The following is a 144,179-nucleotide window of genomic DNA, read 5'->3' on the forward strand; positions in this document are numbered from 1 at the left end:
TTGCCATTTTGGCTACGGAACCCTAAAAAGTTAAGTACGGTACAAGAAATTTCATAATTCCCCTGGGAGAACGATTTTTCTATAACTCACGCTCCGCCTGCGTGCAATAGCACATTTATAGTGCGGGTGTGATGAAAAAGAAATTACTGCTATGGTACAAGAATAATTGTAATTTGTAAATAATCATTCATTATTATGCTCTCGTACAAATCGATTTTTCCGTTTGGTACGGCAGCTGGCAGCACTGATCATAACGTCATTTCATTCATGTCTAACTCAAGGTTACAGCATTGCGCATGTTTTATAAAATAAATTAATTTCAACGAAGTAAATTAGTCACTCTTCGTTTGATGCTAGATCGAGTGCTCCGTCGCTTTTCAGTTTTAGTCAACAAGATGATGCCAGAAGTGGTGTTTGTGTTGGGGGCGCCCGGCTCCGGCAAAGGGACGCAGTGCTCGTTGATCTCCAAAGAATACGATTACGTGCATCTGTCCGCGGGCGACCTGCTGCGCGAGGAGCGCCAGCGGCCCGGCTCGGAGTACGGGGAGATGATCGAGGAAAAAATCCGGAATGGCGAAATCGTACCCGTGGAGGTTACTTGCTCGCTCTTGCACAAGGCCATGCAGAAGTCCGGCAAGACGCGCTTCCTTATCGACGGCTTCCCGCGGAACAAGGACAACTTAGACGGCTGGGAGCGCGTGATGACAGACAAAACAAAGCTTCAGTTCGTACTTTTCTTCGAGTGTTGTCGGGACCAGTGCACGGAGCGGTGCCTGGGGCGCGGCGCGGCGGGCAGCGGCCGCTCGGACGACAACCTCGAGAGCTTGCAGAAGAGATTCAACACGTACCTGAACGACACCATGCCCATCATCGAGCACTACGACCGCCTCGGCCTCGTGCGGCGGATCGACGCTGAAGTCAGTCCCGCAGAAGTGTTCGACAGTGTCAAAAAAGTGTTCAGAGCCGTTGAGAAGAGTGAAAGTTAATTAAATTAACATGTATGAATAAATAGGTCAATATTAGCTGTAATGGTGTTTGACATGAGGCATTGTTGTATCCAGTGCAATAGTTATTTATTTGTCAGCTATGACAGGAATTTACAAGTTGAATTATTCAAGTACTTTGAGCATAATAATTATTGCAATTCGCTTAGTAGTCATATACAAGAATGAGATGTTTGATATGAACATAGGTTTGCATACTTTGCATAAAGTGGTCATGCAAAAAGATTAATTTTATTAAAGCATTAGCCTGCTTTCTTTTTTACCATGTTCAGGTGCTTCTAAACAATACAGTATACAATGGTCAATTATGTTACACCAATGGTCAGGCCAACCATCTATCCCAGTGAGGGTTTTCTTAGCTATTTATTCATTCCCCTTAGCATAATGTTAGCAAGAGCTTGAATAATGATAGAGTTCCTATAGAATTTTGTAGTTGGGCTGACTACATTAACAAATTCAATGCCACATTCTTAATTTTGTTTATTGCACGATGTGGCAGTGAAAAACTTAAATAAGTTTACATTTATAATAAATTGTCATTGGCAAAAGTACTTTACAACAGGTTACAAGTAACCTAAATTTTAAAGATAAAATTACAATGATTGGGATGATAAGAAAAATCATTGTTTTAAATGGTCCTTATTGGCTATAATTTAGATAAGACCTGTAATCTTCAAGCTGTAATTACTTATGATTTCTATCTAATTCACTTTGATTATAAAATAGCCATACAGTTGCCATTAGTGAAAATACCATGTATACTTAACGTAATATACTTGATATCTGTAATATTCAGTACAACTACAGTTGTAGAACAATAGATAAGCAGCTTTAGAGCTATGTGATAGTGCATTTTTTGTTGTAATGTCTAGTCTGGTTTTATTAGCGCCCCTACAAGTATAGTCGGCAAGAAAGTGTGATATGCACCCTTTTACAGCCCTGTATAGTCAATAGCTGCTATCTTTTTAACCCTTTCCTGCACACATAGCACATAATCAACTTATGAACAATAAGGATTCAATTTTGAACAAATTGTTTTATCGCAGCATGAAGGGCTTAATTTCAACTTACAAAATAAAACTCAAAGAAAAAAAATGACCTTCATGATGAAAAACCTTTATGATGGTTCTTCCTATAAAATGCCAGGGTTATAAGCAGGGTAGCAAAGTGGGGAAAAAAATGTGCCGCTGACTATAAAGACAACATTCCTGTTACCATGCAGTCAGAAATACCCATACACTTACTGTAACACGATGTTACTATACATTATTTATTATCTACTGGTTAGATTCCATTGCTATAATAGTAATAAAATATAATGTTCAAATATTACAACAGATTTTTGCTATGTTACCTTCTCCTAAGCTATGGCTGTGACCCGGCAGGCAAGCATGGTCGCACGATAAATGATAAAACATCAGGCCGATATCGCACTATTTGTAAGTGCGTGCCTGCTTGGACTCATACGGCGCGTCAAGAAACTACTGCTGTCATCCAAAACAACTTCAAACAAGTCAATAAAATTTTCTGCGTACCGCCGCGAGCGTTCCTGACCACAGCCTGACAGCAAAGGTCTATATTATATTGCATACAAAACAGTGCCGAATTGTGAATATCTATACATTTATTTATAGGCAAGGACAGGCATTAGGTTAATTCATCCGAACGTTATGGTAATCCTTGGGGAAGGGCTGTGTCCAGTAGTGGATGTTTTCCTACTAAAATGATGCATGCGCGGATCCAGGGTGGGGGTCATGGGGGTCATGACCCCCCCCTGGAGCCTAAGTTGGCCATACAAATAGACCACGTGACCCCCCCCTGGGGCCTCAGGCCTTTACCACGTGACCCCCCCCCTGGGCACGAAGCTGGATCCGCGCTTGAAATGATGATGATTGGTGAGATTATATTCAATAGACCGGTACAGGTAGGTACCAAGTACCAAGTGACTTGAAGATTCCTGTCTTAATAGCAATTATATCGTTGCAATAATTTTAAATTGCGCGTCGTACTAAAATGGCCTTAATAAACATTTTAAATGAATTCTGCAATAACTTTTCCGATGCAAATAATTATAGATTCTACTAGTAGATTCTTATCAAGTTAAAAATTATAAACTTAACACTAAAACTTCACGCCAAACGTGTTTCTGTCCTCTACAGTGTGGGTTTACATGATGTTCTATTTTATGTTTGTGTGCATTGTTTAGCTTCCGATTCTTCCGTCTTCGGATGCTTAATGGCCGACAACGCACCTCCAACATTTCTGATGTGTCGGGTGTCCATGGGCGGGGCGGCAGTGATCGCTTACCATCAGGCGACCTGTCTGCTCATTTGCCTCCTATCGCATAAAAAAATAGCCTATTGTATACTTTTTGAAGATCAACTACCTACTCCGGTAGTTTACAGACCTCTACAGAAGAATATAAAAAAAACTAAATTTACTTTCTGAATATTTGACACTGACAAATAATAAGTCGTCTGCTATTTACCTAAGGATATTTAAAATATTATCAGTAGGAATAAATATGTGTAACGTGTAGGGTAGTAAATAAAGCATGGCGCGCAAAGGACAGGTAGCTATCCAGGACTCCGTCGAAACGGACGAGGAGTTTGAGCACTATCTCAATGCGAATTTCCAGAAGTTGATTTGTAAGTACCACTAGTACGTAAACTGGCTTAATTTTCGAGCGGTCAGTGTTTTTTGTAGCCCAATTCTTTTTGTTTTTACGTTTGCGCATCTCTGCCGCCGTCAGTTTTTCCTTAGTCGCCTTATACGACAGCCACGGGATGAGCTGGGGTGGTGCTATTTCTCTTTTGATGCCGGGTCCACACGGCACCCCCGAATTCTAATAAAACCAAATCTTCAGTCTAGCTAGAAGGTTGCAGCTTTGAATGCTGCGTCCTGGGAGCTGATTTTTATTTATTTCGATCGTCTATTTATTATTATTTCTTCCTATACTGTCTCCGTCTTCACTACTATCTAGGTTTTTAAATTATCCTTATATTATTTAAAATAAATAAGTAAATACCTACCGCTAGATTCTCAATTTATATCGTTCGCTATGCCCTACAGATTATAGAGTGAGGAAATCGAGCACTAGAAATTAAAACGATGTAATGGCGAACGATACGCAACTGGCTCTATCGCAGAGTTAGAGAATAGAATAGGGGCCCTGGTCTGAAAATGTCTTTAAATGTATGTCAATAGCCGAATCATTTTAACTGTTTTATGAAACCGCGGACTTTCGCGATACAGGCTTTGCCTAATAGCACACCTCGGACACTGGCGATTAAATATATGAAACAGGCGCGTTCCTAGCACACAGTCTAAGCTCGTGTAGGCGAACGCGTACTATGCTTGTATGAGTGAAATATGACAGGTCGACTGTTCGTGTTATTGACAGAAAGTAACTGTGAGGTAACCGAGAGGGGGTGGGTGGTAGTTTCAGCGCGGAACGGGAGTGGCCATACTGTACGATAGTACACTTTATTATACTGTGCTAATAGTGTGGAAGTCACAGTGTATGTATTTTTTTTGTAGCTAATAGGTATATATTTCTTTCCTTGGCAAATAAATTATTCTCTTTTATTCTAAATACAATTTATTAGCTATTTAATTATTTCAGGTATGGAAGTGTATTCGGATTTTTGCGGCCCCTGTCTAGCTACAGCGTTCGCCGTCCGTAAGGGCAAGATGGAGATAGGGCAGGACCGGATCGCTATGGTCAAGGTACCTACTAAAAACGCGCCTGATATCGGATCGGATAATGTGAAAACGCTCTAACGAGTTAAATTTCTTTTCAGGCCATGTCGGACCATATTGACGCTCTATCCCGGTTCAGACAAAAGAGCGAACCAGTTTTTCTCTTTATATCGGTGAGTAAACGAATAAGTTACTGAGATACTTTTCTGCCAGATTTCCAAATGAATTTGATTCCAAAATATTTAGCTAAAATTACATGAATGTTATGAACTAATTGGATACGAAGAAGCACATTCAGATTATAAAATATGACGCCTTTTCCACTCACCCAATCATTCGGAACCTCATCACATTCAGTGCCGCTGACCTGGCCCCGTAGTCGAATGGCATTTCTACGACGAGAAACGAAGACGAAAGGTAGTCTGCCTCTGTCGCGCCAATACGCAAGAGCGATAGAGATAGATATCTACGAGCGTTTCGTTTCGTGAGCGTTTGTGCATTTCGGCTACGCACGCCGACATCGGGGTTTCTGTTAGGGACCATCCACACTCATGAGACGCATGTCTTGCGGCGCGCAACGCCCCGGAGTCGCGGCGCGCGCCACGACGCCTGGAGGCGCGTCTTACGTCCTTCCTATACAAAATGTACTCACGAGACGTTTTTTGAAATTACATTCGGGCGGCGTGGTGGAGACGTCCGTTGCGCGCCGCAAGACATGCGTCTCACGAGTGTGGATGGTCCCTTAGTAGAACTAAAAAAAACAAACTTCGGTTCTGTGGGAATTATTATGACCCCCAACGCTATATCTCCTCTACGGGTTCCCTCTATTTAGCATAACTTCAGTTGTCCGAAACGATTTTCGCATAACAGACTTCGCATAATCGATTTTCGCCGAATGTTAATTTGGCAGAAAACTTATTTGTCATAATCGAAAATAATACGAATATTACTTTGTCCGGAAATAAGTTCGCATAATTCTGTTTACGCCGATTGTTTTTATGAATAAAATTAATTCGCATAATTGTATTTGGCATATTTCTTAAAATCAGAATATCCACCCATACTAAATGCTGTTAAGAGAGTCGGTAAGTAAGTAAATTTATTTGCAAAGACTAAGTAGGTACATACATTAGCGTCTTAGGTGGTAGGTGACATTTGGATGCTTATTCTGCTATTTGTACTATACAGGTTTGGTTAGGTTAGAACTGCGACCTCAACAAATAAAACATTTTGTCAAGGATTTCGGTTAGGTTAGGTTAGAACTGCAACATTAATATAGTAGTATTACCTATGATAAAAATTCTGCGTAGTAAATGTCCACTAAGCCATGTTATGCATAAAAACCATTCGGCGAATAACCTTTATGCATTAAATATATTCGGACAAACAAAAATATGCCTAGACAAATTATGCGTAACTATACTATGCCATAACAGATTATGCGAAAGGTAAATTATGCCAATATAGATTATGCCAAAAAGAATTATCGATTGGGACCATCCACACTCGTGAGACGCATGTCTTGCGGCGCGCAACGCCCCGGAGTCGCAGCGCGCGCCACGACGCCTGGAGGCGCGTCTTACGTCCTTCCTATACAAAATGTACTCACGAGACATTTTTTGAAATTACATTCGGGCGGCGTGGTGGAGACGTCCGTTGCGCGCCGCAAGACATGCGTCTCACGAGTGTGGATGGTCCCTTAGTAGAACTAAAAAAACAAACTTCGGTTCTGTGGGAATTATTATGACCCCCAACGCTATATCTCCTCTACGGGTTCCCTCTATTTAGCATAACTTCAGTTGTCCGAAACGATTTTCGCATAACAGACTTCGCATAATCGATTTTCGCCGAATGTTAATTTGGCAGAAAACTTATTTGTCATAATCGAAAATAATACGAATATTACTTTGTCCGGAAATAAGTTCGCATAATTCTGTTTACGCCGATTGTTTTTATGAATAAAATTAATTCGCATAATTGTATTTGGCATATTTCTTAAAATCAGAATATCCACCCATACTAAATGCTGTTAAGAGAGTCGGTAAGTAAGTAAATTTATTTGCAAAGACTAAGTAGGTACATACATTAGCGTCTTAGGTGGTAGGTGACATTTGGATGCTTATTCTGCTATTTGTACTATACAGGTTTGGTTAGGTTAGAACTGCGACCTCAACAAATAAAACATTTTGTCAAGGATTTCGGTTAGGTTAGGTTAGAACTGCAACATTAATATAGTAGTATTACCTATGATAAAAATTCTGCGTAGTAAATGTCCACTAAGCCATGTTATGCATAAAAACCATTCGGCGAATAACCTTTATGCATTAAATATATTCGGACAAACAAAAATATGCCTAGACAAATTATGCGTAACTATACTATGCCATAACAGATTATGCGAAAGGTAAAATATGCCAATATAGATTATGCCAAAAAGAATTATCGATTGTAAAATTATGCCAAAACAAGGGGAACCCTCCTCTACTACTACTAATATACCTGTATACGCATTTCCCCATGTAATCGGCTACGCTCGTAGGCCTCGTAGCTAGTGGCCCGCACTAGCACTGAATGTGTTACGGTGCTCCATAACACATTCAGTGCAATACTGTGTGACAGGGACAGCGTAATGTCAATGCCATCGCCCTGTCACACAATTTTATATTATTATTAGTATAACAGCCAGTGTGGGAGAACCATTAAGAAATAACTCGCTATAGCGCACCAGTGCTACGGCGTAGTGATCGTAGCGTGTAGCAAACTAAGGACAAAACATATTTTGTAAAGAATATTTTCTCTGAAAGATTTCGCCAGGAACGATAATTTCTATCGAATTTGACTTGTGGCTATTCATGAATATTAAGATAATATATCTACTACAAGGTGTGTCTTGTATGTTGTAGAAAGGCAAGCTAACTCGCGCTCTGTTCGGCGCGAATGGGATCGAGCTATGTCGCTTAATAGAGGAAGAATTGTCATTAACGCAGAAGGAGATAGACACAGGCCACGATCGGCCTAAGCAGGAGATCACAGAACATTTACCTGAGGAAACAGTGGGCACACATTTTCACTATTTGTTGTTTCTTGAATGGTAAAGTAAATGGAGCTGGGGCCTTACCATGATCTCTTAACGCGATTCAGTTTAGGACCTAAACTGAACTGTGTCGCTATTTCCTACCACGACATTGTTATTGCGATCAAATTTCGACCAAGCGAGCGATAAGCGTCCCAGCCGTTTCATTCACTCATCTCAAGTGTATTTCGTACCATGACATGCCACTTGAGTCTAAACTGAATCGCAGGAATGTCAATTTTAGCGGTTCATAAAAAGTTAGGCGCCTAAACTAAACTGCTCTGCGTTTGAATCGTTTTTAAAAAGATCGTGGTAAGGCTGCTGTAGCAGAAAATAAGTGGCTTTAGTTGACATTGGGTCAGGCAGCGCTGGTCAGTTCAGGCTCCGTAGCCGAATGGCATTTCTACGACGCGAAACGAAAACAAAACGCCGCGAAAGCTAGTCTGGCTCTGTCGCGCCAATACACAAGAGCGATAGAGATAGATAGCTGCAAAAGAGATCTTCTCGTGAGCGTTTTGTGCATTCCGCTACGCACAATGTGCCGCGGCGTACACAGTAGGAGATCTACACTGGCGCCGTGCGATCTAAACAGCACTACACTACGAGATCACGGAGCAACTTCCAGAAGAGACTGTGATTGGTGCAATTATTTACAAAGATCCGTGTGGCCATTTTTTTCAAAGTTGTTCCCCCCACTTTTTTTTTTTTGATTTGGAAATTTTTATGTCGTTTTCACCCAGAATCGCGAGCTCTTTCAATCCTAACAGGAGAAAGAAAGTGTCCCAAGGTTTTTTCCCATTCCGTTACCATTTTTTCATACATTTTGTATGGCGGTAACGGAATAGATGGTTTGAAAAATCTATGGAAATCTTGGGACATTTTTTTTTCTCCTATCAGGCTCGAAAGACCTCGCGATTCTGAGTACGAATCGCGTAAAAAGTACCCATGTTACAAAAAAGTGGGGTGGAAACTTTGAAAAAAATGGCACGTGTATGGGTAGTAAATGTCGCTTTATACGCAGATACGTAGGCTTCCTGTTTATTCCTCACCTGCTATCTAGTTAATTCCTTCAATCAATGGGATTGAAAGTAATTCGTCAGTTTAATAATGAAATAACAATATAGGTAACCACACTAAAAATGCTATGAATTATCAGTATCCACTTGCTGATCTGTAAAACTAAATTTTCAAATTGGCGCGGAGATTTTTTGACTTTTGCGAGGAAGTGATACCTAATAACTAGAAACTATTTTTCACAAAATAATATGCTCACGCAACACATATTAGTCCTGGAATGTCCCCTCACCAAATTCCAAAGACGAATTGAAGACCTGATAAACCTCAGCGAAACGGCCATTGGGTATTTGAAGAGCACATAGGTACATACTTATATCAATCTCTAATTTAAGATTTAGTACGTAAGGAAATATGTAATTTAAATCCAGTAAGACGTAAAAATGCCAGACGATAAATAAATAAATATGATCTAAGTGGGACAAAAAAAATGGTGCCAATATGTTATATTATTTCGCATACTTTCCACTTCGCAACCGCTGTACTAAGTGTTTGAAAAATGGTAACGAAGTGAAAAAAATAAATTTGGTACATTTTTTTTCACTTAGTAGGATCGAAAGGGCTCGTGATTCTGAGTAGGAAAAATATTTTTACCTATTTAGAAAAACAAAATGAATCTTTTTTCGCGAAAATGCCCTAATACATTATTGAAATCCAGGCGCGGCTCGACGAAGAGTTGAAGCTGGAGGCTCAGAATAAGGCAGAGGAAGAGCGCATCCGTATCGCCACGCTGGCGGCCCGCAAGAAGCGCGTCTCGGAACGGCTCGCGGGCTTCGTGGCCAGTCTCAACTTTATATTGTTCTTCCCGCACTGCCACCAGGCTTACTACGACCTGTATGAGAACTGGGACAAGCTCAGTAAGTACCTACTGCTGCTGCTCATCTTCATCATATTCAGTTTCAGAAAAACAGGTCTCCGAACGGTTGTCCCACGCAGTCGCTAGTCTGAACTTCATTCTGTTTTCCCACATTGCCATCAGGCTTGTTAGAACCTATGTGAGAATTGGGACAGGCTCAGTAATCGTGAAATTTTGTATGGCCTTAAAGGTACCCAATAGCCATATCGCTGGAGTCTTTAATTGAGTTCACCTTCCCTGTTTGTTGCTAAAAAGGGCCCGGGAACTATAGGTATGTGCACTCAAGGAGTTGTTGAGCCATTTAGAGGCCACAAAAAATGTGTCATTTCATAGTTAAGCTATGACGTGTCCAGTATAAAATAAGCAAGAAGTGGATCAACAATTAAAGTCCGTAACCGTACCTCCCTTTTTTTGTACCTTCCAGCAGAAAGAGCTCTGAAAAATGACCGTGTAACCTGGTCAATAAAAACCATACTAATATTATAAATGGGAAAGTGTGTGTGTCTGTTTGTTTGTCCGTCTTTCACGGCAAAACGGAAGGACGAATTGACGTGATTTTTTTAAGTACAGATAGTTGAAGGGATAGAGAGTGACATAGGCTACTTTTTGTCTCTTTCTAACCCCCCACTTCGCTAAATCGAAAGTGGAAGTTTGTATGGAGCTGTCCGCAATTTTCGAATATAACGCGAGCAAAGCCGCGAGTAAAGGCTAGTTATAACAATATATAAACACCATAAATTGTAAACACCAAAATACTTTACAACAGAATATCTACACAACAACAATAACAATATTCTACTTGCAGATATCCAAGTAGCAGCCAAGGAGGAGATCCAGATAACCGAGGATATGATCCCCGAAGTGCTCTACATGAGCGACGTTCAACCCAACGAGGCGTGTGTCCACGCGCTGTGCCACGGACCAGCTCTGGTCGTGCTGTTCAAGTTCTTTGACAACGACTTTAGGAACTTCGTGAGTGAGTAGACAGACATATAGACAGATAAGGACAGCTGTAGTGGAACCCAACGAGGCGTGCGTCCACGCGCTGTGCCACGGACCAGCTCTGGTCGTGCTGTTCAAGTTCTTCGACAACGACTTTAGGAACTTCGTGAGTGAGTAGACAGACATATAGACAGATAAGGACAGCTATAGTGGAACCCAACGAGGCGTGTGTCCACGCGCTGTGCCACGGGCCAGCTCTGGTCGTGCTGTTCAAGTTCTTTGACAACGACTTTAGGAACTTCGTGAGTGAGTGCGACAGATAGATAGACAGGCCAGACAGACAACCAGACAGTCAGTCAACTATAGTGGAACCCAACGACGCTTCGTGTGTAAGTATCCGTCGCGTTCCGACGCGAGTCATCCTTAAATCGTCACTTACCTACCCTGTAGTAACACTTACCTACTCAGAAATCTCGTAAAATCATGAATGTCTTCGCATCATGAATGTTTGATCCACAATAACGCACAGATTCGTCAAATCTGACCATTGATTACGAAACAGTACCTACGAGTCAAAATTGAATTAAATGATTTATTGTCAAGCCACAGGTAAAAATATAAAAGATGTCAAAAATAATACTTACTTAGTCTCTTTTCCGCACTCTATACCGTCTCTGGTGTACAATATTTAGCGTCATGCACAGCATGTCATGATTGTCATGAACATATTCGTGAATGACATAATCTTGATGCCTATTGTACGGAATAATGATTACAGACGTGCTCCGCCACTTCCTCTACGAGATGATCCCTGAGCCGAAAGAAGATGTGCCCCCAGAGAAGCAGATCCCGCCCATCCCGGCATACGAGCGGTACGCCACCATCAGCAAGACGCCGAGAGAAGTGCGACGAGATCGGTACAATGCCATGCTGCAGAAACTGGTTAGATTGACCACAACTTAATGAAGAAAGCCAATAGCCGAGCCCACACTGGCCGCACGACTCGCCAGGAAAACGGCCGTGCTCATGCGCGGACGTTTGCCTCGCTCGAGCAAAGCTCAGCAAGATGGCGGCCCTCGGTCAGCTGTTCAAAATAATTCTGCATGAGAGCACATCTTCTTCTCTTCTTCCTCGTTCCCTCAATGCTGAGGATCGCGACCACAAGTAGCGTGTCTCAATTGAACGCGGTCATAAGCCATGTGGACTGCACGATATAGGCTGCCGCCAGTCGACTTCTTCACACATGGTTGGGGGGCTCGTAAGAGATGGTCTGACATCTCTTACGAGCCCCACCCCAAGCGCGAGAGAGAGCACATATTTATCGCGGTAAATCGTAAATGATTTACTTTTATTTTTTATTCTTCTATAAGAGAATATGCGAAATCCACGAATTATGTGCCATGGAAATAAATATGTAACTATTTTTTGAACAGCTGACTTAGGGTCGCCATCTTGCTGAACAAATTTGCTCGGGCGAGACAAACGTGCACAGACGTTTTCCTCGCAAGGCGTGCGGCCAGTGTAGACCTGGCTAATTAATAGAGTTCTGCTTGTCTTTAAGTTACGAACGCTCCCTGTTATATCTCCGTTTGTCCCTTGTCTTAGTCCCTTATGACTAGGGATAGTGACCATTTGGCTTAAGTGTTCCTGTCATTTTGTCTCCGTCCGTCTCGATCTCCCGTATCTTGTCACCTATCAACCCACGCAAATACGCCAGAATTAAAATGACATTTTATTTGAACAACCAGTTATGTTTTATACCTTTTAGGGCCAGTTGCATCAACTACATTTGACAGACACATCATCGTAATTTTACTTTTACATCCTAATTTTACTTTACTTTACTTTTAGTTCACTAAGTAGTCCTTAAGATAATTGCCATGCCCTAACAGGGTATCATGTACCTACCTTATAATATTTGAATACCATCCTATGTAAAATGATATGATATGATATGATATCGTCACGCAGTAGACGTCTATAGAACTTCCCATACAATAAAATTTTACGAATGCTTTAACGGAGACAGGGGGTTTGATGCAACCGGTCCTTAATCTTTTTCGTCATTAGCCTGGGCAAATATTAGGTATTATGAACATATTTAAAAATATTTTAAGTGGGTTACTTACGTGTTAAGTCGATATAACGTTCGACATGTTTCGATCCATTTCCGAGGATCTTTCTCAAGAGTAGCGACCCCGCCTTTACATATTGAGAGCGCGACGCATACTGCGAGCTGCGGGCACTTGCTCTGTGTGCGCGGCTGCTGAGGGCGGGCAGAGGGGGGGTCGGCGGTGCGGGCGACGTCACCGTTGCATGGCGAGGTATTATGAATCTTATCGGTTACAGAAAGAAGAAGAAGAGGAACGACTACGTCTGGAGGCGGAGCAGGCTCGTCTGGCGCGAGAGGCTGAGGAGGAACGCCTAGCGGCCGAGAAACAACGCCAGGAGGAGGAGAAGATGGCGCGCATTGCTGCTGGGGTAAGGTTCTTGATTACAATAAATACAGTTAGGTATATGACATTGTCTCGAATGCAGAGTGCAGTATATTAAGGTATTACATGTAGGTAGAATCGCTCGCGCTTGACCATGTTTTTATTTCTGAATAAACCGCCATTGAAGTAACATAATGTTTATTTATATCGCTCTACATATATGATAAGTACACGACATTGGCGCAGTCGGTAGGATACGAACCTATGCCTCCAAAAGGAATCTTATTTCCAGCAGAGAGGTAAGTAGGTTTGATGCGGCAGGGCTATAATGGACAGCTGTCTATCATTTGTCACCATGTCTGTCACGTTCTAGCGAGTATGTAAGTGCGAAAGTGACGCATGATATGACAAGTGACAAAAACACGACCATGGCACGGCCACTGGAGGGGAAGAAGATCGTATCGCGGTCGGGGTGTATCAATAGATTCATACAAATACAAGCGTGTTTAGTACGGGATACTGTGTTCCTGTAGAGTCTGGTGTAAAAGAAATAGAACCAGGAGAATATCTGTAGTAGGTAGGTACAGTTAGGCACGAAGTATTCTATTTTCAAAAAACGCGGGTTTTTAGACCGGACTATAGGCATTTTGCCTGTACTTGTCTGTACGTATAGACAAGTACAGTAAGCTTTTGTTCCTAAAGTATTATTCTCACATTGCAGCTTCCCGCTTCTCCGGAGCCTGAACCAGTGACGGAAGAGGAACAATTGCCAGAGGGGGAAGGAGGGGAGAAAGCCGAAGGGGACGACTTGCCCGAAGGAGAAAAAGCAGAGCAGACTGAGGACCCGGATGCTGTTGTGAGATATCATCATCGTCATTTCAGCCGTTAATGCCACTTCCGTCCCTTCGTGTCATCATCCTCCTTGCGTTATCCCGGCATTCGCCACGGCTAATCCCAAGATTTGGCGTAGGTTTTAGTTTTTACGAAAGCCACTTTCATCTGACCTTAAAACCCGAATGATGTTTTCCTTCACCGAAAAGTGACTGGCGAATAAGTCCCGAAAAACTCATTGATACGAGCCGCGGTTCGAACCCGCGATCTCTGGATTGAAAATCGCACGCTCTTACCGCTAGGCTATCAGCGCCTTCCCACTTCCCTCCCTTCGTATATGCCACGTATACACGTATTCGGGAGTAAGCTGCAGCAACTTTGGAAGTACGCAGGTTGACAAAAAATAAGAACCTATTCAATTTAAGTAACAAAAGATTTATAGATGTGATTCATTTTTGTGTGAAAAAAAAAAGAGATATTTTGTCTGACTTCTTCGACCAAAGTTAAAGAAAATTCAAATATTTTGAAAAATGAATATCCCTAACCAAGAGTAAGGTGGGTTCTATGGTTCTAGGTTTTGCAATCAAACACATGCGTTGTTCTCAGGCGGCAGAAGAAGCCGCTCCCGAAGAGGTGGTAGAAGAATTCCACTCCGACGTGGAGGTTGAGGGGGAGGACTACATTCCTCCAGGCGGTCTGTTCGTGCCTGGCTTGTACTCTCCCCCTAATAATCTCGCCAAAGCCAACGGACTGAAGCTATTCTTCCCTAAGGTAATATCATAGACCAGCTTCTCACGATGAGGTAGTTGAAGAGCTCCATTCAGGTGGGGAGGTGGAAAGGAAGGACTATATTCCATTAGACGGGCTGTTTGTGCCCGGATTGTACTCGCCAACTAATGACCTCGCCAAAGCCAACGGACTCAAGCTGTTCTTCTTTAAGGTACCTATCAGAATAGCCCTCCTATCCCTCTTTTAAATGGAATCCTTATACCTATTCTTCGGCGTACTTTCCTACTTGAAAAATGTTACCATGTTTAGAGCGTAAGTTTCGTTCATCAAATTTTTGGGGCACGCCTTGTCATAGAAATATGATATTTTTATTAGCCTACATAGTATTCCACTGCAAAGGCCTCCCCAATGGATCTCCAATTCTCCATACGTCACGGTCTGGAGCAATCTCTGGCCAGTCGCCATGATATGCTGTATGCATCCGGTCATCGCGCCATCTCCGCCTGAGTCTGCCAGATCCTTGCCCATTGCACCCAAATCTTGTCAATTTTTGCCCACCTTTGTGGGTGCATGTGACATACATGGCCGGCCCAGTCCCATTTAAGCTTGGCCCTTGGTGGTCTTAACCCCAACATCAGTAACGACCGTTTTACTCATTGGCAAACCTTCAATTTGGTTTTTTGCGCCTCGGTCAGATAAACATATTTACAGGAATTACAGGATATTCTCATTTATTCGTTTTCTGCTCATGGTGTACAGTTCAAATAGCCTAACTATTCTTATATTTCGTAACCGTATAATTCCTCAGGATACCTATCGTTTGAACAGGTGATCGCGGCGATGACGAAGATCGAGACGGAGCACCTGCCGCCGCACACCCTGGTCCTGTTCCCGATCGACAAGCGAGAGGGCGTCAAGGAGATCGTCGACCAATACAAGGATGAGATACTTAATGTAACTACCACAACTAAATCCATACTAATATTATAAATGGGAAAGTGTGTGTGTCTGTTTGTTTGTCCGTCTTTCACGGCAAAACGGAGCGACGAATTGACGTGATTTTTTAAGTGGAGATAGTTGAAAGGATGGAGAGTGACATAGGCTACTTTTTGTCTCTTTCAAATGCTTGCGAAGCCGTGGGCAAAAGCTAGTATGATATAAATACTTAATTTATTTGGTTTGAAGAAGGCTGCTGAGAGAAAACGGCTTGCGTTTCTATGCAGAAGGCGGTTGCATTTATTATATACTATTTAATATCTTTAAACGAGCATTCTTGTATCTAAACATGTATAATATATACCGGCGATCTCGGTATTCTCGGTAACAGCTCGAACGATTTCTTAGGTCCTGGGAAACACGAATTTCTGAGTTTTCGAACTCGAGCGAAGCTCCGTCGCCCAGATACTTTTATGAATGTACCATTCAAGTTAGAAACGTGTCTCTCAACCAGGGTAGTAGAACAGTACATCAACAAACGCAAAGGAAAAAAAAAGTAACATACATACATACATACATATAATCACGCCTGTATCCCATAAAGGGGTAGACAGAGCACATGAACTACTAAGTTTCAGTGCCACTATTGGCAAAAATTGTGACATTGCAGTGACAGGTTGAAAGCCTCTCGCCTACTCCACAAATTAACCCATATCTCCCAGTCGACTTCTACGACACCCACGGGAAGAAAGGGGTGGTGAAATTCTTAAAAATGTAACATCTAAAAAGGAAAATGAAGTCCTTTTAAAACTTCAGCCACTTAGCTACCTTGCGTTTTTAACATTTTAGGTAGGATGGATATCCCTGTATCATTAATTCTAAAAATAATGCAGGCTGACCTCTGAACCGGGATTCGCGACCTGTAGTCATTTAGATAAAGCAACAATGTAGCCGCATCCGACAGTGTTTGTAGTGTTAGGTAATTTATTTGTCAATAACAGATAATGTTTGCAACTGCAACTGTATACGTTTCCTAGTTCCTACTGATGGAAACTGTATTATAATTTCCTATGTTCCTATTGATAATGAACTTTGTCAGAAGGGCAGGGCATTTTCGCGAGAAGAATCACCAAAAATATTTTTTTAAGGTAGGTAGGTATTTTATGTTTTTCTTACTCAGAATCACGCCCTTTCGATCTTGGGCAAAAAATGTTATTAATATTTTGCATAGGTTGTAGGTAGTAGTTGTAGGTACAGTGTTGAAAAATGGTACCTAACGAAATGAAAAAACATGATTTGGGACACTTTTCTTCTGAGTACGAAAAATATTAAATTTACCTATTTTAGAAAAAAAAGTTATTTGGATTCTTCTCGCGAAAACGTCCAGAAAACACTTTAATAGCTAATGAAAACTATAAAACATTTTTTTTAGGGGAGAACTAGGACTGCAGTTGAGGGTGCCCTCGTTCAATAAAAATAAATAAATAAATATTGGGGGACACCTTACACAGATCAACCTAGCCCCAGACTAAGCAAAGCTTATACTATGGGTGCTGGGCGAAGATATAAGTACTTATTTATATAGATAAACACATACTTATATACATAGAAAACATCCATGACTCAGGAACAAATATCTGTGTTCATCACACAAATAAATGCCCTTACCGGGATTCTAACCCGGGACCGCCGCTTAGCAGGCAGGGTCACTACGCGCTAGGCCAGACCGGTCGTCAATTAATGGTGTTATTAATGGTGTTATTTTCAGTTGGGGATCTTCCACGGCGACGAATTCAACAACCTGGAACACGTCGCGTACACCATCAAGCAGTACGATAAATTGGAGCGCGGCTATCCATACAAAACGTAACTACTAATTATTTTAGAATATAATAGAATAGAAACATTTATTTAACGCCACAACAAAGTACAAATAAAACAGAAGTCATCAAAACGAAAAACATTAGACGCTAAAATACGACCCCCACTCAGCATAATGCCGCGGACATCCGCAGCGCTGGTTTTCTGCGGGGACCTGACTTACACTAGGTTAAATGGCGGCACTTACGCCAACAACACACAATGGATACAAATATTGTTTTTATTGCTATTTTGATTTAAACTTACACGATTTTTACACATATATATTTAAAATTGCAAACGGGACTTAATCGCGTATTATTATGTTTTTCACACTGACCTCCGACGTTTCAAGGATGGCATTTGTCCCCGTGGTCTTGGAGCAGACTGGCTTAAGTTGACATCAACATCTAGCTCGAGTTTTTCGAACTACCCGCACTTGGCTTCCTGACTATTACCCACTTGAACGTTTTGTGCACTAGGGATGTCATCTTGTCGATACACAACCGAATACCGCGAGTGTTTTTTAAAACTTTTTTTTTATTCCTTGTGCAGCAAAGATCGCGTAGCGGTGATGGTGTCCCGTAAGCGGAGTTTACCGTTGCTGCAGCTGGCTGGGCTTAACCCGACCTACATCAGCATCGACCCTCCTACAGCCATCCGAGACTGCCTTACCCTCTTCCCTGTGGGGTATGGAGATGACTATGAGGAGGAGGAGAGCATAATTGAAGAGGAGATTGTGGTTAGTTACTTAACTTGGTAGTCGGGTTCAACCCGACATACATCAGTATCGACCCTACTACAGCTGTGCGGGACTGCCTTACCCTCTTCCCTGTGGGGTATGGAGATGACTATGAGGAGGAGGAGAGCATTGTTCAAGAGGAGATTGTGGTTAGTTATTTAACTTGGTAGTCGGGTTCAACCCGACATACATCAGTATCGACCCTACTACAGCTGTGCGGGACTGCCTTATGTACTCTCTTCCCTGTGGGCTATGGAGATGACTATGAGGAGGAGGGTAGCATAGTTGAAGAGAGTGGTTTAGTTACTTATCTTGGTAGGCGGGTTTGACCAGATCTACTACATGAGAATAAATTCTCCTGCAGCCGTGCGCGATTGTCTTACGCTCATCCCTGTGGGCTATGGAGATGACTATGAGGAGGAGAGCACAGTTGAAGAGGAAATTGTGGTTAGCTACTTAACTTGGTAGTCAGGTTCAACCCGAGGTACTTAGCATCGTCCCTCCTAAGCAAGATTCAATACCTATGGGCTAAAAAAATACCGATTATAAATAGTTTTCACTGTAATGTTTTGTTATTTTCAGGAAGTACCTCCCGAGCCGGAACCAGTTGTTACTGAGGTAAACACTAACTAAAAACAATTTCAACTATAAGCACTCACTTTAGGCTTTATTTAATGGGCTTTCAAAGCAAAGTTTCTACCTTTGAACCTCGACTTGTGACTTTCCCTGTCTCCGATTTCGCAATTGCTTATGGGAAGGACATACAAGACTACGTGGATAGTCCTTACTTAAAGAAAAAAAAAATATTTTCAGAAACACTATGTACCTACTGCAGTCAGCCAATTAGAATCATAAGCCACTGTAGAACTTTTTCATAGTAGCCTTGCCGATATAGTGGGACCAGTGCATACTACTATGTATAAACACACGTTTTTCGCAAATGTATGTACTTAGGTTTCCTTTCGGAGCTTTTTCTTTTTTTTAGATGCCGAAACTAATGAAGCGCTGGTGGCCTAGCGGTAAGAGCGTGCGACTTTCGATCCGGAGGTCGCGGGTTCGAACCCCGGCTCGTACCAATGAGTTTTTCGGAACTTATGTGCGAAATGTCATTTGATATTTGCCAGTCGCTTTTCGGTGAAGGAAAACATCGTGAGGAAACCGGACTAATCCCAATAAGGCCTAGTTACCCTCCGGGTTGGAAGGTCAGATGGCAGTCGCTTTCGTAAAACTAGTGCCTACGCCAAATCTTGGGATTAGTTGTCAAAGCGGACCCCAGGCTCTCATGAGCCGTGGCAAATGCCGGGATAACGCAAGGAGGATGATGAGATGCCGAAACTAAAAAAAAAATATTTTTTCAGGTACAATAGGATATTTAAAAAGCACACCAAAAGCGAGTAAGTGATGACCTATCGGCGATAGAAGCATTAGAAACGTACAAAAGATAGTCGCTCCTGTGTAGGGTTACAAATAGAAAAAAAAACAATAGTTATTTGTTATACAAGGGGGCAAAGTTGTATTTTAACGCCGAGTGTGGAATTGAAAAACGAGCAAGTGAAAGGATTCTATAGTTGAACCACGAGCGAAGCGAGTAGTTCAAGAATAGAATCCTGAACTTGGGAGTTTTTTAACACTTTCGCTACCAAGAACCCGACTGTCGGGTACACCGCTCGTAGAAGCGTAGCCGATTACATGGGTTTCCCCGTATGTAGCGAAAATGTCGTAGCGCCGCGTAGAGCCCGGTTTCGAAAGTGTTAACACACGAGAAGTAAAATACATTTGCACCCGAGTGTAACACAAAACTTTTCGCCTCACTATAGCGAGGAAACTACAACGCAAAAAATGCGTTTATCACTGCTTCCAGTAGTTCCACGGGTGGTAAATCATCTTTATTACTAGAATCACCTACTTTTATCAATTTTAAAGCAGTTAATTTGACTTTATTCAAGATCAAATTACTTTACCCACTAGTGGATAAAATGCGTTTTAACCCGCTGGTTACGCTGGTATTAAAGGACAAAACACGTGTTTCCGAGCTAGTGAGGGGAAAATGTTTTTTTTTTCAGAATTGTAAAAAAAATCATGAAAAAAAAAACCGAGCACCATGGCCTTTTTCTAAATATGTTTTTTTTTACAGATGAACAAATAATTCGACAATAACGGTTTTTCGTGAATTGTAACGTGTTTCAATAACAATAACGTGTACATTTTAATTCGATTAACATTCAGTATACAAACGTTTATTGGGGAATCCCCGATAACTACCAACTACGGATTTTGTAAATGTTACTTTTAAAAGACCAGAAATTAAAGTTTGTATTTGTTTAAAGTATTTGATTAAATTCGTTTAATAATTAACATTAAGTCCAAAAAACCGTAGAAAAGTATTAACTACTTTGCAAATTTTGAGATTTCGTACATTAGAAAAAAACACATACTCCAGAAAAAAACGGTTTTTTTTCATGTTTTTTTCAAGCCAGAAAAAAGACCCGTTTTTTGCAACCCTATTCCCGTGAGAAGAGATAGCGAGCGATTATAGTTCATCGCTCGGCGACGGACTATAACTCGCTCGCGCTATCATCGCGTCTCTTTTAATTACACGGGAGCGACTATCTTTTGTTCGTTCCTATAGCCGATAGCTCATCGCTTACTCGCATTTGGTGGGACCAATGCCTTTACCTAAAAAAATATTATTTTTTATTCTAATAATAACCTAACCACAAAATTAAAATTTTAAAAAACCCCCGACCGCTACATAGTAGACCGATTTTCATGAAACATGGCTAAGAACACTCCCGATTAACTCGGCTTTCAGACAAAAAAACTAAATCTAAATCGGCCGGTTCATCCGTTCGGGTGCTACGATGACACAGACAGACACACACACAGACAGACAGACAAACAGACAGACAGACACACACAGATAGACACGTCAAACTTATAACACCCCGTCGTTTTTGCGTCGGGGGTTAAAAAAGGGAAAAGCTTCGTGAGGAAACCATACATTTGCGAAAGACGTGTGTTTATACATAGCTGCCTTGTACAATTACTGAATCGGTACTCAGCAGTAGGAGACGAAGGCTGATGATGATGATTCAAATGTTTATCGACAGGCAGGAGAACCAGACGAGAAAAAAGAAGGAGAAGATGAGGACGAGGAAGAAGATTGAAACGTTTTCAGTATATTTAGGGATTTTAAAAATATTGGTAATGTACTAAGTACCTATGTTACGTAGTTCTAGAAGTATTTTGAGCTATTACTTAATTATTAAAGGTCTTTAAAAAAACTTATTGCCATTTAATGTCCATCTGGAGAAGAATGGTTTGAAAACATCTTTGGTTTTAATTGTAAAAGAGGAAAATAATAAGTCTTCAGAAAAGGGATACCTACATTTATTTTATATAACTTAAAACTATAATATTTATAAAACTTTCATGTAAAAGCCTATGTTTATTCATTAAGGTCTTGCAAGGGTTTTCATAAAAATCGTTCGGCATATTTATAGACAATTTCGTTTGCCTGTTTATATGTATCACAATTTATCTTGTAACTATTTTGTAACTGTTAATTCATTGTAATTGCAATAGAATTTGTTAAATATTCATAATACAAGATTAAACACAAGATATACAATATTTGTATATCCCCTACTTCATGTTACTAATCTTCATTACTCTCTAATTCCATAGCATTCGACAATACTTCTCTACTGGATGAAACTACGCGACTACGCATTAGTTTATTTCTAAATTTAAAGTAAACAGAAACACATATCACTGCGAGCATTGCGCAAATAAGTGTCCCAAAAATCGTGGCCAAATATTGGTTCGTGACATTGAGGAGTTTCTCTAATTTTTCATTTCCCGAGAACATTTTTTTATTATCATTATCTTGAGTGCTATTGTTCATCTCAGTCTGACTCTTACATGTTATTCCATTTACATTTTCTGTCTCATAATTTGGAGATTCCGCCCTTAAGAAGAGCTCAGTTCCGTCATGTATAAATTTCAGCAAAATATCACATATTAGCGGGTTGCCTCCTATAGATAAAGTGGTCGCTGTGCTTCTAGATAATGAGAATTCAGTAAGATTAATCTTGTCTATGAAATTGTTGTCTAGATAAATGACTTGCAAATTTGGTAACTCGTAAAATAACTTTCCATCAAATCTGTGGAATCTGTTATTTGATAGGTTAATTATACCTACGCGACTCAAGCCTTCGAATACGCCAAATTGAAGGAATGACAAATAATTGTGGTTTAAATTTAAATTGTAAAGATTTTCGCAGTCCATAAATGAACCTGGTTGAATGTATGATATTTTATTATGACTCATATCAATTAAATTGATGCTACGTTGTTTTTGGAAATATATGTCGCTTATAGATGTGATTACATTGTAAGATAAATATATCCATGTCAACTTTAAATGTATGCTATTTATAGAAAATGATTCAATTTGGTTGAACGACAAGTCTAAAAACTCTATTGCCTTAGTCCCATTGAAAACGTTAAACTCTAATAGTTTTATGTCACTGTGGGATAGATTGAGTTTATTCAATGATACCATTCCGTTGAAAGAGTTGTTTCGAAGGGTTTTGATTTTAGATCCCGAGAGATCTAAATCGTAACAGGAGGACAATCCACTAAAAGTCTGTCGAGGGATATCAGAGATAGGATTATTTTGTAAATTTAATGTGTGAAGGATTTTTAAATTATTGAATGATTGAATTTGTATATTTTCGATGGAGTTATTCGACAGGTCAACCATTTGTAACTTCGTGAGAGGTTCAAAAGCATCCCTTCGGATTTGCTTTATATCGTTATTTTTGATGTAAAAATGGCTCAAGTTCTTTAGACCTGTTGTATCAAAATCTATGCTTCGTAACTTGTTATGTGATAGGTCGAGTTCTTGTAAATAGTCGAGGTTTCTAAAGGTGGTTTTACTTATTTTGGATATACAATTATTACTGAAATCAAGCGTTCGAAATGTAGGATGAGGTCCGAATAGGTCCGGGCCTAACTCTCCTATGTCTGCGTCGCTGAGGTCCAACTTTTCAAAATAAAGACCGTTAAATGCGTCAGTGTCTAAATAGCCTGCTAACGTGTTGTTATGAAGTTTCAAATCAGTGATATGCGCGCCTGCAAAGGCTCCCGACTCTATTTTAGAGATTTTGTTAAATGACACATCGAGTGAATACAGAACACTGTTATTCTGAAACGTTGATTTCAATATAGCTGTAATCATATTGTTACTTAAATCCAGTTGCTTTAGAGACGATAACGCGATGAACGAAGAGCTTTCAATACTTTTCAAACTATTTGAACTGATATTGAGATATTGTAAAGCGAACAAGCTACGAAAATTATCCTTACTCAAATGTGTCAAATCGTTGTGATCTAAATACAATTCCTGTAAACTTACTAGACCATCTAAAGAAGAGTCAAGCTTGAAAATTTTGTTATTTGAGATATCTAACGTCAGCAATCCTGTCAGATTACCAAACGTGAATTTACTCAATGATTCTATGTAATTGTAAGATAAATTCAAATGTCTCAATGTAACATATGGTGCGATGTTGTTCTGGAGCACACCTTGGATATTATTATGGCTAAAATCGATCGTGGTAACAGGTAGCTGCCAAAAGCTAGGCCAACCTATCTGGGCGTCTAAGCGTTCTATATTATTATAGGACATATTAAGGACGTTTATCACGCTCGGTTTTGCGAAAGCCGCTAGATTTAGAGAGTCAATATTGTTTTTAGAGAGATCCACGATCGTCGCTTGTCGCAGATTTAGAACAGCGTCTGGGAACTTCTTGATTTTTCCGTCCGTTATTGAGATCGCGTTGATGTGGTCTTTTAGGTTGTTTATGACTGCGGAGTCATTGGCGGTGAAGTCGAAATCTGTTGCGTGAATGGAGATGGTGAAGTTTTGGTGTAGGATGTGTTCGTCCGAGTAGTCGTTGTACAAGTAGACGCAGGGCATCTGCACGATGAGACTGACGGCGTCGCTGAGGTCGCGCGTGCAGAGCAGGCGGCCGCCGCAGGGCGAGTCGTCGCCTACCTCGTGGATGTTGCAGTCGCTGGCTACGAGGGGGCCTGTGGCGATCAGCAGCGTCAGTAGTACGGCCGCTTTTGCTGTATTATCTGGAATGAATCAAGATTTATCGTATGGAGTGAGATGGGAGACGTGAGCGTAGAGTCGAACTCGTAACACGTGTGAGGTCCAAGCCCAAGCAAATCCAAGGGCGAACAAAAGGGAATTTAATATTAATATACGCTAGGTACAGTCAACCAACGTTGGAACCTATATTGAGCATTGCAGTTCTTAAGTCACTGATCTCCGTATTATCTTACTGTGTCGCTGAACTTTTGTAGGTACTTTATGTAGATAGGTGTAGAAGTTAACGACGTAGGGAACAAATTAAATTATTTTAATAAATATTTTTTGATTGTTTTTTTTTTACTAGTAACACTACTATAAATACTAATTATAAACCGAAATATATACGATACACCAAAGAAAAAGCGATCAAGCCCACTAGTGACGAAGCCGGGAAACAAGCCGGGAAACCCCGGCTTCCCGGCTTCGCCATTTCAGTTTGTAAAGTTAAGTTAAACAAAAGGACCCAGCTTAGGTATAAATATATAGATTTTAGGCATTTTAGCTCAAACAAAGACTTGTCTACTCGAGATAATTGGGGATTCCCCTTGCTATTTACAGAATATTATAAATGTGAAAAGAGGAGGCGAATGGGAAATATAACCTTATTTAAATTAGAAGATATATTTAAAAAAAACCATGCATTATAACAGTCGAGTCGATTTGTATAACTTGTACAGTCAACCAATTGGAACCCTAGGCCACTATAGAATTATGTATATATATATGTCATAGTGACGTTATAAATCAGGTTGTGAGAAATCTTTTACTGCTTGTCATTTTGACAAAGTTATAGAGTGGCCTAGGGTTCCAATTGGTTGACTGTACCTACAGTAAAGGTTCCCAACCTTACGGACATCAGACCACGGTAAGGTTCCAAACCTATCGGACATCAGACGCATCAGAAGCTTCAAAAATAGAGTAGGTACTTAATACTTACTGTAAAAAAATATAGAGGTCGATAAAATAATACTTACCGAAATATTTAGAGAACAAAAAGGGATACGAACCCGGCCTTTGTCAGCTGTTACTATCGTTATTCATGAGTTATCGCATTTAAATTCACAATTAAAATGCACTCCTATATTTAAAACACAAGACCGTTTTTGGCCGACAAATGTGACTTGCCACAATATAAGATAACAAATAACAATAACAAAAATATAAACTTACCCATTGTATCGTCTTCATATGGCACCGAAAATCGTCACTGTCTAATACTGTCTACAAATACATGAAGTAGGTAATTGATAGCTAATTATTATTTGATTGACTATCAAACGAGCTAACTGTAAACAGTGGCAGTGCGACTGTCTGAATGACACTGATAGGAGTCCGAGACCCTTGTGTAGGTATTGACAAAGAGTTATTCATTGTAGAAGAGGCTTGTTAACTTACTATTTGGGTGAATCAACTGTTTTTTGCCAACAAAATTTCGCATACTTCGACTAAATGTGATACGAAAATTTTATTTGGATTTAGTGTAATTAAATTATACTTTTATAATTTAAGATAGAGATACAAGCTACGCAATACATGGTTTTTCAGGATTTGATATCCTCCTATTGGGCTCCTATTTCTAGATAAGTTTGCCCTTCGGGCATCTATAGGTATCTAACAAACCTAACCTATCTATTGCCTAGCCCTTATCAGTAAGTCTATTGGGAAGAAAATCCCAGTGATTCACCTGGTAAAACTACTCGGTAAGACTAGAGGGAATACATAGCACACAATAATATGTTATGCATGCTAATCTATAATTTAATTCTCATTTAAGTGAAGTTGTATATATCTTCTTTGAGAAATAAAGTTCTTAAACCTGGAATAGCCTGATTTAAGCAGTGATTCAGTGGAAATAGCTGTCCCTCATTTTTGTATGAAAATAGCGTCTTCTTCTTTTGTATGAAAATAGTGTCTTTTAATTAAAAATTGATTGTTTTTTTAATTTCTGCCTGATCTGCTATGTAAAATAAGGATCCACGATGGGCAGGTTAAAACTCACAAAAGTAGAACTAGTAAATAATAAGGGCAATTCTTGCAAAAAGCGAGAAAAAGTTGATTCACTCATTTTCGCCCAGTGTTTCAAAATCTTGGTCTTCCAAAGGAGAGCGACCTGTCTCGTCCTATCCAGCGAGACTATCCGGTGTGACATATCTTACGCCCTTTTCACACCTTCTGAAAGTGCGACAAGGACGCACACTAGCGTGCTAGGCTGTCTTCCCAGCGATACGGGTTAAGAAGGGGCTTGTTCTCAAAATCTTGGGGTAGAGTTCTACAGATGAGCTGCTTTTTGATGGGCTACTTTTTCTCTCTTTCTAACCCCTCCCTTTCACAATTTTTGAATGTAACGCGAGCGAAGCTGCGGGCTAAACCTAGTTTTTATGTACAGTCAAGTGCAAAAATACGTATCGATTTTATCCGCTCAAAAATATGTAGCGAGACCTTATTCCACCGACATAAAGTGCTATGGGACATATTTTTAACCGACTTCAAAAAAGGAGGAGGTTCTCAATTCGACTGAATGTTTTTTTTTTTTTTTTTTTTTTTTTTTTTTTTTGTATGTATGTTATTCGATATCTCCGAGAATCGTGGACCGATTTTCAAAATTTTTTTTTTGATCGAACCGGTATAACCCCGAGATGGCCCCATTGGTACCAAGTCAGGGTCTGATGATGGGATCCTGGAGAAATCGAGGGAACTCTTCAAATGTTATAGGCACATGTAATGTTTTTAGTCTATTTTTCAAAGGTACACCAGTATTTACGTCTGATGGTAATAATTTTATGTGGCTGAGCTGATGATGGAAGGTCAACTCCTCAATGGTTAGGAGTTAAAGGATAATTATTTCACTACTATACATGTATTCGGACTGGTACATATAATATCACTAGGAACCACTAAAAATCAACAAATAAATAAACTTTTTAACAAAAAATAAAACCGCCTTCAAAAATAAGCGCGTTACAAAACACGGAGAAACTAAAAAGCCAAAAATAATAAACCTTTCAATTCAGATTTCTTATCGTATTGCAATAAGCTAAACATCCAAATTATAAACAAATCAATTATTTTTGGAGTCGGTACCAGCCTGTGTATGGTTGGGTGGGGCAAACAGGCAATAGCAAGGCGACGAACAGGTCTGGTACCGACTACAAAAATAATTGATTTGTTTATAATTTGGATGTTTAGCTTATTGCAATACGATAAGAAATCTGAATTGAAAGGTTTATTACTTTTGGCTTTTTAGTTTCTCCGTGTTTTGTAACGCGCTTATTTTTGAAGGCGGTTTTATTGATAAGTTGTACGCACCCATATTTTTACACTTGACTGTACAGAGGTGACAAACCACACTATAATTTAACCGTAGAGTACTTATAATATAATTGCAATGAACCTCTTCTACAAAACATATCTCTTTGTTATTATCCTGTGTTATCGCGCAACTGTCATGATGCCTAAGGTCAGCGGGGCGTCAACACAAATGCAAGCTTTCGTTTAGACCAATAATAAGTTGCATAAGTACCTATTGTTCACAGGGTTTTTTATGCGATAGGAAGCAAATGAGCAGACAGGTTGCCTGCCGGCGTATCATGCTGCCAATTTTATCACTTATCCACATGGATAAGACATCTGTCACTCTCACACTGACATACTTGCTAAAGCGTGACGGATGCTTTATCCACGTGGATAAGTGATAAAATTGGCAGCATGATACGCCGGCTGAGTGCGTTTTAACATTATGCGATCCGATATCGGATGTAGAACCGATTTCTCATGCATTTAAGCCGCCATCTTTGATTTTTGCCTTTCAAATCCTTCCCTACATTCAATATCGGATCGGATAATGTGAAAACACACCGGTGGTCACTGCCCATGTACACCCGAAACACCAGTGTTGTAGGTGTGTTGCCGGTTTTTGAGATGGATGTACGCTCTTTTCTTGAAGGTCGTATCGGTCCGGAACTACCGCAGGTGATAGTTCGTTCCACAGTTTAGCTGTCGTCGTAATATCGTCGTATTATTACTATTTATTTAAAAGGGAGACTGTCGAGCACTGGTACTTTTACCTTATACGTAAAATATACGGTATTTAAGAAAATAAAACGAAGAACGTTACGAGTACAACAATAGGTGTTTATTCGAAAAATCAAAATAGTGTATACATGCAGTCTTTTTACATATTGTAATAATTGGTATAGTGCTAACGTAAGTACACATATAGTAGGTATATACACAGACACTGCACGGGTGCTGCCATCTTATGAACTCAAACTAATTTACCGGTATTTTTTCATTTTTTATACAACTATTGCCGGTTTAGAAACTCCGGTAAGCTTAAACTAAATGTGATAACTTAAATGATTAAATACACAGCGGAAAGAAGGTATTCGAAAAGATTTAACCCCTTAACAGCTGTAGTACGATGGACCGCGTGTGCCAATGGCTTTTGAACTTAAACTTTAGGATTTACACTTCGAATGTAGCCGGGTCCACACTGACCGAGCAGCTTCGCGAGGTAATGCGTCTCTCGCAAACATCCGTGCTGGGGCCCATTTCTCAAAACTGAAAGTTACAGGTTACAACCGGAAGTCTCTTTCCTACTTGACTTGTAACTAGTAGCTTCGAGAAATGGGCCCGTTTCTCGAAAGGTACAAGCCTTGTATTACAAGTGTGTTTCCATGACAACCCATACGATTTGACAGTTCGCGCACTTGTAATACAAGGCTTGTACCTTTCGAGAAACTGGTGCCCGAGAAAACGTTACTCAGCAAGATGGCGGCCCTCAGTCAGCTGTTCAAAATAATTCTGCACAAGTGCACATATTATTGCCGTGAATTGTGATTGTTTTTCTTTTAAATCCTTATCCAAAAGAAAATGCGAAAATCACGAATCATTTGCCACGAGAATAAATATGGCCTGTGTGGTGACGGGTTAAGAATTTCACCACCCCCTTTCTTCCCGTGGGTGTCGTAGAAGGCGACTATGGGATATGGGTTAAATTGTGGCGTAGGCGAGAGGCTGGCAACCTGTCACTGCAATGTCACAGTTTCGTTTTCTTTCAACCCCTTATTTGCCAAGAGTGGCACTGAAGCTTTAGTAGTTTCATGTGTTCTGCCTACCCCTTTATGGGATACAGGCGTGATTGTGTGTGTGTGTGAGAATAAATATGTGTAGAACTATTTTGGCTCAATTGCCTCGGGCGAGGCCAACGTGAGCGCATGAGGTAGGTCGTTTTGAGCGCGAGGCATTGCCTTGCGGCTCTCGGCTGCTCGGTCAAGGTGAACCCGGCTATTGGAAAAAAAATCTTTAAATTCCCAGCATTTTTTTTTGGAAAAAATACAATTATCTACGGTGTAAAGGGTTAATCACACAGACCCGATACTAAATACCATTAATGAATGTGATAATAAATAAATGTAGGAATGTCTACATGGATAAATTAGGCACTTATTTCAAATATACACACGACCATAACATTGACATTACATTGTAAGCTTAGGTACAAGCCCTTTACATTCCTTTGGACAAACTTAGTACTAAAATACAACGAAAGTCTATAAAACGTTAACATAATTTTATGGTTATAGCCTTATAGCCTAATGGAAATCTTTTTTACCACTTTGACCGCCAAAGATACGTAATGATATTAATGATGCATGGTATCGTATAGGTCAAAATCATTAACGCAAGAATTCAAACCAAACATGCAGGAAGATGGTAATGACAATACATAACATACATATATTAATTACTATTTTGGTACTGGATTATATTCGTTATAAGCTGCTAAGTAGAGAGCTACCTTGAGCACTTTTAGGACCGGCCTATAATCTGCTTACAATACTAGTATATTTCAATCTATTTTGTACATAGCCGAATATATCTTTGCCTATAATTTGCAATTTTAATGTTTAAAAAGTATATTTTTTGCATTATATCAATAGCTATATATTTTTCCTCATATAAGGCTACATTATAAGCTTAATTATAAATATAAGGGAATGTACAGCAGTCAATCATTTAAGCCTCTATCAAATAGGTTCCCATTCCATACCCTATCAGTACATTTTACCCCATAATACTTCAAATATTGCTGTATCCATACTGTATCAGATATCATCAACATATAGATCAGCCCTTCATCGCCCACTGCTGAGCATGGGCCTCTCTTCTGGTACGCCACTTCTATCAGATATACGCCATCATATATCTGAGCGGTCGGGACGAATTGCCTTGACAATAAAGGCGTGTTTAGACATTTGTGATTACCTTGACAGGTCCGATATATATGGCGGTGACTGTACTACTCTAGCCTTGAATCTATAATGCCCATACTTATTCTAGGTGCTACGGCTAAAATTGAGATTACTTGAGTGCTAAATAAAATACAAAATAAACTAAAAAAGGACAAAAAATATGGATATTTACAAATGTTTTCTTAAATTAACCTAATGCATTGTAGGTACCTTTTCGGGATGAAAATTAAATCTGAATAACATGGAACAAAGTCGCTTTTACTATTGATTTAATTCAATTTTATAACCAAAAAAGAACCAACCATATTTTTCACTGCTTTTCAATCAAATTAGATTATTAATTTTAGCTTGCACGGTGGGTCGCTATAACTGAGCGTATCTGCACGAGAAATCTGCTCACCAAGATCAAAGACATATCGCATATCGTCACTACTTTAAAAAAAAAACTTGTGTCTTCGTCTGTTAATAAAAAGAAAATTGAAGTAAGTATGTATGGAATGCATATAGACTTACTGCGTTTTAACTTTGAGGAGCAGCGTGAGATACGAGATTTTTTCAAAGTAGTGACGACATGTAACTCCATATCTTAGACGGATAAAGTCTAAGAAAAAAAACGTACCTCAAAGTTCTAGAGAAAAAGGCACGGTGGCCTAGATGGCGTTACACCTTTGGGGAACGCTCGGCTAGATGGCGCTAATATTAATATTTGGCATTTTAACACATCAATAACAATATGGGCCAAATTGTCAAAACTGAGGTTCAAAAGTTTTAAGCATGTGTCAAGAGATGGCGCAGATGTGATTACAGATTTTACTTTGACAGTAACTCTCTATAATACTCGATCCTCTTTGCCAAGATGTTAATATACTTAGCACAGTTTCGTCTAAGCAACCGTACTCCTATCTGTTAATTCGTGTTTTTTGTAACAGGTAAGGTGAATACGTAAAACCAGAAAAGGTCTATATTTTGCTTATATTATTTTAGCCACAGAAAAAGTGTAGTATTTTATTATAGGGTTACTAGTAGAAAAACTAGGTATTTCAAAAATCGGTCGGAAGTAACAAGGCCACAATTTAATTCTTACAAAATACTAGTTACGTCTAGTGACAACCTTTATGACAAGTTCTATTACTGAAAGCACCTGGTAATTACATCTATCAGTAAAAACATTTATTTGTGTTTTTTTTTCTTATGTGAAATTATTTTTTTCTTTTCATTTTGCCATTTATAAAACCTAATTCCGTCATACAAAGCGAATAAGTGTCCAAATTCTATCAAACTCTAAGACCTTTACTTAACACTTGCATATACTGCGTTACCCAAATCGCTGCTAACTTAGTTTGGTCGGACTCTATAAGCTTTCTTGGCGCCATCGCCAATGGCATGACTTTTTAAGACGCCTTTAAACTGGCGTTTAATAACGTAGGTTATTTTTGGTATGTAGTAGAGGTATTTTCGTTTTATATTGTATTCTTAACCCTTAAATGCATAGTGATGTATGTATATGCATCATGCATTTTTGACTCTATTGACAGCATGTCAAAATTCAAATTTGAATAAATATTTGTCAAGGTCATGTATTTAAGGGTTAATGTTTTTTTTTTAATAATACACACTACCAAGCCGATTACGATATAATGAAGCCAACAGTACACACTAAACGACTCTCAATAAAGTAGGTATTTACTTTAAACATTAAAAATAATATCATTGTCATTAAAAATCGTCATGGTTGTATGTTTAACAAATGTCAGGAGATGTCGCTTTACCAACTGTCACAATTTCTACATCGCGCTATCGAAATGTTTATTGGGAATGTATATAAGGGTTTGGGATATTTTTTTTTAATATAAGTATTGGCTAATGGCTTTATTTGTGACTGGTTGTTTAATTTATATTATAATCAATCCTTCACTATGTAAAGTGCGCCCTTTCTGAAGGAATTAGGAGAACATAATTATGGTGGAATTCACAAATAATTGAAAAACCTCTTGCGACTAAAGTATAGGTACCATTATTCTGAAGTTTTTGTTGGTTACTTAACCTCTTGTGCCGCGATAATTTTTTGCATATGGTTTTCTACGCGGTTCCGCCTATATAAGCGTAAAATTATATGACGTGAAGTGAAAAATGAATGAAGTGCAATAAATAAATGATAATGATTGTGATATAACACGTAGCCGTAAAATATACCTGCACTCAAAATGAAGGTGCGAAGGAATGTTTAGACGAGTGAGGTGTCCAGCCTTACCCCCCTTTAGGCCCACTTGCACCAACCATTTAACTCAGGGTTAGTGGGCTGTCATCTCTCAAATTCCATATAAAATGGTGGGTTATTAATCCTCGGGTTAACCCTCCATTTTCGTTGGTGCAAGTTGGTGGTTACATATTCTGAGACTTAAAGATTTTTAACATTTAGGTGGTAGTAAAACGTTATAAATAATACTTAACTCCATTCTATTTAAAACTCTTTGGAGCATTATACCTAGGATCCCGCAAAGCGGGGCTTAATAGGCAATACTTCAACTTTTCAGTATACATAGGACCTGCAAATCATAGCAAAAGTCTAACCTTAGAGCTACGATCACATCACGCGCTTCTTTGGCTAAACACTTTTCGGAGGGTTCTACTTAATATGCCGCAACGCGGGGCTTCATTACTATTTATCCTATATCCCAAAACTTTTCTGACTTTATACTGCAAAGCGGAACTTCATCTGCAATGCTTTTGTTGAACTGTTTGCTATGCTAAGCACCTTTACAATAATCGTAGCAAATACCTTATACATATTTATAAGTTAAGGCAAAACTCTAACCTTAAACATATTTGTAGCTATCTATACGCTCTCAGCACGCGCCTCTTTGGCCAGAGCTAAGAATACTTCTTCAAGCGTAGTTTCTGTGACGGTGTAATCTTCTACTATAGAAGGGAACTGTTCTCGAAGATTCTCGAGTTGCGAGAACAGCTCGCTGTAGCGCAGCGAGTCTTTCACGTGGTAGCTCAGCATGCTCTGTGAAAAGACGGGTATTATGTACATTTTCGGATGCCCGATTGTAGTCAGACAGAATTTACAATTTTACAGTTTTAATCATATTTGCTAAGAAGGTCTCTCCTAACACATTCCGTGCGAGTGACTGATAATCGGGTTCTCTGTTCGTAGGCGCTTTTCGCTACATACTCATTTTTCTATGTTGGCTGGGGTTGTAGCGCGAAGCTCGTGCTGGCATTGAATGTGTTAGTCCTACAAAACTTGATGAAGATTTTCGTTATTTTAGGATTATCCTTCAAGTCATAACTCTGAATGGAAATTGAGACATGAATAACAAATATTTTACAGCTTTTTGTGTAAAGTTTTTTTTTAAATTTGGTACCGTTATACTATTTGTATTTATAAGATAGTATTAGTAAACATACCTGGTGCTGATCCTGCAGCTCGCATGAGAAACGTGTGTTTAATTCGCCCTTAAATTCATCGAGTTTTGACGCACCATCCGTCACTGAAAACAAAGATTATGATTTAGATACTGTACACTTAATTGTTTAATTTTTTTTAATTACATTTTAATGGAAATAAAATAATTATAATTAAGACTTATACTATATATACAAATAATTGTTTAATTGGTTATATTTTTAAATGGAAACGGGACTTAATCGTGTAGGACTTAGTTTGTTAGGGGCCAAATATTAACAAAATATGAGTGAAAATCGTGTTAGTTTAAATCCATATATGTTTAAAGTGCATTACTCAATGTAAATTGAAACTTAAAATGCCTTACCGTCTTGTGCGTGGCTCAGTTTGAATACGACGGAGTAACCTTGAGCGTGTTCGGCTTTAAGCGCAGCGGCCGAGCCTAGCGCGCGCAATTCTCCACCTGACATGATGGCTATGCGGTGGCAGAGGGCTTCCATTTCATCCAGGCTGTGGAACAAAATATATTTTGAAAATGAAGGAGAGAGGATTTAATTTACTAGTATGTTTCGTTGTAGGATTGTCATTAGTTGCATTTTCAGTTTAGGCTCAAAATCACTAGCAGTAACGCTCTCCCAAATAGGCGGTGGAAGGTTATTCCAGCATTACGTAGCAGCATAATGAAAACTGCCTGAAAATACAGCGGTTTCGGGCAAACTAGTCGGAGTATACACCCGATACGACACTGGTAGAAAATCAAATGTGACATTATCTGGGTAAAGGGACTGTCGATGGCACTTACGGTGTTATGAGCGATGTTCGTATACAAATACGACGCCACGGGACGTAAGCGCCATCGACAATAAGGTCCCTTTACTCAGATAACGTCACAAATTATTAGTTTAAACTTGAATCTGCTAATAGTAATGCTCTATCAAATAGGTGGAAGGTAATTCCAGTCCTAAGTAGCAGCGTAATGAAAACTGCTTTGAAACACAGCGGTATTGCATTGCACCTTGGGAAAACTAGTCGGAGAATACACCCGATACGACTTTGGTAGAAAACCAATTTACGTGAAAAAAATACATGTACGGGTACCTGTGCGACGCGATAATCAACTCGTGGTGTCTCCTGGCTCTAAGCAGGGCTTGGTGCATTTTTCGTCTAGCCAATGGGTCCACTCCAGCAGTAGGTTCATCCAGTAAGGCAGTGCGGACGGCCTGGCATAACGCTGCCGCGGCCGCTAAGCGTCGAGCGCAACCGCCGCTGTATGAGGACAGACGCTTGTCCGCGTGACGCGTTAGGTCTGTAAGTGACACAATATGAAATATAAGGTTTAGACCACATAAAATCGGCACTTTTTAGCGTTGAAATGATTACTAAAATCTTTGGCCTCTGGAAACTATTCCATCGCTATGCCAATTTTGTGTTTATATTTAAGTCTGAGGGGAAGCGACATCTGTTGCACCAGAATAACACTTCTTAAACGGCTACCAGAGTTCCAAGTCATAGGAAATTCCCCGTTAGGCACTGGTCCCACCAAAAGCGAGTAAGCGCATAAAAGAGAGTGCGAGCGATTTATAGTTCATCGTTACGGCCCAGCCACGACATTGGTCTAAGCGCGAGCGGCAGCCATACGTGCGAATGAAAAGTCCCATCGCTGTGTCTCGCTTCAATGTATGGCTGCCGCTCGCCGCTGCCGCGCTTAGACCAATGTCGTGGCTGGGCCGTTAGGCGACGAAATATAAATCGCTCGCGCTATCATCGCGTCTCTTTCATTTACACTCTCTTTTGTTTGTTTTGCCTTACGATCTGCGACTTACACTATCTAGTGTTATTTTATGATAATTCTGCAAATGATGCGATTAAGCTTAATAAAAAAAAAAAACTGTCTTGTTTGGTAGCGCTGTAGGTGAAGCGCTGGTGGCCTAGCGGTAAGAGCGTGCGACTTTCGATCCGGAGATCGCGGGTTCGAACCCGGCTCGTACCAATGAGTTTTTCTGAAATCATGTGCGAAATGTCATTTGATGCCAGTCGCTTCTCGGTGAAGGAAAACATCGTGAGGAAGCCGGACTAATTCCAATAAGGCCTAGTTACCCTTCGGGTTAGAAGGTCAGATGGCAGTCGCTTTGGTAAAAACTAGTGCCTACGCCAAATCTTGGGATTAGTTGTCAAAGCGGACTCCAGGCTTCCATGAGCCGTGGCAAATGCCGGGATAACGCAAGGAGGATTATGAACTGTCTTGTTTGGTAAAAAAATAATTTCAGAAGCAAATCGATACGTACCGACTTCCTCAATCCATGAGTTGGAGACGGTGGCCACATCCTCGGCGTGTAAGCCTCGCAAGGTGAGCAGCAGGGCGAGGTTCTGGCGGCCCGTCAGGAAGTCGTCCAGCCCGCCGAACTGAGGGCAGTAGCTGAACGTACGCATGTACTGGGGACAAACACTTGAATTAATTATCTATTTGGTTATATAACAATTTGTAGCCTGGCAAAAAAGGGTAGAAAATAATAGGGGCGCTACCGTTTAAACCGTTTTGCTTTTGGCAACTATTTTGACACTTTTCTAACGGTGCTGTTACACGGGCGACACAATTGCCAGCAATTGACAACATTTCATATTTTTGAGTACTACTTTTTATTGTTTGGTTTGAAAGAACTCAATACTAAAAGATACACGTATTTTTTTATTTTTCCAAAAACTGTTATTTTAATGAGAAAATCCCTTCTTATTACTACTTCGAGCAGAAAGAGCGTAAGTTACAAACGTCAAGACACAGCTTTATGACGTCACATGTGTTGTTTCACACCCCTAAGTAAACGACAAAATCATTTCTATAAAAAAAGTTTTAACAGTCAGCTTAAACAGTCACATATCTGACTGTCAAGTGTCACTGTCAACCAATAGTGAATGACTACGAACCATAGACTAAGCTATGAAATGTTTAATATCTTTGCTACGAACTGTGATAAGTGTCACTGTCAAACTCAAGTGACATCCCAACTGGAAGATTTTTTTGTTATAGATAGTGGCAGCTCTAAATCAGCTATTTGACGTCACTTCCCCTATAAACTATTTTTAAGATTTTTTATACTAAAAATACGGAAAAGAAATTAAAAAAAATTATTTATGTGATCTACAAGCGTATATCTCGAAATGAAAACATTGAAAATTTTGAAACGTTGTCAATTCAGCAGCCAACGCGGCAATGGTATGTAAATTGCTGGCAATTGTGTTGTCCGTGTAACAGCACCGTAAGTGCGTTTTCACATTATCCGATCCGATATCGGATGTCGGACCGATATCCCATACATTACAGGCGCCATCTTGGATTTTTTCCATTGAAATCCTTCCGACATCCGATATCGGATCGGATAATGTGAAAACGGTGTAAGAGAACAGTTAAGTGTTGCTATGATAAAATGTGTGTGTGATGTCAATGACAATGTCAAGTAAATAATCCCGTTGTAGGTCATAACGACTCAATTTTATGCGTCGAATAAACCCGTATTTGACGCTGACGCTGTCCCATTGGACAGTAGGCCTTCTGAGATCCGTGGAACATTAGGAGTTTCATTAGTCGTTATTCTGCTTTATTGTTTTGTTAACACAATAATTCAATTGACTCAACATAAGAAACAACAGCAGTCCTTGAGCTCTACAACCCTGAGGTACAACATAAGAAAAAAGTGTACGATTGAAGCTGTTTTTCCCGTGTTCTTACAGTTAACTACGCAGCAAGCATCGGGACGCATATTTATTTATTTTTACTTTAAATGCACGGATACGTAAATTTCGCTGTAAAAAGTGAAAGTTGGTCTGCCAAGAGTTCCTTTCTTTTGCCACGGTGCGCGCTGCGATCGATTCGTGGTTCTCCCATCATCTACTTTGCACCCATTCCGAATTTTCGTTAAGTACACGAATCTGTCAGTTCCATAAAAAATAACATATTTTCCATTCTTTTTCTAACTAACACTTACCGCATTTCTATCGTTCGCATAGTGTCCGTTGGCGAAAATATCTCCCCCCGTTGGGCAAGTGAGACCCGTCAGCATTCTGAACGTCGTCGTTTTGCCCGCGCCGTTCACTCCTAGTAGGCCGAAACATTCACCTGGATAATAAAAAATGTATGATAAGTATAATTCACTGGATGGTGGGAGGGGTAATGATTAATTTTCCTAATATCTTTTAAGCATTTTGTGCGTGTAACGCAATTAAATTATTTGAAACATTTCGGTCGACGACCGGTCTGGCCTAGCGCGTAGTAAGCCTGCCTGCTATGCCGCGGTCCCGGGTTCGAATCCCGGTAAGGGAATTTATTTGTGTGATGAGCACAGATATTTGTTCCTGAGTCATGGATGTTTCTATGTATTAAAGTATTTGTATATTATATATATCGTTGTCTGAGTACCCGCAATACAAGCCTTCTTGAGCTATCGTGGGACTCAGTCAATCTGTGTAAGAATGTCCTATAATATTTATTTATTTATTTCGTATGGATACATTAGAAGTCAGTATCATCGTGAGGAAACAAGGCATTTTTTGTGGCGCCATATACTTTTTGCACGTTCTTAGGCGATTGCATTTTAATGTATGGGATGGTATCTTTTAATATTTAATCTATGGTTTAACTTACATACGTTACGTAAGATAACATGGCGCAGTCGGTAGGATAGCAGTTCATAGCGACTACTTTTTATAGCGTATTTTATGAAATTATAACAATATTTAGCACCCATAAGTATCAAATGAAAGGGGATTTCGGAATTGTTAGTAATATTTGTTTATAAATTAACCTCAGAGCGGTCCATATTGGAATTACACTTCTACTCTACTAACCTTTCTTAACGGAGAAACTAACGCCCTTGACAGCGAAGAAAGGTTTCCGTTTGCAGCACCCCGGGTACAACTTCTGTACGTTGTGGCACAGGATTGAGTCCGTGATTTGCTGTTTAGCTGCAATATCAAAAGATTTATGACGTGAATTCTGCCCTTAAGCCAAATATTGTAGAAAATAACATAACTCTCCTTTATTTTATTCACGGGCTCTTTTAATCAATTTTCATTAATTCAATTTTGACAAACTGAAATGCATGTTTTACAATGTTGTGTGTCATAATTCCGTTAGCATTAATCATGACGACACTTTACATATCCCCCTTCTTTACCTATCAAATTTAGGGGCATACACAAGGTACATACATAAACAATGAATCCTTGCCAGAGTTATGACTTACGTAGTTGTATAGCTTTTTCCACATAAGCTGTCTCAGCGCGCGCCATGGGGTCTCCGAAGCGGCGCGGAGGTCGCACGCCCCGCGCTACTATCCGCGCGTATACGCGCTCCAGAAAACCGCTGTCCGAGAGAAGCGTCAGTACCTAAACGTGCAAGTTAAATCATTTTATTATGAACTAGCTTTTGCCCGCGGCTTCGCTCGAGTTAGAAAGAGACAAAAAGTAGCCTATGTCATTCTCCATCCTTTCAACTATCTCTACTTAAAAAACCGGCCAAGTGCGAGTCGGACTCGCGCACCGAGGGTTCCGTACAAACCTGCAAGGTTTACAAAGTTCGTTCATTACGACAATCGAGTCATAATATATATTTTGTAATGTAACTAAAAATTTAAGGTTTTCGGAATTTTTCCTTTATGTGTGCTATAAAACGTTGCTTCATGCCAAATTTCAAGATTCTAGGTCGACTGGAAGTACCCTTTAGGTTTTGATTCCCTTGCGAGTACTTGCGAGTTTCAAAATATGCAGCTTAAATTGCTGTTTCTTTTGATTGCGTTGACATAGAAGTTTGATTTTGTTACAGCTTAAAGGTATTATAGACCTGAGTATTTGGTATGAATTTCAATTTAATACCTCTACGCGTTTATGAGGAAATGGGTAGTAAGGTTAAAATTATTAAAAAAAAATATATTATGTGATGTAACTAAAAATTTATGGTTTTCGTAATTTTTCCTTTATCTATGCTATAAGACGTTGCTTCGTACCAAATTTCAAGATTCTGAGTTCACGGGAAGCACTCTGTAGGTTTTGATTCCCTTGCAAGTGTCGAAAATTTGCGGCATAAACGGCTCTATCTTTTGATTGCGTTGGCTTAGAAGTTTGATTTTTTCACAGCTTCAAGGGACAGTAGACCTGAGTAATTGATATAAATTTCAGCTTCATACCTCCACGCGTTCCTGAGAAAAAGGGTCTTGACAGACGGACGGACGGACAGACGGACAACAAAGTGATCCTATAAGGGTTCCGTTTTTTCCTTTTGAGGTACGGAACCCTAAAAATCACGTCAATTCGTAGTTCCGTTTTGCCATGAAAGACGGACAAACAAACATACACAAACATTCCCATTTATAATATTAGTATGGATGATTTTCAGTTTTAATAGGACAAGGTGTATCTACGTACTTCCGTATGTCCGATAGCACTAGTTAGAATTCTCACGTATATGTGCAGAAAGAAATCTTTTAACAAGTTTATAAAATGTATTTAAGAATCTTGTCAAAATACCAATTCAATTCAATCTTGTCAAATTTCACCACCCCCTTTCTTCCTGTGGGTGTCGTAGAAGGCGACTGTGGGATATGGGTTAAATTGTGGCGTAGACGAGAGGCTGGCAACCTGTCACTGCAATGTCAGTTTCGTTTTCTTTCAACCCCTTATTTGCCAAGAGTGGCACTGAAGCTTTAGTAGTTTCATGTGTTCTGCCTACCCCTTTATGGGATACAGGCGTGATTGTATGTATGATTGTATGTATGTATGTTGTCAAAATACAGGTTGATGAAATCAACTCCTAATCAGATAATAGTATACTACTAAAATATAAGACAGTATGAACAATTTTTCGAACAAGTTAACACTGTATAAAATGCCTATTAGGAAATCGATAAATAAATTTTAATTGTATTACACTCTTCATTAGAATGACTTCTATAAAAACCCCCGCTTCATGACGATACTCACAAAATACGCGACAGCTTGCAAGGCCAGTATGAGCATCGGCCAGCCAGCGGCGTCTTTCATCGCGAAGTAGCTCCACGGCTCCGAGCCGGGAGACGAATCTAAGACAAAACATCGTTACAATTTCATAGGCAAAGATGAAACATGAGTTACAATGGTTGGCGTTGTGAAATAGGAGGAAAACGAGCTTATGGATCGCCTGGGGCCCATTTCTCGAAGCTACAAGTTACAACTTACAAGTGGTTGTCAATGTGTAATATGATAAGTTGGAAAGAGACTTCCGCTTGTAACTTGTAACTTTCAGCTTTGAGAAATAGGCCCCTGATGGTAAGCAACCACCGCCTTTAATGAAGACCCGAAACAACCAGAAGGGTTTTAGGTGTGTTACCATCTTTATATAGGAGTACGCTTTAAGAAGGTTTGAAGGTGGTATTGACTCAGAAATACCGCAGGCGGCAGTTCATTCCAGTTTAGTTATACGAGGCACAAAATTTCTGGACGTATTTGCAATATTTGCATAAGGCCTGCTGTGAAAGTATATGGCGCTATTAGCCCGTAGGAATTTGAGGATTTTGTACCTGTATTTTGTAAACACTGTAAAGTGACAATTTCAAAGGCTTTCCTATGGATAATCTAAAATATAACAACTTACTACAACATATAGAGCCGTCAAAGTCGTCAGGGCCGACCAAAGCCGGGCACCTATCTCTATTCAGATTGCAGAATGTATGTGGCGCTGGCAGCGAGTAAAAAATGTATGTGGTTTACCATTGACTAAAAAAATCTAAGAAAAAACAACTTACTACAACATATAGACCCGTCAAAGTCGTCAGGGCCGACCAACGCCGGGCAGCGGTCCCTATTCAAGTTGCAGTACGCATTGGTTTGCGCGGCAGAGGCTATTTTCACCAGGCCCGCTGTGAATGTGTGCGGCGCTAGCACCGCGTAGGGAATGGTGAGGAGTTTGTACCAGAAGCTTGAAGACTCAGGGATGTTGGGGGTTATTTGACCTGAAAAAGAAAAGTTTGTCGATTACTTTTACCTGCTGAAAATGTATGGATTGAGTTTTAATTAAAACTCAGAGTAAAAATTTACAACAATGACAGGTAAGACTCTCCTTTGGCCCCTAATCTATAGTTTGTACTTTTGGCTGTTGAAGAAAGTGTAAACAAACCCGAGCTGTCAAATTTGAGGGTTGTTTATTAGGTAACGTTCGGTTCCTGAATTTTTTTTAAATAATTGAGTCACTACTATTTTCCATTTCATTCCACTAACATGTTGTTTCGTTTGATTTGACGAAACATATACATCTTAAATAAATGTCATATACAAAGAAAAAGTGACCAAGGCCTCCAAGTGTTCCGATCTGGAATTGAACCAGCGTACTCCGTTAACCGGACGAATGCCTGTAAAACCACTCGACCATCGGATCACGAAAGCAAGGGTCGAAATTTCCAAGTATATGACACAATAGGCTACTTGACCCTTTTTTAACGTCTATTTTATATTATTTATTACTGTCCAATTAACCGAAAAAAATACTACCATATTTTATTACGACTTGAAAACCACAAAAAACATTTATAAAGTTTACTTTAACTTAATTAGGCAAAAACATCATTATTCATTAGCCATGTTAATCTATAGATTACGCGCATGACGTAAATCGAATTGAACTCAAAATTTTCTGACATTTAAGTTATGAGGCATAAAGTTCATCATGTCAGTGATTGACTCGACATTAAGTTAGGTTCTATGACGTCACTACACGTCTGACAGCGTTTTCGGTGGCCAAAGTTAAAAAAATATTACACACATTTTTCAGTCGTCGCGAGCGCATCGTCGTTGTCGCGCGTGTTAGACTGCAGCGTCCCGGCGTCGCTAAACTATTGTGACAATGGCTTCGAATGTAATTAAATGTACCGGTTGTAATCTAATAATTAGTGAAGTTTTGGCTTTTGTGAGAAATAAAATGGATGTAATGAGTGAGAACAGTCTAAGTCAAATATGTGTGTCGGCGTTTACATCAGAAGACATACGCGGCGCTAAGAAACTACTATACGATTCAATACCAGCAGAGAAACGTATCAAGATTCGGAAAGGCAATGGAAAAACACAGCGTGACATTAACGACATAATCACCTTAATGAAACAGACGGATCCTGAGTTTATTCCGATTTTCGTTGCCCGGGATCTTCAGAAACTGCCTCCGATCACGTTCGATCATGTGGATGTAACGCGACTACTTAAAGATATTTTAGTTTTAAAGAAGGAGGTACAGATGGTTCAAGAACGCTGCGTGTCCATCGATACATTTCAAAAGTTAAAAAATGAGGTTAATGACCTAAAATTATCGACATCGACTGTTTATCAAAATGACTACAATAATGTGAATACCAGGCGTGGGAATTACATAAACCGCAACTGCAATTATGACAGCGGACCTATGGGACTGAAACATATCTCGGTATTAAACTCAAATAATTGTAGTTCGTTAGTAAATAGTCCCGAACAGCCGTTAGAAACATCAACACATTCATATCGAGACGTATCTACCTACAGTGCGAGTCAAAGTAACGAACAAAACAAACAAGCGGCCAGCGATAACGGTGATGTGACTTCAATACCACGTATGTTAAACCAGTCTACCAATACTGCAGCCGCGATGAGTAAGGACGGTGCGGTTGCGCTGCCAAAATCACCTATGTCGCACGAGGCGAATGCGCATGCAAATGTACCTATGTTACACTCGGGTTCACAGACAGCGCGCGCAGATCAGCGAATGTGCACTAGTGATTCGAGACAAACAGATGATGCGCGCGCAATAGCAACAACGTCACATGCAAACTTATCGAGTGCGCATTCAAACAACACACGAATGTGCGCGGGTGTATCTCAACCTGATTTTCAAGTATCTTTAGCTGAAAAACTTAAAATGCCGGGTCAATGGAAGACAGAAAACCCTTCAGAGGAATGGACATTAATGCAGCGTAAAAGATTGAGAAATAGGATTGTGGGAAAAATTGGGAAAGGAGTTACTGAAATTAACGGTAAATTTAAAGCGGCCGACATCAAGATTCCGTTGTTTTTATACAATGTTGACAAGTCCACTAAGGAGGAGGACATAACTGCGCATGTATACAATAAGGTACGAATTAATGTTTCGCTGCATAAATTGAATTTAAAAGTTGACAAAGGCTACAATGCCTACAAAATGCTTGTGCCTAAAAGCCAGCTGAACACTTTTCTTAGTGAGGATTTTTGGCCAGAAGGAATATTGTTTAGGCGTTTTGTTAACTTCTCAAAAATGCCTAGAAATAGCGAAAGTGAACTAAATGACCTCGATATCGTACAAAATGGATAGTGCTCAACTAAATAATAACTGCATATTTATGTCATTTAACTGTAAAGGTGTATCTCGATCAGTAGACTGTGTTCGGGCACTCTGTGAATCAGCTGACGTGATTGCACTACAAGAAACGTGGCTCTTGCAGCACGACATACCCATGCTCGGTACAATTAATCCCAATTTTGCATACTTCGGCAATACGGCGGTGGACTTATCAGCGGGCGTGCTGCGGGGTCGTCCGCACGGAGGAGTAGCGCTTCTTTGGCGTAAAAACCGGTTTCCGTGCGTTTCAATTATACAGTGCAAAAGTGTTAGACTAGTGGCTATAAAAATTGTTATGTCTAATAGATCCATGTTAGTGTTTTCGGTGTACATGCCTAATGACGAGAGCGAAAATTTAATTGAATTCACGAATTGCCTAAGTGAAATGTATGCGATCATAGATAACGAACATGTGAACTTGATTTATTTATTAGGCGACTTTAATGCTCATCCGAATACCGCTTTCTATAATGAATTATCTATTTTTTGTTTAGAGCAACAAATGTGTATAATTGACTCAGACCTCTTGCCATCGGACTCGTACACATATGTGAGTGATAGTCACGGATGTAGACGGTGGCTTGACCACTGTGTGGTGTCAGCAGCGGCTAGACAAACAGTTATGTCCACCAAAATACACTACGATGTGTACTGGTCCGATCACTTTCCCATAGAGATTGTATGCAATTTAAAAAATAGTGTGCCAATACTATGTGAAAATTCAAATACAAATGGTAATATGTTGAAGGGGATAATATGGGGGGAGAGAGAAGCATTACAAATTAAGGAATATGTAAACATATGTAATAATAAGTTGAAAGACATTGACTTTCCTAGAGAACTGGAGGCATGTTGTGACAAACTATGTAATAACAATTCTCATAGGAAAATCATTGATGAACTGTATACTTCTATTACGGGGGCACTAATTAAGGCCTCGGTTGATAGCTTTGGAGGAGAGCGGCCTAGAAGGCGAGGTTATGTAACCGGCTGGAATAAATATGTCCGGGGGGCTCACTTGAAGGCGCGGCTTTGTTTTCAGGAATGGTGTGCACAAGGGAAGCCTAAATCTGGTAGCTTATACGAGGAAATGTGCAGTTCCAGGAAAGAATTTAAAGCCAAACTTAAGTTTTGTCAAAACAACAAAGACCAAATTAAAATGGATATAATTGCTTCACACCATAAGGCAAAGAACTTCGCACAGTTCTGGAAATCCACTAATAAGGTAAACTCCCGAGTGAGCCCACCGGCTAGTGTCGAGGGTATCAGTGAGCCGGGGGAGGTAGCCAACCTCTTCATGAATCACTTTAAAGTGCCAGCTCTGCCAGTCGCCGCAGGTGGGCAGGTGCTCAATGCTGAGAGTCGCACGCCTGGTGACAGCCCGATCAGAATTACGCCAGCAGAAGTGTCTAAGGTGATCCGACAGATGACAAGAGGTAAGTCGCCAGGGCACGACGGTCTCAGCATTGAGCATCTGCAGTACGCAGGTGTTCATCTTCCGAGAGTCCTTGCTATGTTTTATACATTTTGCTTACGTCACAACTACTTACCGGACGATCTCATGAAGACTGTAGTCGTACCCATCATAAAGAACAAAACCGGTGATGCCTCCGACAAGTCCAATTATAGGCCAATTTCTCTGGCTACTATCTGTGCCAAGGTATTAGACAGTGTGCTTAATACCTATATGAACAAGTGTATTAACCTGCATGACGCCCAGTTCGGGTTCCGGCCGGGCTTGTCAACTGAATCAGCAGTTCTGTGTCTTAAGCACACTGTTAGGTACTATACCGAGAGAAACACGCCAGTATACGCTTGCTTTTTGGACTTGTCGAAGGCATTTGACCGGGTGTCATACCAAGTGTTGTGGAATAAGTTGTGTGTGGGCTCGAGTTTACCAGCTGAAGTTATAAATATTTTAAGATACTGGTATGGCAACCAGTCGAATGTAGTTCGATGGACGGGGGCGTATTCTGACGTTTATAAAATGGAATGTGGAGTTAGGCAGGGAGGGTTATCTTCTCCTACTTTATTCAACATGTACATTAACGGCTTGATTGAGGAGCTCAGCAGCGCGGGTGTCGGATGCTCGGTCGATGGTTGTTTTGTTAACAACATCAGCTACGCAGACGACATGGTGCTGCTGAGCCCTCAGTCAACGGACTCAGGATTCTGCTTGATATATGTGACAGGTATGCTGTGGCCCATGGACTACAATATAATGTAAAAAAGAGCGAGGTATTACTGTTTAAGTCTGGCACTAAAACATATCCCATTCCGCCAATAATGCTAAGTGGTTCTCCTCTTCAAACAGTCACTAAATTTAAATACCTGGGACATTGGGTCACAGATACTCTAAGAGATGACGCAGACATAGAAAGGAGCGCAGAGCGCTGTCGGTGAGGTGTAATATGCTCTCTCGCAGGTTTGCACGTTGTTCTACACAGGTAAAAATAACTTTGTTTAAAACATACTGCCAAACTTTATACACGTGCAACCTGTGGAGTGATTACACTAAAAAGCCTACAGTGCTCTGCGCGTCCAGTACAATAACGCCTTCAGGGGGATGTTGGGCCTGCCCTGGCGCTGCAGTGCGTCAGGAATGTTCGCCGCCTGGAGGACGGACGGCTTCCACGCCGTGATGCGGAAGCGGGTGGCGTCTCTGTGCGAGCGCGTGCGAGGCAGTACCAACACTCTCCTGAAGGTGATTGCTGAGAGGGTGGACAGCCCTATCCTCACGCACTGGATGTCCTTGCATCAGTCTAATTGTAGCTATACTTTCTACTAACGTATATTTAGTTTAGTTTTTAAGTTATTACTAACATAATATGGATGTGTGTCCGAAATAAATGCTTTCATTTCATTTTCATTTCATTTTAATCGAAAATACGTAGCCACCATACACTTTTAATACCCAAAATCTATAAAAATTGGTTTCTTATGTCAAGTACTTTAACTTAATTAGCTAACTTTAACTAAATTAACAGGAAACAATCATTTCTTGTGCCAAATTCGATAAGAATCTAGTAGCCTATTACCGAAGGCTTATGGCGCCCCCGGCCATAACACACATACACAGCCGTGAGTTTATCTATTCTTAAATAATACTTACTGAATAGAAAAGCGATGATGACGAGGACGGTAGAGGCGGCCGTGTAGCTGAGCAGCGTGCTGGCCAGGTACGCCAGACCCAAGAATGCTAGAATACCCAGTACCAGAAGCACGAACAGCGCCCCTGAGAACAATATTTAAAATAAAATACTCGTATCGTAAATACTGAGGAGACTTACAGACGTTAGACTTAATTGTCGTCACAAAACTGACAGCGAGTTCATTGTTGTTAACAATTGCGTAAGTTAACAAATTCTGAAAATGACCATACTCACATATGAACCGGGCTGGTCAAACGTACTACTCGTATCTTTATCGACAGCGGCTGCCAGTATACACACAGGCAGCACACACGCGACCTAAGCCTGTAGCAGTTGTGCTACTAATGTAGCCGTCCAGTGTAATGATCGAGGTGCGCCGGCCATCACGTGAGAGCAAGAGACACAGAGAATGCGAACACTGGGAGTAACAGAGACAGCGCTATAGGTAGGTATACTTACATATAAACCCTGGCTGGTCAAACGTGCTGTCTTTATCAACAGCGGCTACCAGTATACACACAGGCAGCACACACGCGACCAAAGCCTGTAGCACTTGTGCTACTAATGTAGCCGTCCAGTGTAATGATCGAGGTGCGCCGGCCATCACGTGAGAGCAAGGGAGACAGAGAATGCGAACACTGAGAGTGACAGAGATAGCGCTATAGGTAGGTATACTTACATATAAACCCTGGCTGGTCAAACGTGCTATCTTTATCAACAGCGGCTGCCAGTATACACACAGGCAGCACGCACGCGACCAAAGCCTGCAGCAGTTGTGCTACTAACTGCACCGGCCATCACGTGAGAGCAAGGGAGACAGGTAATGTGTACACTGAGAGTGACAGAGATAGCGCTATAGGTTGGTATACTTACATATGAACCCTGGCTGGTCAAACGTGCTATCCTTATCAACAGTGGCTGCCAGTATACACACAGGCAGCACACACGCGATCAAAGCCTGTAGCAGTTGTGCTACTAACGTAGCCGTCCAGTGTAATGATCGAGTTGCGCCGGCCATCACGTGAGAGCAAGAGAGACACAGAATATGTACACTGAGAGTGACAGAGATAGCGCTATAGGTTGGTATACTTACATATGAACCCTGGCTGGTCAAAAGTGCTATCTTTATCAACAGCGGCTGCCAGTATACATACAGGCAGTATACACGCGACCAAAGCCAGTAGCAGTTGTGCTACTAACTGCACCGGCCATCACGTGAGAGAAAGGGAGACAGATAATGTGTACACTGACTGAGATAGCGCTATAGGTAGTTATACTTACATATAAACCCTGGCTGGTCAAAAGTGCTGTCTTTATCAACAGCGGCTGCCAGTATACACACAGGCAGCACACACGCGATCAAAGCCTGCAGCAGTTGTGCTATTAACGTAGCCGTCCAATGTAGCGAGCGCGGTGCACCCGCCATGACGTGAGAATGACGCGCGCCTGTCAGACGCTCAGAGCAGGGAAGCTTCGAGAATGTGCACAGGTAGAAGAGGACCACTGTGAACAAATACATGACATGTTGTACTCCACATTTCGATCGAAAAGTTGTCAAAAAACTTGTTAATGGAGGCTACTTTTCTGCTAATTTAATAGGCTTCATTTTAAGAACTGTCAATAGTTACTTGTTATACAAGGGTGCAAAGTTGTATTTTAACGCCGAGTGTGAAATTTAAAAAAGAGCAAGTGAAAGGCTTCTATAGTTGAACGAGCGAAGCGAGTGGTTCGAGAATAGAACCCTGAACTTGCGAGTTTTTCAACACACGAGAATTAAAATACATTTGCACCCGTGTGTAACACAAAACTTTTCCCCTCACTATAGCGAGGAAAGTACAACGCAAAAAACGCGTTTATCACTGCTTCCAGTAGTTCCACAGGTGGTAAATCATCTTCATCACTAGATTCACCCACTTTTATTAATTTTTCCCCTCACTAGCTCGGAAACACGTGTTTTGTCCTTTAATACTAGCGGGTAAAAACGCATTTTATCCACTAGTGGGTAAAGTCATTTGACCTTGAATAAAGTCAAATTAACTGCTTTAAAATTGATAAAAGTAGGTGAATCTAGTAATAAAGATTATTTTTACCACCTGTGGAACAACTGGAAGCAGTGATAAACGCATTTTTTGCGTTGTAGTTTCCTCGCTATAGTGAGGGGAAAAGTTTTGTGTTACACTCGGGTGCAAATGTATTTTACTTCTCGTGTGTTAAAAAACTCGCAAGTTCAGGATTCTATTCTCGAACCACTCGCTTCGCTCGTGGTTCAACTATAGAATCCTTTCACTTGCTCGTTTTTCAATTCCACTCTCGGCGTTAAAATACAACTTTGCCCCCTTGTATAACAAATAACTATTAAAGCAGAAAATTTGACTATATTCAAGATTAAATTACTTTATCCACTAGTGGATAAAATGCGTTTTTACCCGCTGGTATTAAAGGATAAAGCACGTGTTTCCGAGCCAGTGAGGGGAAAACGAATTTAAACGGTTTGTTACCCATAGCAACATTGCAGGTCCATATAAACTTTTGTTCATTTTGCTTCGGTAGTTTAATCTTCTCTTGAAAAGGCACGAAGGCGCCCCGCAAGGGATGATTTCTAGTAGTAATGGTGTGTACATTTTCTCCTGTTAATAGTCGAGTGCTGAGCGCGTTGGTCAGTAGGTTGAGAGCGACGGGCGCGGCGTGACGGACTGTGGTTGTGTAGAGAGCCTGGTAGAAGTATTTAAATAAATAAATTTTATAGGACATTCTTGCACAGATTGACTGAGTCCCACGGTAAGCTCAAGATGGCTTGTGTTGCAGGTACTCAGACAACGATATATATAATATACAAATACTTTAATACATAGAAAACATCCATGACTCAGAAACAAATATCTGTGCGCATCACACAAATAAATGCCCTTACCGGATTCGAACCCTGGATCGCGGCGTAGCAGACAGGGTCACTACGCGCTAGGCCAGACCGGTCGTCAAATCGTATTTCATCAGTAAACATGTCCGCAGACGTCAAAACGTCCCTTTGTTCCACCCAGACAACCAAGTTTGACCACTGGTTAACTAGACGCACTATTTCTTCCGCGGAGATAACCAGTTATGTGAGTGGAAGTCTAATTTCATATTCATAACCGAATTTAGCTAATAGTTTTTATATTAAAGGAAAAAAATGGAAAAATTTACGCTTCCGGCGGGACTTGAACCCGCACCATTTTTGCAATCCGTGCAATGCTCTTACCAATTGAGCTACGGAAGCCACGCCGGACTTCGCAAATCTTTCCATGCCTTTCCTTTTGTACATTTTGTAAATTTTTCCATTTTTTCCTTTAATATAAAAATGTTTAGAATCGTTAGCAGACGTTTCTGCTTAATAAAAAAAAAAAATTAATTTAGCTAATAGTTGTCTAGCGGGAAAGTATCATCCGCGAAGAAAACTAGTTGTCTGAGAGGAATTGTTCTTCCACGTTCGTAACCGAGTGTGATAAGGTAGTTGTCCAGGGGGAATGTATTTCCGCGTAAAAAACTGGTTAACAATATGGAATAAGAGTCCTTGAAGATAACCGAGAACAAATCAAAGCTTGTACCTAGCTAAAGATACATGTGGCATAGTAGAAACATATCGATGCTATACATCAACTAACTCAACCTCGTTTCTGCAGCAATGATTTGATAGAAATGTTTTCTTACACACTGATTTTGGGTATTTTTGCCATCAAATAATTAAATGGAATGGCAAATTATTTTTTCTAAGAAACTAGCGTTTTAACTCTACCGGTTATCGAGTTATTAAAAAAATAAAAATAATTACTGAACACGTGTGTGACAGCCTTTACTACTTCTCAATGTTATTTGTTTTGACATGTGCCGTCAATCACTTGACACTAATTTGAATATTATTCTTAAGGGTCTCTCACACTAACTAATTCATTTATTATGTATGAAAACGATATATTTTTTTTGCGAATTTAACTAAAAGTGATATACAAGGTGGTTCCTGATAACGAACCTAACGACATGTCGAATTTAACGGAAAACAAAAAAAAAACAAGGTGTATAAAACTTTAAAAACTTACCTTAATACCTGTGTCATTGATCTCGATCCCCACAAGATATTTATTATACTCGGCAATATCCGCTTTTCCGATCCGAATTATGGCTGTAACAAATATATAAAACATAGATATTGTTTTTTTATGTGAAATACTACAAAAGACAATCATTTACTATGCCAAATTCGATATGAGTCTAGTAGCGTATAGTGCGAAAACGACGGCCTGACTTGATACTGGCCTTTATCACACGAGTGAAAGAGAGAAATTGAAAGAAAGTACCATCAACGACATCCGGGACTTCCTCGAAATGCACTCCCTTATAGCCCTTCTGCAGCGTGTTGAGAGTATTCTTGTCTACGTTAACCTGGAATATAGTAAGATACGTTAAGAAATAGTACATTACGATACAAGTGCGAAAAAAAGGAAGTTCGAAACGAGTGGCGATATATTAAAACACGACCGAAGGGAGTGTTTTAAATCGACACGAGTTACGAATTTCCTTTTCGCACGTGTATCGTACGACGTTTTTCAGTACAGATGAGCCTCCGAAGTTTCGACCTGGCATATAATGAACCACTTCTCGCACTAGTGCGTAAAAAAAAACACCATCTGTACTGAAAAAACTATTTACAACCTTTTTAAAACAATAATTTTAACAATAAATGACTGACAATTGAGGTAGCATCGAAAAGGATGGTACTCAGTATTAAGTCAAAGTATCTTTTAGATACCTTGCAATATCCAATTGTCCAAAACTTTGCGCGAGACACACAGTACAAAATGCAAGCGCGGATCCAGCTTCGTGCCCAGGGGGGGGGGTCACGTGGTCTATTTGTATGGCCAACTTAGGCTCCGGGGGGGGGGGGGGGATCCGCGCATGACAAAATGTAAGTTTATATTTAAGATGAGGAAAAACTTGCTAAAACTCTTATTAGTAGCAAATTTTATCTATGCTTTCATAGAGAAATATTATACCCTTTTTGATGTGAATGAGCTAATTGTACAATAGGAGCGTCTATCCCTTGTAGTGTGTGATTAGATTTGTGTGGGTTCTTGAACTTGCGACAGGCGTATTCAATACAAATCGCTCGGCATGTCCGATCTCCTTCCTATCTATATCTGTGGTATATAATAGTGTTACATACCAGCATACGGCGCTGTGCCCTAGCCGAATAAAGGTCCAGGCTCATTGGCACGCTGGCGGCCGGTTTCTCGGTCACATCCACACCGAACGGATTGTTGTCACAGAAGTTAACGCACAGAGTAGTCACTAACTATAACATGAGTATATAACAGTGTTGTGTAACAGCACACGGCGCTGTGCCCTAGCCGAATAAAGGTCCAAGCTCATTGGCACGCTGGCGTCCGGTTTCTCGGTCACATCCACGCCGAACGGATTGTTGTCACAGAAGTTAACGCACAGAATAGTCACTAACTATAACATGAGTATATAACAGTGTTGTGTAACAGCACACGGCGCTGTGCCCTAGCCGAATAAAGGTCCAGGCTCATTGGCACGCTGGCGGCCGGTTTCTCGGTCACATCCACACCGAACGGATTGTTGTCACAGAAGTTAACGCACAGAGTAGTCACTAACTATAACATGAGTATATAACAGTGTTGTGTAACAGCACACGGCGCTGTGCCCTAGCCGAATAAAGGTCCAAGCTCATTGGCACGCTGGCGGCCGGTTTCTCGGTCACATCCACACCGAACGGATTGTTGTCACAGAAGTTAACGCACAGAGTAGTCACTAACTATAACATGAGTATATAACAGTGTTGTGTAACAGCACACGGCGCTGTGCCCTAGCCGAATAAAGGTCCAAGCTCATTGGCACGCTGGCGTCCGGTTTCTCGGTCACATCCACGCCGAACGGATTGTTGTCACAGAAGTTAACGCACAGAATAGTCACTAACTATAACATGAGTATATAACCAGTGTTGTGTAACAGCACACGGCGCTGTGCCCTAGCCGAATAAAGGTCCAAGCTCATTGGCACGCTGGCGGCCGGTTTCTCGGTCACATCCACACCGAACGGATTGTTGTCACAGAAGTTAACGCACAGAGTAGTCACTAACTATAACATGAGTATATAACAGTGTTGTGTAACAGCACACGGCGCTGTGCCCTAGCCGAATAAAGGTCCAAGCTCATTGGCACGCTGGCGTCCGGTTTCTCGGTCACATCCACGCCGAACGGATTGTTGTCACAGAAGTTAACGCACAGAATAGTCACTAACTATAACGTGAGTATACTTATATAACAGTGTTACATACCAGCACACGGCGCTGTGCCCTAGCCGAATAAAGGTCCAAGCTCATTGGCACGCTGGCGTCCGGTTTCTCTGTCACATCCACGCCGCACGGATTTTTGTTCACAGAAGTCAACACACAAAGTAGTCACTAACTATAACGTGAGTATATAATAATATTACATACCAGTACACGGCGCTGTTCCCTAGCCGAATAAAGGTCCAGGCTCATTGGCACGCTGGCGTCCGGTTTCTCGGTCACATCCACTCCAAAAGGATTGTTGTTGGCCACGGATGTGAACGCCCAGAGGAGTAGCGTCACGAACGCTATCTGTAATGAAGTTTTGAGTTAATTTTAGTTAGACCAGCTTCTGGATATGGTGGGTTGGTCAATTTTAAGATTTCAATAAAAGTTCAAAACATGTTTTTATCTAAACTTTTTTCTCTCTGTCTGTCCCAATACCCTCATAGGCTGCATGATCCTAAAAAAATGTAATCTTAAAATTTGTTTAAACCGTATAATAGACCCAGAGCCCAGGCCCGCCAGACCTTCCTCAAATTCTCAAGGATGAAACTTTGGGACAATGTAGAGTTCATATCGGCGGTTAATGTGTGCATATTTTCTAGTTCGGCCCATCGGCCAATTTTTTACTATCAAGTGATGAAGGTGAAAAAAAAAAGTGCTTACTTTCCTTAAATTCTCAAGGCTGATTTTTATATATGTGTTAGAGCACGTTGTTAGAAATTGGTTATCATCAATGCCAGACCGTTTCCGCCGGCCATAACTTTTGCCAGACGCGACAAAATTGGCAAAAAACGACTCTAACTTACCTCATTTTCTCAAGCCTGATTTTGGTATATGATACGCAGGGACCTGTAACCAGACCGTTTTTAAGCAGCCAGACCAATCGGATGGACCCAACCATCCGCCAGACCGACTTAAAGTTTCGATATGAGCATTAGTAGAATTGAAATATTCTGGGTCTATAAAAGCTAAAAACTTGAATTTTCTACATTAAGCTACGTGTATATTGTATACTTGACGTAATAAGCGACTTTAAAAAATTTTACTTCTAAGGAAATAAAAAAATGAAAGTTTATATGTGGTGCAAGATTAATTTTAAGCTATGAATTTTATTTACACTGCGTAAGTACATGTGTATTTTATTATAAATATAACTTTTACCAGACGCGACAAAGTTGGCAAAAAACGACTCTAACTTACCTCATTTTCTCAAGCCTGATTTTGATATATGATACGCAGGGACCTGTAACTAGACCATTTGTAAGCAGCCAGACCAATCGGATGGACCCAACCATCCGCCAGACCGACTTAAAGTTTCGATATGAGCATTAGTAGAATTGAAATATTCCGGGTCTATAAAAGCTAAAAACTTGAATTTTCTACATTAAGCTACGTGTATATTGTATACTTGACGTAATAAGCGACTTTCAAAAATTTTACTTCTAAGGAAATAAAAAAATGAAAGTTTATATGTGGTGCAAGATTAATTTTAAGCTATGAATTTTATTTACACTGCGTAAGTACATGTGTATTTTATTATAAATTTAAAGAAGAAAAGTAAATTAAACTTTTTTTTCGGTCGTCGAACAAGGTGGTTTAAAATTAGTTTTAAGATCGATCCTTTTTAATTTGTGGGCGAGGGACCTCACACTATGTATAAAGGCACTATGTGTATGTTGCATATAATGTCAAATCCCTCGCATACTACAAAAGTTATTTATATATAAGTTCAGTTAAAATGAGGTGGAAAGTATAAGTGTATATGTTGTGTACACACGTAAAGTATTCTAAACTTTTTATAACGGCATACATGTATTTGAAGAATGCCAAAAATTTATTCGTGTCTGAAAATTCAGCATCTCCGACATGGGTTATAACGGGGTTGATGATGTTCGTATTGAGTAGGTACAAATGTTTAAACTTCCTAAACTTGTAATTCTAAAGTTCGTCACTTAGGTATGTTACCATGTTTTGTAGGAGAAAGGAAATTCGTTTAGAATACCGTTGTAACATTGATTGTTTACTTCTTTGAATTGAATATTTAATTTATAATGCACTGCACCAATTTGTTTTTTCCTTGTTTACGTTATTTATAATATAAAATTCAATTCGTTATTCAAGTTTTTAGCTTTTATAGACCCGGAATATTTCAATTCTACTAATGCTCATATCGAAACTTTAAGTCGGTCTGGCGGATGGTTGGGTCCATCCGATTGGTCTGGCTGCTTACAAATGGTCTAGTTACAGGTCCCTGCGTATCATATATCAAAATCAGGCTTGAGAAAATGAGGTAAGTTAGAGTCGTTTTTTGCCAACTTTGTCGCGTCTGGTAAAAGTTATATTTACTTATAATAAAATACACATGTACTTACGCAGTGTAAATAAAATTCATAGCTTAAAATTAATCTTGCACCACATATAAACTTTCATTTTTTTATTTCCTTAGAAGTAAAATTTTTGAAAGTCGCTTATTACGTCAAGTATACAATATACACGAAACTTAATGTAGAAAATTCAAGTTTTTAGCTTTTGATAGACCCAGAATATTTCAATTCTACTAATGCTCATATCGAAACTTTAAGTCGGTCTGGCGGATGGTTGGGTCCATCCGATTGGTCTGGCTGCTTACAAACGGTCTAGTTACAGGTCCCTGCGTATCATATATCAAAATCAGGCTTGAGAAAATGAGGTAAGTTAGAGTCGTTTTTTGCCAACTTTGTCGCGTCTGGTAAAAGTTATATTTATAATAAAATACACATGTACTTACGCAGTGTAAATAAAATTCATAGCTTAAAATTAATCTTGCACCACAAATAAACTTTCATTTTTTTATTTCCTTAGAAGTAAAATTTTTGAAAGTCGCTTATTACGTCAAGTATACAATATACACGTAGCTTAATGTAGAAAATTCAAGTTTTTAGCTTTTATAGACCCGGAATATTTCAATTCTACTAATGCTCATATCGAAACTTTAAGTCGGCCTGGCGGATGGTTGGGTCCATCCGATTGGTCTGGCTGCTTACAAACGGTCTAGTTACAGGTCCCTGCGTATCATATATCAAAATCAGGCTTGAGAAAATGAGGTAAGTTAGAGTCGTTTTTTGCCAACTTTGTCGCGTCTGGTAAAAGTTATATTTATACTAAAATACACATGTACTTACGCAGTGTAAATAAAATTCATAGCTTAAAATTAATCTTGCACCACATATAAACTTTCATTTTTTTATTTCCTTAGAAGTAAAATTTTTGAAAGTCGCTTTTTACGTCAAGTATACAATATACACGTAGCTTAATGTAGAAAATTCAAGTTTTTAGCTTTTATAGACCCGGAATATTTCAATTCTACTAATGCTCATATCGAAACTTTAAGTCGGTCTGGCGGATGGTTGGGTCCATCCGATTGGTCTGGCTGCTTACAAACGGTCTAGTTATAGGTCCCTGCGTATCATATATCAAAATCAGGCTTGAGAAAATGAGGTAAGTTAGAGTCGTTTTTTGCCAACTTTGTCGCGTCTGGCAAAAGTTATGGCCGGCGGAAACGGTCTGGCATTGATGATAACCAATTTCTAACAACGTGCTCTAACACATATATAAAAATCAGCCTTGAGAATTTAAGGAAAGTAAGCACTTTTTTTTTCACCTTCATCACTTGATAGCAAAAAATTGGCCGATGGGCCGAACTAGAAAATATGCACACATAAAACGCCGATGTGAACTCTACATTGTCCCAAAGTTTCATCCTTGAGAATTTGAGGAAGGTCTGGCGGGCCTGGGCTCTTGATCTATAAGGCTCCCACAATTGTGTATAAAATTGTTATAAATAATGGTAAGTTACACCAATACTACAGTACAATAAAGAGTACTATCGTACAGTATGGCTACTCCCGCTCCCCACTGAAAGTGCCGCCCACCCCCTCGGTTACCTGACAGTCACCGCCTATCAAAAACGCGAAAAGTCGACCTGTCATATCTCACTCATACAAGCATGGCATGCGTTCACCTACACGAGCTTAGAATGTGTGCTTGGAACGCGCCTCTTTCATGTTATATTTGATCGCCAGTGTCCGAGAGATGATGTGCCAATACAATAAGGTATATCCGAGTAAGATCAGATATAGGGTAAGCTCATATGCTCGCAATTGCTGCCTAAATAATCTTATACTATTAAACGAGCAATTCTTGTATAATAAATATACAAGAATTGCTTTTTGCCTGCAATTTATATATACCGACGATCTCGGAAACCGCTCTAACGATTTCGCTGAAATTTCTTATGTGGGGGTTTTCGGGGGTGAAAAATCGATCTAGCGTAGCCTTAGATCCCGGAAAACGCGAATTTTCGAGTTTTCATGAGTTTTTCTTTCGCGTTTGTAAACGTAAAATATGGTCCTTAATTTCGCCGCGCGCGCATCGATTCCGCTTAGCTCAGTCGTAAGAGGTCGGTCTAATGTACGCAGATAGATCGTAGGTGTCTGGGTTTCTAATCCCGGCCAGAAATTAAGTTTTTGTTTTTGTCTTTTTGTTGTTTTTGTATTTATAAGAGTTTTTTTTTATCTAAAAACGTGATATATTAAAATAGAACCGAGCGAAGCTCGGTCGCCCAGATATTGATTAATATAGTGCGAATGAAGTATTCTACTTTTATATGATGGCTCTTCTAACCAAAGCGCCGAAAAATAATCCGGTCTTATGCGGGTATATCTTACAATACAATACAATTATACCAATGGTGTTAATCCTAAAGCAATAATTATTATAAATACAGTACTTATAGTCCTCCTCATCGGTTTCGATGACGACGACCTAAGCAAATTATGAATTACTAGCTTTTGCCCGCGGCTTCGCTCGCGTTTGAAAGAGATAAAAAATAGCCTATGTCAGTCTCCATCCCTTCAACTATTTCCACTTAAAAAATCACGTCAATTCGTCGCTCCGTTTTGACGTGAAAGACGGATAAACAAATAGACACACACACTTTCCTATTTATAATATTAGTATGGATTTTGCCTGTTATGAGCTCTTATGTAGCTTGGCCAGGCGGAACATGGTCTTATTTACTCTTTTGCAGACGTTACAATAGAGTTGGCCAGTACATAAATATAGTACTTACAATGCCCACGAAAGACAGCAGATTCGATGTGACGTATTGCCACTGCCTCAGCAGTAGAGCTGCGAACTGCCGAGCGTACAATGCTGGCCCCTTCACTGTTCCATGGACGGGCTCTACGCGGAAATACGAAACATAATACATTAAAACAAACCTTCTGTATAATTTGATTAGCTATATGGGTGAATCAACTTTTTCTTGCCTGTTATTGCCATGGTTACGGTCCCCTGAGTCACGCTGGTTTTATGCAAAATTAGCCCTTTCCTTAATTTGCCACCTACAAACAAGGACTACATGCATGCTTGCATAATTTCAGTAGCATAATTTTGCGAAAAACCAGCGTGACTCAGGGGACCGTAACCATGGCAATAACAGGGAAGAAAAGGTTGATTCACCCACATACAAACATAATAATCATCAAAGTGGTTTGTTACAGAAAAAAATCGTTGAATCTGATTAAGGAAAAACAACTTTTTACTCATAAGTATTGAATTACCTGTCGTGGTGTTGTTTGGTTCCTCCGTATATGCTGGCTTGTCATCGCTGCACAGCCTGAAACCATCATACTTTTTAAAAACCACTAGTGTGAGTAAATGTAAAGTTTAGGAATAGACTTGTAAATATTTTTTGTCACTATGTAACTAACTCTAAAACACTACATTGAGTGTGTTTTTTCCTATTCCTATAGTATCAATTTGCAGCTTAGATCTTGAGTCTTCAAGCGATGCTAACAATAGGCTACTTGCCTCCTAGTTAAATTAGCTTCTTTTTAAGAACTGTCAAAACGAATTTGAACGACTTGCTAATATGGAATTTATATGAAATCGAATTGAGTGACGTCACGGTCAACTCAGTTACTTTATATATTTCTACCTGACTTATTAAATGGAAATTGGATTTAAAAATAACTGCTGTCCACAGATGTCATATATACCATAGATCAAGCAAACGTATCTACTTAGCGTGTCAAATGAACTCAGTGAAATCCACTGAGTTGTCCGTCTTTACTCGCAGCTTGCAGCTTACGGGCGTCAATTTTTGTAAGTTGAAGTCAACCAAAACATAAAAAATGCCTCGTTATGTATGAATTTTTTGAAACGAACGTTTCTAAACAAAGGTATTGTTCCTTTTGTGTTGAGCGGGAGCTTCTGTATTTGCACGCGCTAAGACAACAAGAAGCAACTGTATCCTGATAATTGTAAGGTTCAAATCTGTACAGCAGCAAATTTGAGATAGATTATTTTGGAAATGTGAAGCGATAGACCACACCGCTATAGGTGCGAAAATACAGCGTTTCTAATACTTTGATACTTGGTGGTGGTGCTGTAAGTAATGAAACACGTATATTATCACTGTTATTTTTTATTAATGATTTTGTTAACAATCAACAATTGTATATAGCAATATATAAATAGTAATTACATAAATATTAGGTACAAGTCTTGATAAATAAAATAACATAAATAACTAAACAAACCGTAAACCGTATTTATAACAAAACATAACAATGGCGGTCAGATTGAAAAACCTTATCAGTGTTTATTGTCACTTTGCGATGACACCTTAAGGTGCCAGGTGCTTATCAACCTTTTAATCGTAGTTTCGCTGTTTAAACGTGTTATTTTTATTATACAGACTGACATATTACCGATGATTATTATAACTATATGTACTATACTTACACCATCAAGTATCAAAGTATTAGAAGCGCTGTATTTTCGCACCTATAGCGGTGTGGTCTATCGCTTCACATTTCCAAAATAATCTATCTCAAATTTGCTGCTGTACAGATTTGAACCTTACAATTATCAGGATACAGTTGCTTCTTGTTGTCTTAGCGCGTGCAAATACAGAAGCTCCCGCTCAACACAAAAGGAACAATACCTTTGTTTAGAAACGTTCGTTTCAAAAAATTCATACTATACGTGATATTCAATTGCAACAACACAAAAATTATGAACAATCAAGAGCCTGAGACATATTTAAAATTACAGGCAAGAATCAACTTCAGTACAAAATTTGACACGCTCGGCCCCTATACAAATATATGAATTTGTTTCTTCTATCTAAATTGAGTTCTGTGCTGCTGTCCATGTTTTTCTTATAATTATCTGATGCTTTATTTCGTGCATGGTATTGGCAGCGTGCAAAGCGGGTGGAGGGGGTAGCTAAAACGATCACAGCGCTCACTACGGCCAAAATTTACATCTTAGTCGCTGACTTGCGCTGTCAAATCCATATTGCAGTAAACATTTTCATATCGTTTTTGAGATAAATTTAATACGGGCCCAGTAAAATTTGTTATGGCGAATTGTAATAACTCCAAGAAAAGTAGCGACTAAATTCTAGCTATTTCCAAGACCGTGGTGGAAACGAAACCACCGTTTAAGTGAATAGTTGCTGTAAGAAGAAAAGTGTCGTCCAATCTCTGAAGTTTTACTTAAAATGCGTAATCATTTGATACAAGTATTGAATTGAATTTTCGGTGAATTTATAGTGCAAATTTTATTGGAGGTAGAAAAGCCGACGTGGAAACCAATCCCAGTTATGTTCGAAAATCATTTTATTTGTTTCCTCATCTGTGCTCCTGTTTACAAATCGAAACGGATTGACGAAAATGCGTAAATATCGAGGTTTCAATGGGAAGAAGGAGCACGAGAACAATAGAAGCAGAAGCAGTCCATCCAATGAAGGCTTATCACATTTTAAATAAAATTCCTGAGAACTTATTTCATCGCATTCATGATTGTATTTGATGTGATATCTGTTAAACCTCCAATATTTTCAAGTAAATGAAACAAGTTTTTGTAATGTATATTATAATTAAACGTTATTATAGCTAGTTTGTTTTTATTTTACAATAAACCCTGTACCCTGCAATGATATTTATAATACCTACAGTTAGCTTAAGTATGAAAATGACAGGATAGCAGTGAACTGATCAACTATTTCAAAAGCCAATGATTTATTTAAATACTTTATTGCACATAGATACAAATGGTGGAAAAATGTCTTCAATCTGTAGAAAATGCCCAGCTAGCACCAATTTATTGCCTTTATTCATTGTCTCAGGTTGGAAAATGATTTCGAAGCGATGGCACGAAACCGAGTTTTAGTCACCAGTTTGTTAATTTCTCACTGAAAAAAACGATTTTAATGTTATTGGCGATAATGTTGTAACCATCATCGTCCAAAATTGTCTAATGTAGTAAAATAGCACAAGATTTCATTAATTTTTTCTCAATGTTTACTTACTTCTCGCTTGGCCGCGGTTACAATATTGTCACTGTCACGTGGCGTTGTCATCGCGCACGGTCCCAATAAAATATTTTATTTTAACCACAGTCAAGTTCCCTAATACTGACTCTTAAAAACACTTCATCCAGCGTGCTTTTTTATATTTTATATTATAAATGGGCTTAAATCTTGGCCAAGGACTAGTCAAAGGCAAAGACGAGGTCTACGATGGAGTGAGCTCGCCCGGAAGATGCCTTCTCAACTCCTATATATCTATTTGCAGCTTAGACCTTGATTCTTCAAGCGATGCAAAAAGTTTCGGAAAGCGCGCAGTATCCTTAGCAGGAAGATTGTAAGAGACGTCGTTCGGACGGCGGCTACTCTCAAACTATAGTTGTAAATAAGACTGTAGAGAATACTTACTCTAAAAACACTTCATCGAGTGTACTCTTCCCGACTCCTATAGTATCAATCTGCAACTTTGATCGTGAGTCTTCAAGAGATGCAAAAAGTTCCGGAAAGCGCGCAGTATCTTTAGCAGGTAGGTTGTAAGAGACGCCGTTCGGACGACGGTCACGGATGGTAGCGTCAGGTACGATGGTGGTGATAGTCGAAGTAATGGCAGCTTCTCTGGGACCGCCGATTGTTGTGAAGGAGAGACGATAGCCGGTTCCTGATGACAAGGAAAATAATAGGTGTTAAACTTTCGTGAGAACACGGTTCTACTTACGTCTTTGCCTTTGGCTAGTCTGTGGCCAAGAGTAAGTCCATTTATAATTTAAAAAAAAGTTATTGGCAACATGTTAAGTATTGAATCTGGTGATTGACAAAGAATCATGCCATGACATGAGTGGTGGGTACAATCCGTATGCTACGTCACAAATAATGATATACGTGAGAACCACAGTATAATAAAGAGTACTATCGTACAGTATAGCCACTCACGCTCCCCGCTGAAAGTGCCGCCCACCCCCTCTCGGTTACCTCACAGTTATCGCTTGTCAAAAACGCGAACAGTCGACCTGTCATATTTCACTCATACAAGCATAGTACGCGTTCACCTACACGAGCTTAGACTGTGTGGTAGGAACGCGCATCTTTCATATAATTGATCGCCAGTGTCCGAGGTGTGGTAGAACCGTGCTGTTGTACTTATAATTATGTTTCATTGATCAGTGGGGTTGGAACCTGTAGAATTAGATCCCTCACCAAATAAAAACATTTAATTCAACCTTGAGTCTAAATGGCATGCTATTGGATTGCGTTGCACAAGATGTTTTTTTTTTAATACTACGTCGGTGGCAAACAAGTATATGGCCCGCCTGCAACTCAAACAGTGTCACATGCGCGTTGTCACCCCATTAGAAACTTGTACATTCCCTTTTGCTGTGTTAAGTACACAGCAAAAAGGAGTGTACAAGCTCTAAGGAGGGTTCGGGTTGCCGACGACTCAAAGGACAATAGACGGAACAAGTTAGTTCCGTAAGTCCTCCCGTCATCAGCTCACCGCACCCTCGTTGAGCTCTGGCAGCCTTACTCACCGACAGGAATACAACACTATGAGTAGGGTCTAGTGCTATTTGGCTGCGGTCTTCTGTAAGGCGGAGGTACTACCCCAGTTGGGCTCTGCTCTAGATTCGAGCGAGAAGAAGGAATTGGAAGCAAAAGGTAGTCAAAAGTTCCACATACCAATGGCTCGCTTGAGAAACATTGACGTGGCATGGCAGCGTACTCGGCCGTGGTGAAGAGCTGCAATGCGGTCGCCGAGCGCGTCCGCTTCTTCCATGAAGTGTGTTGTTAGAAGTACCGTGCGTTCACCGCGGAGACTCTGTTAAAATAAATTAATAAACATTAAAAAAACACGCTTTACAATACTTTTCTAAGAAATAGCTATGTTACGATGTTCCATCATGAAGTTCCAGTTCATATCTTCCGGCTCCATCATCAGATCAGTTCGACAGTACCATTTATTATTCCTACAGAATTGTTGGAAGATGATTGAATTAGTTACTTTAGATTCCATTACATACTCGTAGTTAATTACATACCTACAGGACAATCTAATAAAAGCGTGTTAAAAAATGTCCATTTTATAAGTATTATAGACAGTTTGGAGCTAAGCACGAAAGGTTTGCATTGCACCAAGTCCATCGGTCATCTTAAGTAGTTAGTTAGGCATCTTAAACAAAAATACGATTTTGTACAGGATCGCGCGAATGTGTAGGAGACTACGCTAGGGTTCTCGGTTGCCGTCTTTTTGGTGAGTTACAAAACTCATAAAACCGATGGGAAAATCACAAATTACGTAAAATATTCCTCGAAACGACAGGTTTGCAGACTCATATCAATATATAGAAGTACATATTGTAGATTATGTCTAGTAGGTACTTACTAGTAATAAGTCCCAAGTTCACGCCGCGTCTCAACATCAAGCCCACTAGTGGGCTCATCAAATACTAACACATGAGCCCCACCCGGTACAGACTAACTGTGCCCTTCTCTTCATACCACCGGAAAGAGTACATGTTAACCTTGGTTGACAGTATTCTAGTATATACTAGTAATAAGTCCCAGAGCTCACGCCGTGTCTCAACATCGAGCCCACTAGTGGGCTCATCTAGTACCAACACTTGAGCCCCACCAGCTACAGCGCAGGCTAACTGTGCGCGTCACTTCATACCACCGGATAGGTCACAAGTTAACCTTGGTTGATAGTAACGTACTTACCAGTAATAAGTCCCAGAGCTCACGCCGCGTCTCAACATCGAGCCCACTAGTAGGCTCATCTAGTACCAACACTTGAGCCCCACCAGCTACAGCGCAGGCGAGTTGTGCCCGTCTCTTCATACCACCGGATAGGTCACAAGTTAACCTTGGTTGATAGTAAGGTACTTACCAGTAATAAGTCCCAGAGCTCACGCCGCGTCTCAACATCAAGCCCACTAGTAGGCTCATCTAGTACCAACACTTTACTAACTTAAAATTAACTTTAACTGAAATGACATTCGTTGTGTAGAAATATTAACTTTAAATCTAGTTTTAGATCTTAGCTTTAGATATATTGCAATACCCTCACAGGGTGTGTTGAAACTATTCACATGTATACTTATTAAGACCTTTGTAACACACATTGCAAAATAAATGAAATGAAATGACACTTTAGCCTCACCAGCTACAGCGCAGGCGAGTTGTGCCCGTCTCTTCATACCACCGGATAGGTCACAAGTTAACCTTGGTTGATAGTAAGGTACTTACCAGTAATAAGTCCCAGAGCTCACGCCGCGTCTCAACATCAAGCCCACTAGTAGGCTCATCTAGTACCAACACTTGAGCCCCACCAGCTACAGCGCAGGCGAGTTGTGCCCGTCTCTTCATACCGCCTGACAGGGCACAGGTTAACGAGTTGGCCTTGGTTGAGAGTTGGAGTTTGGAGAACAGGTCGGTGGCTGAGGTGTGCGCTTGAGAGTATGACTGACCTTTGAGCTGGAAATATAGTAAATATTAGAAACTATAGGGACACCTTGGGTCTACTAAAAAATGGTAGTCATTTGATAGAAACTTCCAATTTAAATACAGTTACAAGCCTAGCCAGATGATAATTATGTACAGAAATGTTTTTTTATTTATTATAAATGGGCTTACTCTTGGCCACATGGTAGCTAAAGGCAAAGACCTACGATGGAGTGAGTTCGCCCAGAACATGCCTGTTCACCCTACATTTGAAGGTTGCCGGGTTATATGAGCTATTCTCGAACCACTCGCTTCGCTCGTGGTTCAACCATAGACTCCTTTCACTTCCTCGTTTTTCAATTCCACACTCGGCGTTAAAATAAAACTTTGTCCCACAGAATTAGATTTAGATAGAAGAAACGAGTTCATTTATTTGTATGGCGGCCGAGCGTGTCAGATTTTGTACTGAAGTTGTTACTTGCCTGTGATTTTAAATATGTCTCAGGCCCTTGAGTGTTGATAAGTTTTATGTTGTTGCAATTAAATATCATGTAACGAGGCATTTTTAATGTTTTTGTTGACTTCAACTTACAAAAATTGACGCCCGAAAGCTGCAAGCTGCGATTAAAGACGGACAACTCAGTGGATTTCACTGAGTTCATTTGACACGCTAAGTAGATACGATAAGTCTTGATCTATGGTTTATATGACATCTGTGCTTTGTCCCCTTGTATAACAAATAAGTATTTCTTGTGGACAGAGGCCGATCAGTTTGCGGACTTCCTTCGCTTGCTTGACCATATCCTTGCCTTCCACTAGTACCTTAGTATCAGTGATGAGGAATAACTTACCATAGCAAAAAACATTACGTGTTCCAACACTGTAAGGTGCGGGAAGAAAATGTTCTCTTGCGGACAGAGGCCGATCAGTTTGCGGACTTCCTTCGCTTGCTTGACTGTGTCCTTGCCTTCCACTAGTACTCTCCCGGACGATGCCGATATCAGACCTGAGGAATAAAGGGATAGTTTCATTGACAATGACGAGCAGATTTGTCAAATATTTTTATTTTCTTGAAAATAGGAGTCAAGCGTTATCGCAAATGACACAATCAATATCAGACTTCAAATACCCGTGAATTGATTTTAACTTTAGCTAAAGAAACCTGTTGGTCTTGACACCTACTTCAAGGATTTTGGGAAATTGAAAATGTTGCATTAAGAGTGCCGACTGCCAATAAAATCATAATGTGTAAAGTGAAAATGGAATCCTTCACTGCCCTTTCAAACAAAAAAAAAAGTTATCGGTCGAGCAGTCACAGTAAATCATTGATCTAAAGAGAAACTAACAATTAACGAGGGCAAAACCACAAAAATGCTAACAAAAAGGCAAGGTTATGGCATGGAGTACCCAGAATATACTTTTCGGTAAGTTTAGTGAATTTGGGTATAAAATACAAACCGGTGATGATGTTGATGAGCGTGGTCTTGCCAGCGCCATTGTGGCCAAGCAGTACGGTGATTTCTCCGCGGTACACGGTTAAATTCACGCCGCTCAATGCCGGGTCCTTGCCGAACGACTGAAACAACCCAGGATATGAGTCTAATCTGTCTTTATAGTGCCTTGCTGTACTCTTGCACTTTGCGAAGGCATTTGATATCGTGACGATCCAGAATCCACTCAAGAAGATAGAATTGTAGTCTTCTAGGAATAACAAATTTTCTTCTCTTTTCATGTTAGACTACTTTCTCAATCAAAGCAAAATGGCGAAAATAGAATTAGTGGTAGACCGTCTCTTCGATGTGGTGTCCCACAAGGGAGTATCATGGGGCCACTATTTTTCCTTATTTAAATGAACTGAGGGCTAGCACGGCAACACCTAAGCCACTGTCCCGGGGTTTTTATTTTATTTTATTTTATTTTATTTTATTTTTATTTTTTATTTTAAACTCTGCACTAGGAGATAATTTATATTGTTAACTCGGGCTTAACAGTTTAACCTCAGGTTAGCTGACTAACTTTAGAACGTTGTAAGGAGTTAGTTCATAAGTAAGTAATATCGCAAGCTTGTTATTTGTATCACTATAAATTAGGTGCTTGTTAAAGGAAACCTTAGTTTTATTCAGCATTCACTGTGTCCGCAGTTCTCAAACAAATAAATCGTTTAAATCGTAAATCAAAAAGTTTGTCCAAAAACCGGCCAAGAGCGTGTCGGGCCACGCTCAGTGTAGGGTTCCGTAGTTTTCCGTATTTTTCTCAAAAACTACTGTACCTATCAAGTTCAAAACAATTTTCCTAGGAAGTCTTTATAAAGTTCTACTTTTGTGATTTTTTTCATATTTTTTAAACATATGGTTCAAAAGTTAGAGGGGGGGGACGCACTTATTTTTCCTTTAGGTGCGATTATTTCCGAAAATATTAATATTATCAAAAAACGATCTTAGTAAACCCTTATTCATTTTTAAATACCTATCCAACAATATATCACATGTTGGTGTTGGAATGAAAAAAATATCAGCCCTCACTTTACATGTAGGGGGGGTACCCTAATAAAACATTTTTTTCCATTTTTTATTTTTGCACTTTGTTGGCGTGATTGATATACATATTGATACCAAATTTCAGCTTTCTAGTACTAACGGTTACTGAGATTATCCGCGGACGGACGGACGGACGGACGGACAGACAGACATGGCGAAACTATAAGGGTTCCTAGTTGACTACGGAACCCTAAAAATTAAGGAAAAGATTAAATTTGTTTTTATTATTCCTATTTTGTCACCAAGATTTTTTTGATGAATGAGATTTAAGTAAGTTTTATTTCGTCATTAAGGTTCTCTAGTATCTATATTTTCTTAACTATAACAATTATCCTGTATATCTTACGAAAGTCGACTTATATTACGAAATGTTGGTAACAATATAGGATCAATTAAAATTTGCTGACGTGGCTATGTACAAACTTTTTGAGAACTGCTCGTGTTTAATTGTACGCCCAACATACCGCACGCACCACATTACTAACTTATGAACTAACTCCATTTATAACTGCAAGTCACCTTACGTGGCACAATCTTACTCATCCTAGACGATAGATTCTCTTACCTTGCAAATATCGTTGACTTGTATCCCGACCGGGAGGCCGGCAGGGGCCTTCTCGAAGTACCGCGGGTCGGCGTCACACACGAACTGAGACTCTTCTGGTGCCGCCTCTACTTTCGGTTTCGGCTGCATGTACCAGTAATCTTTCTGAAAAAAGATATGGATATTCAGTTCATACATTGTACAGTCAGCAGCATAAACTGGTAAGCGGGCAAGGTGTTAAAATGACCTGGACACACTTATTTTCTTAACAATAAAGTCACGTCAAGATAATTTTGTACACCTCGCCTGCTCAGCGACTTCTGATGCTGTTTGTACTCATCTAAGGTCTTCTAAGTGTAGTGATCTTGATTAAAACTCTTGATGGTATATAAAAAGCGTGTTTATTTTTAGTATTACTTAACTTAATTAATATTAGTACAATGAGATGTGAGGTGCTACATCCGTGCGTCACCGTGGCTGGCAAGCAAGAGAGGGCTGTCAAAAGTGACAGCCACAGATATGACATTTCTAAGAGTGCGTTCATAAACGTCACTCTGCTACACTAAGATCCTCTTCGCTTAGCAGCACAGGATCTAAATGATCTAATAGCTGCCCTCACTGACCCATTATAAAAATAGAGGTAACGGTGTGTCAATATGCTTATACTGTCTTTCCTGTCACCGCGCCGCTAATAATATTATAATAAAAATTACCAGCGGAATTCAACAGGATTCTTACCGCGGTACTTGGTCAATTAGTCCAACGAATGTCCCTTTGATAGTTACGTCTTAATCTAAGCTATAATAGGTCAATAAATTATACTTACACTAAACGGAAAGTTCCAGGGTAGTGCCTGCCCGTACTTCCCCCGGCCGCACTCTCAAGAGGTACCAGGCGATCATAGACAGCGGGATTGTGTAATCATTGATCTGAGTTCAGACAGTTCAGATATGTGTACGAGTATGTAATGTACTTACACTAAACGGGAAGTTCCAAGGTAGCGCCTGTCCGTATTTCCCCGGTCGCACTCTCGAGAGGTACCAGGCGATCATAGACAGCAGGATTATCTGCAGCACCATGAACAGGTACAGTTCAGCGACGGCGGTCTGTTCTGCCGCGTTCCGCGTCCACATGTTTGTGATCGTTATACCGCTACCTGTAATAAATAAATTTAATGAAATTGGTTGACTATGAGTAAAACTTACTTTTTTGATATTAAAAATTGCTTGTGCGTAAACTGAGACTCGATACGCTTCGATACTTATATACGTGACTTCAAATATGGAGTGGCATAGTTACTGTTAGGTTGGCAAGGATCAAAATGGTAAAAACGAAACTTGCGTCATGAGTGTCTGTCCGTAAGTCACATATTGTGCATCTTCATAAATTTTGCCCCTCTACCGCGTAAATAAACGACAGTTCGTAACCAGTTTCGATTCGACGGTGGGCGGCACTTTCAGCGGGGAGCGGGAGTGGCCATACTGTACAGTCAAGTGTAAAAATATGAGTGTACACATCTTACTCAAAAATATGTCCCATAGCACCTTAGTCCGGTGTAATAAGAGCGTAGTACCATATTTTTGAGTCGATTTCTTCGATACTTATTTTTGCACTTGACTGTACGACAGTACTCTTTACTGACGACCGGTCTGGCGCAGTCGGTAGTGACCCTGCCTGCTACGCCGCGGTCCCGGGTTCGAATCCCGGTAAGGGCATTTATTTGTGTGATGAGCACAGATATTTGTTCCTGAGTCATGGATGTTTTCTATGTATATAAGTATTTATATATTATATATATCGTTGTCTGAGTACCCACAACACAAGCCTTGAGCTTACCGTGGGCCTCAGTCAATCTGTGTAAGAATGTCCTATAATATTTATATTTATTTATTTATTATATTACTCTTTATTATACTGTGCCTCCGACTTAGGCTCCGTCTTCTATTTGTCATCAAAATAGACTTACCAAACATTTCTCTCGAGCCGATCGCCCTCCAAAACCGTACAAAGGGGTCATGCGGTAGTAGACAACATAGGAGAGACAAGGCGCGACTCTTGAGCTTCTGGCTCAGCATACTGGCGACTAGGAACGCGGTGTATACTGACATGGTGATCAGTTCCAGATATTGGGCTGAAAGAAAAACACAGATTTTAGCATTCGTGGCTGTCAAAAACGTAACATATAATAAATAACTTTGTACGTACGTATTTATAAACTCTTTATACAGGGTGTTGGGCACAGGAACCTACAAACATTTTTGGGGGGTTTGTGTCATATCTCCAAAACCGTGGCTCCTAGGACCAAGGTTCCAAGGACGGAAATGAAGTAAATGACACCTCGAATTCCCCCAAAAATTTTGTCGGTTCATGTGCCAAACACCCTGGATAAATATTTATGTTTTATTTATTTGATACAAATATTTGTTTTTAAGTTTAACGCATAAGACGTCCGTTAAGATCAACCGCCGGCGGTGTTAAGATCCTTATCAAACACAGTCGAAAGCCAAATTCAGCCAGTTATTGAGGGATGAGGCGGAAGGGTGGAACAAAAAAAGTAACACTACTATAGTTGGTTCAATATTTCCTACCCTTCCGTCTCATACTTCATGGCGATCCTGCCAGGATAACGCGTAACAAGGCAGGACGATCCTTATATTATTTAAGGACACCAAACATCACAGGTCGCTAAAAGAACTCATATTAAATACGTAAACTGTGACAAATGCCAGCGCTACCACGGTGCAGAAATGTAAACACTACACGTCACAGGTATAAGGTCTACAGTAGTGGAAAAAATCACACCGTTACTTTCCTATTTGAAGCCCACAGGACTACCCTGCATAACTCGGACATACGAATTGTTTTAAAAATGAACCTTAGGTGGTCCAGATTGTCTTTTTCATATGCACATATATAGACAATTTCATCGACATCGCAATAGCCCTTTTTTGAAATAAGTATGAAAATATGTCCGAAAAATTACGCGATTATTTTCCGTTACTGTATCTTGTAGAACAGCGTATACAGTTACATATACAGCTACAATACTTAGGTACTTACTCATATTAAATACGTAAACTGTGACAAACGCCAGCGCTACCACGGTAAAGAAGTGAAGCGCCATGGCTAGCGCTATATAGACACCGCATGTGACAGGTATGAGGTCGTCAATCTTGTAGAATAGAGCGCCGCCCAACGCGTAGAGTAATAAGTGTGGTGTTAGGTCTAAAACGTGGGATGTGCCTAGTTCCTCCCAGGAGACGCCTACCATTTTCACCAGCTCCTGCAAATGAAAAATTACATTACTTAATGACATAAACTCATGTCTGTATTTGCAAAGGGGGTAGGCAGAGCATATAAAACTGCTCAAGTCTTAGTAGGGGTTGAAAGAAAATAAAATTGTAATACTGCAGTGACAGGTTGCTAGGCCATCCCCCACACCACATTAGGGATGACGACTACATAAAAAATGGCATTCTGTTTAGTCCGTCAGTTAGATCGTCCAAAAATACTGAACACATATTTTTTGCTTTTTCTAATTAATGAAAAAATACAAAGATATAGAGCATCAAAGTTCCGAAGTGGGGGCTTGTGACATCACTTCTAAGTAAAAATTGTACCTAGGCGTGACGTCACGCGAAACTTAAACGTACTGTACCGTCATTTTTCGTTTACGAGAAAAAAGAAAAAATACGTGTCAAAAATTCTTTGATAATCTAAATGACGGACTAATTACTTTTTTTTTAGTCGTCTCGCCTATTGACTGGACTGTCGCTCTGTCGTGGCTGCACGTTCGCGCGCCTTGACTTTGTTCGTTCGTCCGCTGGCCGCAGTCGCCGGTCGCTCGAGTAAATCCGCGCGCTTAGGTCGCCGGTGCGGAAGTTCGTGGCATCTCTTCTTTTCCGCGCTGTTTTTTTTTGTATTATGCGCGATCCGCTAGTCGCCGCTGCCGAAGCAGGGCCCGATTCTCGAAAGGTACAAGCCTTGTATTACAAGTGTGTTTCCATGACAACCCATACGATTTGACAGTTCGCGCACTTGTAATACAATGCTTGTACCTTTGGAGAAAGGGGCCCCAGGTCGCGCAAAGTCGTGACCAGGCGGGAAGCATGTTAAGATTACATTGTTTTTATGAAAGTACATGTAATAAGGTCTACTCACGTGCATCCCACTGTTTTTCTCCTCAAAGAGTCTGCCTGTCAGGAAGACGAAGGTAAGTGTGAGAGCGAACGGCAGTAAGAATGACGACAGCTGACTGACTGCCACAACGTTGGTGTTGAAGTGCGCGGCGGCGAAGGGAAATTCTTGGAGTTCCAGGGACTGTGGACAGTAAAAATTGATTTCATTTTAGTCTCTAAGAAAAAAAAAAACAAATTATTTTCATAGAAAATATTGAATTTGTGTTTAAGCACACTTTAAAACACGATGCAAACTACTAATAGTTATTAGTTAGGTATACCTACAAGAGGGCAAAGTTGTATTTTAACGCCGAGTGTGGAATTGAAAAACGAGCAAGTGAAGGTTTCTATAGTTGAACCACGAGCGAAGCGAGACTGTTAATTTGACTTTATTCAAGGCCAAATTACTTTACACTAGTAGATAAAATGCGTTTTTACCCGCTGGCATTAAAGGACAAAACACGTGTTTCCGAGCTAGTGAGGGGAAAAAACTATAAATCGAAATAAATGTATCAGTACTCTCTATTTTTTCAACCAAGGAGAAGGAGTGAATAGATTTACACCTCTGAAGCAAGCTGTCATATGCTACGGCGACTGCTTACTATCAGGCGGGTCATATCCTTGTTTGCCACCATGTGGTATAATAAATACCCTCTGTTAAACCACACAGCATGGTCGGTGGTTTTAATCAAGCTCTGGACACTAGGAAGCCTTGGTCGTTTTTTTTTTGTATGGCATTTAATCTCGAAGTCCGTTTACGTTTTTGTAATAAATGTATTTAAAAAAACCATCATCATTCCGAAAATGTTCAGAAAATTTACTACAAATACTGCAATACAACTGACCTGGTCTATATTGGCTCCGGTCAGCAAACGTAGATAGCTTGTGTCTATAGCCCACTGTAGTTTCATGAACTCCTCGTATTGCATACCTGTAAAGTGAAACATTTTGTGGTTTGAAATTTCAGGAGAATAGTTTAGAATTGCGATCTGAAGAGAACATCCGGACTAGTGATGTGCAAGTTGCGGAAACTTTCCTAAAAAAAATCTTTCACGAAAAATAAAGGGGATTAAAATTTTTGAAATGGAAAGTTTCCATCCATACAATTGTCCATACAAAGTATGGAAAGTTTCCGAACTTTTCCCATGTGAAAATTTCAGAATTCTGGAAACTTTCCGTCGGCGCATCAGTACCTAATCCGAACACTGACGATACAAATATATTGTTAAACATTTATATTTAAGTTAGATGTAAGTATTTAGATTTGCTGTGTCCTTACGGGACGTCACACAAAAGTAACCACACATTATATGTAACACCTTTATTTCTGGTTTGTGACATGCAATAAATGATTCTATTCTATTCTATCAAATATATGAAAGAGGCGTGTTCCTACGCATATAGTCTAAGCGTTAATGTACACTGAGAGAAAATACAACCAGTTTTCATGTTCGTTCAACAAGTTTTTTGGTTAAAATAGCGCCTACGTGCTCTTTGGTTCAAACAACAAGCTACTTGTCATTTGAATCGGCAATATATTTGAATCAACAAGTCGATTTTATAAAAACAACCTGACACATATTATTTTAAACATACGTTTGGCTGATTGAAACGGATAAACCGCAACAAGTCGAACTTGTTAAATTCACAATGCAAATTTCTCTCAGTGTACGCTTGTGTGAGTGAGATAAGACGGGGTGACTGGTCGCGTTGTTGACAGGCCGTAACTGTGAGGTAACCGAGAGCGGGTGGGTGGCACTTTCAGCGGGAAACAGGGAGTGGTCATTCTGTACGATAGTACTCTTTATACTGTGCTATCGCTCTGGTGAACTAGAGTTCACGAGACTTACCGAAATATTCATGATGGCCCATGTCAAACGGGTCCTCAGGTTCGTATTGGTTGGTCCTGAAATTGTTCTTCATTCGAATTGTGTAGTTCAGTTTATTCGGCCACATTTCTGACTCCATGTCCTGTAATTAGAGTTGTAACCTTTGATATTTATTTTAATAAGATCATCATAATCAATTTCTGCTTCTATAATCTTTGTACTACTCGTAGTCTAGAAGGTCGGTCAACACTATCGGTATCTTTCTATAGGGATAAAATTATGAAGTAATGCTATTTGGGCCATTTTTTTTTAAAGTTGTCCACTCTACTTTTTTGTAACATGGGTATGTTCAAACTCAGAATCACCAGGTGTTTCGATCCTGATAGGAGAAAAAAACGTCCCAAGATTTCCATACATTTTTTCAACATTCCATTCCGTTAGCGCCATACAAAATGTACAAAAAAATGGTAACAGAATGGATTAAAACCTTAGGACTCTTTTTTTCTCCTATTAGGATTGAAATAGCTCGCGATTCTGAGTGGACACCACATAAAAATTTCCAGATCCACAAAAAGTGGGATGGACAACTTAAAAAATAACGGCCCATTTGCTCTATCGATATCGCGTTAGTTAGGAGTTTATAAATTATACACAAAAGTTATCCTTTGCCTTAAAACTTACAGATTATAACTCTTAAAATAGGTAAGTAAAAAATAACAATATCATATCCTATGCATAGATTCAAGTCATCGCCACTTAATTACAGAACAATGATAAGGAAAATATACCATATTAACTTAACATTAAGAGCAAATTTCGATAAGTTACTAATATGGCTGTTACATCGTTTTGATTATAGGGTGTATAACAATGCCGAATAAATAAAACTATCAATTTCCTGTTTCAGATTGATTGTATAAAATGTATAATTATACATCATATCGTGTGTTATCAACGATCCATATACAGTCAACCAATTTCAATAATAGACGTAGAACTTTTTCACAGTCAACGACAAACGTGACTTCTATGGTTAATAATGCACGGTGTCAATAAGATAGGGTTCTTTTTTTATGGGATAGGAGGCAAACGAGCAGACAGGTCGCCTGATGGTAAGCGATCACTGCCGCCCATGGACACCCGAAACACCAGAGGTGTTGGAGGTGCGTTGCCGCCCTTTAAGATGGGTGTACGCTCTTTTCTTGAAGATTTGAAGGTCGTATTGGTCCGGAAATACCACAGGCAACAATTCATTCCACAGTTTAGCTGTGCGGTTCTACTTGTATAGTGGCCTAGACTTTTTTTTTTAATTTTAATTTTTATGCGTTTGTAAATATTGCCTGTTTTTATAATATTTGTAGACTAATTGTTCGGAATTTATCAATTTTGTAACACATTCTTGTACAGTCGAGTTCATAAATATGTGTACATTTTTTCACCATAGAGGCAAGGTGAAGAAATGTACACATATTTATGATCTCCACTGTAACTGTAATTCAATGAAAATAAATTCTATGAATCTTTCAGATCTGTGGACCGTACATGCGTAGTCATGCCGGTGTTCCCAAAAGGGGTAGGTAGAGCACATGATGTTTCAGTGCTACTCTTAGCAATTAAGGGCCAGTTGCATCAACCACATTTGACAGACACATCATCGTCACGGCGCAGTAGATTTCTATGGAACTTCCCATACAATAAAATTTAACGAACGCTTCAACGGTGACAGACGGTTTGGTGCAACCGGCCCTAAGGGAAAGAAAACGAAATTGTGATGTTGCAGAGACATGCTCATAACACAATTGAACCCATATCCCACAGTCGTCTTCTGCTACACTCTCGGGAAGCTATGGTGAAGTTCTTAACCCGTCAACCACATGACTTAATTTGAGTAAGGAAAATATATGACAGTTATGTTTACAACCACAATGTACGGTCAACCAATTTGAATCATAAGCCACTCTAGTACCCTGTCTTATTGACACTGTGCATTAATGGCCATAGAAGTCAGTTTTGACGTTGATTGTGAAAAGGTTCTACAGCGGCCTAGGATTGTGTATTTAGCTGTTACTCATTAGTAGGTAAGTACTGACTACTGATAGTGAACAAAGGCAGCATTCACTGTAATGCCATTTAGATATGTAATGCTTTAGTTATGGAAGGAAATGTAGGAATGATGCATGAGCACCACAGATAAAGGAAGGAAGGAGATCGGAAATGCCAGGCGATTTTGTATTGAATACTAGGCTTGTGTAGTACATGTACTACCAGTACAAATGACACGATTCCCTGCACTGTACTAGACCGGACTACTCCCAAATGATTTTGCTCTCTAATACATTTAGTACCGAGTAAGAGCCGAGAAGTGACAATGACGGCAAAGCGATCCGTGTGATCCGACCGCAACCGAGCTAGAACCGACTGACTCGGACCGAGAGCGCGCGAAAACGGCCGATTAGGTCTCGGCTAGTACGAGCGAGCGTTACTGTACGCCATATGCACAACTTGTCTCTCGCTCTCTCGGTGTACTACTGTACCAAATGTCCTAAAATAACGTCCTAGTACACTTCGGAGATCGTACTAGTTAGTTTTTTTTATATTAATGGGCTAACTCTTGGCCACAGACTAGCCAAAGGCAAAGACGTGGCCTACGATGGAGTGAGCTCGCCCAGAAGATGCCTGTTCACTCTTGATTGGAAGGTTGCCGGGTTATATGAGCTCGGAAATATAGCCGCCGGCAAGGAATTCCACTCCTTGGCAGGGCGCATAAGAAAAGAAGTAAAGCGCTTTGTGCGAATTCGCGGAATATCTTCGAAGTAACTACTATGTCGCAGTCGGGGGTTTTTTCAAAATTTTCATTTTGTGGTTAGGTTATTACTGTTATGCTGTTAACATGTTTGTAAATAAATATATCGCCCGGCGTGTCCACTTAGGTATCCTTCCTTCCTAGATCTGTGTACCTACGGGATTTGTTTACACATTTGCCTCTTCCGTCCTGGGGCCCGTTTCTCGAAAGGTACAAGCCTTGTGTTACAAGTGCGCGAACTGTCAAATCGTATAGGTTGTCATGGAAACACACTTGTAATACAAGGCTTGTACCTTTCGAGAAACGGGCCCTTGTACTGCTATAAAAAAACGTATAAGGTGATGATGATAGTTTACCTCAAAAATAATGATTGCGTCCTGGTGGCTCATATCCTTGGAATATTCGAGTATTGATAACGCCGAAGCGTTTGAAAACGGGAAGTAGCCATACTCTCTGCTTCCTGAAAAAAAAAATAGTTTACGTAATTTGTACATACTTTTTTTGCTTTTAGATCAACCTATCCCAAAACAGATCTATGCGCGAGCGACACACTGTGCCACATAGCTGGGCCAAAGTTGTCCACCCCACTTTTTTTGTAACATGGGTATTTTTTAAGCGATTCATACTCAGAATCGAGAGCTCTTTCGATCCTGATAGTAGAAAAAAAATGTCCCAAGTTTTCCATAGATTTTTTCGAACCTTCCATTCCGTTACCGCCATACAAAATGTATGAAAAAGTGGTAACAGAATGGGAAAAAACCTTTGGACACTTTTTTTCTCCTATTAGGATTGAAAGAGCTCGCGATTCTGAGTGGAAAACATATAAAAATTTCCAATCTAAAAAAAGTGGGGTGGACAACTTTGAAAAAAATGGCCCAGCTGACAAAGGAAGCTTGCTTCAGATTTCGACGTTTCGCTACGGTGCCTTAATTCTTTCCATTTTGTCGGCAAGTGCCGCAAACCAGGTCTCATCGACGAACTTGCGACCATTTTTGTTTTTTCTTTAATAAGGTGAAGGAAAAACAAAGAAATACTCAAATTCGCCTACCATGTCAAATGATTAGTTGACTTGTTGAATACTTTGACAATTTGACACGCCTTTGACATCGTGACATCTACGATTAGAGGGTTTTCCGGTTGAACTTGAGAATACCGAAAGCGTTTCGAGTATAAGTACATAAGTACCTACTTTGTAGGTAAAAATTTAGTATTAGATAATTAGGTCCCCTATCAGCATTGGGATGGCGTGGGGAGTTGGGGACTTTAACCCGAGCCCTCTCATGTGTGGAGGAGGTCCATCAGTGGGACTAGTACCTACTTATAGGCTCAATGATTATTACATGTAACTATTATAAGTATAATTTTCTATTTTGTGTTCTTGTTTAAGAAGAAATCATTTTTATACATACAGATAGGTAGTCCATCTTAGAGGTAGTTTTCGTTTCAAAGAATCGCCACCCGTTTTAATGATTAGATAAAGCCCAAGACGAACAGTTATGAGAAGACATATTTAAAGTCACATACTTTTATTCCGAGAACTTCAAGTGTTTTGTGTACAAAACGCGAGAACTTAAGTGTTATGTTATGAGTAGGTAAGGTGAGACGCAGAGATCCGATTTGCGATGCCACTGCCGGCTGAATCACCTACCACTTATTTTCCATAGTGACAGCAGCGACAAAAGTTGGATAACGAAATCATTTGAAACCTGACCTAAAAACGCTCAAGGGCGAATGTTTCGTACCGAGTAGATTTCATCGGTTATGGAAATAATCTATTGTTGTAGCTATTTAGAATTGTTTTTAGGATGTACAATATATTATTGAACTTGCGTAAAATGTGATATGGATATTTTCTTTCTTTTCTCATTCTCATCATCCTCATCCTCCTTGCGTTATCCCGGCATTTGCCACGACTCATGGGAGCCTGGGGTCCGCTTTGACAACTAATCCCAAGATTTGGCGTAGGCACTAGTTTTTACGAAAGCGACTGCCATCTGACCTTCCAACCCGACCTTAATGGAATTAGTCCGGCTTCCTCACGATATTTTCCTTCACCGAAAAGCGACTGGGAAATATCAAATGACAATGATTTATTTCTTTTCTCATTCTGTCTGGTTCATATTCAATCAAATCATATAAAAACCAGATCAAATTGAAACAGAGTCGCATTTGACTCGTCCAGTACGTGACCGATTGAAAGAAGATTGCAATTGTTTTTATTTATTCCATTTTAAATGAAATTATGAAATAGTAGGTACATTACGATGTATGTACGGAAAATCGGAAATTTAAAAACGACTGACAACTTAAAACACGGCAAAATTGGGTGTTTATTTCCACACGAGTTACGAAATTCTTCTCCGCACTTGTATTTTATGACGTTTATATCAGTACATATTATGGGCTTTGAAGTTTCGACATAGGCACATGAAGTATTACCACTTCTCGACTAGTGCGATAAAGTAGCGCCATGTAAACTGAAAACTATTTGCTACGCTATAATAATAACTTGCATCATAAATTAAATATAAGAAGATCATACTATCTCATACATTAAAATGCGACCTCCTAAGAACGCGCATACACTACACCACACATAGATGACGCCACAAAATAATGCCTTGTTGCTATCGATTATTTGTAGATTGGCGTTGCGTCACTTTCGAGCCATAAATCTGTGTCAAAAGTGACACAACGCCATCTACAAGTATAATCGAAAGCTTCAAAACATTTTTTTTGTGGCGCCATCTATGTGTGGTGTAGTGTATACGCGTTCTTAGCCAGTGTCCACACTCATGAGACGCATGTCTTGCGCCACGCCGCGCCTGGGGCGTGTCTTACGTCCTTCCTATACAAAATGTACTGAGGAGACGTTTTTTGAATTACATTCAGGCGGCGTGGCGGAGACGTCCGTTGCGCGCCGCGAGACACGCGACGCCTAAGGGGACGCTGCCTTAGGCGGTCACATTCTAATGTATGGGATGGTATGATTTTCTTATATTTAGTCTATGCTGGTATTGAAGAAAAACTACCTAAAATCAGGGCCCGCTCTTTCATCTCAAAATCATTGCAAGGCAGTCTAGGTCTCGCGGTCCGGCACTCGAGCCTAGGGAAGTGGTGGGCAAACTTTTTTCATTGGGGGCCAAAATTTGAAGGAATTTTAGAGGCGAGGGCCACATTTACACTTAAAATGCATTACTACTATTGTGCTGGCCATAATATAGCACACTATTTTTAACCCCCGACGCAAAAACGACGGCGTGTTATAAATTTGACGTGGCTGTCTGTCTGTCTGTCTGTGGCATCGTAGCTCCCGAACGGATTAACCGATTTAGATTTCGTTTTTTTTGTCTGAAATGTCTGTCATGTTTCATGAAAATCGGTCTACTATGTCGCGATCGGGGGTTTTTTCATAATTTTAATTTTGTGGTTAGGTTATTAAAAGGACCTATGGAGGACCGGATAATAGTTATTTGTTATACAAGGGGGCAAAGTTGTATTTTAACGCCGAGTGTGGAATTGAAAAACGAGCAAGTGAAAGGACTCTATAGTTGAACCACGAGCGAAGCGAGTGGTTCGAGAATAGACTCCTGAACTTGCGAGTTTTTTAACACACGAGAAGTAAAATACATTTGCACCCGAGTGTAACACAAAACTTTTCCCCTCACTATAGCGAGGAAACTACAACGCAAAAAATGCGTTTATCACTGCTTCCAGTTGGTCCACAGGTGGTAAATCATCTTTATTACTAAATTCACCTACTTTTATCAATTTTAAAGCAGTTAATTTGACTTTATTCAAGGTCAAATTACTTTACCCACTAGTGGATAAAATGCGTTTTTACCCGCTGGTATTAGAGGACAAAACTAGTGTTTCCGAGCTAGTGAGGGGAAAAATCCTTTCGAGGGCCGGACGTGGCCTGCGGGTATTACTTTGCCCGCCACTAACCTAAGGGGAGTGGGGGAAAATCGGGCCCTGTTTATTACGCGTAGGTAGATTAGGGTTGTAAATAGAAAAAAAACCAAATGTTTTTTTTCAGAATTGTGAAAAAAAACATGAAAAAAAACCGAGCACCATGGTTTTTTTTCTAAATATGGTTTTTTTTCAGATGAACAAATAATACGACAATAACGGTTTTTCGTGAGTTGTAACGTGTTTCAATAACAATAACGTACATTTTAATTCAATTAACATTCAGTATACAAACGTTTATTGGGGAATCCCCGATGCTGCGTGTAGCGTGGAGAGGCGGTGGTGTTTCCAACAGTAAATAGTGATAACTACCAACTACAGATTTCGTAAATGTTACTTTTATAAGACCAGAAATTAAAGTTATTTGATTAAATTCGTTTAATAGTTAACATTAAGTCTAAAAAAACGTATAAAAGTATTAACTACTTTGCAAATTTAGAGATTTCGTACTATAGAAAAAAAACATACTCCAGAAAAAAAACTGTTTTTTTTCACGGTTTTTTTTCATGTTTTTTTTCAAGCCAGAAAAAAAACCGTTTTTTTGCAACCCTAAGGTAGATAGCCAGTTGTATCCCTTCCCACCTAATGTTGATAACCTTGTGAACTTTAAAATATTGATTTAAAGGTATTTTCAAACGATAATGGGAAGTCAATATGGCCTGGCATTTAGATGCGTAGTTTTAAATGTCTACTAGTAGGGACATAATTAGTGTAATTACTCGGCAACTGTAATATGTCTATTTTTAATTAATTACTATTTTACTACATTCAATTATACATTGAATTGTAACTGTTTTTAAATAACTAGGAAACTAAAACAGGTTTGAGTTTTAAGCAGTAGTAAAAATATGCAAGTCGTAGTCGTAACTATTATCATTATGTTCTATTTTATTGCATACAACTAGCTTTTGCCCGCGGCTTCGCTCGCGTTAAGTTCGAAAAATACGGAATGCTACATACAAACTTTCACCCACTATTTTAGGGAAGCGGGGGGTTAGAAAGAGACAAAAAGTAGACTATGTCACTCTCTACCCCTTCAACTATCTCCACTTAAAAAATCACGTCAATTCGTCGCTCCGTTTTGCCGTGAAAGACGGACAAACAAACAGACACACACATGACACACACTTTGCCATTTATAGTATAAGTATGGATTGTACTAGTAGTCACAATAATGTAGGTACAGTTATAATCAATAGCATCGGATGAAACAATGCACATAATGTATCTGACATCCTCAATAACTCTTCAAAATAATGGTGAAATCTGTACAGTTTGCGACCGGAAATAAAGTTTAATTATCATTATTATTGTTTAGAAATATCTCTTTAGCCGTTAAAGAATGGTAGATAATTCTACTGTATTTGGCTCTCCTCCTTAAATGATAAACGCATGAGGCGTCACGAGCAGGCCTCTAACCCCCGCCCATCTGGGGGAGCATACACCTGCCGTGCGGACGAGGGATCATGCTCTCTCGATTTGGGCTATACACCCACGAACGCGTAGGATGCTTGAATGTAATTCAAAAAACGTCTCCTCAGTACATTTTGTATAGGAGACGTTTTTTGAATTACATTCAGGCGGCGTGGCGCGGACGTCCGTTCCGCACCTCAGGACATGCGTCTCTTAAGTGTGGCCGGTGCCATAGATGCAAAGGCCTATTATTATTACGAGTATTACCTACTTTTTGATCCGCTATGTCGCGGAGATCGCGAAGTCTGTTATTGTGGTATGTATCCAAACCGTCACTCTTAGCGTATTCTTCACTGGTAACACTGGCGATGGAGGTGAGCAAGTGTCAGAGGTGACCGCGAGGAGAAAAGAGCGGAAACGAGTTGAGACACGTGGAGAGATGTGCTCTGAGTACTGGTACGTAATTCGCCGTGTGGCACGTGTACGACGCTCTTGGTAAGTGAGACATTGCTATATTTGATATACTCATGGATATTGCAGTGACCATGAGTTAACAGCTACCTTGAGATAGAGCTGAGTTGTTGAGTTGAGTGATATTCTGAGTGTAGCTCGAGTTTGAATGCAACATGTGAGGTGGCTGGTATGCTATCGGTTTGAGTTACTGGAGGTTACTTTATGGAGGCTGATGGATGAGCTGTAGGGGTTGTTGTGGAGGCTCGTCGGGGACCACATGGTTCCCACCTCAGTACTCATCGCAAGTTCTTGAGCATGAGATAATATTGCTGAGTTGCGGGATGCACGATGAGTTCTCCTTTGGAGATTCAGTTGTGCCGTGCATCCACCGATAAGAGCCACGGGACTTGGGGCCCTTCTAATTTTCCCTGAGAGAGTTTAGAGGTTGCATTCATAACGAGAGATGAGACCGAGTTAGATTTGAGATGGAATTGTACGCCCATCGAGTGTTGATTCATGGTCGGTGCAATGGCTATGTTGTACTGTGTTATATGTATAGACCCATGTAGCCAGATTGCTGTTACATCCCTTCTAGAGTAAAAACTCCGCTACATTTTTGGTGGAGATGCTTAAAACCGAACTTAAAGCAGTCTGTCGGTTGCGGTTGACGTCTTTGGAGAGATAAAGGAATTAAGTATGAACTTAATATTGAGAATTTTCTGTTCAACTCAATTTTTTTTTTGGTTTGGGTATGCCCATAGTGGTGTATACACATGGGGTAGTTATGACCATTGTGGTGGGTATAGACAGGTAGTAATATTACCTACCCAACCATGAAGAGAATGTGCACGTCTCGAGCTCCGTACTTAATGTTGCACGGAGGACCGGCCGACAGATGAGTTTTATTTGTTCTATATATAAGTCTAAATTTTATTTACGCAGAAATTGTAATGTGTTTAAAAAATTATTGATACAGGAGCGGTATTTACGCATTCTTTTAAACATTGGCAACACTGCTCTGTCCACGTTCGGAAATACACAACTCATCACGTTCGGAATTTATTATATAAATCTGTCATTCTGTGCACCTTACTTCGTTTGTTTTATTACAAATTAATTTAGGTGTAAGGATAATAATAAATATTAAAACATTTACTTGTTTTATTTCCCTCACGGCTATATTTACGATGCGGTATATTTGTTGTGTCTGGAACGAATCGGCAGCGGACACGACAGATTGAGGTCAGGTCGTGTAAAGGAGGCTTAAGAAATAGAGTGAAGTTTAGTCTATGGATTAAGTTTTGTAAACTTACCCGGTTTTCTGTTCGTTTTCGCGTGCTGTGATAAAAGTTTGTTTCTAAAAGTAAAAATTAAATAAAACTGTGCAATTACTTAATTTAGGAGTGCTAAAGTGTGTGAGCAGATTGCTAAATAACTCGCTGTAAGTAATAAATTTAAGGCGACTTCACTATTAAGTAAATATAGTAATTAACATCTTGTAAAACTAGCAAACTTCTATGGTTTAAAGTGGACTCAAAATCAATGCATTTCATTGCAGATTAGCATCAAATAGGACACACATAAGATTAATAAGTAAATGAAGAGTATCAGTAGCTTGCATTGCGTACAAAATGGACCTTTTAGTTTCAACATTAGAATTGCGCTTAGAGAGGCTAACAGAAGCTTTAACGGGAGCCGCCGAGGCTCTTCATAGTATGGAGACCGGCGTAGAAAGGGACAGGATAGTTGCCGTCAAAATTAATGTTAATAATAGATTATCGTCGTTCACAACAGACCTCAACAGATATTTGTCTGGTGATAGCGCCAATGTAAGAGAAGATCTTTGGAAACAGTGTCGCGACGTGCAGATTAAAGCGGAGGACGTGCTAACGGAATTGGAAATTGCCATGAAACTCTACTGCCACGAAGGAGATAACAATAATAGAACACGTCTACCTAAATTAGAACTCGGCAAATATAATGGTGATGTCCTAAAGTGGAATACATTCTGGGACAAGTTTGCAGCCAATGTCGACAATAAGGATATTGCCAATGTGGAGAAGCTCTCATACCTGCTAGCATCTTTGGAGGGACCAGCCCTTCAAGCAGTTGAGGGTTTGGAGACTACAAACTTAAATTATCCAATTGCGGTCGATATCCTCAGTAGCCGTTTCGGTAAGCCTTCAAAGGTCATTGACGCTCACAACGAGGCTTTGCAAAAACTTACGGTAGCAAAGGATTTACCTGAAGATTGTAGATGCACTCTGAACGCCATAGAGAAGCACCTGAGGGTATTGGAGGCTCTAGGGGAGAAAGTTGATGCTAGTCACCTTAGAGTTATTATACTTAATAAATTTCCATCTAAAGTGGTATATCAAGTGCGACTGATGGCGATTGATGATTCATTTTCTGCAATCCGGAAAGCTTTAGATGCTGTAATAACAGCAATGGAAGGTTCGAAGAGTTTGGTCGTTTTAAATCCAGAGAGTTCTGTTATTCCTGTGAAGTCCAGCATGATGGAGCTTCAACATGATGCTTCAACAGCGACGCTGCAAATTGCTACGAGAAAACGAAGATGGCAACAAAAGAGGGAAGCTGTCTCAAATCAAAATAGGAAACGCATGAAGAAAACATGCATATTTTGTAACGGGGAGCACTATAGTGAAGATTGCACCAAATTCAACACCTATAAGGAAAGGATCGGGAAACTGCAAGACAGGTGCTACGTTTGCTTTCAAATAGGGCATCGTGCCTCCAGATGTACCAGGAGGAGGAAGTGTGTGCATTGCTCAAAGATGCACAATAGAGCATTGTGTCGACAAAAGGTGCAGCGGGGTAAGGACACTACCATGGTTGTTTCAAATATGACTTCAGTTAATATACAGCTAAATAAGCCATCTAATTTCTTACAGACAGCTGTAACCCAAGTAAGGACAGCGGAGGGGAGAAGTCTACACATTAGACTTTTACTTGATTCGGGAAGCCAACGTACCTACATCACAAACAAAATAGCTAAATTACTACATATCAAACCTGACGGAGAAGATTGTCTAATGATTTATACATTTGGATCAGAGAAGCCTAGAGAAATGCTTTGCCCATATGCAACCATTACTATAGTAAGAAAACGTAATGTTGAAAGAATGATTAGAGTGAATATAGTCCCATACATCACTACAAAGGTACCAATGGCTATGATAGAGTCACCAATGATAGACATCTTGGCTGACGATACTTCTACTGGTGAAGGCATTGATTTATTGATTGGAAATGACTTATACTTTTCATTCATCAGAAAGAGTGTTGATTTGGGGAATAACACCTTTCTAGTAGATTCTGATTTTGGCTGGTTTCTCGCAGGAAGTGCTACCAACAACACGGAAGGGGACATTCTATCTGTGGCTACGTATTGCCAGTGCCATGATATTAATCAAGACCATTTTACAGAACCAGATCTTCCCCTGCGTACCATAGACGTCAAATTCTTATGGTCACTTGAGAGCATCGGAATATGTGATTCTCCAAAAACTACATGTGAGGAAGAAGCTGTTCAGCACTTCAACAAGACTGTCAAATACAGTGAAGGAAGGTACCAGGTCAAGTGGCCATGGATAGAGTATCCACCAAAATTGCCTACTAATTTCGGACTTGCCTTTGGTAGATTAAAGGGTGTATTGCGAAGATCAAATAAAGAAGATAAAACAGAATATGAGAAAATCTTAAAGGAACAGTTGGAAGCTAACATAATAGAAATTGTGGATCCTTCCACTCAAGTCGACCATCCTGTTCACTATCTACCTTTTCATATGGTTCAACAGAAAGGAAAAAGGGGCAGACTGGTCTATGATGCTTCAGCTAAGTTAAAAAACGAGAAAAGCTTGAATGAGTGCCTGTACAGGGGCCCAAACATGCTGGAAGACTTGACAGGATTGCTGCTGAAATTTAGGATTGGGAAGATTGCTGTCACTGCAGATGTTGAAAAAGCATTTCTTCAAGTTGGTCTACAGAAAGAGGACAGAGACGTGACCAGGTTTCTCTGGGTCAAAGATTTGGACAAAGAACTGGCTGAAGACAACATCGTTCAATACAGATTCTGCAGAGTCCCTTTCGGGGTAATATCAAGCCCTTTCCTCTTAGCAGCAACAATTCGATACCACATTTCAAGGACTAACAAGAGTCTGCTTCCAGTGATAGCGGATAAATGTTATGTAGACAATTTGGTGACTTCGGTTCAGTCAAGAGAAGAGGCTCTCAAATTGTATGCTCAAACTAGAAACTCATTCAATGAATTAGGAATGAACATACGAGATTGGATGTCGAACGACAAAGAGTTCATGGACAAGATTCCCAAGCAAGAGAGAGCTAAACCAGAGAGTGAAATGAAAATCCTCGGGTTGGTATGGAATTTGAAAAATGATACTTTACGTCTCAATCTGAATAACGATACTTTTGAAAGTGAGACTGTAGACAGGGGCATTACAAAGAAAGGAGTCTTGAGAATGCTAGCGCGTCTGTATGACCCATGTGGATTCGTATCCCCACTCGTGCTACCGGGAAAACTCTTGTTCCAGGAGATCTGTACTAGGAAGTTCAAATGGGATGAGATTCTGCCTGAAGACTTGTTGACATCATGGAGGAACATAATCAAAGATTTAAAAGCTGTTAACGAAGTAGAACTGCCCCGACATGTTACAAGTGGAGTAAAGCCGGGTTGTACTAAGTACGAACTACATTGCTTCACTGACGCGTCAATGAATGCATATGCAGCAGTCGTCTACTTGCGTGTCATAACTGAAGAGCATGTATCAACTTCGTTTCTTATGTCTAAGTGCAGAATAACCCCGGCAGAAGACAAGAGCGATCTCAAAATTCCTAGACTTGAATTGCTAGGGTGTCTGATAGGAAGTAGACTTCTGAAGTATGTCAAAAGCCACCTAGACCTAAATATATGCAAGATATATTTGTGGACGGATAGTCAAGTTGTCCTAGCTTGGATCGAATCAAGTAGGCTGCTTCCACCATTTGTATTGAGACGAGTCAATGAGATCAAGCAAATTAAGGATATGTTAGGAGTAGAGCAGCGCTATGTTAACTCAAAACAAAACCCTGCAGATATAGCTACTAGGCCAGAACTGTGGCATCAAAAACGGGATCTATGGCTCCATGGTCCAGATTTTCTTCTACAAGACCAAAACAATTGGCCAAAGCAGACGAAGAACGAAGAATTGTGCTTGGTTGGGAGGGCTCTGGACATGGTGGACGGTCCAGAGATGACAATGAGAGGATATGAAGACCAAGATAATGAACTTGACTTTCCTGAATTGGAAGAAAATTCTGCACCCACTACACTTCATGAAAGTTTGGATTCTTTGCAAGACTTCTCAGAAAAAGAGTCAGTGTCCGAAATAAAGAAGTTGCAAGGAAAATACTTTTCAGAAGAAGTTTCAAGAAAGGTCACTAGTTTGTCACGAAACTTAGGTCTCTTTAGAGATGAAGATGGGATCTTGAGATGCAAAGGAAGGTTCGCAAATGCAAATTTATCATATGATAAGAGATATCCCATTCTGATTCCGAAGAAATCACCCTTCACAACCGAGATAATACTGAAGACGCATAGAGATAACTACCATGTTGGTGTACCGCACACGCTAAGCATATTACGCGAGAAGTATTGGATCCCTCATGGGCGAGCCCAAGTTCAGAAAACCCTAAAGATGTGTTCACAGTGTGAGAAATATGCCGGAGGTCCTTACAAACTGCCACAACCACCTGCACTACCCAGTGAAAGGGTTAACTATAGTTCTCCATTCACCTTCACTGGATTAGACTACCTCGGACCGGTTTTAGTGGAGACAAATACTGGCAGAGAAAAACGATGGATTTGTCTTATGACATGCCTAGCAGTTCGTGCTGTACATTTGGAGTTGGTCAAGGCTTTGACAGCTGAGGAGTGTTTGCTAGCGATACGGCGTTTCGTAGCTGCCAGAGGACCACCTAAAGTATTGATATCTGACAATGCACTACAGTTCAAGCTGACGAGTGAAGTACTGATCAAGTCATACTGCCAGGAGAAACATATCAAGTGGAAATTCATTACGCAGCTTGCACCCTGGCAAGGCGGTTTCTATGAACGTTTAGTTGGACTGGTAAAACACTGCTTGAAGCGCACACTTGATAAGCATTTATTAACTGATGGTCAAATGCAGACAGTAGTGAAAGAGATTGAGGCTGTCTTGAACACTAGACCTTTGACTGCAGTGGGTTCTGATCCAGAGGCAGTGCTGCGGTCAGCAGATTTTCTATCCCTAGGTGAGTGCCTAGAGATAAACTCAGAACTTTGCGAAGGAACCTCACAAGGCACCAATACGAAAGTCGACTTGGTCGAAGGCTGGAAGAGAGGTCACAGGATACTTAACGAATATAAAGAGATGTTCACCAACCAATACCTACCAAGTCTGCGGGATAGATTCAGCCACTCTCATAAACAACCGCGAGTGATATCAAAGAAGTCTCCAGAAGTTGGTGACATCGTTCAGATCAAGAATGACTCCAAACATAGGATCAATTGGAAGGTTGGCAGAATTTCAAGCTTGATCCGAAGCCGTGACGGTGAATGCCGAGCAGCCAAAGTGGTAGTTAGGAATACAGAATTCACGAGATCCATAGCACACCTGTATCCGTTAGAGTCTGACACGTACGGCCCAACAGATTATGCACGTTTACCAACACAAGACACTGAGATGGCAGAGATACCAGCTGAGCCCATGGAGATAGTTGAAATTAGAGAACCCCCGAAAGTACCTGATACGATGGTACCTCCTGAGCCCGAGATGGAGATTGATGAGTTAACAATCCCTACTGAATCGACAATCGAGAGAGAAGTTGTGTTAGATTCTGAAACTAGTCCTATGCAAACTGAGCAAGCTTCTGATAATGATATACCCGACGAGACAGAAGTGAAAGAGACAAGTGTTATGGAAGACCAGCCACAGGAAGTGACTAGAGCAAGGCGAAACGCTGCCATTTGGGCTAGAGAACGAATAGCCGAATGGACGCGCCAGCTGATGACGCTACTTATGTGATCTTCTCGCCTTCGGGAGTGTCGCGGAGATCGCGAAGTCTGTTATTGTGGTATGTATCCAAACCGTCACTCTTAGCGTATTCTTCACTGGTAACACTGGCGATGGAGGTGAGCAAGTGTCAGAGGTGACCGCGAGGAGAAAAGAGCGGAAACGAGTTGAGACACGTGGAGAGATGTGCTCTGAGTACTGGTACGTAATTCGCCGTGTGGCACGTGTACGACGCTCTTGGTAAGTGAGACATTGCTATATTTGATATACTCATGGATATTGCAGTGACCATGAGTTAACAGCTACCTTGAGATAGAGCTGAGTTGTTGAGTTGAGTGATATTCTGAGTGTAGCTCGAGTTTGAATGCAACATGTGAGGTGGCTGGTATGCTATCGGTTTGAGTTACTGGAGGTTACTTTATGGAGGCTGATGGATGAGCTGTAGGGGTTGTTGTGGAGGCTCGTCGGGGACCACATGGTTCCCACCTCAGTACTCATCGCAAGTTCTTGAGCATGAGATAATATTGCTGAGTTGCGGGATGCACGATGAGTTCTCCTTTGGAGATTCAGTTGTGCCGTGCATCCACCGATAAGAGCCACGGGACTTGGGGCCCTTCTAATTTTCCCTGAGAGAGTTTAGAGGTTGCATTCATAACGAGAGATGAGACCGAGTTAGATTTGAGATGGAATTGTACGCCCATCGAGTGTTGATTCATGGTCGGTGCAATGGCTATGTTGTACTGTGTTATATGTATAGACCCATGTAGCCAGATTGCTGTTACATCCCTTCTAGAGTAAAAACTCCGCTACACGCTACTTTTGACGATGACAGTAATATAGTCACTGTAACTACTGTCCTTATAGATAACACATACTAACTTGTTTCACAGAATAGCGGTGAGTATTATATTCTTTGATAGCGACTTGTACTACCGTGTAAGTAACTATAAATCGTGTCATTAACGGGGACGCATGGATTGGTTCATATTATCATACAATTAAAGGCTATATTTGACAAATTCATGTGTCATCTTAAATGGCAAGAACTATACCACACCTCGGACACTGGCTATCAAATATATTGAAAGAGGCGCATTCCTAGCACACAGTCTTAGCTCGTGTAGGTGAACGCGTACTATGCTTGCATGAGTGAAATATGACAGGTCGACTGTTCGTGTTTTTGACAGGCGGTAACTCTCATCGGGGAGCGGGAGTGGCCATACTGTACGATAGTACTCTTTATTATACTGTGACTATTCACAAAGTAAAGAATTCGAAGTTATTGCACGTTTTATAGGATGTTGAATTGTTTACCGCAGTATGCCCCACAATTACAAGTATTTGTTTGTTAGTACTGCACGTCCGAATACTAACAGATTTGCCTTAAACACAGGAACCAAGTTCAGCCATTTGTAAACATTTTTTGCTTATAACGTCTTTAAATGCAAATACTGTACAGTCAAGTGTAAAAATATGGGTGCGTACAACTTATCAAAAATATGTCCCATAGCACTTTATGTCGACGGAATAAGGTCTCGGTACATATTTTTGAGCGGATAAAATCGATACGTATTTTTGCACTTGACTGTACAACATGTTTTCCAACTAACTTAAAAATGTAATGTTGGACCAACTTTTTTCATTGGGGGCCAAAATTAGAAGGCATTTTAGACGCCAACTCTTTATGATAGATAGTTGCTAAGAGATTATAGGTACAGTCACCATCATAAATAAGTGATGATTTCTGTAGCTTGTCGCTTGTAAACGTTTGACAATTTCGTATAACATTTCATAAACGACGTTAAAGCGACAAGGTACAGAAATCATCACTTATTTATGACGTTGACTGTACCGTACAGAACACTAACTTGCAACAGCGAATATTCAACCAAAAGATTGCATTATTTGACCCCTTTCTTCTTCTTTTTATTCGTTCCCTCAATGCTGAGGTTCGTGACATCATGTCATTCTGTTGAAGACTAGGTCCCTCCATAGGCGTCTGTTCACATAGGTACAGTAATTTGAGCACACCATCCAGTAGTCGTCGCCCGCCAGATAGCCTGGAGTTTAATTATGACGGGCAAAGTTGAAGGCACGAGACCTCAGGCTCCTCCCCCTACTTGATAGTGTATGTACTAGACCGGCCACACTGTAAGATGTAAGACCGAAAAATGGAGTCAAAAAGTCCTCATGTGGCACCCGAGAGATGGTTCAAGAGCTCAACGCCCACCACTCAAACGATGGGAGGACGAAATTATAACCACTGTAGGGCCTTTCTGGACTAGACTGGCCAGGCAGAGGAAATACTGGAAAGAGCTGGAGGAGGCCTATGCCAACAGCCACACTGAACTATGCGACTTCATCTAAACAAACAATCATAAACACTAGACCACGTTCAGAAGAAAAGGCTAAATAGAAATAGATAGATGTAGTGTATGTACTAGATGGTGTGAAACGTCACCTGGCAGATGGTCCAACCGTCTCAGTTTAAGTTTAACTCCGACCTCGTCCATCAGTTTGTTGGTGTGGTCCGAGTCCGGTGTGAACAGCACTCGCACACGGTGCTGATGATACTCCTGCAAGCTGAACGGCTCCTAAAATTATATTTTACTGTTATTATAGTGGTAGTTGACGACCGGTCTGGCTGAGTCGGTAGTGACCCTGCCTGCTGAGCTGCGGTCCTGGGTTCGAATCCCGGTAAGGGCATTTACTTGTGTGATGAGCACAGATATTTGTTCCTGAGTCATGGATGTTTTCTATGTATATAAGTATGTATTTATCTATTTAAGTATGTATATCGTCGCTTAGCATCCATAGTACAAGCTTTGCTTAGTTTGAGGCTAAGTTGATCTGTGTAAGGTGTCCCCAATATTTATTTATTTATTTTATTATCATCAATATTCTAGTTTGATAGAAACCTAATAGCCATTTTTTTAAACACATTTGGTTTCAATGGAAGTTTAACTTTCATGTAAACAAATAAAATATAATTTCTTATGTTTCTAAAATTTTTCGAACAAATGAAATTGAATTCAATTTCAAGTACAATAAGAATCAAAATTTCCTACCAAATATTTTGTATGGTGGGAGCGACGAGGTTATTGTAAAGTTTACATTTTCTAAGAAGTAATAGTTTGAAATTGAACTACTAATGTAAGTTTGTTGGGAAGCGATTTTGGGACATTTTTGCCTAAAGTGCAGTATAGATTTTACACCTAATAAATAAAAATAGTAATTGACTTCTCCTAATATTAGTACTAGTTTAGTTGCCATAGAACATGCAATAAAAACATACATAAGTAATAATCAGGTCATAACAGCCTTTTTATGTTAAAAATCAATAACGAAATATGCCCTAACAAAACAATGTTATCAATAAAAATAATAATTGGAAAAAATAAAAAATTTTGTCCGGAAATAATCAATTTAGTCACTAATTTACACACGAGTTGGTGATTGTTTGTTATTAGATTTCCCTGTTTTTATCATTAGCCGAGTACAGTCAACCAATTAAAATCCTAGCCACTCTACAACCATGTCAAAATGATAAACAGTAAGAGATTTCTTACAATCCGATTTATATTGTCACTATGACATAGTTCTACAGTGGCCTAGAGTTACAATTGACTGACAAAGAGGAAACTTTATCTTCTATTCATTAGCTGTTGTCACAAAGCCCTTTTTTTTATTACTCTGACTCTATGATACGGAATCAAAATTAACAAGGAAAGTAAGCATAAACATCTAAAAAAAATTGAAGTATTTTTTTTTTAATAGACTTACCGTGTAATGAACGTTCTCATGCCTCCCGAAAATAGTAGGTCCAGTAGTTAAGTGTATGAGCACAAAATATAATAACGGCGAAAAGTAATCGAAAAAGGTTCTTATGTATCTCCTTTTTCTCATAAGGCTGTGCTTCCACAGCAAGACCCAAACGGACCACATGATAACTGTATTGCACTTTTTCACATTAAAAGGTAGCCAACTCTTCAAAATGTTTATTCGAGACACAATGTTCTACTTAGTATTAACTTCTGCCATTTCTCACAACGTTACACTGAGAACTAAACTGTTACTATTGAAAACACCATTGTACTACACATTAGAGTGTTTGAAATAAACTATTCACATTTAATAACAATGGAGTGACTCATAATTCCTGAGGAAAATCGAACTGCTCTGCTAGATAGAAACAAACAATCTGAGACAGGACATTGGTTCGATTGACATTAAAACTTTGACAGTGGCATTTGACATTGACAGCTCACTGCAACCATAGACTAGATAGTGTTTTTAAGGCCCGCTTTACACAGTCTGAACTGAAGAAAATCAGATTTGATTCAGATCAAGATTCAGATTATGGCTCCCCACAGACAGTCTTAAAAATTCATAATCTTAAAAAAAACTTGTATGCAATCTGACAGTTCAAACTGACACTGACAAGACACTGACAGATCTGTCAGTGTCAATTGCATACAATTTTTTTTTAAGATTATGAATTTTTAAGACTGTCTGTGGGGAGCCTATGTCTTTTTTTACAAATTAATGGGATGCGTCCACTATTTTTGTGTAATTTTTAATAAACTGATAAGAACAATTCTAAAAGTATTAGTGATTCGCCTTTCATGTCGATTACCGCACATGTTCATATTATTTATTTACAAACGTTTGCTAGGTAAATCAATCGGAATGTGAGGCAATGCCATCCTTTTTAGATTCGGAATTCATATTTTCTTATGAATTCTGATTATTATTATGACTGTGTAAGGCGGACCTATATATGTATAATAGAATAGAATAGAATATGTGGGGCTTTATTGACTTATTAGTATCGTACTTACTGGATTTGACATAATATTGGAAGGAAGACTTATGAAATTCAAAACAAGATGAATAAGAAAGGCTATGGGTAATAGATATAAGCTTAAGTTAAAAAATTGGTTGATAGAAAATGTTTTCTACGACCTAAATGAGTTTTTTCTGAAATATCCCGGGTAATAATTATAAGTTAGCCAGTAAGCTAATATTGTCGCGACCAACGCGAAACTATAGAGCCCCAAGAATATTCCCCTGCGGCAACACTGGCGGCGCCCTCTGGGTGGAGCCATAGTAAGTATCTCAAAGTTGTCAAACTACGTGCCACGTAGACATTCCACGAGGCGCGAGAAACGCGCCAGTACTTAAAAGTGTAACACACAGTGAAGTGATCCACGTGCTATCCAGATATTGCAGAGACGACTAAAGCTAAGTATTTATTTATACTTGGTGGCTCACAGTGGTGTAATGGTATCTCTTACAATTGTTTCCATATCTAACTAAAGGCTATTACCTCGATTATCTTAGTAACAGACAAGGCGCACTAAAGGTGCCACTAGGTGCCGAGTTGTTTATCTAAATAGTAAGTATGGTACTCAATCCTGGAAGACTAGTTCTCCAGAGGCGCAAGCAGACAAGGCACGCTAAAGGTGCCGGTAAGTGACAGGTAGACACACTTAGAATAAGCATGCATGCTCAATCATGGTGAGACCGCGGCGTGCTCGGCTCAGCCCGGGGGTCGAGGTCGCCGGGGGTCGAGGGGCACGTCGGCGGCGTACCTGGCTCAGCCCGGGGGTCGAGGTCGCCGGGGGTCGAGAGGTACGTCGACGGCTCACTGTTCTCAATCCTGGTAAGACTAGATCGCCAGAGGGTGAGGTGCAAGTCCACGGCGTGCTCGGCTCAGCCCGGGGGTCGAGGTCGCCGGGGGTCGAGGGGCACGTCGGCGGCGTACCTGGCTCAGCCCGGGGGTCGAGGTCGCCGGGGGTCGAGAGGTACGCCGACGGCCCTCACTGTTATCAATCCTGGAAGACGAGTTCTCCAGAAGAGTCGGTATGATAGGTACGAGGGTGTTGACAGTTCAGCACGTCCTCACACCCGCCGAGCTCCAGACAGACGTGCCGTAGTGTGGCGGTACGTCTCGACTATCCACTTGGGCGTGTAGGCGTCCGAGGAAGATGTATTTGGTGTACCCTGTCTGGTTGAATAAGATCAATCCTTAGTATGAGTAGTATGACGATGATGTATGTTCTAAGGGACGGTTGTTAGGAGAATACCATATTCATGAGCACTTAAAACCCACAGATCACGGAGTGACAATCAGCCGCCGTAACATAAAAGCAAGCGAAGCAGATCAGAGGCTCACCTGGCCCCGAGAAGGCTGGGACAGCGTGAGCGTGGATGAGGAATCATCTATAGAAATGTCAGGTATGTATACCATGCATTCTGTTTGGTGGTCAGTATATATATTGACCACACACACACAAATAAGTTGCCATCCTTCTCCTTTACGGACTCGTAAATGTACCGTAGGCGGCTAGGAGAGGGGTGGCGACAATGGTGGTTAGTGCTGGGATTGAACAGATATAGAATCAAGGCATAACCTAAAATGAATGCAAGGTATACTATCCTAACATTAAACGTATTATTCTAAGAAAAATAACATGTGTGTGTCAATAGTAACAAAAATTGCAAGATTTGTACTTTAAGTACACGTGCGGAATCATATAATTACAGGGTCTGGTTCAACATCAATTTTGGCTCATTTAGTTATGAAAGTTACTTCAAGAGCTCAATAAGTGAAGACTTTTAAGAATAAAGTAATTTCATTGACTGTGTAATACGGCAGGATATGAGAAAATACATCATGGCGTACTCTCTCGGCTAAAGGATGGTTTACTTACTTATAAGATACATTTTATTCCCCGTATAAGAAAAAAGGCTCAATTGTTATAAATAATGTTTAAAAAATAAAAGTATGAAGATTTCAGTATTCGTCCGAATTTATGAAATTAAAAATTCATTATTCAAAAATAAAAGGTCATGTTATTGAACAAAGTTGCTTCAGTTGCTTCCGGGATACGTCACGAATACGTCTCTGATTGGCCAAAAGCGAAACATGGCGGCCATCGCGCCATCGCGGCGGCCATAGCACGAAGTAGTGTTGCTACAGTTACAGTAAGAAGATTACCCGAAATGTCGGGAGAAAATTACGACTCGAAAGGATTAACCGGATAACTTCAGTGAAGAGAAGAAATTATTTTACAAACGGATTCGACTTGGAAGGCAGTAATGAGAATTTTCTTATAAGATGAATGTGTAATTAAGTCAAACGGTCATACTGAACTGTGTATAGATATAAGTCGGTAAGAATTTTGTCTTTGTGTTCGTAATTATATTGGATTGATTAGTATATAAGCTAGAAGATCTTTTCAGGGATAAGAAGAGAAGCACTAGCCTATGGTATACTGCAGGTATATCTTATAAGTCTTATAAAACAAGCGTAAAATAAGAAGGGGCAGAGGAATTTTCCGCTTTGAATTTTACTTGATACATGTGTGTTAAACTTAATTAGAATTAAGATTTTAGTATTAAGTATTTGTATAAAAGTAATAACGATGCATCTAAAAGGACCGAAGAAGAAACAAGTTACGGTTAGTTTATTCGTTAAATATGTCAGAAATCAGGGAGTTCTGACTAAGGCTGGCAACACTAATTCCCGTAGAGAATACGCTTTACTTTGAAACTTTGTTTACGGAGAAGCTGCAACAGCGCTGGTTCCCAAGAAGTTTGCATCCAGTTTATAGGTAAGATGCAGTTGTTTTGTACAATTTCAAGTGCTTTATAGAAGAATTAAATTGGTGAATGAGTACGATTATTGAAAATATGTGTATTTTACGTCATAGGAAGACAAAAACACGAACCGGCCTCCGTGAACCATCACGGACTCGACACATACCACCGGATTAGACGAGAAAAGAGAAAAGAAATTCCTCGGTAAGTTTTTAAATAACTACTTCGTCATCACATGAAGTTTGTTCAAAGAAAAACCAATCGTCAGCTAATTTGCCGTAAAGTTAGCGAAAACGACCTCGTGGTTTTTGCAAAGAAACATGGCGTGTTTAAAGTTCTAAAGTAGAAATAATATTACAGTCAATATTCAAGTTTTAACATCCGTATTACGTTTTATTAGAGATATCTTGAATATTTTGACATTGTACGTGTTATTGGCGAAGATTAACTTGGATGAAGAAATGTATTTGCAGCGGAGTCAAAATGGCGAATTCTAGTATTCTTTAAAAGTTTAGAGAAGCTTTTAACATCGTGAGATATTATGTTATGCATATCTCGCATATTTTTCCTGAACTCACAATGTTGTTTACTTATTCCTTAAAGAACTTTGAGAAAGTTTTTTTTTTATGTTGATTGTGTGTATATGTGAATTAACATCTTCTTTACAGGTTTAGTATAAGAAGTGAATTTGTGTCAATAGTGTTCGTTAAAATACGTCATACAAATTAAATACAAAAATAAAACAAATGAGTAAGCTGAATGAGTGAAAGTGACAGTGCAAAGTTATATTATAGTTACCTGCGTGTAAACGTCAACGTTACTGACAAGCACTGATAAGAAATGATAAGTCTTAACATAAATTTGAGTTCAACAACATGTCTGTGTGTATGTTATGTTTACAGATATTCCAATTTTCTTTAGTGATATTCAATTTAAAGTGAAATAATTTAAATTTGGAAATAAAAGAACTCATTAATTAAATTAATTTTAAAGTGAAAGTATTAAAGTTTCAAATAAGAGTCCTCATAAATTAAATTAAATTTTAATCTTTTGTTACTTTTAACTATTGAGTGTTGTTTTCCATAATAAGAATAGATTAATAAAAAATAAACAATTCCTCATTTCTAGTAGCATTCTAAAATAATTAAAGAAAATGTCAGAAACCTATCCTTGTGAAGGATAATTAAATAGACTTTTCCCAATAAGAGTTTTAATAAAAGATACTAGTTTATAGTATATATTTCTGTACCTTCCAGGACAAGATGGACGAGATTCTCTTAATCAGACTTCGAATCACCAGTGAAAAAATTGGTGCTGAATTGGAAACAATACCCAGTACGGTTCGGTCAGAAAACATAGGACAGGCTCAGGTCGTCTATAACAGACTGCAAGCTGCAGTGAATAGGCTCAACGCTAATTTATCAGAATACTTTCGTTTAGCTACAACTCCTGCATCAGATGAAATTTTCTTGATTAGTGGCCAGCAGCTTTTAGCAGAAGAGACTTTAGCAGAACTCAAGGCGAAGATCGACCAAGTCACCGTATCCCGTGAGACCCAGGAAAAGCCGCCTGAAGTGAATTCCTCTTGTCGACTACCGAAACTCCAACTACAGGTTTATAACGGGGATGTGCTTTCCTGGTGCGAATTTTGGGATAGTTTTAGCAGCAATATCGACTCAAGAAACTTACCTGATGTAGACAAGCTGTCTTATCTTAAAACTTCAGTGACGGGTGATGCTAAGAAAGCTATTGATGGCCTGCCTACCACTAACGGAAACTATAAGATAGCGGTCACTCTACTAAAGGAACGTTTTGGCAAGAAAGCTCATCTGATTGATGCCCACTATGCTACATTATACAAAATCGAAGCGGCAAAAAGCAGCGCAGAAGATTGTAGAAGAACTTTCAACGAGGTGGAGCGCAATCTTAAAATCCTAGAGTCTCTTGGCGAAAACACCAACCACAACCATCTTCGTTTCATGATTTTGGAGAAATTTCCTTCGGATTTAATATACGAAATAAAGTTGAAAATTCAGAATGAGTCCACACAAGAACTCCGGGAACAATTGAATAAAATTATCACTGCAAAGGAAGATGCAGAGAGAATTGCTGGAAGGAAACGATCACATGAGGTAGATGACAGCACTGTCGGTACCCTGCATGTGAACGCAAAGCGTGCGAAGAGAATGCATCATTTCCAACAGGGAAATAATACCTCAAATACTCAACATTATCAAGGAAGTACTAATAGAAAAGGACTAAATAGAAAAGGAAAATTTCAAAGGGCCAATGAACCCAAAAAAGGAAGCAAACCGAGCGTATCTAATGTTGCAACATCTGCTAACAGATCTGCAACTGTTAACCCAAAGGAAAAAGGGAAAATCTTAGGTTGTATATTCTGCAACGGCAAACACCGCAATTATACGTGCCAGGACGCTTCTACTTTAGAGGAAAGAAAGAAGCGGTTGACCGGAAGATGCTTTATATGCTTTAGGAAGAATCATCTTGTAAAGGACTGTAAGGAAAACTGGACTTGTAGACTTTGCCCAGGAAAGGAAAGGCACAACATGGCCTTATGCCCTTCAAATTTTCCAAAGGATCCCAAAACAAAGAAACAGTCTTGACTATTTCAGAAAGAGGAATCACCACTCTACAGACAGCTGTTGTTTATGCTAACCCCTTAGGTGATAAGAATAATGTATTGTGTAAATACCGTTTAATTTTAGACCCAGGGTCTCAACGTTCTTATGTCACATTTCAAGCGGCCAAGGAGTTGAAGCTTCCAGTCGAAGAAGAAAGTCTCTTGACAATTTTCACCTTCGGTGAAGATCCTCCGAAGGAAATACATAGTCCTATAGTGATTCTACAGTTAGTAACTAGAACAAATAAGAAGATAGTTATACAAGCTAACTGTGTCCAACGCATTTCAAGAGGATTCATCCCAAATGTCAAGTTACGGGGCGTACCCGAGTCTTATGTACTGGCGGATGATGGTTCTGTAAGCGGACAGGTGCAGATTCTAATCGGAAACGACTACTACTTTAACATTATTTATGAAACTAAGATACAACTAGATAGTAACTTGTTTCTAGTGGATTCTGCCCTTGGATGGATAGTCAGTGGCAAGACGGAACCACAGCTTGAAGAGGAATCATATGTAGTGACTTATGCTCAAACTTGTATTGAAACGAAGCTTCATCAACCAGATTCACCTCTTTGTGATGGAGACATTAAAAACCTTTGGGAATTGGAATGTATAGGAATTTGTGATTCACCTAAAGCAACAAGAGAAGAAGAAGCTATTAAAAATTTTAATGAAACTACAGTAAAAATTAACAATAGATACACGGTAAGCTGGCCATGGATAACTTATCCGCCTGACTTACCTAATAACTTTGGAATCGCCTTTGGGCGTCTGTCAAGTTTACTGAAGCGCATGGACCAAGAAACCTTAATGTCATACGACGATACATTTAAACAACAATTAGCTAAGGGTATAATAGAAGTCGTACCCACATCAGGAACGTCAACTGGTAACGCTATTCACTACCTACCCTTCCATGGAGTACGTCATCGAGGAAAACCTATGCGAATCGTGTATGATGCTAGTTCCAAGAGTAACAAGAACACCAAGAGTCTGAACGAGTGCTTATACAGAGGACCACTCATGCTTGAAGACCTTACAGGGTTACTCATCAAATTCAGGACACATCACATAGGATTGACGTCCGACATAGAAAAGGCGTTTTTACAGATGGCATTACACGAGAAGGATCGTGACGTTACCAGATTCTTATGGCTTAAAGATACCTCTAAACCAGTATCTCAGGATAACCTACTTTACCTAAGATTCTGCAGAGTTCCATTCGGCGTGATATCTTCACCGTTTCTACTGAATGCGACTATTAAAGAACATTTAAATAATGCAGAAGATCAGCATGTCAGGCAGAAAGCGAATGACATATACGTAGACAACTTTGTTTCAGGCTGTAGTACTACAGCTGAAGCAATAGAGCTTTACAAAAGTTTAAAAGGATCTTTTCAAGATATTTCAATGTCACTCAGGGATTGGAGTTCTAACTCCGAAGAATTCATGAAGATGGTCCCTGATACATGTAAAGAAAACAAGATAAAAGTACTTGGCTTAGAGTGGGACATAAAAAAGGACACCCTCCAGCTGAAGCCCAACCTCCAAGAGGAAGCAGTCACAAAAAGAGGAATACTGAAGACTATCGCATCAATTTATGACCCGTGCGGTTACGCGGCACCTCATACATTATCAGCTAAACTTTTTCTGCAAGGACTTTGGAAGGCCGGAGTATCTTGGGACTCACCATTATCAAGCGAGCTAACAGAAGAGTGGAACATCATCCGACAGAACCTAGAAGTCATAGGAAAGGTATCGGTGGATAGATGTTACATGAAGACACCAACGGAAGCGAATTACCAACTGCACTGCTTCACAGATGCTTCACTACAAGCCTACGCAGCATCGGTGTTTCTAGTCTGTGGCTCGAAGAAAAGCTTTATCATGGGTAAATCCCGTCTGATACCAACCAAGGATCAAGATAACCTCAAGATACCCCGTCTAGAACTTCTGGGAGTACTGATAGGCTGTAGACTGATGAAGTTCGTCCTTAAGTTTCTGCAACAGAAAATAGTAAGACAAGTCTTATGGACCGATAGTCAGATTGTCATCGAATGGTGTAAGTCTAACAAACTACTTCCTCCCTTCGTTGCCAGACGAGTAGAAGAAATCAAGACAAACAAAGACCTGGAGATAAGATATCTACCATCAAGCTTGAACCCAGCAGATGTAGGCACAAGACCCCTTCGTGCAGAGGAGGATAAGGAGAAATGGCTGAATGGTCCGCAGTTTATAACAGAAGATCCACAGAAATGGCCAACCACATCCGGCAGTGAGCCAACCAGTTCTCTTCTGACAGGGGAGGGTCTTGGGTTCCAAGAAGACATAGAGATGGTCGATAAAGAAGATCCAGTTGTTAATGTCAACCCGATGAAAACGGAGGAAATTATAACACCAAATGAAGTGATAGGAAATAATCAGTCAACAGACGACAAGCTTCATAAATTAAAAGAAATTCAAGCTAAATATTTTCCTCTAGAGGTAGAAGGAAAAGAAACCAATCTAAGTCGAAACTTAGGAGTATTCAAGGACATTGATGACCTATTGAGATGCAAAGGTCGTATGAAAAACGCAAACTGGTCGTTCGACAAACGATACCCTATACTCATACCAAAAGAGTCAGATTTCACGAAGGAAATTATAATGAAAACTCATCAAGAGAACAAACATGTAGGTGTCAGCCACACGCTTGATAAAATAAGAGAAATGTATTGGATTCCTCAAGGAAGAAGTAAAGTCCAACGGATATTAAAGGGATGCCCTGAATGTATGAAACATGATGGAGGACCTTATAGACTACCAGAAACCCCTGCTCTTCCTAAAGAGAGAGTCAATTACAGCTCTCCTTTTACGTACGTTGGAACAGACTACCTGGGACCACTTCTAGTTAACAACGGGAATGGCAGTTGTAAAAGATGGATTAGCCTTTATACATGTTTAGCGGTAAGAGCCATTCACCTGGAAGTGGTAAAGGATCTAACAGCGGAAGAAGGTCTTCGGGCCTTAAAAAGGATGATATCAGCGAGAGGCGTGCCTACCTTAATTACATCTGACAACGCAGCTCATTACAAGTTACTTTCTGAAATTCTTCAAGACCCATATTGCATAGAAAAGGAGATTAAATGGAAATTCATACCGCAATTAGCCCCATGGCATGGAGGATTTTACGAAAGGTTGATTGGCTTAACCAAGAATTGTATGAAGAAAACCTTACAAAAACACTTATTGAATGACAGCCAGCTGGCAACAACAGTTAAGGAAATAGAAGCAGTACTTAACACAAGACCTTTAACCTACGTGGATTCAGAACCTGACCACGTATTAAAACCCTCAGACTTTCTTACCATGGGAAAATGTATCGTAATGGAAACGTCGAGCATGGATCCTATTACGTCACATGGGACAGTAACCAAAGACAATCTAATTAAAGGTTGGAAGAAAGCGCTCATCATTCTACGAGAATTCAAAGAGATGTTTGAGAACAGGTATCTCCTAAATTTGAGAGAAAGATACTCCCATCATCCTAAGGAGCCTAGAGTGACTTCAAAATTAACGCCAAAAATAGGTCAGATAGTGCAAATAAAAGGCGACACGAAGAATAGGATCAATTGGAAAGTTGGGAAAATAGTATCTTTAAAGGAAGGCGCCGATGGTTTATGTAGAGTAGCCACGGTCCAAGTAGGAGATACAATATATACAAGATCTATCGCGCATCTCTACCCGTTAGAGATCGAAGATGGAGAGGAACAGTGTAAACAAACGTCACATGAAGAAAGCGTAGAAGAATCTGTACAGGTTCCTGACGTCCCACATCCAACAAGAAGGGACGACGTGATGAAAGAATCCACTAACGACGTTCTTAAGACTTCTGAGCAGAAATCTTATCAATTAACAGAATTAAACGAGTCAGAAGAAATACCGTCTGATTCAGTCTTATTAGAGCCTGCATCTAGTCAGTTACACGAGCCTGAGCCTAAGTCCATACCCGAACCAGACCCACTCGCAGTCAAAGACATGACGTTCTGCGAGAACACTGATCCTGAAACGCACCACCTAGAGAACATCGCGTCGGCTGAACATCACGACGAGTCCAGACCTAAGAGAGCAGCGGCGCTTCGTGCTCTTGAGAAGATTAAGGAGTGGACCAGCAACTTAGTCGCAGTTTTGCTGCCTGTAGTGGGGAGTGTCGCGACCAACGCGAAACTATAGAGCCCCAAGAATATTCCCCTGCGGCAACACTGGCGGCGCCCTCTGGGTGGAGCCATAGTAAGTATCTCAAAGTTGTCAAACTACGTGCCACGTAGACATTCCACGAGGCGCGAGAAACGCGCCAGTACTTAAAAGTGTAACACACAGTGAAGTGATCCACGTGCTATCCAGATATTGCAGAGACGACTAAAGCTAAGTATTTATTTATACTTGGTGGCTCACAGTGGTGTAATGGTATCTCTTACAATTGTTTCCATATCTAACTAAAGGCTATTACCTCGATTATCTTAGTAACAGACAAGGCGCACTAAAGGTGCCACTAGGTGCCGAGTTGTTTATCTAAATAGTAAGTATGGTACTCAATCCTGGAAGACTAGTTCTCCAGAGGCGCAAGCAGACAAGGCACGCTAAAGGTGCCGGTAAGTGACAGGTAGACACACTTAGAATAAGCATGCATGCTCAATCATGGTGAGACCGCGGCGTGCTCGGCTCAGCCCGGGGGTCGAGGTCGCCGGGGGTCGAGGGGCACGTCGGCGGCGTACCTGGCTCAGCCCGGGGGTCGAGGTCGCCGGGGGTCGAGAGGTACGTCGACGGCTCACTGTTCTCAATCCTGGTAAGACTAGATCGCCAGAGGGTGAGGTGCAAGTCCACGGCGTGCTCGGCTCAGCCCGGGGGTCGAGGTCGCCGGGGGTCGAGGGGCACGTCGGCGGCGTACCTGGCTCAGCCCGGGGGTCGAGGTCGCCGGGGGTCGAGAGGTACGCCGACGGCCCTCACTGTTATCAATCCTGGAAGACGAGTTCTCCAGAAGAGTCGGTATGATAGGTACGAGGGTGTTGACAGTTCAGCACGTCCTCACACCCGCCGAGCTCCAGACAGACGTGCCGTAGTGTGGCGGTACGTCTCGACTATCCACTTGGGCGTGTAGGCGTCCGAGGAAGATGTATTTGGTGTACCCTGTCTGGTTGAATAAGATCAATCCTTAGTATGAGTAGTATGACGATGATGTATGTTCTAAGGGACGGTTGTTAGGAGAATACCATATTCATGAGCACTTAAAACCCACAGATCACGGAGTGACAATCAGCCGCCGTAACATAAAAGCAAGCGAAGCAGATCAGAGGCTCACCTGGCCCCGAGAAGGCTGGGACAGCGTGAGCGTGGATGAGGAATCATCTATAGAAATGTCAGGTATGTATACCATGCATTCTGTTTGGTGGTCAGTATATATATTGACCACACACACACAAATAAGTTGCCATCCTTCTCCTTTACGGACTCGTAAATGTACCGTAGGCGGCTAGGAGAGGGGTGGCGACAAATATAGTCAGTAGTTTTTTAAGAATATTGTACGCTCGAAATGGGCAACTGTTGATACCGAATTTCCTGTATATCATACCATCTTATGTACACAGTTAACAATGAATAAATTTTACTTTACTTTACTTTACTATGACGAAACAACTGAAAGAGACGAATTTTTTATTGAGACAACTGAAGACATGCTTACTGGATTTGACACATGCTATTAAAAGGAAGACTAATGAAATTATATTTTATAACTTAGGACGAAGAAAAAAAAAAAAAAAAAATGTGGGGCGTTTGGAAATTTGTACTCTACGGACCATAGATATAGATATAACCTCGTACTCTATCGCGTTCGCCGGAGGTTGAGCATTTCTTAACGAGACTCGTTTGTAGCCAAAACTCTTAAGGCGTCACGCCTCTTTTATGACAACCAATAAGGGTCGTGCAGTAAGTATATAACGTCAGTATTGTTTTAGGGTTTTGACTGCACGGGAAGCATGGTCGCGCGATAAATGATAAAACATCTGGCCGTCATTATCGCACTTACTAATAGTGCGATAGGGACGGCCTGATATTTTATCGTCTATCGCGCGACCATGCTTCCCGTGCTGAATCTCTCAAACACGTGTTTGTTGACCAAACATCGTTGTCAGTTTATCAGTTTCATTTTAAACGTCCTCCTGCCAACAACGCTTTCCCCAAGTGACTAATACCAACCAATTTGTTAATTTTAAATTAATTTAAAATTAGCCAGCATGCCAGCAAATTTGAGTGAGTTGGAGAGGAGCAAAATAATACGAGGGCGGGATGATATGTAACTAGCCTTAGCCATTTAAAAAGTTAGAATTAAAAAAAAAACTGCCTCATTTTTATTACCGTGTCTCTGGCTATCTGTGTTCGAAATTTGAATTTGTTGGCGCGGATATTTTATTATTTTTCTATTATTTGAAAATTTATTGTGTCGCTTGTTTTTAACATGGACAAAAATGAACAAAGAGTTGTGATAAAGTTTCTTTATATGAAGGGTATGAAGGGGATGGATATACATGAAGAGTTAAAGAATGTTTTGGGTGAATGTGCACTTTCTTACGCCACCGTAAAAAACTGGGTGGCTGAATTTAAACGCGGTCGTACAAGTGTCGAAGACGAAGCCCGCCCTGGACGGCCGAAAACCGTTACGAGTCCGGAAATGGTCTCCAAAGTACATGACTTGGTTTTGGCCGATCGGCGATTAAAGCTATCTGAAATAGCTGACACTACAGGTATGTCAAAAGAACGGGTACATCATATCCTGAGTGAAAAATTAAACATGAAAAAGTTATCCGCCCGTTGGGTGCCGCGATTGCTTACACACGATCAAAAAAGAATTCGGGTGCAAAATTCGAAGGAATGTTTGAGTCGTTTTCAAGGGAATAAAGCAGATTTTTTGCGTCGATTTGTTACAACCGATGAAACGTGGGTTCACCACTACACGCCAGAATCAAAAATTCAATCAAAACAGTGGACAGAATCTGGGTGTTCAGCTCCTAAAAAGGCTATGTCTGTAAAGTCAGCTGGAAAAGTGATGGCTTCCGTCTTTTGGGATGCAAATGGAATTTTAATGATAGATTACCTTCCCAAAGGTCAAACTATAAATGGAGAATACTACGCAAATCTTTTAGATAAGCTTCATGAAAGTATTCAGCAAAAACGACCAGGCTTATCCAAGAAAAAAATAATTTTTCATCAAGACAACGCCAGGGTTCACACATGTGTTAAAGCTATGGCAAAAATCAACGAACTCAAGTACGATTTGTTGCCCCATCCGCCTTATTCGCCTGATCTCGCACCGTCAGACTTTCACCTATTCCCTAAGCTCAAAACTTTTTTGGGTGGACAGAAGTTTGCCTCCAATGATGACGTCATAGCCGCTGTAGAGGAGTATTTTGCAGGCCTCGAAAGAAGTCATTTTAAGGAGGGCATTGCAGCTTTAGAACGAAGATGGAATAAGTGCATTGAGCTACAAGGAGACTACGTCGAAAAATAAAATATTTTTTTTTACACTTTTATACCCTTTTATTTATTAGGCTAGTTATTTATCATCCCGCCCTCGTAACCCTATGGGAGCAGGGATGCAATAAGTCGGAAATTTCGAGGCAGTTAAATGTGGCGGTAAGTTCATAAACTCCATTAATCTAATCTTTAGGATTACTCATAGAGCCCCCAACCGATATACGACCCATTGTTATTTTAAAATTTTGAGATATATAAAATAATGTCTAATTTTTAACCCCCGGCGTAAAAACGAAGGGGTTTTATAAGTTTGACGTGTCTGTCTGTCTGTCTGTCTGTCTGTCTGTCCGTCTGTCTGTTTGTTTGTCTGTCTGTGTGTGTGTCTGTCTGTGGCATCGTAGCTCCCGAACGGATGAACCGATTTTGATTTAGTTTTTTTTGTCTGAAAGCTGAGTTAGTCGGGAGTGTTCTTAGCCATGTTTCATGAAAATCGGTCAACTATGTCGCGGTCGGGGGTTTTTTCAAAATTTTAATTTTTTTTTTTTTTTTTTTTTAAATTTACTTATTTTAAAAACTTTAAGCCAGCTTCATTTAAATGTAATCCTCTTTTTTCAGATATTTTCCTTTATTTTCTATATAATTAGTTTTTTTTTAGCCCGAGGTATACTTCATTATTAAGTTTATTTTTGTATTTGTTTTCAGAGGAATACTGTGACAAAATGGGTTCGCAATTACGAGCAGGAAGGGAATGTGTCCAATAAAGTGCGACGTCCTCCACCTACTATCATCACTCAAGCCGGCGTGGATGCAATGAAGATAGCTTTTGACGAAAACCCGTTTACCCCTACGCGGCAATTTGCAAACCAATTTAACTGCTCCATGTTAACCGTCCGGCGAGCCCTTCATAAAGCCGGCATTCACCACCGTATTCCGGCCAAGAAGATAAATCTTACAGACAATCATAAGATAGCACGTTTGAGATTCGCGACTGAGATGCAAGATTTCGATTTTTCAAAAGTCATATTTACGGATGAAAAAACTTTTCGCTCTAGTCAACATGGCCGGCGCCATTTATGGCGCTTGGACAATACGCGGTATTGTGAAAAAAACGTGCTATCAAATACTGAGTCTGGAAGGGTGACAGTTAACATGTGGGGGTGGATGACTGCTGACGGTCCTGGTGAGCTGGTATTTTTACCGGAAAGGGCCACTGGGGAAAGTTACCTCTCAGTACTGAGAGACGTAATGCTGCCGTCGGTTAGGGCTATCTATCCGGCGACAGAAATGCCCCAAATTTTGTTAGTACACGATAACTGCCCCATTCACAAGTGTCGAATAGTCTCGGACTGGATACGACAGGAACCTGGGCTAACAGAATTACAGTGGCCCGCTCGCTCACCAGATCTCAATCCTATTGAAAATTTGTGGGCCATTATGGTTCGACAGTGGGACATGAGACAGGAATGGACCAAAGAAGCACTCGTCGCACATGTTAAAGTGCAACGCAGGCACAGCGCACCATTTTAAACTAGTGCGAGAAACGAGAACGCGTGTGTGATTGTGTGTGTGTGTGTGTGCTTGTGTGTGAGTGTGTGTGTGTGTTTCTGTGCCTGTGTAGCTTTTTATTTTTTTTATACTACGTCGGTGGCAAACAAGTATACGGTCCGTCTGATGGAAAGCGGTCACCGTAACCTATGGACGCCTGCAGCTTTTTGTAGTTAGGTTAGGTTAGTTAATTATTAAACTTTTATTTATATTAAACTCCTTTTCAATTTCAACCTACATAACTACCTACTTAGTATTGGTAAAAGTAAGATAAAAACCAGGTTAGAAAATAGTCAAACTCACACTGGATTCCTTAAGTTTTAAACTTACAACAAAAACAGTGTAGTACATTTCAGGGGAATTCCCTTAAGATTCCTTTCAGTATGGCCGCAATGACGTTTGGTATTGTGTGCTAGATGGTGCGTTTCTTTCAAACTACCATGTTAAAATAATCTCATGTTTCTCATATTATAACTCTAATGACTTGACAAAAAGACTAGAAGCTGTTGACTAGCTGCTGGTGAATGAGTATTAATGTGTATAGCGCCATCTATCGGTGAATTTGGTAAGTAATTTGAGCGACAATCATGGTCGCGCGATAAATGATAAAACATAGGGCCGTCCCTATTAGTCATACTTGTTATGGAGAATATTTGGCCAAAAGCTGCACTTTTGGATGGAAGCAAGCCGCTTTGCATGGTGATAGTAGACATCATAGTAAACGATTTTTTCCGAGGATATCGAAATTTCATCCCTTAGGAAGCCGAGCGTAGCGAGGTGTTTTATGAAAATGAAAAAAATTCTATGTTTTTATTGTATCGTCCGATTTTGACAAATCGTATCTCAAATGAAAGGTATTGATTTGTGTAATTTAAAAAAAAATACAAAGAAAAAAATTTGAAAGAAAAGTAAGAAAAAAATAAAAAAAGTAAATTTACGTCTCGCACTGAATAACTTCAAAGAATGACAGACAAAATGTACAATGTCGATATACGAGTTTTTTTTTAATCGAAGACAGATAAATTTTTAGTTGAAAACTGAAGACCGCATCGAAATCAGATTAGCATTTTTAGGGTTCCGTAGTCAACTAGGAACCCTTATAGTTTCGCCATGTCTGTCTGTCCGTCCGTCCGTCCGTCCGTCCGCGGATAATCTCAGTAACTGTAAGCACTAGAAAGCTGAAATTTGGTACCAATATGTATATCAATCACGCCAACAAAGTGCAAAAATAAAAAATGGAAAAAAATGTTTTATTAGGGTACCCACCCTACATGTAAAGTGGGGGCGGATATTTTTTTTCATTCCAACCCCAACGTGTGATATATTGTTGGATAGGTATTTAAAAATGAAGAAGGGTTTACTAAGATCGTTTTTTGATAATATCAATATTTTCGGAAATAATCGCTTCTAAAGGAGAAAAAGTGCGTCCCCCCCCCTCTAACTTTTGAACCCTATGTTCAATAAATATGAAAAAAATCACAATAGTAGATCTTTATGAAAATTTTCTAGGAAAATTGTTTTGAACTTGATAGGTTCAGTAGTTTTTGAGAAAAATACTGAAAACTACGGAACCCTACACTGAGCGTGGCCCGACACGCTCTTGGCCGGTTTTTAGGGTTCCGTATTTAAGATACAAGTTGCCAAAGTTGGGAAAGATCGCTTTATATGGCCACTGAAATTCCTTTGCCAGAAAGTCAGAAATAATATGTTTTCCTGACACAGAAAAATACATAGTAACAGTACACATCAAAATAAAATTAAAAATTCCGAGGATATTATAATTTCATCCCTTAGAACGACGAGCGTAGCGAGGTCGGTTACGAAAACCGAAAAAAAAATCTCATTTTTTTCTACGTCGTCCGATTTTGACAAAACATGTTTCATTTGAAAGGTATTGCTTTATGTGCCAAGAGTGGCACTGAAGCTTTAGTAGTTTCATGTGTTCTGCCTACCCCTTTATGGGATACAGGCGTGATTGTATGTATGTATGTATGCTTTATGTAACTTAAAAAAAATATTGAAAAAAATTGGAAAAGAAATGTAAGATTTTTAAAAAAAAAACCTTAATTTTCTTATCACACTGAATAACCGCAAAAAAACGGTAGACACGGTGTATAATTTCGATATATGATTTTTTAAAATTAAAGACAAATAAATGCATGATTATAAACTAAAAACCGATTCGAAATCGAATCAGTAGTTTTTAAGATGCAAGTTGTCAAAGTTGGCTTAGTTTGTTTATATGGTCGCTTATAAATTCCTTAGGCAGAAAGTCAGAAACATTATATTTTTCTTACAGTTAAAAGTATGCATAGGTAATAGACATCATTATAAACATTTTTTTACAAGGATATAAAAATTTCATTCCTTAGAAACCCTTAGAAAGACGATCCAATAAAAAAATAATTTTTAAGAAAAAAATACCGTCGCCTTTCGGGTTCTGGTGAAAGTTACTTGCGAATGTTGGATTATGTAGAAATGTGTAGGTATTTTTTAAAACTGCTTTTAATGCTTTAATTATTAGATGGCAACATAAATGAATATACGTATAACGTTAAGGTTTGAGGAGTTTCCTCAATTCCTCATGAATCCGATATTATATTATAAGAAATCGAAGCTTGACAAACTTTGACTTAAAAACTCAATATGCTTAACAAACATAACTAAATAAATAAATGTCACTGTTCTGAACTTAAATGTATGCTTTTCTTGCAAAAATACCAAAGTCACTTATGAGTGTGCCGTTCAGATTTGAGGAGTATGGTTCTGACTATCATCAGCAGTTCCACTGCACCAAATGTCACTGTTCTGGACGCAAGTGCATGCTGTTCTTATAAAAATACCAAAGTCACTATAAGCGTGCCGTTCAGATTTGAGGAGTTCGGTTCTGACCATCAGCAGTTCCACTGTACCAAATGTCACTGTTCTAGACGTAAGCGCATGCTGTTCTTATAAAAATGGCAAAGTCACTATAAGCGTGCCTTTCAGATTTGAGGAGTTCGGTTCTGACCATCATCAGCAATTCCGCTGCACCAAATGTCACTGTTCTGGATGAAAGTGCATGCTGTTCTTATAAAAATACCAAAGTCACTATAAGCGTGCCGTTCAGATTTGAAGAGTTCTATTCTGGCCATCATCAGCAGTTCCACTGCACCAAATGTCACTGTTCCGTACCTGAATGCATGCTGTTCCTTTAAAAACACAAAAATCACTATATGTATGCCTTTCAGATTCGAGGAGTTCCCTCGATTTCTCCAGGATCCCATCATCAGAACTGGGTTCTGAGAAAAATGGGACCAATCTGTATGCATATACATTCAATTAAAAAAAAAAATTTCAAAATCGGTCCAGTAACGACGGAGATATCGAGGAACAAACATTAAAAAGAATAAAAAAAAAATAAAAAAAAAACATACAGACGACAAATTGTTTATTATGATGTCTATTACCTATGCATACTTTTAACTGTAAGAAAAATAAATAATGTTTCTGACTTTCTGCCTAAGGAATTTTAAGCGACCATATAAACAAACTAAGCCAACTTTGACAACTTGCATCTTAAAAACTACTGATTCGATTTCGATTCGGTTTTTAGTTTATAATCATGCATTTATTTGTCTTTAATTTTAAAAAATCATATATCGAAATTATACACCGTGTCTACCGTTTTTTGCGGTTATTCAGTGTGATACGAAAATTAAGGTTTTTTTTAAAAAAATCTTACATTTTTTTCCCAATTTTTTTCAATATTTTTTTTTAAGTTACATAAAGCAATACCTTTCAAATGAAATATATTTTGTCAAAATCGGACGACGTAGAAAAAAATGAGATTTTTTTTTCGGTTTTCGTATCCGACCTCGCTACGCTCGTCGTTCTAAGGGATGAAATTATAATATCCTCGGAATTTTTAATTTTATTTTGATTTGTACTGTTACTATGTATTTTTCTGTGTCAGAAAAACATATTATTTCTGACTTTCTGGCAAAGGAATTTCAAAGTGGCCATATAAAGCGATCTTTCCCAACTTTGGCAACTTGTATCTTAAAAAATGCTAATCTGATTTCGATGCGGTCTTCAGTTTTCAACTAAAAATTTATCTGTCTTCGATTAAAAAAAGCTCGTATATCGACATTGTACATTTTGTCTGTCATTCTTTGAAGTTATTCAGTGCGAGACGTAAATTTACTTTTTTTATTTTTTTGTTACTTTTATTTAAAAAATTTTTTCTTTGTATTTTTTTTTAATTACACAAATCAATACCTTTCATTTGAAATACGTTTTGTCAAAATCGGACGATACAATAAAAAGATAGAATTTTTTTCATTTTCATAAAACACCTCGCTACGCTCGGCTTCCTAAGGGATGAAATTTCGATATCCTCGGAAAAAATCGTTTACTATGATGTCTACTATCACCATGCAAAGCGGCTTGCTTCCATCCAAAAGTGCAGCTTTTTTTCATAACTAGTATGACTATATCGCACTTACAAATACATAATAATTGCTTGCCTGTATAGTTACGTTGGTTTTTCTAGGATAATAATTCCTTATATAATTAACCGATTTATACAGTTTTAACTTTATTTGAAAGAAGATGGTTTACGTAACATCTCGTATTTATCTGAAGTACGATATACATCCGCAAAGGTGGTTAAATTGAAAGTAAAAATCCGAAAAGTTTCTTGTGAATTAAAAAATAAGTTTCCTAGATACAAACACTATTTTATATTTACTGTAATATTTAGCATAAAACCAATAATTCCTAAAATTTTTATAATTTTTCGTAGGTAAACTTCGGAGGTAAAAGGGGTTTCATTTTGGCAATTTTCTGCAATTAAAATTCATAAATTAAAAAAAAATATATAAATATATACTTTCTACTTGTAGAGGTTTACAATGTTCACAACCATTCCAAATTTAAAGTTGATAGCATTAGTAGTTCTCGAAATATTTAGTAATGTGACAGACAGACAGACAGACGGACAGACAGACGGACAGACAGACGGACAGAGTCGCACCATAAGGGATGCCTTAGCCGAACATGCGCGGATCCAGGGGGGGGTCATGGGGGTCATGGGGCCTGGGCCTTTACCATGTGACCCCCCTGGGTACGAAGCTGGATCCGCGCTTGTAGCCGAACGGCATTTCTGCGACGTGAAAGGTATAGTCTGGCTCTGTCGCGCCAATCCGCAAGAGCGATAGAGATAGATATCTACGAGCGTTTCGTTTCGTGAGCGTTTGTGCCATTCGGCTACGTACCCTGTTGTACCTTTTTGGTACGGAACCCTAAAAAGGAAAGTAGAACATTTATGTCTTTACTATGGTCTTCTATCACAGTGACTGCCAATCAATCATACGTCTAAATTGTGTAATTTTTAATAATTGCTACTCATTTAAGTAATTAATACGTAATCAGAAATGTAGATGTGGGTGATGCTTACTAAAAAAAATGTATCTATGTATACATTAAACATTTTTATGGTTGAACATCAAAATACAAAGTCTTGACAGTCTGGAAACCGTTTAAAGAAATCCAGCTTTTTCAAGAAACTACTTCGTGATAAATATTGTTACCAAGAGACTCTCCGGTTGAGGTAACTACATACATTACCTACCTAGTTACCTACATACATACAGTCAGTCTGAAATGTTCTCGAGGCTGAGGAGTAGGGTTAGATCCGACGTAGCTTTATTTGACGTTCATATGCGCATTGCAGTATGCCTACTTGAAAAATAAATGTTTCATTTTCATTTTCATTTCACCTGCACTTAAGGTGGTTTTCCACCGGCAGGGCGTGAATGGGCAGAGCGGGGAGGGAATTGAAATCGCCCGGACCTTTTTCCACCAAAAATTGCCATTAATAGCCATCGCGGGCCTGCGCAGGCCCGCGCGAGCCCGAGCGTGCCTGCGCGTGCCTGCCGCAGATTGTAGGTTTCATACGATACTCTATGTCGAAAGCAATACGATACATTTTTACACTAATAAATATCTCAATTCAAGTCTCGCAGATCCTCTTCAATCCGCGCCTCGCCATGTCTCGTCGCGCTCTGACGGTAGAATATCACCTTCGAGTTAATTTATACTCTAAATAGAAAGCAATACGGTTAATTTTTACACTTACTAATATTTCAATTCACGTTCCGCACATCCACGTCAATCCACTCCTCTCCACGCTAAGCCACTTTTCGTCTCGCTCTGCCGGCGGGAAACTAACATCAGAGTTAATTTATACTTTAAGTCGGAAGCAATACAGTTCATTTTTACACTAACAAATATCTCAATTAAAGTCCCGCACATCCAAGTCAATCATTACTATTTCCACCAAAAGATGCGCTGGGCGAGAATTTAAAATTCGCCATACAAATTTCAATTCCCTCTCCGCTCTGCCCATTCACGCTCTCCCGGTGGAAAGCCACCTTTAGGCCGGTTTTAGTGTCACGCGGACCAACCACGCGGAGATCCTCATCGGACTAATATGTATTAAATTCAGGGAGCGATTTAGAGTAAATCTACAGATTATCTATTCCGATTTGTAGCTCTCGAGATAAAAGTACTTTGTGCATTTATGGAACTTGGGGCGTAAGTTAAACGTTGCAAACGAGAGTAAGTTAAATCGCGACGGCTTGACGGAGCGATTAAAAGACTCGAGTTTACAATATTGTTAGAGAGCGCACACGGGCAACTTTTGGCATCGACTTTTTTGTCGCGGCCGTGGCTTAGTATGAAAGTGCGCACACGAAGCGACGCAACTTTTCATACAAATACAAAAGTCGCCGAGCAACTTTGCTCGTGGGCGCGCACCCTTAGGTGCGAAGAGGAATTTTACAAGCTTTTATTCAACTTGCCTTGTTAGCATAATTATGTTAGTGTGCGTCAAAACGCAGAAGCTAAATTTGACCCACTTCTCGTTTTCCGATTGAGCTGAAATTTTGCATAAGTTGTAACTAAACTCCCGCTCACCTTTACTTATTTACTTACTTACTTGGCTAACCAACAGTATAGCTAACCCCCCTTTAAATATACCCCGTAAATTTGGCCTTGTGATCGTCTAGCGTGAATAAGTAGAACCCTTCGACGTGAACCGCGATAACCTAGATCCTTTAATGAGTATCAGCTGTATTTTTGACTAATTTTTAAAATTTTATTTATTTATATTTTAAAGAAGAATAAAGGTTATTGTAGCATAATAATATAGTGTTATAGAAGAGTATTTTATCAGATTTAGGCCTAGAAAGTTATATGTGAGAAAATTAATGACGTGATGAAGAAATTTTAGAATAAAAGTTAGTGAGTGAAACATACATGAAATAAATATTAAAAAATATTTTGGTAATCATCCGCTACGCCTTATTAGTGGTCCCGGCTTGGGCAAGGGCTTGCGATACGGTATGGGACCCCTGACCTGATCAAACCACTTTATCAGGATCCTAAGCAAGTAAGCCTGAAGGGCTATCTATCTACGAACTAACCCCTTTTTTTATTTTGTTTTGTTTCTTTTCCCTAGCTAATCCCCCCTTTTCCCCAATATTGCTAATAGACCATAACTTCTCGATCTTTCTAATGTTTTATCGAAACACCGAGCAGTCGCTAACTTTTATAAGAACTAAGTAAGTCAAACTTTTCTAAGCTTTTGACTTTCCATCAGTGGACGGCGCTCGCATGCCACTGGGCCCTATAACAAACCTATGCTTTTTATTCCAAAGAATAGTTTGTTTCCCTAACCATCTTGATAGAATTTACCTTTAAAACCAGTTAGCAACACTAAGTGTCCCGCAGCCACACCGAAAAATCAGAAATTGCTACCACAATTATTAATTTCACTCAAATAAATTAAGTAATAAGAGTTTTTATAAATTACCAGTTTTACCACATATTTTAAGATAGTAAACACCACATTTAAAGTCCATTTAAACCATATAAATAGTAAGAGTTTTGAATGATTCACGGTTATTTTCATTAGACTTATATTGACCGGGATATAGACCATATAAATAGTAGTAGTTAAATTATACCTCCACAATACACGTTGACCAATTATATTCCAAAACCAATCATAAAAGAACTCTACTTTCATAGAAATAGTGTGTGACTCTACCCTAATCCTATCGTTTTCCCTACTCTAACATATCTGAAACACAGACCCTCACTTACCATAGATCTTGTGTTCAGAATATGTACAAGTGTATCCCTACTAGAACTGTACAGTTCAGCCAGCGAAGCTGAGATAGGCAACCTATAGGCTTGTGTTCTGATCCCCCCCTCTGCTCTTGCCCGCGGGCTAGGGTAGCAGAGAGTAGATCGCCCTATCCGTATATATATCCAGTATTCTAGGACACACCAGTACCAGCCACATGAGAGACCCAGCTGCGATCAACTTTACTTAGATGTGGATCGATCACAACCGAAATCCCCAGCAACCAACGCCAGCATGGACCAGAACACCGAGTAAATAAATATATATATATATAGGACCCCAGCCTCAAATACTGCCGACTTCAGTGAGCAAGGATTACTCCTAATGTCTTTCGTCAATCGTGAAAGTCCTCACTTCCATCTAACAGTTGGACTCTTTGAGACCGGTGAGAAAATACGCTTTTGTAAGTATAGAAAAGCGTCCAAGCCCTCCACTTGGAACAAAAAGACCCCTAAACGCCTCTTATTTGACACCGTAAGGGAAGAAGCGCCTAGCCGGACAACAGTCTGTCACAAACAATGATCTGGCTTATAACTTTCACAAAATAACCCCATAGAAAATTACTAAATTCAATTTTACTGACCAACTAAACAAACGAGTGAAGTTTCCTTTACGTGCTATAATCTAAGCTTAGTTTTGCAAGAATTACTCCCTACAAAACCAAACACAGACTTATCTCCAAGCACCAGCCATACATCGACCCAGTCTTTGTATTGCTTGACGGCACTCATGAAACAAAGCACAGAAAACTTCACTATACACATTAATTTAAATGTAACACTACACTATAAATAGAACACTAAAATAACCCCACAACTGACAGTAAAGCAATTCCACCACAGGTCTAGGTTCAACTGTACGACGATATTGTCCCCGCACAATCAAACAAAGACACAATTTCAAAGTTTACAATCACTTAGAATAATTTCCAAGTAAAAACAAACAGAGAAACGATAGCAGAACAACTTCACTCACCAGTATAACACACGAAAGCCAGAGACACTGTTAGTCTTGTGGATATTGTAAGAATGACGCGCGTCGGCTCGCTCCGACCCTTTTATAGTATCTAATGGAGACACAACAGAGACTGGGGACATAATGGAGACTGGAGACATACTGGAGACTTAACAGAGACATAACAGAGACATACTGGAGACTGGAGACATAATGGAGACATATTGGAGACACAATGGAGACATAACAGAGACATACTGGGGACTGGAGACATACCGGAGACATAATGGAGACTGGAGACCTACTGGGGACATAATGGAGACTGGTTTGTTTACTAAGCCGTACACCCTATACATTTAACGTCCATGTTCTCTCAGCAAATAATCGTTTACCTATCAGTAGTAACATCTGCATGCTTGCACGTGTTTTAGAGAGAGACAGAGCTATTGATATTGTTACCTATGTAGTCCAATAGTGGAGTGTTTCGTAAATATTTTTACGTAAATATTATTTTGTGAAAGATTGTTTAAATCAATTTAGTAAGTAACTTCGCAATGAAAGATCACATTTGTTCCTAATTGTTACATTGAATGATATATTCAGGAAGTATAATAATCAATATTAGTGATTATTACCTCTCTGACTTGTAATTAGAACCAAGACGCAATATCGGAACGTCATTCGTTTGTCAGATCAGATTGTCAATGTCAACAATCCATCCATGTGAATATAGTTTGTAAATAAGCTTTTTCCAATAAGTTGTGCATCAAATAATAGTGAATTTTATGAGTGATGACGTAACTAAACATGTGATAAAGCTTCAAAGATATTATTTGTCAAAATATCCAATGAAATCCCAAAGGAAATATGCACCAAAAAGTTGGTCAAGGATAAGTTGATTCACCGTAAGTTTTATATGTAATAACGAGTCATTTTCCTCGTCTTAGACGCTTGTTCTGTTACAACTCGCCCCCGATTGGATTTCTTTTATAAAATACAAAGTGGTTTGTAAAAAAATCCAATCTCACTTAGCAAAAGAAGCAATAAAATTGAATAAAAGAATAAAAGAAAAATATCTCTAGATCAGTCGGAAATATCCCCCCATTTCTAATCGTGTAGTGTGTATTCCAATACTATGCAACTGCTAGCGACTCAGTTTTGAAATCAGCTCATCAGAATCTCGACAATGAACCATGATAACTCCTTTCTCAGAGTCCACGCATCGCCAGGGATATCAGGTTGTGAATCTGATAGGTCCTACTAACCCGTTCTTGCTAGCTCGTTCCCCGGTCGCGGCGAATATTCATTCCATCCACACTGTTGGACCGGAATAATTATCGTAACAATTTCAACGAGTTCACAATAACTTCCCACGCAATTACGAAGAAACCTTTAGAGCTCTCATTATAAGTCCAGAGCCTTCAATCTCCATTGTCGGAACTCAAACCAATTCCTCTACCTAATCACTCCAGCCACATGTTTTGGCGCATGTCTCATACTTGAATAAAATATACTGACTTAAGATCTGTTTGGATGTGTTTTTTTTTTTTTTTTTTATAAAACAAACCTTAAATGACATAAGCATGTACCTCAACTCGGTACCATATCATGATCAAATGAAGAAATGATTTGATGATACTAAACTTCACATATTTGAACAAATAACAAGGACACAAATATTGAAAAGAGCCTCGTTCTCACTAGACGATATCGGCCCTTAAATATGTCGATTGTCAAATACATCCCATTCAAGATGAGGTGTGTGGATTCAGTGTGGGTCTTATTACCTTGTGTAGTTAGTAGTCACAAAAAACTACCCTTGAAATGGGTCGAATCCATTGGATTTTAACCTAACCAATAAGAATTTTATGACTAATGTGTTCCCAAAATTCCCCCCTTGTTTGTTCCCGCAAATTCCGACCAAACTAGTTTTGACCACTTTCCAGCGCTGTCTGTCCGTATCAATCCACTCATTCCATAAAAAAAAAATCATTCAAGACACACATCATTCAGTCATTCATCCCATTCAAAACATTCTTACATCTATAAACATTCATCATCTCTAAATTATTCACACACACACACACAATGTAACCATTCTTACTTCCTCATTCGCTCTTTCACTCGATCTCAACAGAAAGCCAACGCTTTTAAAAGTAATCAAAATAACGAATAAAAATGGAAATAAAATTACACAATAACTTCAAAAGTTTACGTATCCCATTTTACTCCACTCTACCCTGACTCGAAGGCAAAGAAAATTTCAATTTATTTATGATAGGTTTCATTTTATACATCTATATTTAATTTTTACAAAGTATTTATTAACCGCAAGAAATTTGACAATGTGTGAAAATTGTTTGATGCACATACTAAAAATAAAATGTTCATACGAACAGAATGTTATATTTTATGTTCACATCTTAACTAGAGTCAATTACTGTAAGAACACTAGCCTACTTTCAATTTCCCTGTCTTTGTTGTTTTTTTTTTTTTACAGTTCATAATGCAAAATTGATAGCATAAAATGCAAAAAATTATAAAAGTAAGTAAGCAAAAAAAAAAAATAGTGGCCCTCCCTACTCTGATCTTTGTCTGATAAAATCGTTATGCTTAGAAATGAAGATTTGCACTGATGCCAACCAATAAAGCCCTTTATCACACAGATCACTATAGAAATAAAATTAATTTCAGACAAAATTTTGACTTCTACCACCCCTATAATAATAACACTGCATCTCAATAAAATTTTGAAGAACTCATGACACGTTTAAAGAAAAATAATAATGTTCCACATAAGTATGTCGCAATAAATAAACATTCTTTACTAAGAAGTCATTAACTTGTAACCAATATACTCATAGAATTTACATTACACATTATGTAATGTTCATAATAAACGCAAATTACAATTTTGCAAAAAAAAAAAACAGTTGCAATTTTGAAGTGGTTTTGATATTTTCAATTTTTTCCCACAAAATATGATGTATCCTTAATTTTGATTTGGTTTTGATATTTTTGTAAAATATAATGTAACATCAAATTTGATGTGGTTTTGATAAAATATATTCCTTTTTTTTTCAAACTATCTGCAAAATTTTATTTTGGTTTTAATTGCCTTATGATAAAATACAAAATGATGTCATAAGTAGGTTCAAAATACTTTTATTTGATTGGATAATAATATAACAAAATAATGAATTTTTCTTGAAACGAGCTTAAAACTTGTATTGTCCTATTCTATGTCTTCAATATTGTATAACATGCCCCGAAAGTCTTTTGTAACCTCGGGCAATTTATTCCTTCTTCATTACATTTGCAGCTGCAGCAAACTTTGCAAATTGTTAACAAACACGACAATGGGCTGAGGAACTTGGTCAAAGGTGTCTCTCTTCCTTTTTTTCTCCTTTATACTTGGCTAGTTCTATGATGGGTTCTTGAGTAGCTAATGATGATGGTTAAATCCTGCTGGCCTCCTGGTAATATTTCAAAATTTTCCAAACTATTCTCTTCTCAGTCGGTGTCATAACCCAGGACACCATGAAACCTCTTCCGAAGACACGTTGCACACTTGATCACAATCAGCATAACCACAAAAGATCCAGTTACTTATTTTTGAACACAGCAAGTAACTTGAAACCAATGAATATTTCTTCATCTCTAAAGTTGGCTAGTCCTTATTTGTCCAATCATTGGTCAAAAATTAAAATATTGCATAAATCGAATATCATAAACACTTGTTATTTCACTAGCGTTACTAAGCATGCACTTAAACACACACTGAAGTTTTCACCGCATGTTTCCACCGTCCTCGCTGATCCACTATGTTCAATGACAGAAACACTGCTGTGGTAAGAATCTATCTTAGGTTGAAACTAAAGCTAAGTTATAGACGTTCCAATAAACAGAGGGAAAGATAAAATAAAAATCACAAGGTCAAAATATTTTCCAAAAATATTTGCCAACTAAGGTTGCAGGACCATCTAGGTACTTTAACCATATGAGACGTACGTCTCATTTACGTTCACCTACAATTATTATTATTATTTTTTTTTTCCTCAAGTATGATGTCTGATCGCTAAGTGACTTTAATTTTTCTAACTCAAAAATTACTGCAGACTATAAAACTCCGTCTTGTTTGCTCAATAAAACTAGAATAGGGTAAATTAACTGGGGTTTTGAACACTTACATATATGTATTTTTCTTGATCGGCATTTTCTGTTCCATTCTTCTGTTTAGTGTGGCATAATATGGCACCACTAACAACATAATCATATCGAAAATCTTCAGTAACACATTGGTCCTATGAGCAGGTATGAGACCAGGCTCAAAAACTCTTACTCCTCCGTTAGTTGACATCAAAAGCCGGGTACTTCAACTCGAACGTCCCACGAAATATCTCAATGTTCACTTCATGTTTTTCGCGTCCAAACTGTTGCTAACTCTGTCTCCATGTACTCAAGTCTTGCACTATTGCACTAACACCTTTTTTAACTAACTAATTATGGCCTAAAACTAATTGAAATTACTATGTTTTCACTAACAGAGCTCTTTGTTTCAAAACGTAGTTAAACCCTCACATTTCTCTACGTCTGATAATAAGACGTCACTAAAAATCACACATGCTCCTACACTATCAATTACACTAATTATTTGAAGCTACATAACACTATAATTTCAGTGAAATCGGTTTTCTTAAATAAAATTTAATAACTTCGCGCTCAGATTTTTTTTTTCGTAAGGAACTGTCACTGTCAATATTGTCATCCTTAACCGTTTTTTTTTTTCTTTTACAATTGTCCTCATGGGCGTATTTTCATTGTAAACACACTAATGTGTTTTTAGTAGTCACAAACATTAAATCAACAAAACAATTATTTGATATCATAAATTTAGCCTATCATAATGTTCAAATATTTGACTAGTTATTAGAAATATATAATTGATTTTTTTTTTCATAATTTAATGAAATCGAACGAAAACTATCGTGTAAATTTGTCAATGCGTAGGAAATCGCGTGTGCGCATCGGTTTACAAAAGTGTGACCACATTAAAAATATATTGTGAGATTCTTTAAGGATCTAACAGACGGTCGGACCGCACTTGTAAGGGGACATGTGTTAGGCCCTATTTACAAAATACCGTTCAAAATCTACACAATTTGAATAGTTTGATGTGATTTAAGCAATAGAAAATTAAATTAACAAAATCTTTTGTATTTAAATACATCTATTGTATTAATTTTACTATAATGAAGTAGAGAAAAATGAAGTAAAGTTTTGTAAATGACAACACCGGACAATAAATTACTGAATTACTGAATATCTTTTGTCGAAAATTGTATGACCGATCAAGCGTACCAACTTAAAAACAATGATAGTTTGTGTAATGTCACCGATAGAACACCTTTTGGCGAAGATATATGTTATCTGTGGTTAAATTATTTTCTCTAATCTATGTCATGCTTACCGCTAATCCGCTTGTTCGCGAAAAAATGGCAGATCCGTTTTTGTTTTCTTTAGCTCATTATTAATTACGTGATCTACAACTAGAATTATTTAAATATTCGCTTTATTTTAATCTGCTTAAACAATACGACAGGCAATTCTGCGCCGACGCCGGTCATGAACCGTCCATATTCGCCATTTTGTCATTTAGCAAACTAAGAAAATGCAAACAAAACATTATTTGCCCTAAACACGCGTTACTTCTAAATAATTTTGTCGACAAAGTGAGCCTGTTTTATCAAATTGAACTCGGAACTGCAATTGCAATGTAATTTTCCGTTAGCGAAAGTGAGGTTACGAAATTGACATGACATTATTGTTGGAAAAAAAAAAAACGTGAATGCAATGGACATGTGTTTTGTTGTGTTTCTCATCAAGATAATAGAAGAATTTAGTGCTCATACTCATGATCTAATGAGCAAACAGCCCATGCAAAGGATGTCTTATCGGGCTATGCCTCAATTGATAAAGTGAACTAATTGCCTACTTCAAAAGCAGTTTTGCATGAAAGGTAAGCTTTTGTTTTATTATTTGATGTGTTTTCAAACAAGTCGTCGTTTTCGAAACCCAGCAGAACATACTTGCGAACTACAACGACTAGACCGAATATATATGGTGAAATGTTGCTTATTTCATTGTTCTGTCGTCAGATAAGTTATTGATAGTAAATTTCCCACGTTAATTTCTGACTTTCACATTCCCTAAGAGGATCTAAATGTACGTGAAATAGGCCTAACTGTCAAAATAGATTTGTTACTTTCAATGAGGTTTATATGGTTGTTTGATTTTTCAGTCAACATCTAATTGGAATTTACAATGCCCGATATTTCTACACATCTGCCACAAATTTTATGGAAAACAATATTTATAGAAACTGAACATACCTTGGTTAAACGGTAAGCATTAAAAATATGTTCGACTAATTTATTTGATCTAGGCTACCTAACTGTTCTTGGAAATTGTAACGTTGTTTCCGTACCAACATATAAACTTCTCAATTATTTTTCTGAAGCGCTGGCTTATGGGCTATGGAAAATAATATTTGTAGGACCTCAAATGAATGTCATGGCATTTAAAAATAGGCATTGAATCTTGTCCAAACTTTAATTTTGTATTTTTCAAAGATAAAACTTGACGTCTGATACTTAAATAAAATTATGTAGACTAAAAATCCAGACTTAGCATAGATTTTATTTCTGCTACATTGAGTTTAAACAATGTATGTATTAATTTTCAGTATATAAAATGGGTAACCATCCTCGAAGAACATCAACCAGCTGTCGGCAATGTGCAGGTGGACTGAGGAATTTTCCGGTGTGTCCTTTATGGACTGTACTCCGTCTTAGCACTATCCTCAAGTAAGTACAAAAAATCATTGCCACTAAACAGCTACTTTTTAAACTTAATTAACTCTACTTAGTGAGTAAAACGACTCGGCAGGAAATCTTACATGACTTAGAAAAATGGGTATGGTAGGTCCTTTTTTTTTTTCTAACTGTGAGTGCAGTAGATAAATATAAACAATCTTAATGATACATATTTATAAATAAGATTCCTTAAACATACATACATCCTATTTTAACTAATCTTTCAATATGTACAATTTCAGGTTTTACCCGAGAGGCCATGCTTCAGGTTGGACCGTCTTCCATATATCTACTGACTTCATATAAATGAAAGGTACTTATGTTTTATTATAATAACACGTTCTAATTATTAAATTTAAAAGTGAACAGCTCATGGCATCAATATTTTATCTAGAAAATTGAAATGAAGCGTAGAGCAAAACGGCGAGGCATGAGCGACCGGATAAAAATCAAACTTAACTGACTCATCATCATTTTATTGGCTAAGCAAACTTATTACTAACTCATTTATGTCCTAACTCGTGTAGATATGCACTGCAAGGCAGGGGTTCTCAAACTTTTTTTATTTTTAATTTCCTTTTTGTAAATTTTGCTGTATGCATTGTTTTTTCTGACACAATATTTCTCACGGGCGTGTCTTAGTTCCAAAATTAAGCGACGCGCCCCCGTGAGTAGATAAGTAAAATAATATTGTTCCTATTTGGCAGAATCCCACTCTAAAACTAAACCCTTTTCTTACTCTATCTAATATTATATTTCTAATGTCTGACTATTTCCTTTCAGTGTACTGAGGACTCACTAATCTGCACTACCAGTAACAAAGTAATCCGACAATCAGACTGGACCCGGTCATGTTAGGTAAGTTTACATACTTAATGCGTACCACATACCACATACTTTTTCTGAACCTCAGTAAAATATGGTTTTATAATGATAATAGTGCTTATTATCTATGCCTACTTAACAGGAATATTACAAATTTCAATCAATTTTCATGAAATTCATTAAGCAATTGTGACAATGATCAAGCAGTGGTGGAGTTAGGGTATGGTAAGGTACGACCTCCCAGATGCCGGTAATTTCGTAGGAAATCTGGTGACGATTGTGTAGCTATTTAACTTAACTAATAAAATATGTATGTTGGCATATGCCTGATCCGTGAAATATTGCGACAGTGTAAGGTTCCGTATAAAAGCTGTGTACACAATCTAAGTGAGATAACATGTCATGTGTACCAGTTGAAAATATTGTTCATACATACATACTTGTTTGTACTATAGCAAAAATATATACTTATAGAAAGTTGAAATTCGCACTGTGCATTTAATTTATTGAAATAATTGGCAGACATAGGCTACGGTGACCTCTCACCATCAAGAGGGACGTATGCTTGTTTACTACGGATGTAATATGAAAATATATGATGACTTATAAGCTAATGAACTAAATTAGTCCTAACATGATTAATACGTATAACCTAACAGACAGACATTTGTTCTCATAGTGAAAATATTCAGTATAAAGACTTTGTCAATTTATTGTATGATGTATGAAATCCTGTGAGCCAATTTGTAGATTATAGAGTTACAACTGAAATGCAACCAAACTATCCATCGAAGGATGTACTTGTCATAATACCACATGCGTGTAGCTATTCAGCATTCATAGAAAAATGGCGGGACGCCCCATATAATATTGTACTTCAGCGCGACAATGAATAATCGCGCCCCCATAGCCATTAGACTAGAGCCTATCTTCTTGTATTACTAGGTCTTAAATCTAGGGCTTAGGTATCCTAGATTATTTTAGGAAAATCATCTTACATCTAGACTATGATAGCGATGTCCTAACTAGTAGTTATCCTGCCTATGAATGAAATTCTGTATAACAAGCCTGCTAGGAATATGTATATCATCAGAGTGTCCATAGACTATATAAAACAGCATCGAAGCTCTCAGATCTCCGGTGTGAAGTGCAAACGTGATGTAAAGCTTTCAAAATAGCCCTGAAGATGGCAGAGCCTGTTAAGAAAATATACTGGGCCTATAGAGAACTATTTGTTTTAACATGAAATTCTATTACTATTGTACATTGTGTACACACTTATGTTTCCAATTCCGATTACTAGGTGGGAAACTCTTCTAAACTACTACAGCTCCGCGCCTTCTTTTATTTTAGGTACATGAATATTTTTCTATAAGTACCTAGTATTTTACGTACTAGCCCCGCCTATACAACAGCCATAAAAAACATACATTAAGGCACAGAATAAATAATAGTACTACACATAGGCGCAAGGAAACGTTAAGTTGCGCCAAAGCCAACAATTGCTACGTAGCAATGCAACCAAATGGCCTAATCGGGACGATGTTTAGTTCAACCACTACGATTATGAGCTAATTTCCTAGAAATAGATTTTGTCTAAGTTTACTACGCTACTTTAATTTTATTATTTTATTTTTACAGATACCAGAGGAAGACGAAAATATAATTGATTCTGTACTGATGCATGACTTCGCTCGGAACGCGGCAAGAATTAACAATGGAAGAAAATACTACAGACGTGTTTATTAACAATAAAGTTATTTTTGTTTTTATGAAATAGCGATTGAATAAAAATATTAGGTATATGAGTTTTATTTAGAGATGAAATAAGTCAGAAATACAGCACACCCACTCATCTTCACAACAACAAATGTAGCCTGGTAAGGCTAATTCCTATTATTTATTTATAAACCTTGGTATCCAAGATGTGTTCTACAGAGCACATCTTAGATCCCTTGGGCACGGAACCAAATGTAACTAAACTCCCGCTCACCTTTACTTATTTACTTACTTACTTGGCTAACCAACAGTATAGCTAACCCCCCTTTAAATATACCCCGTAAATTTGGCCTTGTGATCGTCTAGCGTGAATAAGTAGAACCCTTCGACGTGAACCGCGATAACCTAGATCCTTTAATGAGTATCAGCTGTATTTTTGACTAATAATTAAATTTTTATTTATTTATATTTTAAAGAAGAATAAAGGTTATTGTAGCATAATAATATAGTGTTATAGAAGAGTATTTTATCAGATTTAGGCCTAGAAAGTTATATGTGAGAAAATTAATGACGTGATGAAGAAATTTTAGAATAAAAGTTAGTGAGTGAAACATACATGAAATAAATATTAAAAAATATTTTGGTAATCATCCGCTACGCCTTATTAGTGGTCCCGGCTTGGGCAAGGGCTTGCGATACGGTATGGGACCCCTGACCTGATCAAACCACTTTATCAGGATCCTAAGCAAGTAAGCCTGAAGGGCTATCTATCTACGAACTAACCCTTTTTTTATTTTGTTTTGTTTCTTTTCCCTAGCTAATCCCCCTTTTCCCCAATATTGCTAATAGACCATAACTTCTCGATCTTTCTAATGTTTTATCGAAACACCGAGCAGTCGCTAACTTTTATAAGAACTAAGTAAGTCAAACTTTTCTAAGCTTTTGACTTTCCATCAGTGGACGGCGCTCGCATGCCACTGGGCCCTATAACAAACCTATGCTTTTTATTCCAAAGAATAGTTTGTTTCCCTAACCATCTTGATAGAATTTACCTTTAAAACCAGTTAGCAACACTAAGTGTCCCGCAGCCACACCGAAAAATCAGAAATTGCTACCACAATTATTAATTTCACTCAAATAAATTAAGTAATAAGAGTTTTTATAAATTACCAGTTTTACCACATATTTTAAGATAGTAAACACCACATTTAAAGTCCATTTAAACCATATAAATAGTAAGAGTTTTGAATGATTCACGGTTATTTTCATTAGACTTATATTGACCGGGATATAGACCATATAAATAGTAGTAGTTAAATTATACCTCCACAATACACGTTGACCAATTATATTCCAAAACCAATCATAAAAGAACTCTACTTTCATAGAAATAGTGTGTGACTCTACCCTAATCCTATCGTTTTCCCTACTCTAACATATCTGAAACACAGACCCTCACTTACCATAGATCTTGTGTTCAGAATATGTACAAGTGTATCCCTACTAGAACTGTACAGTTCAGCCAGCGAAGCTGAGATAGGCAACCTATAGGCTTGTGTTCTGATCCCCCCCTCTGCTCTTGCCCGCGGGCTAGGGTAGCAGAGAGTAGATCGCCCTATCCGTATATATATCCAGTATTCTAGGACACACCAGTACCAGCCACATGAGAGACCCAGCTGCGATCAACTTTACTTAGATGTGGATCGATCACAACCGAAATCCCCAGCAACCAACGCCAGCATGGACCAGAACACCGAGTAAATAAATATATATATATATAGGACCCCAGCCTCAAATACTGCCGACTTCAGTGAGCAAGGATTACTCCTAATGTCTTTCGTCAATCGTGAAAGTCCTCACTTCCATCTAACAGTTGGACTCTTTGAGACCGGTGAGAAAATACGCTTTTGTAAGTATAGAAAAGCGTCCAAGCCCTCCACTTGGAACAAAAAGACCCCTAAACGCCTCTTATTTGACACCGTAAGGGAAGAAGCGCCTAGCCGGACAACAGTCTGTCACAAACAATGATCTGGCTTATAACTTTCACAAAATAACCCCATAGAAAATTACTAAATTCAATTTTACTGACCAACTAAACAAACGAGTGAAGTTTCCTTTACGTGCTATAATCTAAGCTTAGTTTTGCAAGAATTACTCCCTACAAAACCAAACACAGACTTATCTCCAAGCACCAGCCATACATCGACCCAGTCTTTGTATTGCTTGACGGCACTCATGAAACAAAGCACAGAAAACTTCACTATACACATTAATTTAAATGTAACACTACACTATAAATAGAACACTAAAATAACCCCACAACTGACAGTAAAGCAATTCCACCACAGGTCTAGGTTCAACTGTACGACGATATTGTCCCCGCACAATCAAACAAAGACACAATTTCAAAGTTTACAATCACTTAGAATAATTTCCAAGTAAAAACAAACAGAGAAACGATAGCAGAACAACTTCACTCACCAGTATAACACACGAAAGCCAGAGACACTGTTAGTCTTGTGGATATTGTAAGAATGACGCGCGTCGGCTCGCTCCGACCCTTTTATAGTATCTAATGGAGACACAACAGAGACTGGGGACATAATGGAGACTGGAGACATACTGGAGACTTAACAGAGACATAACAGAGACATACTGGAGACTGGAGACATAATGGAGACATATTGGAGACACAATGGAGACATAACAGAGACATACTGGGGACTGGAGACATACCGGAGACATAATGGAGACTGGAGACCTACTGGGGACATAATGGAGACTGGTTTGTTTACTAAGCCGTACACCCTATACATTTAACGTCCATGTTCTCTCAGCAAATAATCGTTTACCTATCAGTAGTAACATCTGCATGCTTGCACGTGTTTTAGAGAGAGACAGAGCTATTGATATTGTTACCTATGTAGTCCAATAGTGGAGTGTTTCGTAAATATTTTTACGTAAATATTATTTTGTGAAAGATTGTTTAAATCAATTTAGTAAGTAACTTCGCAATGAAAGATCACATTTGTTCCTAATTGTTACATTGAATGATATATTCAGGAAGTATAATAATCAATATTAGTGATTATTACCTCTCTGACTTGTAATTAGAACCAAGACGCAATATCGGAACGTCATTCGTTTGTCAGATCAGATTGTCAATGTCAACAATCCATCCATGTGAATATAGTTTGTAAATAAGCTTTTTCCAATAAGTTGTGCATCAAATAATAGTGAATTTTATGAGTGATGACGTAACTAAACATGTGATAAAGCTTCAAAGATATTATTTGTCAAAATATCCAATGAAATCCCAAAGGAAATATGCACCAAAAAGTTGGTCAAGGATAAGTTGATTCACCGTAAGTTTTATATGTAATAACGAGTCATTTTCCTCGTCTTAGACGCTTGTTCTGTTACAAAGTACATGTGTAAATCATGTGACAATGCAATATTATGGTATCATGGAGCTGATCTGATGATGGAGCAGAAAGGTGATCATAAGAACTCTGTTATGAAACGTCGTATCCCCATCGAAGTAAGGGGTTTTTAGAAACGTCTCGGAGAGTCGGAGACTGTTGAAAGAAAGGTACAGTCGGCGACAAAAGCTTGTGCCAAAAATGGAATTATTGCAAAAAAAACTTATGTAACACTCCCATCGGTCGTGTTTTACTTTATCGCCACTCGTTTCGAACTTTCTCTTTTCCGCACTCGTATCGTAATGCTAGTATCTACTTCCGTGCACCCTCTGTACATGGGGCTGTCAGTTTAACCAATGGTTTATAAAACATTGACAATCTTCATACTAAGAATCGTACCTCTATTTGTTAGCGCCGTGTATCATAATTGCACTGATGAGGCCCATAAATTTGCCATTTCATAATGTGTATTGAAGTAATTTCATAATGTGATTTGTGCTTAAAATAAATTAATAACTCGCAAAAATATTGGTGAAAACATGATTTTTGCCACTTCCAGGCTGCGAAACAGCGCCATCTAGTTTTATTTATGATTTGTGAGCCATTTCAGGTATACACTTTTTTGTATAACTATCTATAAGTCCCGGTATATCTCGTCCTTGGTTTAACCTATATTGTTCAGGGTGTTTGTTTATAATTATTTGTTAATTGCAGGCCACAACACACGTCCTGTAATTAATCCTACTACAGATTGTATTTTTAAGGGTTCCGTACCAAAAAGGTACAAAAGGAACCCTTAGTGCGTTTTCACATTATCCGATCCGATATCGGATTGGATAATGTGAAAACGCACTTATGGTGCGACTCTGTCCGTCTGTCACATTACTGAATATCTCGAAAACTACTTAATGCTATCGATATGAAATTTGGATTAGTTATGGACATGGTTAACCTCTACAAAATGAACGTATCCATACTAATATTATAAATGGGAAAGTGTGTGTCTGTTTGTTTGTCCGTCTTTCACGGCAAAACGGAGCGACGAATTGACGTGATTTTTTAGTTGAAGCATAGATTAAATAGTTGAAGATAGTTGAAGGGATGGAGAGTGACATAGGCTAATTATTAGTTATTTTATATTTGTTTAGTGGTGCCACCATGCGGCCAGTGTTCGTTCTTCTTTGGAAGCACAGCCTAATGCGGACACGAGACATTAACACTATTTTTGACTATCTGATGGTATTCGTCTTGGTGGGAATGCTACACATGATGGCAATGATGGTGCATGAAAGCGTATCTACAAATATAACAACAAGGGTGAGTTTTAACATTTTTTTAGGGCCACACTGAGAGAAATAATTTTTAAGAAAAAAAAACCGCCTTCCTTTGGGGTTCTGGTTATAAATACTTTTAAATGTTGGATTATGTTATCAATTCGTCTGTATATTTTTTAATGTTTGTTATTCGATATCTCCATCATTTCTGAACCAATTTTGAAATCTGGATGATTCTGAAGTACTTACAGATGAGAATGATTATCAGAACGGAACTCTAACCAGGGGCGGCTCACTCTTCATCAGCAGTTCCACTGCACCAAATGTCACTGTTCTGGACGCAAGTGCATGCTGTTTTTATAAAAATACCAAAGTTACTATAAATATGCCGTTCAGATTTGAGGAGATCCATTCTGACCATCATCAGGAGTTCCACTGCACCAAATGTCACTGTTCCGTACGTAAATGCATGCTGTTCCTTTAAAAACACAAAAATAACCATATGTGAGGAGTGTCTTTTCAAAAGGGCTTATTTCCATTTTATCTTTTTTTTAACTATGAATGCAGTTTTTCTTAGTATAGAAAATTACGCGTTGTTTTGAGATAAAAGTTCAAAAAATCTCGCCTTGATCTTTAAAAAAAAGATTAACATCAAAGTTTAGAACACATTTTGAAAAATGTGTAATGATTATTTATGTGGATAAACCAATGTACCTATGTATTACAACAACATTCATATCAACTAACGTTAATACAAATCCAAAAATAAAATAAAACTATTTTAAAATAATAACATTTACGCTATAAAGCCACAACAAAAGGGCTTAATTCCCAAGAGTTCGCATCAAAAGTACTTAATTCTCAAAAACATATGGTAATTAAATATTTATTTAGGTACACATGTTGCGTTTGATGTAATCATAACATTAACGTCAACTTACAATATTACAATTTTGCAAATTAAATATTAATTTCAAAATCAATACCGTGGAATTATGTTTTTCTCGATTTCCCAAAAAAAGTTCAAAGTGGAAATAAGCCCTTTTCAAAAGACACTCCTCATGTATGCCTTTCAGATTTGAAGAGTTCCCTCGATTTCTCCAGGATCCCATCATTAGAATTGGGTCCTGAGAAAAATGGGACCAATCTATATGCATATACATTCAATAAAAAAAAAATTCAATATCGGTCCAGTAACGACGGAGATATCGAGGAACAAACATTAAAAAAAATGCAGACGAATTGAAAACCCCTTCCTTTGAGATTTGGAATGCGGTTAAAAATAATCAGTTTTCATATTCGTTCAACAAGTTTTCGGTTAAAACAGCGTCTACGTGCTCTTTGGTTAAAACAATAAATTCGATTTTGTTATAAGTGTAACTAGTACATTCTACAAGTTTTTACTCGTCATTTGAATCAACGATATATTTGAATCAACAAGCCGATTTTATATAATTTTTAAGAAAAAAAAACCGTCGCCTTTCGGGTTCTGGTGAAAGCTACTTGCGAATGTTGGATTATGTAGAAATGTGTAAGTATTTTTTTAAAACTGCTTTTAATGCTTTAATTATTAGATGGCAACACAAATGAATATACGCATAACGTTAAGGTTTGAGGAGTTTCCTCAATTCCTCATGAATCCGATTATATTATAAGAAATCGAAGCTTGACAAACTTTGACTTGAAAACTCAATATGCTTAACAAACATAACTAAATAAATGTCACTGTTCTGAACGCGCTCACTATGAGCGTGCTGTTCAGATTTGAGGAGTTTGGTTCTGGCCATCATCAGCAGTTCCACTGCACCAAATGTCACTGTTCTGGACGAAAGTGCATGCTGTTCTTATAAAAATACCAAAGTCACTATAAGCGTGCCGTTCAGAATTGAGGAGTTCAGTTCTGACCATCATCAGCAATTCCACTGCACCAAATGTCACTGTTCTGGACGAAAGTGCATGCTGTTCTTATAAAAATACCAAGGTCACTATAAGCGTGCCGTTCAGATTTGAAGAGTTCCGTTCTGGCCATCATCAGCAGTTCCACTGCACCAAATGTCACTGTTCCGTACCTAAATGCATGCTGTTCCTTTAAAAACACAAAAATCACTATATGTATGCCTTTCAGATTCGAGGAGTTCCCTCGATTTCTCCAGGATCCCATCATCAGAACTGGGTTCTGAGAAAAATGGGACCAATCTGTATGCATAAGCATATACATTCAATCAAAAAAAAAATTTTCAAAATCGGTCCAGTAACGACGGAGATATCGAGGAACAAACATAAAAAATAAAAAAAAACATATAGACGACTTGATAACCGTCCTTCTTGCGAGATATGAGGCGACGGTTAAAAAGCAACATGACACATATTGTTTTAAACATATTTTTGGCTGATTCAATTAAATATTTTTTTCCCCTCACTAGCTCGGAAACACGTGTTTCGTCATTTCTGCTTTAACATTGATAAAAGTGGGTTAGTCTAGTGATGAAGATGTTTTACCCACCTGTGGAAGCTGTACTGGAAGCAGTGATAAACGCGTTTTTTGCGTTGTACTTTCCTCGCTGGGGAAAAGTTTTGTATTACACACGAGTGCAAATGTATTTTACTTCTCGTGTGTTGAAAAACTCGCAAGTTCAGGATTCTATTCTCGAACCGCTCTCTCGTGGCGCTCTCCATATTCTCAGTACTCGCTTCGCTCGTGGTTCAACTATGGAGTCCTTTCACTTGCTCGTGTTTCAATTCCACACTCGGCGTTAAAATACAACTTTGCACTCTTCTATAACAAATAACTATTAACAAGTTTGACCTTGTTGTTCGAACAAATCACCAATAGTGTGATTTGTTCCGTTTACTAAAATACTTTTGTTTCAAACGGATAAACCCACAACAAGTCGAACTTGTTAAATTCACAATGCAAATTTCTCTCAGTGCAGTTGCACCAACTACAGTTACCTAAAAGATTGATGAACATCACCCATGAAAAAACCCTACCGGGTGTCCCTAAAACCAACGCCATAACGAAAAGGGTGATAGGACATCACTTTTATCGAATTAGCCTTAGACCGTTTTCACATTATCCGATCTGATATCGGATGTCGGAAGGATTTCAATAGAAAAAATCCAAGATGGCGCCTGTAATGTATGGGATATCGGTCCGACATCCGATATCGGATCGGATAATGTGAAAACGCACTTACTACCTTAATGAAAATCTCATGGTCAGGGCCCGTATATGATGAATAATTATTAATTATTAAATAAAACTCTTGATGATCATCCTATATGCAGCGTAACGTCAAATTTATGTCATCGGCATGAAAATTACGGGCCCTGGGGCCCGTTTCTCGAAAGGTACAAGCCTTGTATTACAAGTGCGCGAACTGTCAAATCGTATGGGTTGTCATGGAAACACACTTGTAATACAAGGCTTGTACCTTTCGAGAAATGGGCCCCAGGTCATGTATTTTCGAGATATAGACACTTACTTTTTTTAATGTTTTATTAATATAACGGCCAATATCTCATCGACTCCATAATTTTATTCGTCCATGGTTTAACCACGTTAGACCCGAGAAAAATTTTACGATTTTGAATTTGGAACTTTTATGTCTATAAGTGTATCGGCCCAGCCACGACATTGGCAGACCTCGGACACTGGCGATTAAATATATGAAAGAGGCGCGTTCCTATAGCACACAGTCTAAGCTAGTGTAGGTGAACGCGTACTGTGATTGTGCGAGTGAAATATGACAGGTCTACTGTTCGCGTTTTTGACAGGCGGTAACTGTGAGGTAACCGAGAGGGGGTGGGCGGAACTTTCAGAGAGGAGCCGGAGTGGCCATACTGTACGATAGTACTCTTTATTATAGTGTGACATTGGTCTAAGCGCGACAGTGGTGAGCGGCGGCCATACATTGGAGCGAGATACAGCGATGGAACTTTTCATTCGCACGTATAGCTACCGCTCACCGCTGTCGCGCTTAGACCAATGTCGTGGCTGGGCCGTAAGGCCTGAGAGGACGCTCGGAGCGTTGGGTTCGGTGGGCCGTGCAGCGGTTCGGGGGAACGTGCGACGTGCGTTCACCGTATGCAGAACTCAGGACACTTTTATGAGCTTCAATTGTTTAACTATGTACGCCCGCCCCTCCCCGCTGCACGCCCGTTATGAGCATGCACTCAAGCCTTACTAACAGTTCAAAACCCAAAAATAATTTGTACAAGTATTTCGCATACATAATTTCAGTTATTCAGTGACGAAGAGCTGCCACAAAGCTCAGGGAGCGTACTCTATGCTCCGGAATCTGAGCTTACGGACCGACTCATGGAGAAAGTCGGGGCCAGGTTGAAGTTGCACCGATTGGATCACCTGCCCAGTAAGTAGTGTCAAGAGACTGCGTGACTGGTCGCGTAGCCGCGAATGGCATTTCTCCGACGCGAAACGAAAACGAAACGCCGCGAAAGTTGGCCTGGCTGTGTCGCGCCAATACGCAAGAGCAATCTCTCTCTCTCTCTTCTCAGCATATTGGCGTCCACTGCTGAACATATGCCTCTTTTATGGATTTCCATTCTGTTCTGTAAGCGGCGGTTCTGTGCCAGGTTGGCCCAGACGTCTTTTTGATATCGTCCGACCTCTGGCTCGTGGTTTCCCGTCATCTCGGCTTCAAGAGCAATAGAGATAGATATCTACTAGCGTTTCGTTTCGTGAGCGTTTCGTGAGTGTTAGTCAGCTAGCGGACGAGCACCCGCGCTTTAGGGTCCCCCTACATCTAGCGTCTCGCGAGCGTAGCGTCGGGCCAACTGTATGGCAAAGCCTATCGTGTCGACACGGCGTCTTTTTATACAGTTGGCCCGACGCTACGCTCGCGAGACGCTAGATGTGGGGGGACCCTTAAAGATAATTCACTCTCAAAACCGATATGGGTCAATCCGCGGCAAGAGTACTAACATGAGTCACGGTATTATGGCATGTTCCATTTATTCACGACGCAAGTTCAGGGATAATCTAAGTGTTACTTTCCCGATATATGTATACATCCTATAATTTGCTGCTGTAGTTCAAATAAACGTGCAATGAAGTTACTTTGACGAGGATTCACCCATATCAAGTCGGTTCATCTAGGCACGCGGAGTCCGTAGATACGCAACTTCATACAATGCTTATCATGGCATGAATGGCATGGCAGCGATTTTGGTAGCCTCGCTGAGAGCAAGCGCGGATCCAGCTTCGTGCCAAGGGGGGGGTCACGTGGTAAAGGCCCGGGGCCCCAGGTGGGGTCACGTGGTCTATTTGTATGGCCAACTTAGGCTCCAGGAGGGGGTCATGACCCCCATGACCCCCCCCCCCCCTGGATCCGCGCATGGCTGAGAGCTATCTCAATCGTTGCTATATTAAGAGCGTTATAACATTTCGGCGTCGGGCGAAATTAGGTATTTTACCCGCCGCGCGAGCCCAATATGCCGACCCTTTCTAGCACGTCTTATCACTCGCTCGCACTACAATAATGGACAAAACAATCTTGATCCTTTCTATGGAATTTTGATAACAACCACAATCTACTATCTCGATATAAACTTTTGGTTTCTAATAAACATTATTTTGTACGAAAATACGAGAATATAGCGCGAAATAATATCAATTATGTTAAAATTTATTTAAAAAATTAAAGTAATAATTATAAAAGTAGATCCCATCCCAAATATTTGCTTTTGTTATATGATAAGTATTAGAGTAAAGTATAATTATATTAATATGATGATAAAATAAGACAAATACAATTCTAATTACTTCAAGGTGGTGCTCAGGGTCTGATGATGGAGCCAGATGGTGGTCACCAATACCAATGAACAATATGACTATACAACTTCGTGGTTTACATGTCATTCTAGCATTTTCACTTTCACATTTCAAGTGCATATACCACGAGTATAGGTTTTCGGGTGTGCTGATTTAAAAATTAATGACCGATTTGGAATCTGACATTGCTGACTGGCACTTTGACACAAAAGTCGTCATGGGTGTCGTAAAATAGGTTTTAGGGGGTGCTGATTCCAAAATTAATGGCCAATGTGGAATCTGACATTGCTGACTGTCACTTTGACACAAAAGTCGTCATGGGTGTCGTCAAATAGGTTTGCGGGGGTGCTGATTCCAAAATTAATGAACAATGTGGAATCTGACATTGCTGACTGTCACTTTGACACAAAAGTCGTCATGGGTGTCGTAAAATAGGTTTTAGGTGGTGCTGATTCCAAAATTAATGACCAATGTGGAATCTGACATTGCTGACTGTCACTTTGACACAAAAGTCGTCATGGGTGTCGTAAAATTGGTTTTAGGGGGTGCTGATTCCAAAATTAATGGCCAATGTGGAATCTGACATTGCTGACTGTCACTTTGACACAAAAGTCGTCATGGGTGTCGTCAAATAGGTTTGCGGGGGTGCTGATTCCAAAATTAATGAACAATGTGGAATCTGACATTGCTGACTGTCACTTTGACACAAAAGTCGTCATGGGTGTCGTAAAATAGGTTTTAGGTGGTGCTGATTCCAAAATTAATGACCAATGTGGAATCTGACATTGCTGACTGTCACTTTGACACAAAAGTCGTCATGGGTGTCGTAAAATTGGTTTTAGGGGGTGCTGATTCCAAAATTAATGACCAATGTGGAATCTAACATTGCTGACTGCCACTTTGACACAAAAGTCATCATGGGTGTCGTAAAATAGGTTTTAGGGGGTGCTGATTCCAAAATGAATGACCAATTTGGAATCTGACATTGCTGACTGTCACTTTGACACAAAAGTCGTCATGGGTGTCGTAAAATAGGTTTTAGGGGGTGCTGATTCCAAAATTAATGACCAATGTGGAATCTGACATTGCTGACTGTCACTTTGACACAAAAGTCGTCATGGGTGTCGTCAAATAGGTTTCCGGAGGTGCTGATTTGAAAATTAATGACCGATTTGGAATCTTGACATTGCTGACTGTCACTTTGACACAAAAGTCGTCATGGGTGTCTTCAAAAAGGTTTCCGGGGGTGCTGATTCCAAAATTAACGACTATTTTGGAATCTCACAGTGCTAATTGTAATTTTGACACAAAAGGAATCATGGGTGTTGTCAAATAGTTTTTAGGGGCACTGATTCCAAAATTAATGAAATGATTTAAAAAGTAATGACCGATTTGGAACCTGACATTGCACAGTACCCCTGGAAAGGAAACCTATTTGACGACACCCATAACGACTTTTATGTCAAAGTGACAGTCAGCAATGTCAGATTCCAAATTGATCATTAATATTGAGATCAGTACCCATGAAAACCTATTTGAAGACACCCATGATCACTTTTGTGTCAAAGTGACAGTCAACAGTGTCAGATTCCAAATTGGTCATTAGTTTTCAAACACCTCCGGATACCTATTTGACGACGCCCATGACGACTTTTGTGTCAAAGTGACAGTCAGCAATGTCAGATTCCAAATTGGTCACTAATTTTGGAATCAGCACCCCCTAAAACCTATTTTACGACACCCATGACGACTTTTGTGTCAAAGTGACAGTCAGCAATGTCAGATTGAACATTGGTCATTAATTTTGGAATCAGCACCCCCTAAAACCTATTTTACGACACCCATGACGACTTTTGTGTCAGAGTGACAGTCAGCAATGTCAGATTGAACATTGGTCATTAATTTTGGAATCAGCACCCCTAAAACCTATTTTACGACACCCATGACGACTTTTGTGTCAGAGTGACAGTCAGCAATATCAGATTGAACATTGGTCATTAATTTTGGAATCAGCACCCCTAAAACCTATTTTACGACACCCATGACGACTTTTGTGTCAAAGTGACAGTCAGCAATGTCAGATTCCACATTGGTCATTAATTTTGGAATCAGCACCCCTAAAACCTATTTTACGACACCCATGACGACTTTTGTGTCAAAGTGACAGTCAGCAATGTCAGATTCCAGATTGGTCATTAATTTTGGAATCAGCACCCCCTAAAACCTATTTTACGACACCCATAACGACTTTTGTGTCAGAATGACAGTCAGCAATGTCAGATTGAACATTAGTCATTAATTTTGGAATCAGCACCTCCTAAAACCTATTTTACGACACCCATGACGACTTTTGTGTCAAAGTGACAGTCAGCAATGTCAGATTCCACATTGGTCATTAATTTTGGAATCAGCACCCCTAAAACCTATTTTACGACACCCATGACGACTTTTGTGTCAAAGTGACAGTCAGCAATGTCAGATTCCAAATTGGTCATTCATTTTGGAATCAGCACCCCCTAAAACCTATTTTACGACACCCATGACGACTTTTGTGTCAGAGTGACAGTCAGCAATGTCAGATTGAACATTAGTCATTAATTTTGGAATCAGCACCTCCTAAAACCTATTTTACGACACCCATGACGACTTTTGTGTCAAAGTGACAGTCAGCAATCTGAGGTACTACATATTCGTAATCTGAAAGTAATCAAGTCAATAATTTCAGTTATTTTGAATCGACTATGATTCCGAATTATTGGTAATAGTAATGATTGTATAGATGATTAGTGATTCCTTTACATGTAATGGTAATTTACCGTTTCACTTGATTACATTACAAGTAATCTGACACCCAGTAGTGTCAGATTACAAAGTAAAATCAAGTAATCGTGTAATCCGGAATCGATTACGATTTCCCCATCTCTGGGTTTAGTTATATGGTTCATTGGTACTGGTGACCACCATCTGGCTCCATCATCAGACCCTGAGTACCACCTCTTGTCAAAGGTCTTGTTGAGACGAACCCAACGAGCCTAAACACGAAGTCGTTTACTTACATGGTTCACTGGTACTGGTGACCACCTTCTGGCTCCATCATCAGATCCCGAGTACCATCTTGATGTGTCTTATCATCTTGACCGTATTGTAATTTTCACATTTTTATCATCACAACGTTGTAATACTTTAACATTTAAACATAACAAAGTATTAAAAAAGCAAAGCAAATATTTACGGATCTAGGATCAAATTCGTTGGTCGCTGTTTACACACACACAATGCGAGGATAGCCCGTGTAGAAACAAGGCGTCCGACCCACACAACAATAAATATTCTCGACGTTTGCGATGAAAACTCGGAGACCAAAGGGACATACGTCTTACCTCCTCGAGCTCCGGCGCGGCACTGAAATCGCAGGCGTCCGTCGCCGGTAAAATAGCGACAGGAAGGCTAGTTTTCAAAAAATTGGCAAAAAATCATGATAAAATATTATAACGACAAATGGATAACAGCAGTTTAAGCACATTGTGCAGATTATTTATATACTAAAATAACTTCGATAACATGTAGATTTTCGGAGAAATGATCACTTGTTTCGATGTATTTTCAAGACAAAATTGAGTTCGTTTTACTTTCAATTTCTCAATTTCAAAGGATTAAATGATAAATATTGTTTAATGGGCCTTAAGTACAAGATATTTGGAACTTAAATTTACCTCATTTATGAGAGTGATCTTATCAAATTGTACATAATAAGAGCTCCGAATTCTGTGCTTCACGCGGTTTTTCCTAAACGAGCATCAGAAAAACAATCATTACTAATTGAAAAAGCTTTTTTTTTCATATGTTTTTTATTTAACCGACAGTTAATAAGATGTTCTAACTGAAACAAGTACTTTCACTGTCTTTTAGTATGAGTAAAGTGTACAATTTTGTCGATAAATATTGTGCATTTTACAATATATCGCCTTTTTTTGTCATAGCGCTCTTAACTTGGCAGTACTATAACTGCTCAATGCCTGCTTAAAAAGTAACAAATGTCTAAGATCAAATGTAATTTTCAGTCGAGGTGGCCGTGAGGTTGACAAACATATTGTGATCTGAGCTCGAAACGCTTTCTTATTTGCTGGACAAGGTGTATAAAAATTTTCAGTACAGATGGTGTTTTTTTACGCACTAGTGCGAGAAGTGGTTCATTATATGTCAGGTCGAAACTTCGGAGGGCCATCTGTACTGAAAAACGTCGTACGATACACGTGCGAAAAGGAAATTCGTAACTCGTGTCGATTTAAAACACTCCCTTCGGTCGTGTTTTAATCTATCGCCACACGTTTCTAACTTCCTTTTTTACGCACTTGTATCGTAATGTACTATTTCAGTAGGTAGATTTGGTGTCTTTTCCAGCGTGTCCGGTTTCACACTATCCGATCCAATATCGGATGTCGGAAGGATTTCAAAGGAAAAAATCAAAGATGGCGGCGTAAATATATGGGCTATCGGTCCGACATCCGATATCGGATCGGATAATGTGAAAACGCACTTAGTGCGCAAAGTACTTACATTTCTTGTCAAGTTGAAACTTCAAAGGGCCATATCGTCACTACTTTAAAAAAATCTCGTATCTCACGCTGCTTCTCAAAGTTAAAACGCAGTAAGTCTATATGCATCCCATACACACTTACTACAATTTTCTTTTCATTGACAGACGAAGATACAAGTTTTTTTAAAAGTACCTAGTGACGATATGTACTGACATGTCTGTGTATTTTAGATCCTGACGAGATAGGCTACTACCCGTTTTCAAGAGAGACGCCATTTACCATGATGAAATACTCAAGGGATTATATGAACTCGGAAGATGCTATAGTTATATTTGAGGTACAGTTGCCTGCTTACCTATAATATAATAGGTACCGCCTTACCTAGATATTACTTAACAATAAACAGAACGAAACAACATTGAACAACATTAACATCACAGACCAACCCCTATAGACATCTATTACAAGACGACTCGCGGTCGCCAGCCTTCCTAGTATTTGCACTGATATAAGCGCGGGCGCTCGCCGTGCCCGATCAGTATCGACCAAGTAACAGACCCGAAAGCAGCGCGTGTTTTTCGCACAAAAAAATTGGAAAAGGGTATTTTGATGCCTTAAAGATGTCCACCTGTAGTGTGAAATGGTGTGGAAAGGTAACAAGAAGCTCAAATTTAAAAACAGACGGCATTACATTCCACAAATAAGTCATATTTATAATTTATTCAGAGCCGGCATAGGTCAACTTACATTGGCCACTTACGCGTCAGTAGAGGGACAGTCATACTTCTGTCCCTTTTCATCTGGCGCGACTGCCCGCCGTCCTTGAAACGGC

At 39.4% G+C, this 144,179-nt stretch overlaps 6 protein-coding genes and 1 long non-coding RNA gene across 8 annotated transcripts; 5 read left to right on the forward strand and 2 right to left on the reverse strand.

Annotated features, from left to right (window-relative positions):
* Nucleotides 1–255: 255 nt before the first annotated feature.
* On the forward strand, nucleotides 256–2,336 carry LOC125234490 (UMP-CMP kinase). Its single transcript, XM_048140750.1, has one exon. The coding sequence runs from the start codon at nucleotides 351–353 to the stop codon at nucleotides 984–986; it is 636 nt and encodes a 211-aa protein (XP_047996707.1). The 5' UTR covers nucleotides 256–350; the 3' UTR covers nucleotides 987–2,336.
* A 1,099-nt stretch (nucleotides 2,337–3,435) lies between these two features.
* Nucleotides 3,436–19,250, forward strand: LOC125234570 (eukaryotic translation initiation factor 3 subunit A-like). Of its 2 annotated transcripts, XM_048140859.1 has the most exons (13): nucleotides 3,436–3,652; nucleotides 4,630–4,733; nucleotides 4,808–4,879; nucleotides 7,610–7,759; nucleotides 9,512–9,710; nucleotides 10,515–10,685; nucleotides 11,430–11,593; nucleotides 13,001–13,132; nucleotides 13,808–13,942; nucleotides 14,524–14,688; nucleotides 15,475–15,600; nucleotides 17,351–17,448; nucleotides 17,998–19,250. In XM_048140859.1, the coding sequence occupies exons 1-13, from the start codon at nucleotides 3,559–3,561 to the stop codon at nucleotides 18,203–18,205; spliced, it is 1,818 nt and encodes a 605-aa protein (XP_047996816.1). In that variant the 5' UTR covers nucleotides 3,436–3,558; the 3' UTR covers nucleotides 18,206–19,250. The 2 variants fall into 2 exon arrangements, with proteins under 2 accessions (XP_047996816.1, XP_047996817.1); XM_048140860.1 differs by lacking the exon at nucleotides 7,610–7,759.
* Nucleotides 19,251–21,558: 2,308 nt separating this feature from the next.
* Nucleotides 21,559–25,820, reverse strand: LOC125234569 (insulin-like growth factor-binding protein complex acid labile subunit). The gene is made up of 2 exons (XM_048140858.1): nucleotides 25,521–25,820; nucleotides 21,559–24,331 (listed from the first exon to the last, which is right to left on the reverse strand). Exons 1-2 carry the CDS (start codon nucleotides 25,522–25,524, stop codon nucleotides 21,843–21,845), a joined length of 2,493 nt encoding a protein of 830 aa, XP_047996815.1. The 5' UTR covers nucleotides 25,525–25,820; the 3' UTR covers nucleotides 21,559–21,842.
* Nucleotides 25,821–32,876: 7,056 nt separating this feature from the next.
* Nucleotides 32,877–94,639, reverse strand: LOC125234486 (phospholipid-transporting ATPase ABCA1-like). Its single transcript, XM_048140746.1, has 33 exons — nucleotides 94,233–94,639; nucleotides 92,911–93,043; nucleotides 77,898–78,001; nucleotides 74,760–74,880; nucleotides 73,755–73,840; nucleotides 72,893–73,051; nucleotides 71,792–72,014; nucleotides 70,698–70,862; nucleotides 69,709–69,887; nucleotides 68,753–68,896; nucleotides 67,109–67,226; nucleotides 66,502–66,656; nucleotides 65,456–65,683; nucleotides 63,890–64,028; nucleotides 62,624–62,873; nucleotides 59,460–59,515; nucleotides 58,967–59,079; nucleotides 54,019–54,162; nucleotides 51,857–51,941; nucleotides 51,599–51,681; nucleotides 50,024–50,237; nucleotides 48,807–49,028; nucleotides 47,486–47,608; nucleotides 41,786–41,992; nucleotides 40,986–41,083; nucleotides 39,254–39,395; nucleotides 38,856–38,972; nucleotides 37,997–38,127; nucleotides 36,302–36,449; nucleotides 35,115–35,322; nucleotides 34,384–34,526; nucleotides 34,019–34,101; nucleotides 32,877–33,614 (listed from the first exon to the last, which is right to left on the reverse strand). Exons 1-33 carry the CDS (start codon nucleotides 94,392–94,394, stop codon nucleotides 33,441–33,443), a joined length of 4,857 nt encoding a protein of 1,618 aa, XP_047996703.1. The 5' UTR covers nucleotides 94,395–94,639; the 3' UTR covers nucleotides 32,877–33,440.
* Nucleotides 94,640–102,108: 7,469 nt separating this feature from the next.
* On the forward strand, nucleotides 102,109–103,588 carry LOC125234891. Its single transcript, XM_048141312.1, has 2 exons — nucleotides 102,109–103,104; nucleotides 103,568–103,588. Exons 1-2 carry the CDS (start codon nucleotides 102,109–102,111, stop codon nucleotides 103,586–103,588), a joined length of 1,017 nt encoding a protein of 338 aa, XP_047997269.1.
* Nucleotides 103,589–103,707: 119 nt separating this feature from the next.
* LOC125234398 lies at nucleotides 103,708–106,229 on the forward strand. The gene is made up of 2 exons (XM_048140624.1): nucleotides 103,708–104,967; nucleotides 105,976–106,229. Exon 1 carries the CDS (start codon nucleotides 103,714–103,716, stop codon nucleotides 104,908–104,910), a length of 1,197 nt encoding a protein of 398 aa, XP_047996581.1. The 5' UTR covers nucleotides 103,708–103,713; the 3' UTR covers nucleotides 104,911–104,967; nucleotides 105,976–106,229.
* An 18,628-nt stretch (nucleotides 106,230–124,857) lies between these two features.
* On the forward strand, nucleotides 124,858–128,401 carry LOC125234399. The gene is made up of 6 exons (XR_007177998.1): nucleotides 124,858–124,919; nucleotides 125,202–125,304; nucleotides 125,646–125,766; nucleotides 126,018–126,088; nucleotides 126,559–126,633; nucleotides 128,242–128,401. It is a non-coding gene; the product is annotated as an uncharacterized LOC125234399 (long non-coding RNA).
* The last annotated feature ends 15,778 nt before the right edge of the window (nucleotides 128,402–144,179 follow it).

This window comes from Leguminivora glycinivorella, chromosome 16 (assembly GCF_023078275.1).
Source record: "Leguminivora glycinivorella isolate SPB_JAAS2020 chromosome 16, LegGlyc_1.1, whole genome shotgun sequence".
NCBI lineage: Eukaryota > Metazoa > Arthropoda > Insecta > Lepidoptera > Tortricidae > Leguminivora > Leguminivora glycinivorella.

Coding starts and splice junctions, on each gene's coding strand:
- LOC125234490 (XM_048140750.1), top strand. CDS start 351: ATGCTAGATCGAGTGCTCCGTCGCTTTTCAGTTTTAGTCAACAAGATG.
- LOC125234570 (XM_048140859.1), top strand. CDS start 3,559: ATGGCGCGCAAAGGACAGGTAGCTATCCAGGACTCCGTCGAAACGGAC. Junction 14,689..15,474: donor TGAAGCTATTCTTCCCTAAG/GTAATATCATAG, acceptor TCGTTTGAACAG/GTGATCGCGGCGATGACGAA. Junction 15,601..17,350: donor ACAAGGATGAGATACTTAAT/GTAACTACCACA, acceptor TGTTATTTTCAG/TTGGGGATCTTCCACGGCGA.
- LOC125234486 (XM_048140746.1), bottom strand. CDS start 94,394: ATGTGGTCCGTTTGGGTCTTGCTGTGGAAGCACAGCCTTATGAGAAAA. Junction 70,863..71,791: donor AGTTTACGTATTTAATATGA/GTAAGTACCTAA, acceptor TTTTTCTTTCAG/CCCAATATCTGGAACTGATC. Junction 47,609..48,806: donor TGACCAGCCAGGGTTTATAT/GTAAGTATAACT, acceptor TATTGTTCTCAG/GGGCGCTGTTCGTGCTTCTG.
- LOC125234891 (XM_048141312.1), top strand. CDS start 102,109: ATGTCACTCAGGGATTGGAGTTCTAACTCCGAAGAATTCATGAAGATG. Junction 103,105..103,567: donor AAATTATAACACCAAATGAA/GTGATAGGAAAT, acceptor ACGTTGGAACAG/ACTACCTGGGACCACTTCTA.
- LOC125234398 (XM_048140624.1), top strand. CDS start 103,714: ATGATATCAGCGAGAGGCGTGCCTACCTTAATTACATCTGACAACGCA.